General features: G+C 46.3%; 1 protein-coding gene across 1 annotated transcript; it reads right to left on the bottom strand.

Annotated features, from left to right (window-relative positions):
* Window positions 1-22,769: 22,769 nt before the first annotated feature.
* NUP88 (nucleoporin 88) lies at window positions 22,770-124,241 on the bottom strand. The gene is made up of 17 exons (XM_077296505.1): window positions 123,911-124,241; window positions 121,024-121,193; window positions 88,727-88,852; window positions 82,692-82,778; window positions 82,436-82,606; window positions 82,017-82,203; window positions 78,192-78,342; window positions 76,647-76,745; window positions 76,453-76,543; window positions 43,690-43,794; window positions 40,861-41,019; window positions 31,213-31,338; window positions 31,068-31,133; window positions 28,984-29,064; window positions 28,092-28,218; window positions 27,888-28,006; window positions 22,770-23,072 (listed from the first exon to the last, which is right to left on the bottom strand). The coding sequence occupies exons 1-17, from the start codon at window positions 124,127-124,129 to the stop codon at window positions 23,009-23,011; spliced, it is 2,148 nt and encodes a 715-aa protein (XP_077152620.1). The 5' UTR covers window positions 124,130-124,241; the 3' UTR covers window positions 22,770-23,008.
* Between the last annotated feature and the right edge of the window lie 19,938 nt (window positions 124,242-144,179).

Genomic DNA, 144,179 nt, shown 5'->3' with positions numbered 1-144,179 from the left:
CATGCTTTCAGGAGTCTTCCCCATGCTTTTCTTCTATTCAGCACTTTTCATAGCCAAATCAGTTCTCATGCTTCGCACTGACGAGGGCCAACAGCCCGAAACACCGTGTCTGCGAATTGAGATACTGATTTGGCTTTTATCCTAAGTCATATTGCACGACTCGTTAAAGGGTTGATTGTGACTTGTAGGATCGCTACTTCCAATAGGTGGCGCTATAGAGTTAAGTCCTCTTTTTTTCAGCAGAGGCAATTTGCATATTTAAATTCCCAGAGGAGCATTGCACGGCGAATAAGCCTCCTTACCTTGACAAGCCAGCTGGTATGTCACTCTCCATAAGGAGAAACATTAACCCTTAGACCCCAGTCCAGAGCCTCTGACCTAGCCAAATCAGTTCTCATGCTTCGCACTGACGAGGGCCAACAGCCCGAAACACCGTGTCTGCGAATTGAGATACTGATTTGGCTTTTATCCTCTGTCATATTGCACGACTCGTTAAAGGGTTGATTGTGACTTGTAGGATCGCTACTTCCAACAGGTGGCGCTATAGAGTTAAGTCCTCTTTTTTTCAGCAGAGGCAATTTGCATATTCACATCCATTTGAACATTTTCACTGTCCCCCAGACCTCTTTGTAGGGTCTGCATTAACTCACATTATACTCATTACTCCAAACGAGTATTCAGAATTGCTGGGTTCAAGCAACGACTGCCCGAACATTTTAGTCCTCAATCACCTCTACTTACCACACAAAACTGCATCAATTGTTCTAGATACATTTACACACAGTTTTGAAGGTTATTCCAAATATTTGTGAGCCAACACTTTGGGATCATTGTCCTGCTACAGAATACATTTGGAGCCAATCACTGGCCTCCCTGATGTTATTGCATGATGGATAAATATTTGACCATTACTCAGCCTTGAGGACCATGGAAGCAGTGGTTAGCCAAGGAAACTTAGTGCAGCAGTTGAAATATCTCCTGCTAATTTATCTTCAAAATTGGAAATGTCCAGCAGTGCCATCAGCTCAGAATTGTCAGCAACCAGCGTGACTAAGCTACACCCATTTACTGTTCAGAAAAATCTGGTCGGAGGTATTCTTTATGTCAGGAATGTGGCCAAAAAGTCATACCATTGACATGAATAAAGGAAAAGCAGCTCAACTATACACAAAAACATAGCTAATAGGGTGCAGAAAATGACAGCAGGCAACAGTGAAGCATTACTTCCAGATGGGAGCGACAAAAAAAGAAATTACATCGGAGCCACAGAGGGACATAAGGATATTGTGAGCATAATAGGTGGACACTACTACTGTAAGGGTGCCATGGTGGGGCAATTCTATTGTATTTGGGCACAGAGGGGACACAAGAATAAATACTGTATGGGGGACATCTATGGGAATATTACTACTGTATTTTAGCTTTGGGACGCTGTTAGTGTGGAGCAAAATATTATTAATGGGGAAGAAAACACGGGTATTACATACCTGGTAATGTGTTTTTTCATGAGACATGACGGCACCACGAGAGAGGGGATCCGCCCATCAAGGACAGGAAACCTTCAAGATAAAAGGGGCGGCTCCTCTCTCCACATCAGTTGTTTTACAGAGTACGAGAGGAACTCCGCTGGTTAGTGTACACATAAATAATACATCATATACAGTTCTATTCACCGATACCCCAGGGAGTGTATAATACAAATAATGCTAATAATGCACCCAACTAATGACGTGATCAAAAGGGTGGGAATATAAGGGTGCCGTCATGTCTCATGAAAAAACACATTACCAGGTATGTAATACCCGTGTTTTTCCATCATACATGACGGCACCACGAGAGAGTTACAGAGATATGTATTCTCTTTTAGGGAGGGATCACTGCTTGTAACACTCTTCTCTGAAATGTGAGATCAGAGGTAGCAGATAGGTCTAGCCTATAATGTTTAAAAAATGTAGACGGAGAGGAACAAGTGGCCGCCTTACAGATTTGGTCGATGGTAGCATCTACTCTCTCCGCCCACGATGTCGCCATGGCCCTCGTGGAATGGGCTTTCAGACCCTGCGGAACAGCCCTGCCTGCACTACTATACGCTAGAATAATGGCCTCTCTCACCCATCTAGCTATAGTTTGTTTTGAGGCTTTAAGGCCCTTCCTTGACCCCTGGAACAAAACAAATAAAGCCCTCTGTTTCCTCCAGGATTTTGTCATCTCTAGATACTGTAGGATACATCTCCTGACATCTAGGCAATGGAGTCTCTCCTCTTTCTTGTTACTAGGATTAGGACAGAAAGAGGGTAGGGTTATGTCCTGAGCCCTATGAAATCTCGATACCACTTTGGGGAGATATGCCGGATCTAATTTTAATACAACCCTATCGTCCATAATTTGTGTGTAAGGGGGGTCAGCTGACAACGTGTGTAAATCCCCCACCCTACGGGCCGATGTAAGTGCCACTAACAAAGCTGTTTTTAATGTTAGTACTTTATCTGAAGTAGCATTTAACGGCTCAAAGGGGCTTTCTGTCAAAGCTGTTAACACTAAATTTAGATCCCATTGTGGAGGAGTAGGGGATGGAACAGAGTCAGCTCTACTACAGGCTCGGATAAACCTCACCACCCACCTATTGCTTGCCAGGTCACAGTTGAATAAAGCTGCTAAGGCTGAAATGTGTACTTTGAGGGTACTAACAGCTAACCCCAGATCTAAGCCCTTTTGCAGGAACTCCAGTATTGCCACTATCGGGACCTCCCCTTCCCGTATTGGCCCTGAGCTGGAGAGGAATTTCTTCCATATTCTCTCATAGATCTTGGTCGTTACTGGTTTTCTGCTGCTGAGCAAGGTGGATATTAACCCAGCTGAGAACCCTTCTTTCTCTAGTAACGACCGCTCAAATGCCAGGCTGTCAAATGAAGCCCGGAATTCTGCGGGTGATTGAAGGGACCCTGAGTTAGAAGGTCCTGGTCTTCCGGGAGAACCCACGGGTCCGTCACTGACATCACTCTCAGCCAGTAAAATCATGGTCTTTTCGGCCAGAAGGGAGCTATCACAATTACCCTGGCCTTGTCCTCCCTGATCTTCCTCAGAACTGCTGGAACTAGACATATCGGTGGGAAGGCATACAGGAGTCCTGACGTCCATTCTATGCTGAAGGCGTCTACTGCCAACGGCCTGTCTGCTGGGTTCAGGGAGCAGAACTTTTGAACTTTCTTGTTGGCTTTTGAGGCAAAGAGGTCTACCCTGGGTCTTCCCCACATGTGTATTATCCGTTGAAAAATTGACTTTTTTAGGGACCATTCCCCTTGCCTCAGGTGGTCCCTGCTTAAAAAGTCTGCTTTTATATTGTCCACACCTCGAATATGCAGGGCCGATAATGACAGGAAATGCCTTTCGGCTAGAGACATGAGTCTTGTGGTTATGTGCATCAGTGACCGAGAACGTGTGCCCCCCTGGTGGTTCACGTATGCTACCGCTGTTCGGTTGTCCGATAGGACTCTCACATGATGCCCTGCCAAGTGTGGAAGTAACTTCTCTAGCGCCTTTTCTATTGCTAGGAGTTCCCACTCGTTTGAGGATAGATTTTTCTCCTCTTGAGCCCAGGGGTCTTGGACCCATAGTGTCTGAGTGAGCTCCCCCCCCCCATGGACTGGCGTCCGTTGTGATCACTTTGGAGGCTGTATATGTCCAGGGAACTCCTCTCGGAGATGATTCTATCTGTAACCACCATCTGAGAGATTGGAGCACAGAGAGTGGGAGAGTGAGCTTCTGCTCTAACTGCCCCTGAAGTTCCAGGTCGTTCTGCAGCACACACCATTGGAAGGCAAAGTGTGTAAAACCTCCGTATATTGTTTATATTGTACACACAAAGTATCAAGGGTATTAGCTGGGTGCACTTACTCCTTATATAAGGTTGTACAGTTTACACTTGGGATGTTCTTATGTGAGGTGTTGGTATTTGTCTTTCCACGGCGTGCTAAACTGATGCTGGTGAGTAAACAAAGTAGAGAATGAAGTGATTTGCAAGCAATACACTAGAATATTAGGAAGTTACTGGCCACAATGATTGCAGTGGTATTAATAGGAATTAGTTGGCACTTACCACATGTTTGCTTATGAAGGTACCCGTGGTGAGGTAGGCAAGGTAGTCCACTGGATACGGTGCCGATAAAGTAACCCGCTGAGCTGGGCGGGTTAAAGTCCGGTGTGCGTGCCAGAGGCCGCGGTTCCTGGATGAGAACGTACCGGCGAGTGGTGAGGAGGAGCTCTGCCCCATCTCGGCACCGCGTCCTCAGCGTTGCTTCCGGCCGGGGCACGCGAGGCGCTGGTACCTCCTCACCACTTGCCGGTACGTTCTCGTCCAGGAACCGCGGCCTCTGGCACGCACACCGGACTCTAACCCGCCCAGCTCAGCGGGTTACTTTATCGGCACCGTATCCAGTGGACTACCTTACCTACCTCACCACGGGTACCTTCATAAGCAAACATGTGGTAAGTGCCAACTAATTCCTATTAATACCACTGCAATCATTGTGGCCAGTAACTTCCTACTATTCTAGTGTATTGCTTGCAAATCACTTCATTCTCTATTTTGTTTACTCACCAGCATCAGTTTAGCACCCCGTGGAAAGACAAATACCAAAACCTCACATAAGAACATCCCAAGTGTAAACTGTACAACCTTATATAAGGAGTAAGGGTACTGTCACACAGTGCAATTTTGATCGCTACGACGGCACGATCCGTGACGTCGCAGCGTCGTATGATTATCGCTCCAGCGTCGTAGACTGCGGTCACACTTTGCAATCACGGCGCTGGAGCGATGCCGAAGTCCCCGGGTAACCAGGGTAAACATCGGGTTACTAAGCGCAGGGCCGCGCTTAGTAACCCGATGTTTACCCTGGTTACCAGCGTAAACGTAAAAAAAACAAACAGTACATACTTACATTCCGGTGTCTGTCCCCCGGCATTCTGCTTCTCTCCACTGTGTAAGCACCATAGCCGGAAAGCAGAGCGGTGACGTCACCGCTGTGCTCGCTTTCCGGCTGGCCGGCGCTCACAGTGCAGAGAAGCTGAGACGCCGGGGGACAGACACCGGAATGTGAGTATGTACTGTTTGGTTTTTTTACGTTTACGCTGGTAACCAGGGTAAACATCGGGTTACTAAGCGCGGCCCTGCGCTTAGTTACCCGATGTTTACCCTGGTTACAAGCGAACACATCGCTGATCTAATGTTAAAAATAATAAAAAAACAAAAAACCTGCTATTCTCACCTTCCATAGTCTGACGATGCGCTCGCACCTGCCACCATCTTCCGTTCCCAGAGATGCATTGCGAAATTACCCAGAAGACTAAAGGTACCGTCACATTAAGCGACGCTGCAGCGATAGCGACAGCGATGCCGATCGCTGCAGCGTCGCTGTTTGGTCGCTGGAGAGCTGTCACACAGACCGCTCTCCAGCGACCAACGATGCCGAGGTCCCCGGGTAACCAGGGTAAGCATCGGGTTGCTAAGCGCAGGGCCGCGCTTAGTAACCCGATGTTTACCCTGGTTACCAGCGTAAAAGTTAAAAAAACAAACAGCACATACTCACCAGCGCGTCCCCCAGCCTCTGCTTCCTGACACTGACTGAGCTCCGGCCCTAACAGCACAGCGGTGACGTCACCGCTGTGCTTTCACTTTCAGTTTAGGGCCGGCGCTCAGTCAGTGTCAGGAAGCAGAGGCTGGGGGACGCGCTGGTGAGTATGTGCTGTTTGTTTTATTAACTTTTACGCTGGTAACCAGGGTAAACATCGGGTTACTAAGCGCGGCCCTGCGCTTAGTAACCCGATGTTTACCCTGGTTACCAGTGTAAAATATCGCTGGTATCCTTGCTTTTGCTGTCAAACACGGCGATACACGGCGACCTAGCGACCAAATAAAGTGCAGACCTTCTAGCAGCGACCAGCAATTTCACAGCGGGATCCAGATCGCTGCTGCGTGTCAAATACAGCGATATCGCTATCCAGGTCGCTGCAACGTCACGGATCGCTGGCGATATCGCCTAGTGTGACGGTACCTTTAGCGGTCTCGCAAGACCGCAAAGTCATCTGGGTAATTTCGCAATGCATCCTGGGAACGGAAGATGTCGGCAGCCGCGCGCGCATCGCCAGAGCTTCGCTGGATCCCAGCGGGTGAGTATATAACTATTTTTTATTTTAATTATTTTTTTTTTAACAGGGATATGGTGCCCACAGTGCTAAATACTACGTTGGCTGTGTTATATACCGCGTGGCTGCTATATACTACATGGGCAGTGTTATACACTGCGTGGGCTGTTATATACTGCGTGGGCGGCTGTGCTATATACTACGTGCCCTGTGTTATTATACTGCGTGGCCTGTGCTATATACTACGTCGCCTGTGTGCCTGTGTTATATACTGCGTGGCTGCTATATACTTCGTGGGCTGTTATTTAGTATGTGGGCTGTGTTATATACTGCATGGCCTGTATTAACGCATCGGCTATTCTACAATATGTATGTATGTATATAGCAGCCACATAGTATATAGCACAGGCCACGTAGTATTTGTCTGCTATATGCTACATGGCTCCTATATACTATGTGGCTGCTATATACATACATATTCTAGAATAACCAATGCGTTAGAATCGGGCCACCATCTAGTGTGTGTGTGTGTGTGTGTGTGTGTATATATATACTAGGGCTCATTTAAGGATCTCTCTTTAATAGCATACTATTGTTCTCCATAACCACTAGGTGGAGCCCTAGCATCTGATACATGTGCTCGGTTATTTAACCATTTATAAATCCATTATTCTGTACCGGAATTTTTATTTTCACCTCCCATTTTTTGCACCGGTGTCTCTTCATGAAATATACAATACATTAATACTAATTTTTGTGACGCATTGTATATATTGAAATGTATATATGATTACAACTTTGTAAAATACACTCCCTTTACTCTAGTTTTTAAACTGTATGTTTTATCATGTTATACTTAATAAAGATACAATGTTTGATTATTTGGGTAGCTTATTTGGTGATATTTGGTCTATCCTAAAACTCTCAAATACTGTTATTGCCCCACAGATATTGTGATTTTTCTTTGTATTTTATTAAAAAAAAAACAAAAAAAACAACCCACTGTACAGGAGAATCCTGACCCAGGTCTCATCATCTAGGAGGCATAGTCATGTTAGGCTGTCTGAAGGAAACGCATGTGCAGTTTTTCCAATACTGGGGCCCTATGGTACAATAATTGGGTAGAGAGTTAAGTATCGATGAGCAACTTTCCTAATCTGATCTCCTTTAAAAATCTTCCAATATCTCTCTCCTCTCTCTTTGGAGAAGCTGTTGGGTGGAGGTGGGATATTAGAAGGGGGATGATCTACCGCTACGATTGGTCATTGTAATCACCTCGACCATGGAAACAGTTTTAAATTATATCTTCTGCAATTTTCAAATTAAAATATTTACAGCTGCCGCCGAAACAATCTCCGCGTCATTGGCGTTCCCGAGTCAGTAAAGGATCTCCACCATTTCACTTCCTCCTGGCTCCCAAGAGCACTTAATTTGACTGACTGTTCTGGCTCTATGATAGTCGAACGAGCCCACAGACTTGGACCTCCAACTCCAGAATCCAATGCCCGCCCTCGCCCTGTTATTTATAAGTTACCATATATACTCGAGTATAAGACGAGATTTTCAGCCCAATTTTTTGGGCTGAAAGTTCCCCTCTCGTTTTATACTCGAGTCATGGTCGGCGGTGGGTGAGGGGGAGAGACGACTGTAGCATACTCACCTGCTCCTGGCGTTCCCCCTGAACGTCCCATGGTCTCCGGGCGTCCGCAGCTCTTCCTCTGTTCAGCGGTCACGTGGTACCGCTTATTAAAGTAATGAATATGGACTCCACTCCCATAGGGGTGGAGCCGCATATTCATTACTGTAATGAGCGGTACCAGTGACCGCTGAACAGAGGAAGAAGCTGCGGGCGCCGGAGATCATCTGTCTGGCAGAAGCTGTCAGGGACCGCGCCGGGAGCAGGTGAGTATTTCATATTCATCTGTCCGCGTTCCACTGATGCTCCATCTTCCCCATCCTCTTGCTGTGTCTATTCAGGTCAGAGGGCGCGATGACGTATTAGTGTGCACGCCGCCCTCTGACTGAACAGTCACTGCGGAGAGACGGGACGCTGAGGAGCAGCGGGCAGCAAGAGAGATGTCATTTTTTTTTCTTTTATTGCAGCAGCATTACATGGGGCATATTTTTATATGGAGCATCTTATGGGGCCATAATGAACTGTATGTAGTGTGATGCAGTGACCCCTGTTACAGCTAGGGGGCACTGCATGTGCTCCTCAGGATATGCATGGAGGCATATCTGAAGCTGTAAAGGTTGAAATTGCCACACACGCCTCCCACCTAGGGGTGTGGCTGCAAGTATATAATGTGACCATGTGGGTCACATGAGAGCACATGGGGGAGGCCTTGGACCTGGGGGCCTGTGTTTTGGACGGTCCCAGATGGGGATGGACGTCCTGAATAGTGCACAGAGAGGACGCGTGTGCAGAGTCCGTGATGGCACTGCGTTTGGGGAAGCTACAGGCCGTCTGAGGATCTGGACTGTCAGGTGGCCTGGTGAGCAAGGCATTGCCCGGGACGGTGATCCCAGTTCGGCAGCTTCCCTGTGAGACAGAGTACTGACAGGAGTCAGCATGTGGAGCAGGAGCTCCTAGGAGGTAATCCAGCGTATGGGGAACCGTGCAGTCACCCATGGCAACTGGACAGAGTAAGGTCCAGCATGATTTGAGACTGCAACCGTAATATCGTATGTTGGTGCCTGTTGTGCTCCTTGGAGATTAATGAACTGTATGGCGTGCGGTCACCCACGATATCTGGACACAGAGGTTCGGCATGTTTAGTGACCGCATTTCATAGCCGTATACTATAATGTGAAGAATTGATGTAAAGACTGTTTGCTTGTTCATAATTCTGTGGCTTATGACTCCATAATAAACCACAAGGACTGTTAAAGTGAAAACCCGTGTCTAAGTACTTGAATCCCGTGCCAAGCGAGTGTCCCCCAATACACTCAGTAAGAGCAATCTTACAGTAACATTACATGTGGCACAGTTTTGTATGGAGCATCTTATGGGGCCATAATGAACTTGTAATGCAGCATTCTATGTGGCAGTTTTGTATGGAGCATCTTATGGGGCCATAATGAACTTGTAATGCAGCATATGTGGCACAGTTTTGTATGGAGCATCTTATGGGGCCATAATGAACTTGTAATGCAGCATATGTGGCACAGTTTTGTATGGAGCATCTTATGGGGCCATAATGAACTTGTAATGCAGCATATGTGGCACAGTTTTGTATGGAGCATCTTATGGGGCCATAATGAACTTGAAATGCAGCATTATATGTGGCACAGTTTTATATGGAGCTATAATGAACTGTATGGAGTATTATATGGGGCGTATTTTGTATGGAGCATCTTATGGGGCCCATCATGAACTGTATGGAGCATTATATGGGGCTCCTGATTCAATATGGATATTCAAAAACACTTCACCTACTGAGGTCTCAATTTTACTTTTATTGGTATCTATTTTTATTTTTGAAATTTACCAGCAGCTGCTGCATTTCCCACAATAGGCTTATACTCGAGTCATTAAGTTTTCCCAGTTTTTTGTGGCAAAATTAGGGGGGGCGGCTTATACTCGAGTATATACGGCACTTAATTTTCAGGACAAAATGCTAATGTTTCGGGCTATGTCTGCTGTGAAATATGAGGGACGCACTCTTCTTATGTTTCAAGATTATTCTGCCGTGGTGGCAGCCAAGCGCCGCGCCTTTGCACCAGTTTGTAAACTTCTGCATGACAGAGGCTCCCATTTTGCCCTTCTCTACCTGGCACATCTGAGGGTGGAACTCCGAGGAAAGACTGTTTTTTGTTGACCCTAATGAAGCCATGGAGGGGGTGAAGCGCTCCTCCCGAGCCTCTTCTCCGGCCACTTGATTTCAATTTCATGGTTTTTCTAATTCTTTTCTAGTTGATAGCCATGTTACATCTCTGTTTAGATATACCTGCATGACTAATCTTTCGATTTCTACTTAATGCACGTTGTTTTTAATTTTTTTTTACTGCATTATGATTATGGGAGGTCTTAGTCGAGATTCTGTTATATAATGTTTATTGTAGTTTCTCTATTACTTGTGGGTTTTTTTTGGGGGGGCTGGGGGGCTCTTCCTCCCTAGGCATGATTTTTTTTTTTTTCTGGGTTTAAGGTTTTGCTTGCTGGGACAGACCTTTGCCCAGTTGTTTCTTCTCTGATATTACTCTTTCATGGCCTCAACGTGGCATAGGCTAATATGGCTGACTCTGCTACTGTAGCGCCTCACATTAATGTAGACTCTCTCAAATTGTTATCTTGGAACATGTCTGGGCTCAATACTCCGGTGAAAAGCAGTAAAGTTTTAGACCATGTTACCTGTATACGCCCACACATTGTGTTTTTACAGGAAACTCACTGGATTCGTGGAAAACATCCTCCGCTCTGTAACAAGCATTACCCGGACGGCATAGAGGCTTCTTTTTCAAGGAAGAAACGTGGGGTTGCTGTCCTGTTCCATAGAGACCTTGAATACTCCATTCAAGATGTGGTAAGAGACAAAGCGGGACGATATTTGCTGATTAAGATCCTTGCTGCACAGAGGGAATACTGCCTTATTAATTTTTATGCACCAAATGCTGCTAGCCCTTCCTTTTTTTCAAAGCTTGTAGAAGTAAGTCATCCATAGCTGGCATCCTACTAATATTTTATTAGGTTGGGATTTAAATGCTCTTCATGATATTTGTTTTAGATAGGTCTACCAGTCACATGACTTAGGATAAGAGCCAAACCAGAATCTCAATTTGCATCTCAAAGAGAAATTTCAAATAAACCTATGTCTTCTGGAGAAGTTGGATTGGTCATCCAGTCTCTTAAATTGCTTAACGCCCCTGGCGCGGGCAGTTACTCAGCAGAATTCTATAAAATATTGCAACCATTACTCATACCCCACCTTGCCTCTCTTTTTAATCATATTACAGATTCAAGTTCAATGAAGCGAGCCTTTCATTACTACCAAAGACGGGTAAAGACCTCCTTCTCCCTGCCTCGTACCGCCCAATCTCACTTTTAAACGTAGATTTCAAATTGCTCACCAAAATTATGGCCAACAGATTACAATCTATACTTCCCAATATCCTCACCACATCCCAAACGGGCTTTGTCCATGGCTGATCTATCACCTACAATATTAGAACGGCATTAGCCTCTGTTATTCATTGTCATCAAACCAAAAGCTAAAAGAAACATCTTAGTTAGTCTTGACGCCGATAAGGCTTTTGACCGGATATCTTGGTCCCACCTCATCCGAACTCAAATACAGAATGTTTGGATTTTCCTTTTTCAATTTTATCCGGACGATTTACACCACTCCTCAATTTGGCTTCATGGTCTTCAGTCATCCCCTTTCTCAATTTCACAGGTCAACAAAAAAATTTTTTTTTTCTGGTGTCCAAAATATTTTAATGAATTTGGGGTATTTTTGGGGTGCTGATTCTGAATATGCTATCAGTTTTGCCAGATTGGCTCAAGTTTTTGACATTTTTGGTATCTTATTTATAGCACTTGTTGGTAAATGCGACGCATCATCTCATTAATTTCTTTGGATTAGTACTTGAACTGAGCAGTTCTCAATATAGTTTTGTGTTAATTAGTGTTCTAAAAGTTTGTTTATAGCTTGATTTTTGCACTAGCTTTATGTTGTTGTCTGTTTTCCAGTGAAAAGCATGAACTCATCAAGAAGAAGTTGTCTTAACGATCCAGACTCATTCTGTTACATTTGTGGTGAATACACACTGCCAAAACATAGAAGAAACATAACAGACTTCGTAAAAAAAGTATATTTTGCCTATTTTGGGGTTATGCTTGGGGACCAAGACAAGTTTTGGGCACCACACATAGTGTGCAAAGCATGTATCGAATTATTACGAAAATGGAGCAAAGGACAAAGAAAAAGCTTCAAATTTGGTGTTCCAATGGTGTGGAGAGAGCCAAAAAATCATCATGATGACTGTTATTTCTGTGCAGTGCAAGTGCAAGGATTCAATAAGCATAAGAAACGAAAATGGGAGTAACATGGAATCTGCAAGAAGGCCTGTCCCTCATTGTGAAGATGTGCCTGTACCTGTGTTTACCATAAATAACAGTCATCATGATGATTTTTTGGCTCTCTCCACACCATTGGAACACCAAATTTGAAGCTTTTTCTTTGTCCTTTGCTCCATTTTCGTAATAATTCGATACATGCTTTGCACACTATGTGTGGTGCCCAAAACTTGTCTTGGTCCCCAAGCATAACCCCAAAATAGGCAAAATACACTTTTTTTACGAAGTCTGTTATGTTTCTTCTATGTTTTGGCAGTGTGTATTCACCACAAATGTAACAGAATGAGTCTGGATCGTTAAGACAACTTCTTCTTGATGAGTTCATGCTTTTCACTGGAAAACAGACAACAACATAAAGTTAGTGCAAAAATCAAGCTATGAACAAACTTTTAGAACACTAATTAACACAAAACTATATTGAGAACTGCTCAGTTCAAGTACTAATCCAAAGAAATTAATGAGATGATGCGTCGCATTTACCAACAAGTGCTATAAATAAGATACCAAAAATCTCAAAAACTTGAGCCAATCTGGCAAAACTGATGACATATTCAGAATCAGCACCCCAAAAATACCCTAAATTCGATGAAATATCTTTGGCACCAAAAATGCTGTTGACCAGTGTTTTCAGAGGTACGAGGCAGGGATGTCCTTTATCCCCCTTATTGTTCAATATTGCTCTAGACCCTCTACTTAGATATCAGGAGATGATTACTTCCTTTGAGGGAATTGGAATAGGCCACCTTACACAAGTCCTTGGCATTTGCCGACGACATATTACTCATGATAGCTAATCCTAAGGAGTCCATTCCTTTCATAATGGAGGCTTTTCACGAGTTTGGAGAAATCTTGGGATTCCACATAAATGTTAACAAATCCAAGGCTTTAGCGATCTTCAGGGATGCGCGACAAAGGTGGCCCTTTCCTTTTCCGTGGGGGGCATGGTTCTTTACGATATCTCTACCACAACACATCAGACTCTCGCCTACCATCGAAATCTTCAAAAAGAACCTGAAGACCCACCTCTTCCGACAAGCCTACAACCTGCAGTAACCACCAATCAACCAAACCGCTGCCTGACCAGCTCTATCCTCACCTACTGTATTCTCACCCATCCCTTGTAGATTGTGAGCCTTCGCGGGCAGGGTCCTCACTCCTCCTGTACCAGTTATGACTTGTATTGTTTAAGATTATTGTACTTGTTTTTATTATGTATACCCCTCCTCACATGTAAAGCGCCATGGAATAAATGACGCTATAACAATAAATAATAATAATATCTTTGTATTCTTCTTCCCTCCAACCCACATACTATTTACCAACTTAATATCCGACCCTTAATATCTGCCATTACTTGGGAAACACAATCTTGAACGTCTTTTTTAATTTATCTTTCGCGGATAAAGCTCAATTAAAATGGTTTCCTTCCCTAAAATACTCTTCCCTTTACAAATGCTACTTATTCTATTATCTAAAGCTGATGATCAACGCCTAAGATTTTTCGACAATTTATATGGGGTTCGAGGGGGAGATCTAGGATCAGTATTTTTAAATTGCAACAGGCTAAATCTTTGGGGGGCCTCAAATTTCCAAATTTAAGACTGTATAGCATTGCAGGCATTTTCACACATTCTCTTGATTGGATTAGGGCCCATACTAAATTTACCAACACCCCATTAGATGAAGCAATGTCTGTACCGATCAGTCTTTCAGCCTTGCTCCATTTACAACAAATTAGAGTTACCGCTGCAAAAAGGGATAATCCTCTTATGTCCGTGGTATTGGCATGGCGTCATGCTAGGAGGATCAGCGGACTAGACCCTTATACCTCAGTTTTCCTTCCTTTTCAAGGTAACCCTTTCTTTTAACAAGGCACCGCAAATTTACCGAGTGCTGGGGGAGAGACGGTGCATACTGGTGTGCGATCTTCTGACAACTACTCAATGTCCTCTTTCTCTGGAAGGTATTTTCTCCAAATATCCAATCTTAGTGGGTAATATTTTCATTGCCAATCAGATTAAAGGGAACCTGTCACCCCCAAAATGGAAGATGAGCTAAGCCCACCGCCATCAGGGGCTTATCTACAGCATTCTGGAATGCTGTAGATAAGCCCCCGATGTATCGTGAAAGATGAGAAAAAGGTTAGATTATACTCACCCAGGAGCGGTTCGGTCCGATGGGCGTTGCGGTCCGGGGCCTCCCATCTTCTTACAATGACGTCCTCTTCTTGTCTTCACGCTGCGGCTCCGGCGTACTTTGTCTGCAGTGCGCAGCTGCCAGGAAAGGTCAGAGAGGCCCGGCGCCTGCGCACTACAGTGCTTTGCTCTGCCCTCAACAGGGCAGACATAGTACGACTGCGCAGGAGCCGCAGCTTGAAGACAAGAAGAGGACGTCATCGTATGAAGATGGGAGGCCCCGGATCGCAGCGGGACCGCCACTGGGTGAGTATAATCTAACCTCTTTTTCTCATCTTTCAGGATACATCGGGGGGCTTCTCTACAGCATTCCAGAATGCTGTAGATAAGCCCCTGATGCTGGTGGGCTTAGCTCAACTTCCATTTTGGGGGTGATAGGTTCCCCTTTAAGCATTACGTTGACTTGGTCCTCCGAGGCATACCAGACAGTGTCATAACCTGTCCTCTCCATCTGATCTCCCTTGGCGATAGTGCAGGAGTTTATTCGCTGAGTCTTATCTATAAATCAATCAAACCTTCTATTTCATGTCAGATTCTTCACCAGACCCGGGCAGATGGGTATCACAACTATCTAATTATAGACTGACTGATCTTTTGAAAGCCACTCTACATTTAAACTCTTTGTCATATGACATCTACTCAACTATGGCCCTCATGATTTTCCATAGGGCTTACATTTCCCCAGAGGCCAAATCTAGGATGTCTATCGGCTAATCCCTCTTGTCCCAAATGTTTACATTCTGCAGTCATAAAGAACATTTTTTCCTCACATGGTCCTTAGTTATTGATCTGCAGCCACTATCAGTTCGTCAAGAATTACGAGGTTGCTTTCAATTCACCGATTGGTATATGAGAGAGCTTATATCTGGTAACACACCTATTAGGATTACCTTTTTTAACCCCTTCCCGACCTGTGACACAGCGTATGCGTCATGAAAGTCGGTGCCAATCCGACCTGTGACGCATATGCTGTGTCACAGAATGATCGCGTCCCTGCAGACCGGGTGAAAGAGTTAACTCCAATTTCACCCGATCTGCAGGGACAGGGGGAGTGGTACTACAGCCCGGGGGGGTGGGGGGGCGGCTTCGCCCCCCCGTGGCTACGATCGCTCTGATTGGCTGTTTCACTTTCAACAGCCAATCAGAGCAATCTGTAATATTTCACCTATGAAAATTGGTGAAATATTACAATTCAGCCATGGCCGATGCTGCAATAGCATCGGCCATGGCTGGAGACCCCGATCTGGCCCCCCCACCGACTGACAGCGGCGATCTGCAGCCGCCGTCAGTGTTCCCTACCCCTCCGTCCTGTCCTAAGCGCCTTCCTCTCCCCTCCGACCCTCCCCCGTCCTCCCCTCCCGCTGTCCGATCGCACCCCCCCATACTTACCTAGTCCCGGTGTCCTCGGTCTTCTCGCATGGGCGCCGCCATCTTGGAAAATGGCGGGCGCACTGCTCATGCCGACCGGCAGATTCGTTCCCTGTACATTTTGATCACACTGATAGGTTCTATCACAGCGATCAAAATAAAAAAAATAGTAAATAAACCCCCCCCCTTTATCACCCCCATAGGTAGGGACAATAATAAAATACAGAAAATATATTTATTTTTCCGTTAGGGGTAGGGCTAGGGTTGCACTTAGGGCTAGGGTTGCACTTAGGGCTAGGGTTGGAATTAGGGTTAGAATTAGGCTATGTGCACACGGTGCGGATTTGGCTGCAGATCCGCAGCGGATTGGTCGCTGCGGATTCGTAGCAGTTTTCCATCACGTTTACAATACCACGTAAACCTATGGAAAACCAAATCCGCTGTGCCCATGGTGCGGAAAATACAGCACGGAAACCCTGCCTTGTATTTTCCGCAGCATGTCAATTCTTTGTGCGGATTCCGCAGTGTTTTACACCTGCTCCATAATAGGAATCCGCAGGTGAAATCCACATAAACACTGGAAATCTGCGGTAAATCCGCAGGTAAAGCGCAGTGCGTTTTACCTGCACATTTTTATCAAAAACGGTGCAGAAAAATCCGCACACAAATCCGCAACGTGGGCACATAGCCTTAGGGTTAGGGTTGGAATTAGGGTTAAGACTAGGGTTAGGGGTGTGTTGGGGTTAGTGTTGGAGTTAGAATTGAGGGGTTTCCACTGTTTAGGCACATCAGGGGGTCTCCAAACGCGACATGGCGCCACCATTGATTTCAGCCAATCTTGCGTTGAAAAAGTCAAATGGTGCTCTCTCCCTTCCGAGCCCCGACCTGCGCCCAAACAGTGGTTTACCCCCACATATGGGGTACCAGCGTACTCAGGAGAAACTGCACAACAACTTTTGGGGTCCTATTTCTCCTGTAACCCTTGGGAAAATAAAAAATTCCGGGCTAAAAAATCATTTTTGAGGAAAGAAATTTTTTTTATTATTTTCACGGCTCTGCATTATAAACTTCTGTGAAGCACCTGGGGGTTTAAAGTGCTCACTATGCATCTAGATAAGTTCCTTGGGGGGGTCTAGTTTCCAAAATGGGGTCACTTGTGGGGGAGCTCCAATGTTTAGGCACAGAGGGGCTCTCCAAACGCGACATGGTGTCCGCTAACGATTGGAGCTAATTTTCCAATCAAAAAGTCAAATGGCGCGCCTTCCCTTCCGAGCCTTGCCGTGCGCCCAGTGGTTTACTCCCACATATGAGGTATCGGTGTACTCAGGAGAAATTGCCCAACAAATTTTAGGATCCATTATATCCTGTTGCCCATGTGAAAATGAAAAAATTGAGGCAAAAATTTTTTTGGGGTGAAAAAAAAGTACTTTTTCATTTTTACGGATCAATTTGTGAAGCACCTGAGGGTTTAAAGTGCTCACTATGCATCTAGATAAGTTCCTTGGGGGGTCTAGTTTCCAAAATGGGGTCACTTGTGGGGGAGCTCCAATGTTTAGGCACACGGGGGCTCTCCAAACGCGACATGGTGTCCGCTAAAGATTGGAGCCAATTTTTCATTCAAAAAGTCAAATGGCGCTCCTTCCCTTCCGAGCCCTGCCGTGTGCCCAAACAGTGGATTACCCCCACATATGGGGTATCAGCGTACTCAGGACAGATTGGACAACAACTTTTATGGTCCAGTTTCTCCTTTTACCCATGGGAAAATAAAAAAAAATTGTTGCTAGAAGATCATTTTTGTGACTAAAAAGTTAAATGTTCATTTTTTCCTTCCATGTTGTTTCTGCTGCTGTGAAATACCTGAAGGGTTAACAAACTTCTTGAATGTGGTTTTGAGCACCTTGAGGGGTGCAGTTTTTAGAATGGTGTCACTTTTGGGTATTTTCAGCCATATAGAACCCTCAAACTGACTTCAAATGTGAGGTGGTCCCTAAAAAAAATGGTTTTGTAAAATTTGTTGTAAAAATGAGAAATCACTGGTCAAATTCCCTTATAACTTCCTAGCAAAAAAAAAATTTGTTTCCAAAATTGTGCTGATGTAAAGTAGACATGTGGGAAATGTTATTTATTAACTATTTCGTGTCACATAGCTCTCTGGTTTAACAGAATAAAAATTCAAAATGTGAAAATTGCTAAATAAATTTCAAAATAAACGCAGAAATTATCGACCTAAATTTACCGCTAACATGAAGCCCAATATGTCACGAAAAAACAAACAATCTCAGAATCGCTAGGATCCGTTGAAGCGTTCCTGAGTTATTACCTCATAAAGGGACACTGGTCAGAATTGCAAAAAATGGCCAGGTCATTAAGGTCAAAATAGGCTGGGTCATGAAGGGGTTAAACCTGCAGGGTTTCAAACGTGCCTGGGAGGATTGATTGTTATACTGAATAACCCCGTCTTCTTTTGAATCTTTCTTTCAAAATACACTTTCTGGATATTATGCCCTTCTTTGTCTTTATATGCTATGTATGATACTGATTCTCATCCTGTTTGCAGACTGTTCTAAATAAATATTAAAAAAAAATAAATTTACAGCTGCCATGATAGAGCCAGTCTCCAATACCTGCTGGCCGCAGTCCAACATATCATGCTTCGAACATAAAAAGATACCAAATGTGAATTTTGCTGAAGAATCAACAAGTGGAACATAATTGTGAAGTTGAACGAAATTTATTGGTTATTTTACATTTCTGTGGAAATTCCAAAACTGAAAAGTGGGGCGTGCAATATTATTCGGCCCCTTTACTTTCAGTGCAGCAAACTCACTCCAGAAGTTCATTGTGGATCTCTGAATGATCCAATGTTGTCCTAAATGCCTAATGATGATAGATATAATCAAGTCTCCGTATATGCACCTGCTCTGTGATAGTCTCAGGGTATGTGCACACGTTGCGGAATTTGCTGCCGATTTTTCCGCAGCGGATTTTGAAAATCCGCAGTGCAAAACCACTGCGGTTTTCACGCGGTTTCTTCTGCGGGTTTTCAACTGCACTTTCCTATTGGTGCAGGTTCAAAACCGCTGCGGAATCCGCAGAAAGAAGGGACATGCTACTTCTTTGTTTCCACGTGGAAATTTCCGCAGCATGTGCACTACGGTTTTTGTTTTCGATAGGGTAACATTGTACTGTACATCGCATGGAAAACTGCTGCGGATCCGCAGCGTCAAATCCGCTGCGGATCCGCAGCAAAAACCGCAACGTGTGAACATAGCTTCAGGGTTCTGTTTGAAGCACAGAGCGCATCATGAAGACCAAGAAACACAACAGGCAAGTCCGTGATACTGTTGTGGACAAGTTTGAAGCCGGATTTGGATACAAAATGATTTCCAAAACTTTAACCCCCGGAGCTTTTCGTTTTTCGCTCCCCTTCTTTCCAGAGCCATAACTTTTTTTTATTTTTCCATCAATATGGCCATGTGAGGGCTTATTTTTTGGGGGACGAGTTGTACTTTTGAACGATACCATTTGTTTTACCATATAACAGAAAACGGGGAAAAAAATTCCCAAGTGCGAAGAAATTGCAAAAAAGCGCAATCCCACACTAGTTTTTTTGTTTAGCTTTTTTGCTAGGTTCACTAAATGCCGAAACTGAGCTGCCATTAGGATTCTCCAGGTCATTACGAGTTCATAGACACCAAACATGTCTAGGTTCTTTTTTATGTAAGCGGTGAAAAAAATATAAAATATCCAAACTTTGCTAAAAAAAAAAAAATAATAAATAAATAATGCGCCATTATCCGATACCCGTAGCGTCTCCATTTTTCGTGATCTGGGGTTGGGTGAAGGATTATTTTTTGCGTGCCGAGCGGACGTCTTTAACGATACCACTTTTGTGCAGATACTTTTTTTTGATCGTCCGTTATTGCATTTTAATGCAATGTCGCAGCAACCAAAAAAAACTTAAAATTTTGGCATTTTGATTTTCTCTCGCTACGCCGTTTAGCAATCAGGTCAATTTTTTTTTTTTATTGATACATCAGGCGATTCTGAAAGCAGCGATACCAAATATGTGTAGGTTTGTTTTTTTATTTTTATTAGGGGGGAAGGGGTGTGTGATTTGAACATTTATATTTTTTTAAAATATTTTTAAACACTTTTTTGGCATGCTGCTAGCAGCTGCCACTACACTATCACCTCTGCTACATAGAGGTGAAGAACAGATCATCTCTATGTAGCAGAAATGCAGCATTGCTTTGAGCGCTCACCACAGGGTGGTGCTCAAAGCTATCTGCCATCAACAACCATAGAGGTCTCAAGGAGACCTCAGGTTGTTATGGCAATGCACCGCTGACCCCCCATCATGTGACGGGGTCAGCGGTACAAGCGCTTCGGGCTGCGCAGCCGGTGGCGCTTATTAAATGCCGCTGTCAGAGTTTAACATTGCAGCCACATGTCAGCTGTTGATAACAGCTGACATGTCGAGGCTTTGAGGTGGGATCACTGCCGGAGCCCACCTCAAAGCAGGGAAGTCTGCCAGCTGACGTACTATGCCATCAGCTGGCAGAAAAGGGGTTAAACAGCCCAAGGAGCACTGTGCAAGCGATCATATTGAAATGGTAGATTTGCAATGGTATGATACTCCTTCCAAGACCCAGCCGTCCCTCTAAACCAGTGCTTCTCAACTCCAGTCCTCAAGACCCACTAACAGGTCATGTTTTCAGGATTTCCTTAACATTGCATAGGTGATGGAATTAATGCTTGAGCAGGTGATGAAATCACCTAGGCAATACTAAGGATATCCTGAAAACGTGACCTGTTGGTGGGTCTTGAGGACTGGAGTTGAGAAACATTGATCTAAACTTTCATCTCAAACAAGGAGAAGACTGATCAGAGATGCAGCCAAGAGGCCCATGATCACTCTGGATGAACTGCAGAGATCTACAGCTAAGGTGGGACAGTCTGTCCATAGGACAACAATCAGTCGTACACTGCACAAATCTGGCCTTTATGGAAGAGTGGCAAGAAGAAAGCCATTTCTCAAAGATACCCATAAAAAGTGTTGTTTAAAGTTTGAAACAAGCCACCTGGGAGACACAAACATGTGGAAGAAGGTGCTCTGGTCAGATGAAACCAAAATCAAACTTTTTGCCAACGATGCCAAACGATATGTTTGGCGTAAAAGCAACACAGCTTATCACCCTGAACACACCATCCCCACTGTCAAACATGGTGGTGGCAGCATCATGGATTGGGCCTGCTTTTCTTCAGCAGGGAAAGGGAAGATGGTTAAAATTGATGTGAAGATGGATGGAGCCAAATACAGGACCATTCTTGAAGAAAACCTGTTGGAGTCTGCAAAAGACCTGAGACTGGGACGGAGATTTGTCTTGCAACAAGACAATGATCCCAAACAAAGCAAAATCTACAATGGAATGGTTCACAAATAAATGTATCCAGGTGTTAGAATGGCCAAGTCAAAGTCCAGACCTCGATCCAATCGAGAATCTGTGAAAGAGCGAAAAACTGCTGTTCACAAACGATCTCCATCAAACCTCACAGAGCTCGAGCGGCCTGCCAAGGAAGAATGAAATTCTTGCCCAGTCTCTCGATGTACAAAACTGATAGACATACCCCAAGCGACTTGCAGCTGTAATCGCAGCAAAAGGTGGTGCAGCAAAGTATTAAGTAAAAGGGGCCGAATAATATTGCACGCCCCAATTTTCAGTTTTTGAATTTCCACAAAAATTTAAAATAACCAATAAATTTTGTTCAACTTCACAATTGTGTTCCACTTGTTGATTCTTCACCAAAAATTAACATTTAGTATCTTTATGTCTGAAGCATGATGTCAGGACTCTGAACATTTTTTACCTTTTGTGCATTACTGCCCTTTTCCAAGATGGCGTCTTTGGTCTCATGTGCACTGTGTCTTCCTGCTATAAAACTCCACCCCATCCTTCAGTCTGTGCTAGAGTATTCTGCCTTGCATCCAGCTCCTGACCTCTGATTACTCCCTGGCTATACACCTGCTCCTGTGAACCTGTGTGGTGATCCTGCTACTCTGCTCTGAGTTCCTGCTGCATACACAAGTTTCCAGTAATCCTCCATCTCCTGCTCGTGTTTACTTCAACTGCATTTGCTGGACATGTAAGCTGTTTCTGCTCTGCAATAACCTGAGACTTTTAACCAGGCCTCCCTGGTTGAGCTAAGATATGATTTGAACTGCCTTATAAGCATATCTGTGTTTGGACTAAGACAAGGATTTATTTGTGTCAAGTTTCCTCAAGAATAACTGTGCTTCATAGACTTTCTGCTTGATTGCATTTTCCTCTGAAGTTTCCTATAGACTGCTAAGCTGCGTTTATTATTTGCACCAAGTGTTGTGGACTTCAGTTTCTCTCTGCACCTGTTTGAATCACCGTGTGATAATATAGACTTTACCACTTATAAAACTGTGTCCTGTAGTTGTCTTGTTCCACGCAAAGAGTCTCCTGAGTTATCCCCTATAATTATTACACATGATATGTGGGAAAAGGTTGAAAAGTTCCAGGGAGCCGAATACTTTCGCAAGGCTCTGTACATTTCAATAATCTTTAGGCCAAAGCTCTTCTAGTTCCCTACCATTGTCTTTTTTTTAAAGTTATAAAACATAACAGATCATACAGCAAATGAGTATTAAAGTATCTATAAGTGGTAAGTTTGTAACAGTTACGCTATTACAATGCGTATATTTCACCAGAGTAGTTACAGATGGAGTACCAAAAGTTGGAGGCCACTATTAATAAAATATATGTCATCCACATTTCAAGACTACCATAAACTAATAGAACATGACCTTAATGTAATATAATACTCATAAGTAGCACTTGAGTAACACTAACAGGCCCTTTGTATAATATGCCCGCACGGAGAGTTGGTTGTAAGCGCAAATGGTAATATTGACAGCATATGTATTACACAAAGCACTTCTTCACTTTAGCCAATAACTTTTTAAATTTCTATATTAGAAAGACTTGAAAAAACAAATACATTCCCAGTTTTTGTACAAAATTCCTTCAGCTTGAACAAATGTGTTAAAATGGAGATAATTCAATAACTTTAAGCATGATATGTACAATAATGGATCCAGAAATTCACAAACGTGCAGTCCATATATTTTCTTATTGACACTTTTTCCAATACAAAGGAGAGCCTTGGGATTAAATATGGAAATCCTCTGGTGCTAAAAGGTCACATGGTTTTTGACAGCATTTATTTGTTTCACCATTTTTTGAATATGTTCATACCTACGTTAGAAAAAAACAAAAAAAAACAAAAGTAAGTACAGCACTAGGAAAAAGAATAAAATACTAACACGTGCTCCTGTGAGCACCACATCTTAACTCTGCTTTAACTGGGCTTATATTTGCAGACTATCTGGTAAATATAATGTAACTGAAGATGGCTGCAGAGTGAGTACTGCAGTGTATATTCGAGTACATTCACATGTGGCAGATTGGCTGCAGACATTGGTACGGCTGACTATGCTCCATACTGAATAAAAATGAAATGCTCGTATGTGGGAAGAATTCTGCAAACTTTATTCAGATGTTTGGGGGGGGGAAAAAAAAAAAAAAAGCTTTGACAGAATGAGAAGATAGATACGCTGTGGCCACCGATTACCTACGCTCCTCAGAGAGGAGAGGGCGGGGCTTTTTTTTTTAATTTTTATTATACAACTCTGGCCTGAATGAGCTTTAGCTACTAGCTATTGGAAAATCCCTTTAGACTATGTTCACACAATGTCTTTTGGAGGCGGATTGGGCTGGAACAACTACTGCAAAAAAAAAAAAAAAAAAAAAAAATAATGAACACAATGTACAGCAATGTCAAAGAGGCTTTAAAATGTTGTCACTTCTTTTAAACTGCTTCAGTGTTAAGAAACCTTGAAGAGTTAAAAATAAAGTAATATGTTCAGAAAGTCAAGAAGAGTTGTAGTGATGAATGGTACCACTCATTTCACCATAAAACAAACTGAAAAACGGAGAAAATAAAGTTATGTTGGGTGAAAAAAATGCAATTCTGCAATAATTTTTAGGGTTATGTTTTTAAGGTGTTCCTCAAGTGATAAAAATGACTTGGTAACATGATTGCCCAGGTCAGTGCAATTATGGCAATACCAAACTAAAGTGTGGGAGGGGGAGAAGGGGCAATTCTGATGTTTCTACAGGTGTGTAATATTTTTTTTTCTCTATCACTTCATTGGGGGGACACAGGAGCCATGGGTGTATGCCGCTCTCTCTCTCGCTCATCTTCTACTTACTTCTGGAGGGATACAGTGTGAACAGTCACACTGTACTCACAGAGAGACTGAGTATGGCGTGAACTGCCACCCCGTATCCTCATATATCTAGCCGGCAGGACCCCAGCCCCTAGCACATGAGTGTTTACGTGATCCGAATATTGGTCCTGGCCCGTCTCCTACCCACTCGCCCAAAAGAGTCTGTCGGTGTCAGGAGTCATGGACATCCCATATCTCCAAGAGGCTTGGACATCTATGAAAGGTCTCATTGATGGAGCGGTACATCTATTTTCTTCTCTCCATCAGGTCTCTCCAGAGGCGACGAGGAGAAGACCCAGGAAAGAACATTCAGGTAATGAATGATAAAAGATGAAGCTAGGAATGGACAGGCACAGAAACGGCGCAGCACATCAAGGTCCTCTGATTCCCGGTCACTAAATGCTTTGGCAATCCTCATTCTTAACAGCGGTGCATTTTATTTCCCTCTCTTCACCTATTTCCAGCTGGACTAGTGGTGCAGGCTACCTTACCAATATATTTTTGGGCCTCCGCACTGCCTCCCAAGCCTCTTTGGTCAATGTTCTTTATCTAGGCCCCGGGCCCCCCCCCCCCCCTTCTCCTCAGTATCTTCGAGTGGGCTTCCCCCCCCCGTCTATTGACACACCTCCGCACCCTCCTCGCGGCTTCATTGCATGGGTTTTCTTCTGCTTCTTTGCTCCGGTGGTTAGCTCCGCCCCTCTTTTCAGCCTCAGTGAGCGAAGCGGGCTTTTTCAGTCTACACCCCCCTGCATCTTCTCCTCCAGCAATCGCTCTACTTGTCTCCCGGACTATAGCCTGGTAGCAGTTCTTTTCAGGACCTGCATCTTCCTGTATCTCTGCTCTGCAGACAGACACTCTCCTCAGCTTATACTTCTGTCCCCTAACCTTCTGGTATTAGTTAGTGCTGTCTGTTCCTTATGCCTAATCCTAAAGGAGAGCGCTCTCGTCTTCCTGCCTCTTCCTATGCTCGTTAGGTACTTTGTCTGCGCTTCATGTACTTGCAAGCTTCCTTCAAGCCAGTCCTCCTACCTCTGTCATGGCTGCAGCAGCCCCCCCCCCCCCCCATGCCTGATACCCAGGAGTCCCCTACTGCCAAAGGAGTGCGATGCCCTTCTCCCATTGTGGACTACCTCTCTGTCACAATCTGTGGCAGACCCCAGCAAGGTTTTGCAGACATTTGTGTCTGTTCTTGATAGGTTGCCCCTTCCTGCCTCAGTCGTTTCCTACCCAACATAGGCTACAAGAGATCCAGGCAGGAGCATCATTTCACGTCCTCCTCCTGCTCTGTCTCTCCCACTGGCATTTCCCGGCGGTCTTCTTCTTCCCGGTCTTCCTCTCCCGAGTCAGGCGAGGCGGTTTCGGATGTGTTGTCAGAGGATGACTCGGACCTGGATTCTGACCAGGCCTCCCAAAAAGAGAAAACCCTCGGCATCTTATATCCTTTCGCCCCTGAAAACTGGACCACTTCTCCAACTGTGGACCCTCCAGTTTCCAGACTATCCACCAACATGGTCCTCCCGCATACGAATGGAGCATCCCTCAAGGACTCCAACGACAGGATCATAGAGTCTTTTGCCAAGTCTGCTTCTACTTTGTGCCCTGCCTTTGCCACCACCTGGGTGTCAAAGACCATGGCTGCCTGGGCTAAACAGCTCTGTCAGGGTGTTCATTTTGGAGCCCAACCGGAGGAATTGGCTGACCTCAAGGACCAGATTTCTCATGCAGGGAGTACATGGTATCCATCTCTCGGAATACCGCTTCATGAGCAGTTCAGGCATTCAGCAATATTGTGGCCATCCGACAGAGTATTTAGCTTAAGGCGTGGCAGGCGGACTGATCTTTAAAAAAGTCCCGTACCAGCTTGCCTTTCCAAGGTTTCCGTCTATTTGGCTCCAAGTTGGAGGCCACAGGCAGGACGAGTTCCCTCCTTCCTCAGTCTAAACCTTGCCAGCCTCCTCTGAAGCGTAGGTTTCGGTCCTTTCGCTGTTTCTCTGCGACTGAGGATTTTTCCCCGCCAAGAGAGGCCACAGGCTTGCCAGGATAGGAAAAGTGCTTCTTTTAAACCCATACCCTCCTGGTGTTCCCGTAGAGCACAGGGTAGATCCACCATACCTAGACCAGGTAGATCTTCCTTGGCATGATTCATCTCCAGATTCCAGGGAATCTCCCAGGCTGGGCGGCAGTCTCCGTTTTTTCATAGACATCTGGCTCACCTCAGAGAGGACGCATGGGTCAGGGAGGTTGTACCCTCAGGATACAAAACAGATTTAGTTTTGCAGCCCCGAGATCAATTCTATGAATCCCATCCTCCAAGAGATGCTTCTTTGGTTCTGGGTTTCCTTGTGTACACTACCTCCCTCCTCAGTTCAGGTGTCATTGTTATTGTCAGAGACCAGGAATGTTTCACAGGCTTTTATTCAAACCTATTTGTTGTGCCAAAAAATGATGGCTCGGTCCGACCCATTCTGGATCTAAAGTTACTGAACAAGAGGGTATGTCTGCAACATTTCAGGATGGAGTCCCTTTGTTCAGTAATTTCTTCCATGCAGCCGCAGGAGTTCCTGTGCTCCATAGACATCCAGGATGCCTATCTCCACGTTCCCATCTTCCCACGGCATCAGAGATTTGTGTTTTGCGGTACGGCAGGACCATTTTCAGTTAGTCGCCCTGCCGTTCGGGCTCGAAACCGGTCCAGGGGTTTTCACAAAGGTCATGGCAGCGGTAATGGCCATTCTACAGCTCAGGGGTCTAGTGCTCATCCCGTACCTTTACGACATTCTCATCAAGGCTCCGTCCTTTTACCAGGACCAAGAAAGTCTGTCTATCATTCTCGACACCCTGTCCCGATTAGGATGGCAAATCAACAAAAGTCTTGCCTTGTCCCAAGTCAGCTCCTTATTTTTCTAGGCATGTGGTTCAATACCCGCAAGACAAGGATTTTTCTTCCCAAGGAGAAGATATCAATCCTCCAGCAAGGAGTTCGCTCCCTGCAGAGCCCTCGGCTTCCTTCCATTTGGCAATGGCGTTCTGGGAAGGATGGTGGCAGCGTTGTAAGCAATTCCTTTTGCGCAATGCCGTTCAAGACTGCTTCAGCAGGCCATCTTGTCTCAATCTGTTCTCTCTCATCCGGTTCGGCTCTCCTCCAGAGTCAAACGATTTCTCAATTGGTGGCAGTCATCCCCTCATCTTTCAGGGTCGGTCCTTCCTTCCCTGTCTAGGAAGAAGATGTTTCTTGTGGCCATCACTTCCATTAGGCGTGTCTCAGAATTGGCGGCTCTTTCCTGTCTCCCCCCATTTCTGGTCCTCCACCAGGACAAGGTGGTTTTGCGGCCTCTACCTTCTTTCCTTCCCAAGGTGGTGTCCACCTTTCACCTAAATGAGGACATTGTTCTCCCTTCCTTTTGCCCGGCTCCGTCTCAACCTCTGGAGTGTTCACCGAACAGGTTAGACAAGGTCAGGGATGTGCGGGTCTATCTGGGCGGTACACCATAGGGCATCCCCTCTGCAACTCTGCAAAGCAGCAACCTGGCCTTCCATCCACACGTTCACCAAATTTTACAGGGTCCATACCTACGCTTAGAAGGACTCAAGCCTAGGTAAATGGATCGTATAGTCAAACAGGCTACTACAAATACAACATCTGGATTTGTTACAGTGTGCCCTGGGCAATATGGTAAGTCAGGATATAGTATTCAGCTAAAGGCTGACTGGATGGATAAAAATTAGCCACAGTGCATATGCTGATCCTACACATTATGAATGTTCATCAGTTCGTACTTACTGTTCTTTTAACACAGTCTGGATATTCTTTTGCTGGTAGTCGCTAAGATTTAGGTTAGACTTTCTTGGACTTTTTACTTTTTCCATCTTTCGCTCCTGATACTCCAATTTCATTTTGACCTGTGAATAATGAAAATACACAAACATACTGGAGCTGTGAAGTTACTAAGATTCCTGTCTTGTCTGAGTAATGTGGCTTGCTCACCTGTTTTATAGCATTATCAAGATGATGGAGCTGTTCATGCGTTGAAAGTAGCTCCTTCTTCATATCTCGTTCGCTCTCTGTCAAAACTGGATGTCGAGTGTTAAAGCTGTGCAGCACAGCTTTTAGCCTTCATAAAAAATTAGTATGAGAAAACTGCTTTTCAGAAAATGCCTACATTTAAGTTGGTAAGTATTTACTGTGAGGTCTAAAAATTTACCTCTTCGAGACCTAAAGCCTGCCGTCAATTAGATGACTCACTAGAGTCAAAGTAAGTGAAAGCAGTCACAGGGGAGCGCAGAGGAATCGACCCAGGGAAGGGGAGATAAAGTGGAGTTGTCGAGCACCACCGCAGCTCCAGCTGAATACCTCCAAGGGAGGATAAGAGCGTGTGTCAAACAGAAATCAGTCCCAGGAGCGCTGAAGAAAACTCAGACAACATATGTAGTTTACCACAACGCATTTCGACGGTAAACAGTCTTCTTCAGGTGAAGAAGACTGTGTTTACCGTCGAAACGCGTTGTGGTAAACTACATATGTTGTCTGAGTTTCCTTCAGCGCTCCTGGGACTGATTTCTGTTTGACACACGCTCTTATCCTCCCTTGGAGGAATTCAGCTGGAGCTGCGGTGGTGCTCGACAACTCCACTTTATCTCCCCTTCCCTGGGTCGATTCCTCTGCGCTCCCCTGTGACTGCTTTCACTTACTTTGACTCTAGTGAGATTGGCCACTTAGTCCAGGACAACTCTTCTGGGGATGTTGTTTAAATGACCACTAAACCAAGTCACTAATATGATATGCAACATAATAGAAGTGTATCCTAATCCATGCAGAGAATAATATCAAACCTCTTTCTGGAACACTAAGATCATAGTAAAAAGATGGACAGACCCACCTGCTCAGGAGATCATCCTGTTTCTCTTTAGCTTCCTCATATTTCTCAGCAAGACGTTCAGCCGTTTCTTTAAGACTTTTTCTGCATTTAAAAAAAAAAAGCAAATATGATCAGCCCCTGTACATTAACATATTCAGAACCTACAACAAACAAAATAATCAAAAACCCTGCTGTAACTAAGTAAAAAGCAAAAGTGCATTTAAATAACACATATTAGATAGCGTAGGACCATCAGGGTCACCTTGTCGACGGTGGGATGGCTTTTATGCTATTTTTGATCAAATACAGTATTACTAAGAACCCTGTGTTATTTAAATCCACTTTTGCTTTTTACTTATTTAGTTACAGCAGGGTTTTTGCTCATTTTGTTTCTTGTAGGCTTTGTATGCTTTATGGCCAATGTGAACATGTGTTTATGTGCTGCATGTATACTAACTTAATAAAAAAAAAAAAAACAATTTGAGCTTGGTTTATTAACGTATTCAGGACTGGGCATTTGTTGGTTTTTGCTTTTCTGTTTTTTCCCTCCACCTGTTCAAAGAGGCATACTTTAAAAAAAAAAAAAAAAAATTCTATCATCCATATGAGGGCTTAATTTGGGGGGGGGGGGGGGGGGGGGGTGAATTGTAAATTTAAAATATGACCATTTTTTTTTCTTTATGCCAGTACACTGTATGATAAAAAGTGACAAGCAAAACAGCGCAGAAAAGAAAAAAAAATCCCAGAACGCAATTCTGCATTTTTTTTTTTTTTTTTTTTACCGTGTTCATTGTGTCATACAAATGACCTAGCAACATTATTTTCTAGATCAGTATGATCCACACTCATACAAAGCGGTATAGTTTTTAAAAAAAAAAAAAATTTTTAGTGCTGAAAAAAAAAAATAAAAAAAATCTAGAAGCTGAAAAATTAGTTTTGGTTCCCATTTTCTTAGACCTGCAATTTATTTTTCTGTCTATGGAGCTTGTGGGAGGGCTTATTTTATTGCATGGAGCGCTGACTATTGTATTATACCCTTTTGGGGGAGTGTATACAAAAAGTGATCAAAACATTTGTTTAGTATTTTTTTTTTTTTTTTATTATCCCCTTCATGACCTTGGGATTTTCCGTTTTTCCGTGTTTGTTTTTCGCTCTCCTCCTTCCCAGAGCCATAACTTTTTTATTTTTCCGTCAATATGGCCATGTGAGGGCTTATTTTTTGTGGGACGAGTTGTACTTTTGAACGACATCATTGGATTTACCATGTCATGTACTAGAAAACGGGAAAAAAATCCAAGTGCGGTGAAATTGCAAAAAAAAGTGCAGTCCCACACTAGTTTTTTGTTTGGCTTTTTTGCTGTTCAATAAATGCTAAAACTGACCTGCCTTTACGATTCTCCGGGTCAGTACGAGTTCATAGACACCTAACATGACTAGGTTATTTTTTATCTAAGTGGTGAAAAAAAATTCCAAACTTTGCTAAAAAAAACAAAACAAAAAAAACATTGCGCCATTTTCCGATACTCGTAGCGTCTCCATTTTTCATGATCTGGGGTCGGTTGAGGGCTTATTGTTTGCGTGCCGAGCTGGCGTTTTTAATGATACCATTTCCGGAGCCCGCATCAAAGCGGGGATTCTGACCTCGGACGTACTATCCCGTCTGAGGTCAGAAAGGGGTTAAGGTACATGTCTTGTTACGGAGTTTAAAAATATATTTTTATACTTGAACCTGTGATTGTCCGATTGCATATACTATATCCTGCAATACCATAGTATTGCAATATATAGTTAAAATCTTGGGAAGTCAGGTAAATGCTGCTGTCAGAAAGACAGCAATTCTGTTTCATTTTTTTGGCTTCTTCCCTTTACATGTGAAACACTGTGCACAAAAAAGTGTGCAAGATTAGGAGAGTATGGGTGTGCAGAATGGGAAAGTGAAAAAAAAAAAAAAAAAAAGCTACAAAATGAAAAGAAAACAAAAAAAAAACACTTTCCAGATGTAGACTGTAGTATTGTGTGGGAAGTGTTAATCGTAGAACCAGCAAAGAGGCAGTCTAATGTCTACTAGTTTTCCAGAACTTATTTCGGCAGATTTTTTAGTTCACCTTTCTTCTTTACGGTACTGTAGATCTTTACATTGCTTTTCTTTTTGGGTAATCAACAATTTCACTCTAAGGGAAGAAAAGCCAGAATCTTTATGTGTAACAATCATATCACAAATATCAGTATATCACGCACAACACACATTACCTTCTCTGAATCTCCTCTCTAGCCATGTCCTGTTTGAGGATATACTCTTCACGGAAAACTTGGGTTGCTCGACTTAACAATTGAAGACATTCCTCAGGTGGTGGTGAAGAATCTTTATTAGAAGAACTAGGGTATAAAAAGAATATACCGTATATACTCTAGTAGAAGCCGACCGGAGTATAAGCAGATACCCCTAATTTTGCCACAAAAAACTGGGAAAACTTAATGACTCGAGTATAAGCCTATTGTGGGAAATGCAGCAGCTACTGCTAAATTTCAAAAATAAAAATAGATACCAATAAAAGTAAAATTAATTGAGACATCAGTAGGTTAAGGGTTTTTGAATATCCATATTGAATTAGGAGCCCATATAAAATACTCCATACAGTTCATGATGGGCCCCATAAGATGCTCAATAGAATAATATGCCCCATCTAAAACTGCACAAAGGTTGATGCCGCATAAGATGCTCCACAGAATAATATGCCCCATATGCTGCTGCGATAAAAAAAATAAAAATAAATTACATACTCTCCTCTCGTCGCTGGGGGTCTGGTGCTGGTGTCCTGAGCAGGTGGGGACACCGGCATGCTATGAGGGCTAGGTGCAGGAGCCGCAGCTGGCTCAAGACACCGGCACTTGCGATATTCACCTGTCCCTATTCCACTGCCGAGCGCTGCTGTGTCTTCCGGGTCTCTGCAGTGACTGTTCAGGCAGAGGGCGCGCACTAAACAAGTCATCGCGCCCTCTGTCCTGAACATCACAGCCAGAGGACGCGGAAAACAGAGCCCAGCATTGGAACAGGTGAATATTACATGGCTCACCATCCCTCGTTATACTCACCCCCTCCTGGCGCAGTCTCTGCTTCTCAGATGGTCTCTGGCGCCGGCAGCTTGTTCCTGTGTTCAGCGGTTACATGGTACAGCTCATTAAAGTAATGAATATGAGCTCCACGCCTATGGGAGTTACTTACATTACTTTAATGAGAGGTACCACGTGACCGCTAAACACAGGAGAGAGCTGCGGGCACCGGAGACCATCGGAGAAGCAGGGAAGTGCAGAGACCGCGCCGGGAGCAGGTGAGTATGATGTGACAGCCGCCACTCCAGGGACTTGTATACTTACCGTAAAATCCTTTTCTTTGAGCCACTCATAGGGGGACACAGGACCATGAGTGTATGCTCTTGCCACTGGGAGGCTAACACTAAGTTAATACAAAGAAAGTTAGCTCCTCCTCTGCAGTATATGCCCTCATACTGGCTTCTAGAGAAACATTTCAGTGCAAAAGAAGTAGGAGTAACCCCCTGAATGAACGTCTTCACCTCAGGTTGTCGCAATCCTATGTTGGAATAAGACCGATAAGGCAGATATTTGGACCTTGAGCGAGCTGAGCGCCAGGCCTGAATCCAGACCGGTCTGTAGGAATTCTAAAATGATGGGAATAGAGAAGACGAGGGTGGAGACATCCACGACCTTTGCACCAAGCAAAAAATGTCTTCCAGGTAAGGTGATAAATGCGTACAAATGCAGGCTTACGAGAACTGATCATTGTGGACGCAACCTATTTTGAAAAAACCAGCCTGGGTCAGAATCGAGGATTAAACGGCCAAGCTGTTAAACACATGGCCGCTGAGTTCTGGTGGTAAATCGGCCCCTGGGAGAGCAGATCTGGGCGATCTGGCAGTCGCCAGGGTACGCAGGGATAGAAGGGTTTTGGATGCCAGGCGAGAGACTGGCAGGTCTACTACAGAAGACTCAGCCCAATCTTTTCTCAGAGCAGCTGACAAAGGGTACTTCGCCTCAAGCGTTTTTTTGTCCTGTAAAGCGCTTATCTGGCCACTCCCTGTGCCGATTAACTATATCCCGAAACTCCGGGTGAATGGCGAATGCTCTATGAGGACTCTTAGCTTTTTTGAAGCACAGTGTCGGAGTCTTCATCAACCTTCAGAGTTTGGTTGACGGCCTCTATCAGAGAACCAAAAGTCCTCTGAAAGTCTGACAAATTCAGATCTAAGAAGACAACCAATTCATACTCAGAATCGAGTTAGCTACAAACGTCTGGAGAGGGAGAACGAGAAACGGAGCTCACGAACGCCATGGTACGTGACTGTAAGGGAGACATACTATGTATCCGTTTCCTAGATGCTTGTACGTTTCTGGATTGTGTGCGGCCCCTGCTTGCCGACTGTTCCCGTGTAGGGGAGGGTCCCTCTGCGTCAGACGTGCGAACGCCACGATCCCCAGAAGGAACACTGAAGGATTCAAGTGCATTGGCCAGAGAAGTCATAGATTTAAACAGACGAGACCCACTCAGGGGGACTAAGGACACTGGGCTAAGTGTCAGCGGGGAACTCCTGAGCGCATTTGGGGTCACAGGCATTGCAGAGCAGCGAACTCTGAGCTTTTGGAAACGCAGACTGGCAGGAGTTACATGAAGTAAAAAAAGACAGAGTCTTATGGAACTTTTTAGATGCCCGAGGCTGGGACATGATGTACTCCTATGTGCCCCCTTAATCCGGGTTCTCACAGAGGATAGGATACTGAAAGGGAGAGAGAGAGCTAATGGCAGCGCTCCTACCAAGGTCTTGTGTCCCAGCCACCAGAATCACCCTCCACATCACTATCCGAGCAAGCAGGAGGGTTCCTGAGCATCCGGAAGCCCTGTCAGCTTGCGACAGGGTGTAGGAAGATGGCCAATGAGATTTCATGGGCAACTTTCATTCAGAACGAGAAGAGCCAGAAAAGTGGGTGGAGCCGCAGGATCGCATCATAGCAGGGCGGTTCGGGGGCGGAGCTTTGGCCTGTACAAGGCCAAAGCTGGGGACTAAATTTTTACCCAGGCCCGAAAAACAGAAAAACGTCCCCCTGCCAGAAATGTCTGCTGCCTGTGCCCGGAAAGCTCAGAGCCCCCCCTTCTCAGCGCTTACCAGGAGAGGCTGGAGATGTCCTTCGGACGATGCTGCAGGTACCTTAGTTGTAGTGCAGGTACCTCTGTTGTGCAGCTGCTGTTGCTGGCGATTTTCTGGCGGTGCAGGGATAAGGTTAAATACCCTCAATCCACTCTCCCTTTCATAGTCAGATGGAGAGGAACCGTCCGCCTCCTTGCTTCATTCGCTAGACAGTGGTGTAGCAGTAGGGGCTGCACGGAGAGTGCCTCTGTGCATCCAAGGGGTTTAATCCTGGTGGACAGGGCTGGTTGTCTGGCATTAGGCCTGGCTGCAGAAGTGGGTACATGGAGGCGACATTCATTCTGTTGATGGTGTGGGGAGATTGGAGCCTTGAAAGGATCCATCGCCAATTCAGGCAGGTAAAATTAAAAACAAAACAAAAAAAAAAAAAACTTAATTAAAAATTAAAAGTTAAAGTTTTAAAAAAAATAAATAAAAAAAAAATGACGTACTCACTGTAAATTCCTTTTCTCTGAGCCATTCATTGGGGGACACAGATCGTGGGTGTATGCTGCTGACACTAAGTGATACAAAGAAAGTTAGCTCCTCCTCTGCAGTATACACCCTCCTGCTGGCTCTCAGAGAACAAGTTCAGTGCAAAAGCTGTGAGATCAATAACATATGAGAGTATAGCATGCCAAATTATAAACCAAGCACAAGCTAATAATAGGGTGGGAGCTGTGTCCCCTTATGAATGGCTCGGAGAAAAGGATTTTATGGTGAGTACACAAAAATCCCTAATTCTCTTTCGCCTCATTGGGGGACAGACTGTGGGACGTCCCAAAGCAGTCCCTGGGTGAGGACAACATCAGATCGGGCCCTGTGTAACTGCTACTTACAAGTGCGCCACTGCGACCTGCAGAGTCCGCCTGCCCAGACTTACATCTGTGGAAGTCTGGGAATTATAGTGCTTCAAGAATGCATGCGGACTGGACGAATCCGCAAGCTTGCAGGTGTGCTTTGCCGACGCCTGGTGCCTAGAACCAAAGAAACCTCGATAGACAGGGAGATAGTCTGACATTAACACGGAAGGACTCCTGGATGATTTAACGAATCCACCAGGCTAACATAGCCGATGAAACAGCTAAACCCTTCCTGCAACAGTCAGGAAGCCATCCTCTTACCGTCAGGAAGCCCAAATAAAGTGTCCATCCTTTGGAAGGACGCCGTCCTCTATACGTACCTACTCAGAGTCAGAGCACTCACTTCGTCCAGAATATGGGGAACCCATTCCGTTTTGTGGACTGGTGCCGAAAGAGATGAGGGAAGAACGATGCCCTCATAACAGTGGGAATACAATACCACCTTGGTAACAAGGGACAGGGATGGGCTAAGGACAACCTTGCCTTGATGGTAATAAGGAAAAAAGTCAGAAAGAACAGAGGCTAGCTCTGATAACGCGTCAGGATGACAAGATCGCAGAGAAAAAAAAAAAGGGCGACCTTCCCTGATAGTAAGGTCTATCCGGATCAAAAAAGTCTACTGTAAGACTCCCAGGACCATTAAGATCCCAAAGATCTAACGGTATACGATAGGGAAGAGCCACGTGTGAGAACTCCCTGTGAGAAAGTCCCTACTTGTAGTCATGTTGCGATAAGACGGAAAAAAAAACTTGGTCCGCAAACAAAACCTGACGTGGTCAGTGCGGATCTCCCAGGATCACTGGGGCCCTTCCCGTTTTCGAAAGGCTCTCGGAAGTAGTGGAAGAGGGGTTGTGGAAACTGGTACCACAGAAGAACCAGAGCATGCACTGCGATGGCTTTTGGATCTCAAGGTCGAACCATGAACTAGAGTACATTGGCGTTTAGTATGGATGCCATCCGATCTACATCTGGAGTGCTCCAGTGAAGGAAGATCTGATGGAAGACTTCCGGGTGAAGTTCCCTCTCACTTGAGGCGGGACCCTGACGGCATCTACCGCCCAGAGTTCTACTCCTGGGATGTGTAGTGCCGAGATCACCGAATGATAGATCTCAGCCCATCAGAGAATGTGAGGTACCTCGGTCATGGAGCCTGACCGTGGGTACCTGATAGATGATTGACGTATGGCACAGCCGTGGCATTATCCGATTGAATTCGGATGGGGTGACCTGCCAGAAGGCAGCGGACCTGCTGTAGGACTAGCAGTACCATTCAGATCCCTAGAACACTGATCACGAGAAGAACACTAGCATCGGTAGTCACTAATAACCATTGAACCAGGAGAAAGCATCTCCCCTGAATGAGGAAGGAGCTCAGAGACTACCCTCTGAAAGCCTGTTTGACCTGCAGAAAACAAGAGGAGCGAAGGAAACTGCTGTCACCATTTTTCCTCAGAACCCTCCTAGAAAATTGAATGGAATGAGTGATCAAGTGCGCGAGCTCCCTGTTAAAGGGCCACGGCCTTGTCTCAAGGGAGAATTACCAACCTTCTGGAAGTGTCCAGAATCATCATCAAAACGGATATCTGCTGGGCTGGAAATGAAGAAAACTTGTTTAAGTTTAGCTGCCAGCCCAGGTGAGAGAGGGTATCGCAAGTGATATAGACGACTCAGCGCAGTCCTGGAAGAGCAGCTAGAACGTCGACCAGATAGGGCAGGACGACCACACCTCTGGGTGCAAGAAGAACATGACAGTCGCCATGACCCTTGCGAACACACTGGGTGCGGTAGCAAGGCCAAGGTCGTGACTTGAAAATGCTTTTCGCGAACGGAAAAGTGAAGGAATTTTTGAAGAGGGGGAAAATAGGAATGTGAAGGTAAGCATCCCGAATGTCGATGGATGCCAGAAACTCCACCTTTTTCCGTTGAAGTAATGGCTGAGCGGAGGAACTCCATCAGAAGAAGGAGAACCTGGTCAAGCTTGTTAGAAGTTTGAGTTCCAGGATCGGTCTTAATTTTCGGTCCCCTTTTTGGAACCTAGATCCCTTAGATCTAGACTGTCCTGGACAACCCTTCCACTGCTGGTTGGGTCTATAGGAAACATGCAATCCTTTGTTCCTGCATGGAGAATGCTCCGAACTTCTCACCGAATAACCGACCACTCTGGTAAGGGAGTGATGTCAGAGGCTTTTTGAACGCAGAGTACACTTTCATTCTCTGAGCTATAATGCCCTTCTGAGTGTAATGGCATTTGCTGCTGACAGCGCCGCGCAACTAGCCGCATCCAAGAAGCGTGAACCACAGTCTCCCGCTCAAGAGATTTGATTGGCCAGCTGTACGGTCTACGGGAAAAGGTTACTGTTGTGAATCAAAGTAGTTAAGGTCTCCGGCCAGGAGACCATTACTCTAGCAACCCATGCGGCGGCTAAGGAAGGGTAGAGCGCTGAGCCCGAGGCTACAAGACAGAAAGAACCAGATTTGCCATCTGACAGTCAGTGGTATTTGTAATTGATAACCCATCGGGCAGGGATACTGGTAGGTATACCACAGGAGATTCTACCCGGTTAATCTGCCAAGTGGTAGAATGCACGGCTGCATCCAGCAGGTCAGGAAAAAGCCATCTCTTGCTATCGCCGCTCTCTTTTTTGACAGTGCAGAGTTAAAATGATGAACCCTCGATCCACCATCCTCTTAACATGGAAGTGGAGAGGGATCGTCCGCCTTCTTGCATCATCTGTTAAATAGTGGTGATGCAGAGGGGGGCTGCTCAGTTGCCAAAAGGGTGCCTCTGTACATCCACGTAGTTCAGGTCCCCGGGTGGACAGGGCTGGTTGTCCGGTGTTAGGCCTGGCTGCAGAAGAGGATACATGGAGGCGACACTCCATTCGTTCGTCTGCTGATGGTGTGGGGAGATCGGTGCTGTTTAAAGGACCCATTGCCCCTAAAAATCAGACCAGGCATGGCATCCCACGTCGTAGGGGGTATACATGGAGGGGACACCCCCACGTGTTTGCATATTGGCTGAAAGAGGATACCGCGCTTGAAAAGGCTTTTGTCAAGTGAATTGCTTATCCGGACGCTCCCTGTCCGGGTGAATGGTAAATATTCTGCGAGGGAGTTTAGTCTTCTTATGAGGGACACTGCGTGATCTAGAGCAGAACCAGAGTCCTCGTCAATTTACAGAGATTGGTTGATATAAATAGTCGAATCCATCCTTTTCTGAAGCTCTGGCGAGTCCAGATCCAAGGCAATATCCGATCCATATTCAGAGGCTTGTTCTGAGCAAATCATTGGTGAGGGAAATAAGGAAATGAAGCTTCCGTTTTCTAGACGACTGTACATTTCTAGAATACTTGCGGCCCCTGCTGGGCGACGGCTCCCATGTAGGAGAGGGACCATCTATATCGGTCCTGCGAGCACTCCGAGCCACAGAGGGTTCACGGTGGGATTCAATCTATTGGTCAGAAAAGCCATGGATTGCGGTCAGTGACGAAGCCCACTCAGGGGAACTAGGTACTCTTGGATAAGCTGGGACCACCGGCGGAGGGTTCCTGAGCTCATTTAGGGTGACCGGCTTGGTCATGTGCTTTTAAGACCAGGGAATGCTGGTCATGTGCCTTTAAGTACAGGGGGAAAATGCAGGGGGAGAGAGTAGTACTTCCTTTCCAGAGTGCCGATTGCTGCAGCGTCGTTGTGCCCCTTTAATGCAAAAACGTAGCCCCTGTGTGAGCCGGCCGGGTGGACCAAGATGGCCACCGGGAGTTGCAGAGGTGGTAAAGTCTCACAGATAGCGACAGGAGCCAATTTAGGGGGCGGAGGCACAGACACGATGTGGGCGAAGCCTCGTGACTTCCATGAATAGGCCCAAGCCAGGGACTATATTTCTGCAGCCGGCGGGAGCAATACCAGGGGTAGAAGTGAGGGGTGTTGAAGTGGCCGAGAAAAGAGAGCACTCCCGTGCCAGGCGAGAAGCGCCAGAAAAGTGGGCGGGGCCATAGTGCGGGCACGGCTTCAGGGGTGTGGCCTACACATTGGCCGAAGCCGGGGGCTAAATTTCTGCAGTCGTCCGGAGCGTTACCTCAGGGAGGTGGGCAACAGGGAAGCCATGTCTGAGGCTGTCTGTCAACATGTGAATATCCCACTGCAGAGGCCGATCGCCGACCAGATCCACTCACCATCGGTGCGCGTCCCGGCATGGAGCTGCCGCGATGACTGGGTTTCAGCGTTGAGGAAAGCGCGCGCACTCAACTGTTCTGCTGCAGGTCAGGTATTGCAGCGTGGACGGTGCAGGTATAAAGGGGTAAACCTCACTCCATCATCCCTTTGTTAGGGAGGTGGGGAGGGACCGTCCGCCTCCTTGTGCCATCCGCTTTAACAGTGGTGGTGCAGTGGGGGCTGCTCGGACACCAAAAAGAGGGGCCTCTGTACCCACGGCCAGTTGTCCGGCATTAGGCCTGGCTGCAGAAGAGGATACGCGGAGGTGACACTCCATGTTATCGTCTGTAGATGGTGAACGGAGATCGGTGCCCTTAAAAGGGACCCGTCGCCCCTAAGAATCAGCTCAGGCTTGGCATTCCACGTAGCAGGAGAGGATACGGAGAGGCAACACTCTCCGTGCTCGCCTGTTGATGTTTCAGGGAGATCGGAACCTTGAAAGAATCCGTTGCTGCCTTCGTGCGTGGAAAGATTAAAAATCAAAAAGGTCAAGAGTAAAAATAGAACAGTAAAATAATAATAATAAAAAAAAAGTTTTGGGTCTGAATAGCAGACTCGTCCGTGTGACTCCTACGGACACCAAGCAAGAACTGGTTAGCTGAGAGCCAGCAGGAGGGGGTATACTGCAGGGGAGGAGCTAACTTTCTTTGCATCACTTAGTGTCAGCCTCCTAGTGGCAGCAGCATACACCCACGGTCTGTGTCCCCCAATGAGGCGAAGGAGATAATCTGGATCTCTCCTTTTCACCTTCTCAGGGATTTCCACCAGCCTGATATTATTACGCCTCTGTAGATTTTCAAGATCATCAATTTTGGCCAGTAAGGCGGCAACTGAGTGTGGCTCTGGATGTGTCTATGAACCAGAGGGAGGGCATCCTCCACCTCACTTACTCTCCCCTTCACTACTTTGGTACATTCTGCCACTTTATGTAAATCATGCCGGACTATCGATATGGTCTCAGATATAACCTACCGGACCGGTTAGTGTAGCCAGTGTGGTCTTGCATTTATTACCAGCGTTTAGAACATCCAATAAAGAGTCCCCCAGGGAATTTTGACCAGGGACACGCAGTGTTCCTAAGGGTTAATGATGCCAGGACCCTTTTGGGGACGTTTCACTGTCCTCCACTTGTCTGTCACTGACCTCTGGGGTGTCACTATGAGCGTATTTGCTCTAGTACGGCAGCAGTTTCTACTCCAACATCAGTAAGTCTTAGGCCATCTTGAATTTCCGATGATGCTACATCATTCTCTCTGCAAATATTCCTGCCTCCTGTCATTTCACTCCTGCAGCCTGAAAATAGTGCCCACGGGCTAATGATATCTTCAGGCATTGGGTAGGTAGCTCTGCCTGAAAATGCACCAGGATGGAATTTACTGGATGAATACAGTGGGAGCTCTCAGGAGTCACCTCCTCACTGCATGCCCACTAGGCCATGTCCCCCTCATTCCCTAGATCCTTATATTTAGAGATAATAAATGCACACATACGTGACCAATTACGACAATTTAGGAAAGTGAGAACAGGATACATGTTCACACAAAAATAGGTGGTCATGATTAGTCAATCACTAGCAGCCTGTACACTATAGTGTTTAAAAGACTTCACACCCCATATTTGCTCACTTTAGCAGTAAAGGATTTGCAGAAGTCCGAAGAAGAATGTTTCTAATGTGATTTTCAAATGGGCCTTTCATATCTTCCAAGACATTTGAGACAGTCTCTGTAATGTGGCCGTCAACCTTGGAGCACAGAAGAGCTGGTGATGGTGATCGGATAGTTGTTCTGAACAAAGAAATGAGAAAAAAAATAATAATAATGACAACAGGCAATTAATTATTAAGTGAATCAAAAGTAGCCAGAAAGGCAAGAGCCATTAAAGGGGTTATACAGACTGAGGTGATTTTGATAGGGACTAAGAATCTACTGGCACAACCTACTTGTTCTGCGACAACCTGTTCTGGTTCACTCACTGCTGTTGACATGCTGAGTGACAGCTAGCTCCCAGGTACCCAACTGAGGGAAACTGGCTGTCAATCAGCAGAACATCAGCAGCTACACCCCATCGACAGAGCAGACTGGAAGGTAAGGAGCTGCTCAGTTGATGTGACTGGGACAAATAACCAGGAGTGGTCCATGACCGCTCTGAGCCAGAACAAATAATCACGGGGCAGAACAGGCAGGTTGTTACTAACTACCTGTCGGTAAGTCCTTAGCCCCATATAAGGAAAAACTGTAAAGTCAAGGATAAGCCCTTAAAATTTGGTATAATATACTCCTTGCTAAGCAAGTTTTTGGAGTGATCTCCCATTGAGTCCTCAGCTCTTTCTATGAAATATTGTCCCCGTGTCTACATCCAAGAGATCCATTAGACTGCTTCTACATATGTTAACAGCAGAACGCTGTTTGATTTCCTATCACTGGAAGCAAACCTCTCCACCTTCCCAACAAGATCTATATTCTCGTATCAAGGAGATCAGGAACTTTCAATACCGGGCAGTCCTTAATGACAATACTGTAGAGAACTTTAACCTTGTTTAGTCTCCTTGGGATTTCTTTTGGTCCATGCTAAATATATGACCTCTATGAGAAGGATATACAGTGGGTACAGAAGGTATTCAGACCCCTTTAAATTTTTCACTCTTTGTTTCATTGCAGCCATTTGCTAAATTCAAAAAAGTTCATTTTTTTCACATTAATGTACACTCTGCATCCCATCTTGACTGAAAAAAACCCAGAAATGTAGAAATTTTTCCAAACTTTTAAAAAAGAAAAACAGAAATACCACATGGTCATAAGTATTCAGACCCTTTTCTAAGACACTCTTATTTAAGTCACATGCTGTCCCATTTCCTTGTGAACCTCCTTGAGATGGTTCTACTCCATTTGAGTCCAGATGTGTTAAATTAAAATGATAGAACTTGATTTGGAAAGGCACACACCTGTCTATATAAGACCTTACTGCTCACAGTGCATGTCAGACCAAATGAGAATCATGAGGTCAGCGGAACTGGCCAAGGAGCTCAGAGAGAGAGTTGTGGCAAGTCACAGATCTGGACAAGATTACAAAAGAATTTCTGCAGTACTCAAGGTTCCTAAGAGCACAGTGGCGTCCATAATCCTTAAATGGAATTAGTTTGGGACCAGCAGAAGTCTTCCTAGACCTGAACGTCCAGCCAAACTGAGCAATCGTGGGAGAAGAGCCTTGGTGAGAGGTAAAGAAGAACCCCAAGATCACTCTGGCTGAGATCCACAGATGCAGTAGGGAGATGGGAGAAAGCTCCACAAAGTCAACTATCACTGCAGCCCTCCACCAGTCGGGCCTTTATGGTACAGTGGCCCGATGGAAGCCTCTTCTCAGTACAAGAGATATGAAAGCCAGCATAGAGTTTGTTTATATAAAAAAAACACAAACAAAAAAAAACAAAAAAAAAAACACAACAACACATGAAGGACTCCCAGAATATGAGAAATACGATTCTCTGGTCTGATGAGTCGAAGATAGACCTTTTTGGTGATAATTCTAAGCGGTATGTGTGGAGAAAACCAATACAATCCCGACACTGAAACATGGTGGTGGCAGCATCATGCTACGACGGTGTTTTTCAGCTGCAAGGACAGGACGACTGGTTGCCATAGAAGGAAACATGAATGCGGCCAAGTACAGAGATATCCTGGATGAAAACCTCTTCCAGAGTGCTCTGGACCTCAGACTTGGCTGACGGTTCACCTTCCAGCAAGACGATCCTAAGCACACAGCTAAAATAACAAAGGAGAGGCTTCAGAACAACTCTGTGACCACCATTCTTGACTGGCCCAGCCAGAGCTCTGACCTAAAACCAATTGAGCATCTCTGGAGAGACCTGAAAATGGCTGTCCACCATCCAACCTGACGGAACTGGAGAGGATCTGCAAGGAAGAATGGCAAAGGATCCTCAAATCCAGGTGTGAAAAACTTGCTGCATCATTACCAAGACCACCCATGGCTGTACTAGCCCAAAAGGTGCTTCTACTCAATACTGAGCAAAGGGTCTGAACACTTATGGCATGTGATATATTTTTTATTTGCAAAAATTACTACATTTCTGGGGGGGGGGGGGGGTGTCAGTCAAGATGAGGTGCAGAGTGTACATTAATGAGAGAGAAAAAAAAAAAAAGAATTTACCAAATTGCTGCAGTGAAACAAAGTGAAAAACGTACCCACTGTAACTAGGTCATAGCATTCCATATCATATCCCCAACTTTCCTTTTGTCTGAGTCTGTTTGTAAAAATGTACTCTTTATATACTTGAAAATGTCTAACTACTACTATAGTATAAGATTAGTTGCTAACTTATAAATGATAGTGAACAATTCTAAAATGGCTAATTATTTTTTATTTTATTCCTGTAAAAGGTCAATAAAAAAAAATTCAATTTAAATTATTTTTTGGTAGAATATAAATTTTACACATACAATAATTGTCTTGTGATGCATTCATAGCCATTAGTAAGGCAAATCATAGTTGTCCCAAGAGAAAGGTCAGAAACAATCCAAAATCCTTGAATGGGTGCAGGGAGCCTAAGAAAAAGAAAAGATTATTTAAAAAAAAAATTAATTTATAGAATATATTGGTCTGTTGCTTTTCCCCTCAGATTTTCTATAAAATTAGGGCATAATGACCACGTTTGCCTGGTTAGGGTACCCATTTGTCAGATAAGGTACACATTACAGGAAACCCCTTTAACCCCTTAAGCCCCGAGGGTGGTTTGCACGTTAATGACCAGGCCAATTTTTACAATTCTGACCACTGTCCCTTTATGAGGTTATAACTCTGGAACGCTTCAACGGATCCCGGTGATTCTGACATTGTTTTCTCGTGACATATTGTACTTCATGATAGTGGTAAAATTTCTTTGATATTACCTGTGTTTATTTGTGAAAAAAACGGAGATTTGGCGAAAATTTAGCAATTTTCCAAATTTGAATTTTTATGCCCTTAAAAATGTCATGTCTACTTTACATCAGCACAATTTTGGAAACAATTTTTTTTTTGTTAGGGAGTTATAAGGGTTAAAAGTTGACCAGCAATTTCTCATTTTTACAACACCATTTTTTTTTTCCGGGACCACGTCACATTTGAAGTCATTTTGAGGGGTCTATATGATAGAAAATAACCAAGTGTGACACCATTCTAAAAACTGAACCCCTCAAGGTGTTCAAAACCACATTCAATAAGTTTATTAACCCTTCAGGTGTTTCACAGGAACTTTTGGAACGTTTAAAAAAATGAACATTTAATTTTTTTTTCACAAAAAATTTACTTCAGCTCCAATTTGTTTTATTTTACCAAGGGTAACAGGAGAAAATGGACCCCAAAAGTTGTACAATTTGTCCCGAGTACCCCGATACCCCATTTGTGGGGGTAAACCACTGTTTGGGCACATGGCAGAACTCAGAAGGGAAGGAGCGCCATTTGACTTTTCAATGCAAAATTGGCTGGAATTGAGATGGGACACCATGTTGCGTTTGGAGAGCCCCTGATGTGCCTAAACATTGAAACCCACCACAAGTGACACCATTTTGAAAATAAAAAAATCATTTTTTCCCACAAAAATGTTTTTTTAGCCCCCCAAATTTTTATTTTCGCAAGGGTAACAAGAGAAATTGGACCCCAGAACTTATTGTCCAATTTGTCTTGAGTACGCCGATACCCCATATGTTGGGGTAAACCCCTGTTTGGGAGCACGGGAGAGCTCGGAAGGGAAGGAGCACTGTTTTACTGTTTCAACACAGAATTGGCTGGAATTGAGATTGGACAACATGTCGCGTTTGGAGAGCCCTGATGTGCCTTAACAGTGGAAACCCCCAATTCCAACTGAAACCCTAACCCAAACACACCCCTAACTCCAACACCCCCCCCCTAACCCCAATCCCAACCACACCCCTAACCCTAATCCCAACCGTAAATGTAATCCAAACCCTAGCCCCAACCGGAAAATGGAAAATAAATTGTAATTTTTTTATTTTTGCCTAACTAAGGCGGTGATGAAGGGGGGGGGGGGGTTGATTTACTTTTATAGCGGGTTTTTTTAGAGGATTTTTATGATTGGAAGCTGTCACACACTAAAAGACGCTTTTTACTGCAAAAAATATTTTTTTGCGTTACCACATTTTGAGAGCTATAATTTTTTCCATATTTTGGTCCACAGAGTCATGTGAGGTCTTGTTTTTTGCAGGACGAGTTGACTTTTTTGGCAACATTTTCGGGCACGTGACATTTTTTGATCGCTTTTTATTCCGATTTTTGTGAGGCAGTATGACCAAAAAAGCAGCTATTCATGAATTTCTGTTGGGTGGGGAGCGTTTATACCGTTCCGCGTTTGGTAAACTGGATAAAGCAGTTCATTTCTTCTGGTCAGTACGATTACAGCGATACCTCATTTATATCATCTTTTTATGTTTTGGCGCTTTTATTCGATAAAAACTTTTATAGAAAAAATAATTATTTTTGCATCGCTTTATTCTGAGGACTAACTTTCATTTTTTCGCTGATGCTGTATGGCAGCTCGTTTTTTGAGGGACAAGATGACGTTTTCAGCGGTACCATGGTTATTTATATCTGTCTTTTTGATCGCGTGCTATTCCACTTTGTTAGTCGGTATGATAAAGCGTTTTTTTGCCTTTTTTTATGGTGTTCACTGAAGGGGTTAACCAGTGGGACAGTTTAATAGGTCGGGTTGTTACGGACGTGGCAATACTAAATATGTGTACTTTTTTTTTTTATTTAGATAAAGGAATGTATCTACGGGAACAAATATATATATATATTTTTTTTTTCTTAGTTAGGATTTTTTTTTTTTTTTTTACACATCTAAATATATATATATATTTTTTCTTTACAACATTGCCCCAGGGGGGGGAGGGGCATCATGTTATAAGGTCAGATCGCTGATCTGACACTTTGCAATGCACTATGTCAGATCAGCGATCTGACGTGCACTGCTCCTGGCTTACCAGCGCCTGCTTTGAGCAGGCGCTTGGTAAGCCACCTCCCTGCAGGACCCGGATGCAGCCCCGCAGCCATTTTGGATCCGGGCCTGCAGGGAGGAGACGATCAGTACAAGGTGAGCACATCGCCTTGTACCGAGGGTCTCAGGGAAGCACGCAGGGAGCCCCCTCCCTGCGCGATGCTTCCCTATGCCCCTGTAACGCTGCAATCATGTTTGATCGCAGTGTGTCGGCTCCTGGCACATAGTGCCGGATGTCAGCTGTCAGCTGTGATAGTCAGCTGACACCCGGCCGCGCTCCCCAGTGAGTACGGCCATCTAAAATGGTTGCAATATAAGATTTTGCCTACCAGCAGCTTTTCCTAGCAAATTAGTTGCAGAGGATGCCAAGAAAAGCAGCCACCTCAACCAGCTGATTGCAGGGTCGGCATTTTGAAGAGTTTACAAGTCTATTTCCACCTGATGTTATGTAAAGTAAAACCGTTAAATTTCATACCTATAAATGGTATTATGCATATTTAATAAGACAAGAGATGTAATTAATTGGGTGAGTTTCTCATGTAAAAATAAACTGGCAGAAATCCATGTTATTACCTGTAGGCAATATGGGATGGAATGTAGGGGATGAAATCTGCAGGCTGCATAAATATTCTTCTCCTGCCAGCTTCCTGTAGCAGCGACCCTGCCTCCTGTGACCCTGCTGCACTGCAAATATCTTCCACCACCAGTAAATTACATATGGACTACACCGATTTTCCACCCAAATTTTTGGGAAAAAGTGTGTCTTTTTAATCCCAAAAAATATGGTAAATATTGCTGTAATCGCACAGACCCGCCGAACAAGTCAGTTTTATCATTTACTGCAAGTGAACATGCAAAAAAAAAAAAAAAAAAATCAAACAATTAATGAATTGCTGTTTTTTGTTCATTTTGTGCCTAAACAAATCTGAAAAAAAAAAAACCCCTCCAACTTGTCGCGCCAAAAATAGGGATTTTTGTGTACTCGCCGTAAAATCCTTTTCTCCGAGCCACTCAGTGGGGGACACAGGACCGTAGGTGTATGCTGCTGCCACTAGGAGGCTGACACTAAGTAAATACAAAAAGGGTTAGCTCCTCCTCTGCAGCATACACCGCCCACTGGCTCCGGATAATACTAGTTCAGTAGCAAAGCAGTAGGAGATTAACAAAAATTAACCGTAGGTACCACATGTCAGAGACTAAAACACTCATCATAGACAACAAGCCAAAACAGGGGTGGGTGCTGTGTCCCCCAATGAGTGGCTCGGAGAAAAGGATTTTACGGTGAGTACACAAAAATCCGTATTTCTCCATCACCACATTGGGGGGACACAGGACCGTGGGACATCCAAAAGCAGTCCCTGGGCGGGAAATAACACAACAGTGTAAACTCATGGCACCTGCTGTCTACAGGTGCGCCACCGCTGCCTGCAGAATACGCCTACCCAGGCTTGCATCTGAAGATGCCGGAGTATGGACATTGTAATGCTTTGAGAAGGTGTGCAGGCTAGACCAGGTCGCAGCTTTGCAAACTAGCTCTGCAGACGCTTGATTCCGAATGGCCCAGGAAGCACCCACGAACCGAGTGGAGTGTGCCCTGAGACCCGCTGCGATAGGCTTGCCTCTGACGCGATAAGCCTCTTGAATAGCTGACCGAATCCATCTGGCGATTGTCGACTTAGAAGCGGCCAGTCCCATTCGGTGTCCTGCCGGGAGCACGAACAGAGCTTCAGTCTGTCGAAAAGGTGCCGTCCTAGACACGTACTTCCTTAGAGCTCTCACAAGATCGAGAGTGAAGAGCCTTCTCCACGAGGTGCGTCGGAGGACAAAATGACAGAAGTACGATATGCTGGTTAAGGTGGAAGGAAGACACCACCTTTGGGAGGAAGGTAGGGGACGGTCTGAGAACCACCTTGCCTCGGTGGAATGTAAGGAACTGCGTCCAACAGGCAAGGGCAGCCAATTCAGAGACTCTTCTGATCCATGTAATAGCGACGAGAAAAGCCACCTTCCATGAAAGGAGAGATGTCCTTCAACGGCTCGAAGGGAGATTCCTGCAAGACACCTAGGACCAGATTAAGGTCCCAAGCCTCTAGAGGTGCTCTATAGGGAGGCACCACATGGGAGACTCCCTGAAAGAATGTTCTGACCTGGGGTTTGGAAGCAATTTTTTGTTGAAAAAGGACTGACAAGGCCGAGACCTGCCCTTTAAGGGAACTCGGCGAAAGCCCCGAGTCCAGACAGGATTGGAGGAAATCCAGGATGGTAGGGATGTTGAAAGCCAACAGAGGGCAACCTCTGCTTCTGCACCATTCAAAGAAGGTCTTCCAAGTCCGATGATAGATGCGCGATGACACCGGTTTTCGGGCATTGATCAAAGTGGAAACTACCTCGCGGGAAAAACCTGCTTGAGTCAGAAACCAGGATTCAACGGCCAAGCCGTCAAACACAGGGCTCCTGAGTTTTGGTGGTAGATCAGGCCCTGTGAAAGTAAATCCAGACGATCTGGTAGGTGCCAAGGAACGTCTGCGATGAGTTGGACCAGCTCTGCATACAACGCCTGGCGAGGCTAATCCAGAGCGATGAGAATACCTGGGGCACCCTCCGCCCTGATCTTCCTGATGACTCTGGGAAGCAGGGGAGGAAACAGGTAAGGAAGGCGAAACTGACTCAGGGAAGGACCAGCGCGTCCGCCCCGATTGCTCTCGGGTCCCGAGACCGGGCTACAAACTGAGGTACCTTGGCATTGAACCAGGAAGCCATCAATTCTACGTCCGGAGTACCCCAACGAAGGCAGATTTGTTGGAATATGTCCTGATGGAGACCACTCTCCTGAAGCAAGACCTTGCCGGCTGAGGAAGTCCGCGGCCCAAATTTCCACTCCTGGAATGTGAATGGCCGATATGACAGTGGTTGTTTTCGGCCCAGCGAAGGATGTGCTTTACCTAGCACATTGCAGCTCTGCTGCAGGGGCCCCCCTGATGATTTATATAAGCCACAGCGGTGGCATTGTCCGACTGGATACGGATGGGGCGGCCTGCTAGGAGATGATGGAACCGCCTTAGGGACAGCCAAATCGCACATATCTCCAGGATATTGATTGGAAGGCGAGACTCGTAAGGAGTCCAGGTTCCCTGCGCAGTGTGATGGCGAAAGACCGCTCCCCAGCCGAGGAGGCTGGCATCGGTAGTGACTACCAGCCAATGGACTGGGAGGAAGGACCTCCCTTGGAGAAGAGAGGTTCGGTGCATCCACCATTGGAGTGTGTGCTTGACCCGAGGAGAGAGAGGACACAGTCGGTCGGTCGAGGGAAAATGGACTCCCACCCATGCATCCAGCAGAGCGTGCTGGAGGGGACACGGAGGTGTAGTAGCGCAAATGGAATCGCCTCTATTGCTGCCACCATCTTTACGAGAATCCTCATGCTGAAACGGATGGAACAGGGAGTCGACTGGAGAAGCTTCCAGACCCCCTGTTGAAGAGCCAGGACCTTGTCCCGAGGAAGAAGCACCAACCCTAGGGAGGTGTCCAGGGTCATGCCCAGGAAGGAGATCCGTTGGGCCAGAACAGGAGATGACTTTAAAATTGACCAACCAGCCCAGCAAAGAAAGAGTATTTAAGGAAATGCGGATGCACTCATCGCAGGCTTGGAAAGATGGGCCTTTGACCAGTAAGTCGACTAGGTAGGGAAGCACGACTAGACCTGGAGAATGTAGAATGGCCATGACCGCCACCATGACCTTTGTGAAAACTCTGGGGGCGGTGGCGAGGCCAAGGCCGTTAACTGAAAGTGTTCCTTTCTGACGGCGAAGCGAAGAAACCTTTGGCGAGGTGGAAATATTGGGATGTGGAGGTACGCATCCCGGATGTCGATGGATGCTAAGAATTCGCCCTATTCCATTGAGGCAATGACGGAACGGAGGGATTCCATCCTGAAGTGACGGACTTTGACAAATCTGTTCAAGAGCTTTAGGTCCAGGATGGGCCTGACTGTTCCATCCTTTTTGGGGACCATGAACAGATTTGAATAAAAACCGCGGAACCTCCCATCCTCTGGGACAGGGACAATAACTCCGTCTTGGTGGAGCGACTCGATGACCTGGGAAAAAGGCCGAGCACGCGTTCCCGCTTTGGGAGGGCGGGAAGTGAAAAACTGGGTTGGGGGTTAAATCAATTTTGTAACCGGAGGACACCAGAAGCCTGACCCACTCGTCATGAACGACTGCGAGCAAGGCATGACGAAACAAGAGAAGGCGTCCGCCTACTTTGCTGGTGTTGTCCAGACGAGATTGCGAGTCATTTAGAAGAAGATGGTTGGGGTCTGGATCCCCTGGACCTAGACTGCGTGGTGCGGCCCCTCCAGGAATGGTTGGGCCTGTACGAGGCCTGTAGGCTTTTGTCTCTGCCGGCCCGGCACCCCGAACCAGGGGAACTGACCGAGGAATGCCATGCATAATTTCCACGAAAGCCTGAGGCTGTCGATGGAACGGTTGTCTGAATCTCTGCTGGGGAAGGGAAGTACTTTTTCCCCCTGTAGCGTCTGAAATCAGCTTGTCCAGCTTTTCACCAAATAATCGGCCACAGATATGAAAGGGACGTGAGGGACTTTTTAGATGCGGAGTCCGCTCGCCAGTTCCTCAAGCATAGTGCTCTCCTAATCTCCACAGTGTTTGAAGCCGTAAGAGCAGAGCAATTCGCCGCGTCCAGGGAAGCGTTTACTAAGTAATCGCCAGCCAAGGAAATTTGATTTGCCAGCTCCGCTAATGTCAGAAGGAAGATCACTGTTCTGTAAGGCCTTATGCAGAGAGTCTGCCCAAACAGTCACGGCTTTAGCTACACAGGTAGCAGCAAAGGAGGGAAAGAGTGCTGAGCCTGAAGCTTCAAAAGCTGAACGGGCAAGACTGTCCACTAGACGATCTGTGGGATCTTTGATAGAAGACCCATCTGGCACAGATAGAGTTTTACAGGACAAACGTGAAACAGGGGGATCCACAGGAGGGGATTCTGACCATTGTTTGCGGAGATCGGGAGAAAAAGGATATTTGGACTCCAGAGATCTCTGGCCTGCAGAGCGTTTGTCCGGACGCTCCCTATGTCACTGGACTATGTCCTGGAACTCCGGGTGATTGGCAAACACCCTATGAATATGTTTGGTCCTTTTGAAGGACACCGAATTATCCGTACTGGAAGTCGCTGGTTCCTGATCAACCTGAAGGGACTAGTTGACGGCCTCAATGAGACTATCTATAGTGCTCTGATAACATGGCGACTCCAGATCAAGAGGCCTATCAGACTTAGGTTCAGAGTCTTGGCCGGAAGAGGTGCCTGGGGAGCGAGAGCGGGAAGCAGAACTACCAGACGCCGAGGCACTAGAGAGCCTCGGAGTAGAGCTACGGACGCGCTTCCTAGATGGTAGCTTGTGCCTAGAATGAGAGCGGCCTCTGCAGGCTGCAGATTCCGCAGCCGTAGGGGAAGCTTCTTGAATAGGTGGATCAGTGGTCCTGCTCCTGGATGGATCCTGGAGGGACTCAATTGCTGTAGTCAAAGAAGCCATAGATTGCGAAAGTGACAAAGCCCACTCAGGGGGACTGGTCACCGCGGGCTCGTTTGCGGCAGGGGGGCTCCTGAGCGCATTTAGGGTCACAAGCATTACAGAGCGGAACAGTATGCCCGCTTGGTAGTGCAGCCTGACAGGAGGTGCAAGAAGTGAAGAACACCGTATGTGTTTTTGCAGATTTTTTGGAGGGTTTAGGTAGAGACATGTTGTGCTGCTAACCTCCGTGCAGGGCTGATGTGGGGCACTTGTGCAGCTAAAAAAGCGGAGCACTGTGTGCAGGAGGAGGAGGGCCTGTGTTAGTGTGCAACGCACCTACCATGGTACTGTCGCCGTGCTGTGACCGGGAGGAGAGGTGCAGCCTGGCGTCCAGAAGCTCCTCGTATCCAAGATGGCCACCGAAAGTATGTGGAGCGCTTCTCGGTGTGCGAGAAGCGCTAAACCAGTGGGCGGGGCCCCACGCGTGACGCGCACTGTGGGCGTAAACGTGGCCTTGCTGGGGCTAAAGCCGGGGAGTAAAGTAGCGGTGCCCGGCTGCAAGATGCGGCTGAGCCCGCGGTGAGCTTGGGAGCCCCCCCCACCCCTGCCAGACTCACCGCTGATGTTCCTGTTCAGGCAAGGTATGGAAGGGCTGTGCAGTAAACCTCGATCCGCCACCCTCTTGGTGGGGAGGGACTGAGGAGCTCCATGCAGCACCGCTGTTCTTCAGTGGTGGTGCAGAGGGAGGGCGGCCGGACTGTGCCCACTGGAAGGTGGCCTCTGTGTATCCTAAGGGTTCGCTCCCCTAGGATTTCACAGGGCTAATTCTCGGCCGTACATCCCATGTCGCAGGAGAGGGTACAGGGAGTAAAACTCGCCGTGATCGCCTGTTGATGCTTTGGGGGATATCAGCCCCCTTAAAAGGGTCCGTCGCCCCATCATCCTTTTGCGCAAAGTTAAAAATAAAATTAAAAATAAAAAGTAAAAATGTCTGGAGTAAAACAGACGCAATGTGCCTCCTACGGACACTAAGCAAGAACTGGTATTATTTGGAGCCAGTGGGCGGTGTATACTGCAGAGGAGCCAACCCTTTTTGTATTTACTTAGTGGCAGCTTCCTAGTGGCAGCTTCCTAGTGGCAGCTTCATACACCCACGGTCCTGTGTCCCCCAATGTGGCGATGGAGAAATAAGCACTCATACAGCACTCTTCACCAGAAAAAAAAAAAAAAAAATTACACCCCTCAGAATATGGCGACAAAATAACTTCTAAAAAAAAAAAATTATATATATTTTTACTGGGGCATACAACTAAAGAACAAGGGATGATAAATAGGCCAGTATGCATAAGAAAGTAGAAAAAACTTTATTAGAATATAGTACAAACAACAAAAAAACAGGTAGAAAGGTGGATGCAACCACAGTGCATATAAACAATTGAACAAAACGGGACATGGGGACCCTGGCTAGTTAGATAGTAGATAATAAGAGCATGGATACAAAAGTCCTACTTATGGCCCCAAAGTATAAACATGGGAACACTGGCCTAGGGCTCAACGCATAACACAGTATGAAATAGTCATTTAAAATAATGTGGCATACCCAAATATAGGTCCAGTGAATCACGAAAGTTGATCAGAAGGGGGCACACCAGGAAGCCAGGGATCACCACGTCACCCCGACGCGCGTTTCGGCGGAGCCTTCGTCAGGGAGCATGGTTACAATCCAAAGTGTGCGGCTTAAAAAAGGGGACCGGAACCAATCGGCGTAAAACCGGAAGTGATATGCCATTACCATGGTGTCATAATGCAATCGCAAATATCGTTCAAAAATGCACAATGTTAATAAAAATGCGTGCATGGGTACTAGAAATAGCGGACAATATCCGGGACACAGATGGTGTAAAAATGAGGCCATGATATAGAAGTGTGCTGCACCGCTGGTGGCGCATGCTCGATCGGAGCACAAACCCTGTCCATCGGCGTCAGGGGGAGGCGGAGCCAAAGCACGGAAGTGCAAAGTGACGCCGCATCCCCCCGGAGATGCCGAGAACCGAAGGACGCGGCAGGTCTGACACGCATGCGCACACGGTCAGCACAGAGCATATCAATCATTTACAAAAGGGAAGAACTGGCAGACACAACATAAAACTGTAAGCGGGTGAGTAAATACAGAAATATAATTCTACAAATAACATTACAACATACTGTGACCGATAATAAAGAGGTCACAAACAAAAGAAAAAGAAAAAAGAAAAGGAAGAAAAAAAAAGGTTGTCACAGCAATATTGCAAAATATAGAAATAAATAGGTATTAGTATGGTTAGCATAATATGAAAAATGGTGGCAATTAGATGTGGCAATCTTCAATAAGAGTAGTCCTGCCGGCGGGATGAAATATGACAAGAGCCGATATGGAACTACAGGTCCTCAGGCTAAAAGTAATAAAAACAAAGTTAGAAATGAACGACACAAATAAAACCAGAAAAAAATTGTTATAGCACAAGATGAAATCTAGACTGAACAGCAGGCCGGCATCACAAAATAGGAACAAAGCTAATTTGTTCGTTGAGTCCCATAGGGTGTAGCGTGTTTAACGTCCATATCCAGCGAGATTCAAGCTGGGCCAAACGCTGAGATATCTTACCCCCACGAATGTTGGTTTCAAGGGAGTCAATGCCCCTAATTCTAAAGAGGGTGGCATCGCAGTTATGGTACAGACAGAAGTGTCTGGGAATAGTTTTGAGGATAAATGGATCATCATTATTAGCAGCAGCTATGATGCCCAAAACCTGTTCCCTAATACGGATTTTAAAGGGGCGTGTGGTCAAGCCAATATAAATGAGGCCACAAGGGCATGTGGAAAAATATATAACATTGCGAGTAGTACAGTTGATAGATCTCCTAACTTCAAAATTTTTAGATGTCAGCGTTAAAAAAGGTATCGCATCTATCAACATTTGGGCAAGCCACACAATGTCCGCAGGGAGCACAACCAAGCTTTTTGATATTGATCTAAAAATGTGATTTTGGGATTCCCCACATAATGGCTGTGCACAAGGTCTCGCAGATTTTTGGACCGTCTGGTGGTGATCGCAGGTCTCTTAAGCAAGTATTTAAATAATATCGGATCAGATGGTAGAATAGGCCAAGACCTAGTGAGAACATCCCTAACTGCTGGAAAACGATTATGATAGTCAGTGACGAATCCAATTTTACCATCAGACAATTTCGTATTTGATTTATAGATAAGGTCATGTCTTGAAGAGTGTTTAGCACGGTTAAAAGCTCTCTTTACCATGCGGTGGCTATAACCCCTTTCATAAAATCTCTTTTTGAGATCATCAGCCTGTCTTTCGAAGTCTCTATTATCAGAGCAAATCCTGCGGAGACGGAGAAACTGTCCAATAGAGACAGACTGGATGACATGTCTCGGGTGTGCGGAGGAGGCGTGTAGTAGAGAATTTGTGGAAGTGTGTTTTCTAAAGATGTCAGTTTGTATTGTATCAGTGACATCGCGTTTGATTAAAACGTCCAAGAATTCAACACATTGGGCATCATGATGGTAAGTAATGCGTATGTTAGCATCATTATTATTCAAAGAGCCCATGAACTCATGTAAAAAAAAAAAAAAAAAAAAAAAAAAAAAAAAAAAAAAAAAAAAAAAAAAAATCGATGGGGCCCTGCCAGATCATGAAAATGTCGTCTATGTACCGCGTCCAAAAAGGGGGACGCGATCCATAGACGCGATCTGATAGGAAGAGGTCCCTCTCCCACAGCCCCAGGAGTAGATTAGTATAGGATGGCGCAAAGGCCGCTCCCATGGCTGTTCCCTGGAGCTGCAGGAAGAAGGACCCCTTAAAAAGGTAAAAAAAAAAATTATGGGTTAGGGTAAATTCAAGAACCTCCAGAACCAAATTTTGAAAATCAATGGGAAGATTGGACATATTTAAATAGTATTTTGTGGCTCTAAGGCCGTCATGGTGCTTGATACTCGTGTAGAGAGACTCAACGTCTGCCACCACCATGACGGCCCCAGGGTCAATATGTAAATCATCAATTAGTTTGAGGAAGGCACCAGTAGCTTTTAAGAATGATGGAAGACTCTCCACACATGGCTGCAAGATGGAATCAATCCAGCGATTGACATGTTCCCAAGAAGTTCCCCCCCCCCAGAAATTATTGGACGTCCAGGAGGGATGGTGCTATTTTTGTGAATTTTAGTTAAGAGGTAGAATGTGGGAAACCAACATTCGTGGGGGTAAGATATCTCAGCGTTTGGCCCAGCTTGAATCTCGCTGGATATGGACGTTAAACACGCTACACCCGATGGGACTCAACGAACAAATTACGGTAGCTTTGTTCCTTTTTGTGATGCCGGCCTGCTGTTCAGTCTAGATTTCATCTTGTGCTATAACAATTTTTTTCTGGTTTTATTTGTGTGTCGTTCATTTCTAACTTTGTTTTGATTATTTTTAGCCTGAGGACCTGTAGTTCCATATCGGCTCGTCATATTTCATCCCGCCGGCAGGACTACTCTTATTGAAGATTGCCACATCTAATTGCCACCATTTTTCATATTATGCTAACCATACTAATACCTATTTATTTCTATATTGTTTTGTCTTTGTTTTATTTTTGCAATATTGCTGTGACAATCTTTTTTCTTCCTTTTCTCTTTTTATTGTTTGTGACCTCTTTATTATCGGTCACAGTATGTTGTAATGTTATTTGTAGAATTATATTTCTGTATTTACTCACCCGCTTACAGTTTTATGTTGTGTCTGCCAGTTCTTCCCTTTTGTAAATGATTGATATGCTCTGTGCTGACCATGTGCGCATGCGTGTCGGACCTGCCGCATCCTTCGGTTCTCGGCGTCTCCGGGGGGATGCGGCGTCACTTTGCACTTCCGTGCTTTGGCTCCGCCTCCCCCTGACGCCGATGGACAGGGTTTGTGCTCCGATCGAGCATGCGCCACCAGCGGTGCAGCACACTTCTATATCATGGCCTCATTTTTACACCATCTGTGTCCCGGATATTGTCCGCTCTTTCTAGTACCCATGCACGCATTTTTGTTAACATGTGGTTCCGGTCCCCTTTTTAAGCAGCACACTTTGGATTGTAACCATGCCCCCTGACGAAGGCTCTGCCGAAACGCACGTCGGGGTGACGTGGTGATCCCTGGCTTCCTGGTGTGCCCCCTTCTGATCAACTTTCGTGATTCACTGGACCTATATTTGGGTATGCCACATTATTTTAAATGACTATTTCATACTGTGTTATGTGATGAGCCCTAGGCCAGTGTTCCCATGTTTATACTTTGGGGCCATCAGTAGGACTTTTGTATCCATGCTCTTATTATCTACTATCTTTAACATGTTACTTGGATTTTACTAGCCAGGGTCCCCATGTCCCGTTTTGTTCAATTGTTTATATGCACTGTGGTTGCATCCACCTTTCTACCTGTTTTTTTGTTGTTTGTACTATATTCTAATAAAGTTTTTTTCTACTTTCTTATGCATACTGGCCTATTTATCATCCCTTGTTCTTTAGTTGTATGCTCTATGTGAAATAGATGATTGGCCTTTAAATTTGTCCATTACCTGTGACATTATGATTATATACATCTCTAATGATATGACCTGATATTTAAAATGTCACAAAATCTTTTGTTGGGCTTCGCTTATATATTTTTACTGTGTGATAGCATCAAAACTTAAAAACTATATAAATCTGGTATCACTGTAATTGCACCAACCCAAAGAATAAAGTCATCTAATCACTTATATTGCACTCTGAACCACTAAACATTCCACACCCCAAAAAAAAAAGAGACAAATCACAACAAAGCTAGGCTCACACTGGCGTAGGAGGAGTATAAGGGCTCATACTCACTTGCGAGAAACTTGGATGAGTCTTGCATGTTAATACCTGGCGCTGCTGCCTGCACTCAGATCGGAGCGTGCGGCCACATAGGAATACATGCAGCTGCACGCTCCGCTCCTGAGTGCCGGGTGAAGTGTCGGGTATTAACATGCAAGACTCATCCGAGTTTCTCGCAAGTGAATATGAGCCCTAATACGATTAAACATCTCATTTCACTCTGACCAATGTAAATCAGTGAGGCTGTGCTCATCTGCGTATTTTTCTCTCGGGTTTAATCCACGTTGGGAGAAATTGCAGCATGCTGCGTTTGACTGCGTGTATTGGAAGAGACTTGCCAATGCAAGTCTATGGGTGAGGGGTTGAATCAGATGACACACGGGCCATGTGTATACCGTCCAATCTCAAAAGTAAATCTGAAATGTCATCAACCATGTCCAGTAAATTCACAGCCAGAAAAGTGAGAATATAGAGATAGATGATGATTGACTTGATAGATAGAAGTCCTGTAGATATATAATTTCACAAGCCCCGTGACATAACACACTTGCACTATTTAGTGCCTTTCATGTGGCACTGAAGGCTGTTTAGCTTTGCAATAAAAAAAAAACGTAGGGTCCCAGCTATTTTTGATAACCAGCAAAGGTAAAGTAGACGGCTGCGAGCGGATGTCAAGGTCCATCGTTATTGGGCCCCTCCCAGCTTTCAAATACCAGCCTGCAGCTACCCCAGAAGTGAAACTTCCCAGGCTTTGTACGGCTCTTTTAGATTGCCCTGTAGTGATGGCAATCGGGGTAATGATAGTTGTGTTTGACGACAGCTGCGATTTGTCCAAAGAAAAAATAAAATGCAGCCATCAACCTCTGTGGTTAATAATGGAAAGGTGTCTAAGAGGTGTCTCAAATACCCCCACTACAAACCCAGTAATCAAAAGTAAAAACACACAGAAAAAAAACACTTTACTTTATTTGAAAACATTTCCCCTCGTTCAGCAATTTAAAAAAAAAAAAGTCATGCAGGTCGCTGTAATCCACAAGTTGACTACTTCAGATTCCCTGAACTATGGCAGACCTGCATGTTTTTTAAACACATTGGTGGGCAGTGTCTGAGACAACTCTTAGGGTATGTGTCCACGTTCAGTTTTGCTTCAGGCTTTGGTCAGGATTTTATGCAGTTAAAATCCTGACCAAAACTGCACCTGAGGTCACTGGCAGGTCACCTGCGGTGTACCTGCGTGTTTTGCTCATAGTAGCAACATGCTGCGTTTTGAAAAAACGCACCGCATGTGCGTTTTCGCGGCAAAAACGCATGCGTTTTTTAACGCATAGTGGAGTCGGGATTTCATTAAATCCCCTCCACTATGCTGTAACATCTGGACGCTGCGTTTTTGACGCTGCGGAACGTTGCGTCAAAAACGCAGCGTTTCCTGAACGTGGACACATACCCTTAGACGCCTCTCCATTACTAACCCCAGGATGTGATTTTTTGACAAATCACAGCTGACATAACTGCCAATTACCATTACCCGACTGCCATAACACCAGGGAGATCAGGAAAAGCTGGGCAAAGCACCAGAATTGGTGCATCTAATGTGATGCGCCACTTCTGGTGCAACTGTGGGCTGGTATTTTTAGGCTGGGAAAGGCACAATAACAATGGACTTTACAGTCTGATAATATCAGCTCATAGCTGTCTCCTTTACCGTTGCTGGTTACCAAATTGGGAAAAATAAAAGCTGGTTACATGTGGGGTATCGCCATGCTCAATAAAGAGGGTAACAAACTGTTACTGCTTTGCAAAAGTGGAACATTTGGTGCTAAAACAAGATTTTTGTGGAAAAAACCCCAAAACAACATTTTCAATATGACGACCTAATGTTACCAAATTCTGTATAGTACTTGTGGGTTCAAAATGTTCACAATATCCTTGGATAAAACCTTTGAGAGGTGTGGTTTGCAAAATGTCGCTTGTGGTTGGGTTTCTGCTGTTTAGGCGCCATAGAGGCCATGCAAATGCAATATGGTGTCTACAATTTAATTTAGCCAAATGTGTTCCAAAATTCCAAATATTGCTCCTTCCGTTCTGAGTCCTGCAGAACTTTTTTCTACACGAGGGGTATAGCCGCACTCGGAAAACAGCGAGTAATAAACTGTGTGGTCCACTTTTTAGTGTTACCTCTTGCACAAGTGAAAAAATTGGGGCTAAAGCAACATTTTAGAGGCAACTTTCTTTTCCATTCCACCTTGCATTAATTCTCGTGTAGCACCTGAAAGGTTAAAAAAAAATTCCTGACAATACCATTGAAGTATTTGAGGGGTGTGGTTTTTAAAATGGAATCACACCTATGGAGTTTCCAATATACAGGCCCCCTCAGAGTCCATTTAAAAGTGAAAAGTTCCCTAAAAGAAACAGGTCTTGTAAATTTGTAGAAAACTAGAAATTGCTGCTAAATTTTTAACCCCTACAAAATCTGGAAAAAAAACAAAAAAACATGTTTAAAAAATGAAGCACATGTAAAGTAGACCTATAGGAAATGTTATTTATTAATTTATTTTGTGTGGTATAGCTATCTGATTTAAGGGCATTCAAATTTAAAGTTTGAAAATGGGGACATTTTTCAAGTTGTGTCAAATTTACAATATTTTCATAATTAAACGCAATTTATTGAAACAGCAACAAAAATGTATCACTATCTCGAAGTACATGTCCATAAAAAAAAAAAAAGTCTCAATCACTGGGATCAGTTTAACCCTTTCACGACCTTGGGATTTTCCGTTTTTCCGTGTTCGTTTTTCACTCCCCTCCTTCCCAGAGCCATAACTTTTTATTTTTCCATCAATTTGGCCATGTGAGGGCTTATTTTTTGCGGGGTGAGTTGTACTTTTGAACGACATCATTGGTTTTACCATGTCGTGTACTAGAAAACGGGAAGAAAAATTCCAAGTGCCGTGAAATTGAAAAAAAAGTGCAGTCCCACACTTATTTTTTGTTTGGCTTTTTTGCTAGGTTCACTAAATGCTAAAACTGACCTGCCATTATGATTCTCCAGGTCACTACGAGTTCATAGACATGACTAGGTTATTTTTTATCTAATTAGTGAAAAAAAATTCCAAACTTTGCTAAAAAAATAAATAAATAAATTTGTGCCATTTTCCGATACTCGTAGCGTCTCCATTTTTCATGATCTGGGGTCGGTTGAGGGCTTATTTTTTGCGTGCCGAGCTGGCGTTTTTAATGATACCATTTCGGTGCAGATACGTTCTTTTGATTGCCCGTTATTGCATTTTAATGCAATGTCGCGGCGACCAAAAAAACGTAATTCTGGCGTTTCAAATTTTTTTCTCGCTACGCCGTTTAGCGATCAGGTTAATGCTTTTTTTTTAATTAATAGATCGGGCGATTCTGAATGCGGCGATACCAAATATGTGTAGATTTGATGTTTTTTATTGATTTATTTTGATTGGGGCGAAAGGGGGGCGATTTTTTTTTTTTTTAACTTTTGCCATGCTTCTATAGCCTCCATAGGAGGCTAGAAGCTGGCACCACTTGATCGGCTCTGCTACATAGCAGCTATCTGATGTTCGCTGCTATGCAGCAGAAATGCAGGTGTGCTGTGAGCACCGACCACAGGGTGGCGCTCACAGCTACCGTGGATCAGTAACCATAGAGGTCTCAAGGACCTCTATGGTTACAATGCTGAAGCATCGCCGACCTCCGATCATGTGACGGGGGTCGGCGATGCGATCACTTCCGGACGGAAACGGTAGTTAAATGCCGCTGTCTGCGTTTGACAGCGGCATTTAACTAGATCGCGATTCTGCCCGCGCCTATTACGGGCACATGTCAGCTGTTCAAAACAGCCAGAGCTCGCATCAAAGCGGGGCTTCTGACCTCGGACGTACTATCCCGTCCGAGGTCAGAAAGGGGTTAAGGGCATAAAAATTATAAGTTTGAAAATTGCTAAATGTAGCCAAACTTCCGATATTTTCACAAATAAACAAGTCATATCGAACAAATGTTACCACTATCATGAAGTACAATATGTTACGGAAAAAAAAAAAAAGTCTCAGAATCAGTGGGTTCCATTGAAGCGTTCCAGAGCTATAACCTCATAATAAGGACACTGGACAGATTTCTAAAATTTGGCCTGGTCATTAATGTCAAAATTGGCTACGTCACTAAAGGGTTAAACGTTTAAGTATACACATAGCAAGAAATTACATGCAACTCCGTGATTTAAATACATCCCCTTTATTGTCATACCTGCAGGAAACAAAGTAGAATATCGGAAACCCTCCATCAATAGCTGGTAGAATCAATGCAATTAAAATGATGGGCCTCCCTAAAATCTTACATGTTCTGGACCATTCAGCCTTCATAGTCCCACAAAAGGTATTTTATCTTTTCCCATGATCAACTCCCTTGTAGATGATTCATATGGGGCTCAAGCACACAAAAACTAAAACGGACAGCTCTTCAAAGACCCAGGGATGAGCCAGGTGTGGCACTCTTGGACGTCTTACACTGCTCAGCTAGCCAGCTTCACTTTCTGGAGAGCAGATAATCATTTGCCCAATTCTGACCACCACCTTGCGCACTGAGTCTTCAGAATCTATGGTGGGAGGGGTATGTCTTAGAGGTACCGGAATAGTACTCATGCTCCTTGTTGCCAATTCACAGACTTGCAGTTCAAGTGTGGAACGTCAAAAAGCCAAAAAAAAAAAAAGGATTTTTGTCTACTCACCGTAAAATCCTTTTCTCCGAGCCAATCACTGGGGGACACAGACCGTGGGTGTTATGCTGCTTGCCACTAGGAGGACACTAAGTGATACAAAGAAAAGTTAGCTCCTCCCCTGCAGTATACACCCTCCAGCTGGCTCTCAGCTAACCAGTTCCGTGTAAAAGCAGGAGGAGATCAATAACATATGAGCTTACAGCATGTCATATTATATATATGAGAGTTTAGCATATCAGATTATAAAACAAGCATAAGCTAATACCAGGGTGGGAGCTGTGTCCCCCAATGATTGGCTCGGAGAAAAAGATTTTACGGTGAGTACACAAAAATCCCTCTTTCTCCTTCGCCTCATTTTGGGACACAGACCGTGGGACGTCCCAAAGCAGTCCCTGGGTGGGGACAACATCAGATCAGGCCCTGTGTAACCGCTTACAAGTGCGCCACCGCGGCCTGCAGAGTCCGCCTGCCCAGACTTCCATCTGTGGAAGTGTGGGAATTATAGTGCTTCAAGAATGCATGCGGACTGGACGAATCCGCAAGCTTGCAGGCGTGTCTTGTTGACGCCTGGTGCCTAGAACCCACGATAGACAGGGAGATAGGCTGACATCTAACACGGAAGGACTCCTGGATGGTGAAAGGAATCCACCAGGCTAAATGGCAGATGAAGACGTCTAAACCCTTCCTGTAGACGTCAGAAAGCCTTCTTCTTACCGTCAGGAAGCCCAAGATACAGTGTCCAACCGTCGGAAGGACGCCATCCTCGAGACATACCTACTCAGAGCACTCGCTTCGTCCAGAATATGGGGGACTCATTCCATTTTGTGGACTGGTGTCGAAAGAGATGAGGGAAGAACCATGCCCTCATAACAGTGGTAATACAATACCACCTTGGTAACAAGGGACGGGGATGGCCTGAGGACAACCTTGCCTTGAAGGAAATAAGGGAAAAAAGGTCTGAAAGGATCCGTTCGCACCGAAGACTCGTAAGGATGAGGATATCGCCGAGAAAAAAGGGGCGACCTTCCCTAATAGTAAGGTCTGTCCGGATCAAAAAAGGAGTCTACTGTAAGACTCCTTGGACCATTAAGGTCCCAATGATCTAATGGTATGTGATAGGGAAGATAGGGAAGAACTACATGTGAAAAACTTCCTGTGAGAAGGTCCCTACTTGCAGTTTTGTTGCAGAAAGGCAGAAAGCTACCAGCTCCGCCAGCAAACAAACTGACGTGGTCAGTGCAGATTTCCGAGGATTACTGGGGCCCTTTCTGCTTCTGAAAAGCTTTCGGAAGTAGTGGAAGGGGAGTTATGGAAACTGGTACCACGGAAGAACCAGAGCATGCAGTGCGATGGCTCTTGGATCTCGAGGCCAAACCACAAACTTGAATACACAGGCGATCAGTATGGACGCCATCCGAACTACAACTGGAGAGCTCCAGTGAAAGCAGGTCTGATGTAAGACTTCTGGGTGAAGTTCCCACTCACTTGAGGCGAAACCCAATATGTTCGCCGCCCAGAGTTATACTCCTGGGATATCTACTGCCGAGATCACCGAGTGATAGATCTCGGCCCATCTGAGAATTTGGAGGTACCTCGGCCATGGTGCCTGAAAGTTGGTACCTGCTAGATGATTAACGTATGGCACAGTTGTGGCATTGTTCAATTGAATTCAGATGGGTTGACCCGCCATAAGGCAGTGGACCTACTGTAGGACTACCGTTCGGATCTCCAGAGCAATGATCGGGAGAAGAGGACTGGCATTGGTAGTTACTAGTAACCATTGAACCGGGAGAAAGGCCCTGGATGAAGAAGGAGCTCAGAGACTATCGTCTGAAAGTCTGTTTGACTTGCTGAAAACAATCGGAGCAAAGGAAACTGCTTCCATTGTCGTCACCATTTTTCCTCAAAACCCTACTAGCAAATCGAATGAAATGAGGGGATGAGTGATCAAGTGCGCGAGCTCCCTGTTGAAGGGCCATGACCTTGTCTCGAGGGAGAATTACCATCCTTCTGGAAGTGTGCAGGTTCATCCTCAAAAAGGATATCTGCTGAGCTGGAAATGAGGAGAACTTGTCTAAAGTTTAGCTGCCAGCCCAGATGAGAGGGTATCGCAAGTGATAGACGACTCAGCGTAGTCCTGGAAGGGCGGCTAGACAGTCGACCAAACAGGGCAGGACGACCACGCCTCTACGGTGCAAGAGGAACATGACAGCCGCCATGACCCTTGTGAACACTCTGGGTGCGGTAGCAAGGCCGAAGGACAAGGTCGTGACTTGTAAATGCTGTTCACAAATGGAAAAGCGAAGGAATTTTTGAAGAGGGGAAAAATAGGAATGTGAGAATAAGCATCCTGAATGTCGATGGATGCCAGAACTGCACCTTTTTCTGTTGAAGTAATGGCTGAGCGGAGGAACTCCATTCGAAGAAGTAGGACCTTGTGAAAGGTTGTTAGAAGTTTGAGATCCAGGATCGGTCTTACTTTTCGTTCCCCTTTCTGGAATCAAGATCCCTTAGATCTAGACTGTCCTGGACAACCCTTCCACTGCTGGTCAGGGCTGTAGGAACGTACAATCCTTTGTTAGTCTCCCCCTCAAAAGATTTGATTGACCAGCCGTACTGTCTTCAGGAAAGGGTTACTGAATCAAAGTTGTTAAGGTCTCCAGCCAGGAGACCATTGCTCTAGCAATCCATGCGGCGGCTAGGGAGGGTAGAGCGCTTGACCCGAAGCCGCAAAACGGAACGAACCAGATTTGCTATCTGACAAACCATGGCATTTTAAATTGATGACACATCAGGCAGGGATACTGGTAGGTAAACCACAGGAGATTGTACCCGGTTAATCTGCCAAGTGGCAGAATGCGCGGCTGCATCCAGCAGGTCATAGACTCTTGCCATCGCCGCTCTCTTTTGACGGTGCAGAGTTAAAAATTAGGAACCCTCGATCCACCATCCTCTTAACAGGGAAGTGGAAAGGGATTATCCGCCTTCTTGCATCTTCCTTTAAATAGTGGTGATGCAGAGGGGGGTGCTCAGACGCCCGAAAAGGGTGCCTCTGTACATCCACAGTTCAGGTCTTCGGGTGGACAGGACAGGTGTTAGGCCTGGATGCAGAAGAGGATACATGGAGGCGACACTCAGTGTGCCCGTCTGTTGATGGTGTGGGGAGATTGGTGCCCTTTAAAGGGTCCGTCGCCCTTAAAAATCAGACCAGGCATGGCATCCCACGTAGAGGCTTCTGTCCAGAGAATCGCATATCCGGACTGGATGGCAAATGCTCTACGAGGGAGTTTAGTCTCCTTATGAGGGACACTGCGTAGTCTAGAACAGGACCGGAGTCCTCGTCAATGTACAGAGATTGGTTGATGATATAAATAGGTGAGTCCATCCTTTACTGAAGCTCTGGCAAGTCCAGGTCCAAGGCAATATCCGATCCGTGCTCAGAGTCTTGTCAGCAAATCCTTGGAGAGAGATCATGAAATGAGAACTTCCGTTTTGTAGATGCCTGTACGTTTCTAGAATACTCATGGCCCCTGCTAGCCGACGGATCCCATGTAGGAGAGGGACCATGTATATCGGTCCTGTGAGCACTCCGAGCCATGGAGGGATTCAATCTCTTGGTCAGAAAAACCATGGGTTGCGGCAGCGACAAAGTCAACTGAGGGAACTAGTTACACTGGGATAAACTGGGATCAGCGGCGGAGGGCTCCTCATTTATGACCAGCTTTGGATTGGTCATGTGCCTTTAAGACCAGGGAATACTGGTCATGTGCCTTTAAGACCAGAGAATACTGGACATGTGCCTTTAAGACCAGAAATACTGGTCGTGTGCCTTTAGATAAAATCTTGCAAAGCGAGAAGCGCCAATTCGGGGGGCGGAGCCACAGGCACGACGTGGGCGGAGCCTTGAGACTTCCATGAATAGGCCCAAGCCGGGGTCTAAATTTCTGCGGCCGGCGCCAGCGTAGAAGTGAGGGGCGTTGCATGGCCGAGAAAATTGAGCGGTTCCGTGCCAGGCGAAATCGCCAGGAAAACAGGCAGAGCCACCTTAGGACGCCATAGTGCGCTTCCGGGGTGCGGCCTACACATCGGCCGAAGCCGGGGGCTAAATTTTTGCAGCTGGCCGGAGCGTTACCTCAGGGAGGTGGGCCACAGGGAAGCCTGAGACTGCCTGTGAATATCCCGCTGCAGGGGCCCATCGCTGGCAGGAGCCACTCACCATCGGTGCGCGTCCCGGCATGGAGCCGCCGCGGATGTCGGGTATTGCAGCGTGGACGGTGCAGGGATAGAGGGCTAAACCTCAATCCATCATCCTTTTGTTAGGGAGGTGGAGAGGAACCGTCCGCCTCCTTGTGCCATCCGCTTTCACAGTAGTGGGACAGTGGGGGCCGTTCGGACGCCATAGAGAGGGGCCTCTGTACATCCACGGAGTTCAGCCCCCGGGTGGACAGGGCCAGTTGTCCGGCATTAGGCCTGGCTCCAGGCCAGGACACATGGAGGCGACACTCCATGTGGTCGCCTGCTGCTGGTGTGGGGAGATCGGAACCGTGAAGGAACAGTCGCCCCTGAAGTGAGCTGGGTGGGGCTCCGGTGGTTGGCGGGGATTTCGACTGCGGCCTAGTCCAGCTGAAAAGCCGGGGACTAAATTTATGGAGCCTGCCGGTGGAGCGCGTCAGCGGGCCACGACGTAGCGCCGAATGATTGCCGCTGGCACCCAACCAGTGGCACCTCTACCCAGGGACCAGGACCGCACCTCCCACGCAGCGGCGTGAGGAAGGAAACTACTCACCACCACCGAGCAGAGATGCAGCCTCTATTGCGAGGGAATAAGCTCAATCGATCCTCCCTTTGCCGGGGGATGGAGAGTCTGTCCATCTCCATATGTGCCTGCTGCATGGGGACTTACGGATGCGCCTGCCGCAGGGGACTTACGGCTACTGTGGGGACTACATGACGCCAACAGGTGAGGGCTTAATTGCGGAGGAGCCCGGGAGACGCACATAAGCGGTATACTCTATATGCTCGCCATCTTACAGGGGGGGAGATCGGGACCGTATAGGAACCGTCGCCCTAGCGTAGATTAGGAGTGCCCCAATCGTCGCAGGAAAGGTACTGGGAGGTATACTCACCGTGCTCGCCTGTTGATGGTTCGGGGGAGAGCGGTCCCTAGAAAGGAATCAGTCGTCCCCTTCACTCCGTTAATTAAAAAATAAAAATTTACAGAAAATAAAAATAAAAACGTTGGGGTCTGAAACAGACCCAAGTGCCTCCTACAGACACTAAGCAAGAACTGGTTAGCTGAGAGCCAGCACGAGGGTGTATGCTGCAGAGGAGGAGCTAACTTTTCTTTGTATCACTTAGTGTCCTCTTAGTGGCAAGCAGCATAACACCCACGGTCTGTGTCCCCCAATGAGGCGAAGGAGAAAATTTCAATTCAAGGACACAGCAGCCAAGTCCTAAGGGGTCAAGACTCTGGAACAGGTATATTGAGTGTTTTTGTTTCCTTTGATCAATGTCAGCTTTATCAAGTGCCCAAACACTTTGTTTTTTTTTTTTTTTTTTTAAGCCATCTGCTACTAAGGCATGCTTTAAAGACCCAGTTCCCAGACATTGGAAATTCTCTCATATCCTAATACCCCCTGATAGGGATTCCAAGAAGCCAAGAACCCAAGGCAGGTTATTTCCTTTTTATACAATGTTTCACCAGAAATTAACAAGTTAGTCCAAAAGTATATAGTCCATCAGTGCTACCTGCCACCTAGCAGGTTCTATAAAATGGGAAGATCTACCACTGCAGATTGCCATAGGTGTGAGGAAAAGAAATAGAAAAAGATGGAGGGCACCAACCACAATATTTAAAGCAATAAAGGGAAATCAACCCAGGGTATGTCTAAATGTAATTGAATAAAAAAAAAAGAAAAAAAAGAGACATAACCAACTGGGGAACACCCAAGACAATATCACATATCATTAAATTATTAGAAAAATGATTAATTTATTTGAGTCCAAAACACACAAAGAACCAGTAAAAACATTTAAAAACAATGAAATGACAAACCCCATAAAGAGGTAGACCCCCCTGTGGAACCCACACATACAGAGCCAGTAGTAATATCAAACAATAAATAAATAGCGTAAGCAATCAATGCTAGAGAGCAGACCTTATAATATGAGCCTTAATCAGCCAAATTTATGGGCATGCAGTACATATAGGCCAGTCACTAATAGTCTTTGCAGGACAATAAGTAAATCTATATCTTGGCAACAGGGCTAAATGTAAACCCACACAGAGAGTCTCTTGGTAATACAAAAGACACAAACAATGCCAAATATAGTTAAATAAACTGGTGTTATGAAACAAAGACCAAACCTAGTGCAATACTGGATAGTGGGAAGACCAGCCGGATTTCCCTCCCTGTTGTATCCATGCAATTACATACCCAAAAAGTAAAATCTAAAGCTCAGAAAAATTACCATCCCATGGAGGGAAAAACACCAATAAAGCCTGCCTCACAGCAATGTATGTGAACCGATGGAAGGGACCATGGGGGGGGGGGGGGTCAAAGACCCGACGAGTGTCGCCTCGGAGGTGGCTTCATCAGGGGTGAAGGTGATAGTGAAGGACTCTAAAGCACTTTATATACATGCTACCAAAGTGGCATAAATGCAAACAGCTGAGGATGCACGTGGAGTACATATCATTAAGAGACGCCATACCTGGATAGTGTGTATAGGTAAAACACCAGGTATACCAAGATGGACAGCTGTGGCAGATTCACCAGGTGACTTCCATCTCAAGCCACTCCATCCTTCTCCTAATTTCCTGTGGTACAGATCTTTTTTTGATAAAGTCTGCAATGACATTCAAAAACTCAAGCTGGGTTGGCTCAGAGGTAACAATTTTGGTAAGGAGGAAAGGGAGGCACTACAAAAACTCAAAAATAATGGGGCATTTGTTATACGTGAAGCGGACAAGGGGGGGAATGTTGTGCTATGGCCACATGAGCAATATTGTAAAGAAATTAGCCACCAACTTAACAATGGCCATTGTTACACATTACCACCCTCTGATCCTACTACTTTTTTCAAGGAACAAATGGATCATGTGATTTAGACAGCTCTGCGTGATAATGTTATTACAAAAAAAGAAGCAGACTTCCTAACCACCCCTACTCCGGTGGTTCCCACCTTTACGCACTCCCCAAGGTCCATAAGTCTGACTGAACCACCGGGCAGGCCCATAGTCTCTGGTATTGGCAGTATATTTGAACGACTGTGTATCTATGTAGATCACTTTTTACAGCCATTAGTGACTTCTCTTAAATCTTTTACCAGAGACTCATCTCATCTTATGCAACTTGTGGAGGAGTTGGAAATTCCAGAAGGAACTCTTCTTGTCTGTATGGATGTCGAATCCTTGTACACAAGTGTAACGGGGTCTGCTGTGCTGGAGTACCTCTTTAGTACCACCCCGTGTTTCAGGAGGTCCACTCTGCTTTGGCTGGATTCTGAATGAAGGACGCTGACTGGAATGGCTTCATTACATGGGCGCATATAAAAGATCACTGCTTCTCCACGTATTTCCAGTGTGACAACTCTTTACTCACAGGACACAGAATACATATATTGCAACAGATACAGAGGGCAGGCCAATTCAAAAGTGGCAGGCCAGACATACATTACAATTGCCGCAGGTGGCCGGAGCCTGCTGATATTTACTGTGGGAATTACAAAGGTGGGGGAGGTAAGAAGGAGAGTATCTTGTCCCCTCTGCCCAGGGGCGCAGCCTGTGGACTGATGCATTTCACATGGAACCTATTATACATACATATGACTGCACAACATATTCTGGGTGCTGGGGGGTTCTGTAACAACAAGTATTTCCCATCAAGCAGGTATGCGGGCGGTCAAATATTTCTTTGACAATTTATCGGACCAGTCTCAGTTATTCGATAGCTTCATTTTGAAGCTGTTGTATTTTATACTGGACAAAAACTACTTTGTGTTCGACAGAAATTTTTACCGACAGATCTCCAGAACGGCTATGGGGGCGCGATGTGCGCCCTCGTATGCCAACCTTTTTCTTGGGTGGTGGGAGGAGACTGTCTAAACATCAAGCCTTCAACTCGAATGTTTTGATCTGGCAACGGTACATCGATGATGTCTTTTTACTTTGGACTGGTTCTTTGGAAAACTGCAATCAGTTTATTGAAGATCTCAACTGTAACCTACTTAACATTAAATTGACTTCTACAATTTCAGATTCTTCGATCGAGTTCCTGGATATCAGACTGTCCATTGAACAGGCAGGCATTATCTGTACCTTGTTTCGCAAAGGCACTGCGACAAATAGTCTCCTCCATTTCACCAGTTTCCACCCCCACCATCTCAAAAATGGCATACCGAAAGGTCAATTCCTTCGGCTTAGAAGAAATTGCAGTAAGGACATTGAATTTTTGCGACAGTCCAAGGACCTCTCTGATCGGTTTAAAAAAAGGGGTTACCCCCGGAGGACCATTTCATTGGCCTTCCAGAATGCATGTCGACAGGAAAGAAAAGATCTCTTCACGAAGAAGGTACGTGGTGGCCCCAGTCCTCTTCCACTGATTACCACCTTTAACAATCAGTGGTCAGATAGTAGGGAAATTTTGGATCAAAATTGGGGTATTCTTATGAGTGACAAGAGAACTATCCCGTTTGTTTCCCATTCTCCCTGTCTGGTTGCCAGAAGGGCTAAAAATTTGAGAGATAACCTATGCCATAGCCACTACCAACGTCCAACAGCAAGACTAAACCGTGGCAACAGTATCTTTGGATCGTATCCGTGTGGAAATTGTAAGGTTTGTCAGTACATGATTGCTCAAGATGGATACTCTATCTCAACTCTCTCATTTCAGATCCGACCGAAGGAATTGTTTAACTGCAGATCGCGAAATGTGGTCTACGCCAGGGTGGATTGATTTAAATCACGCCGATTTAAATCATGATTTAAATCACGATTTAAATCAAAAGATTTTTTTCTATTTAAATCGGATCGATTTAAATCATGATTTTAATCATGATTTAAATCACTGATTTAAATCAAAAGGTTTTTTTTAATATAAATCACGATTAAAATGAGAAGTGAGAGCAGTGCGCATGTGCGCCCATAGTTACACGGACGAAACTAGGGGCAACGATCTAACGCCAGGGTGAGGGGGGACCCCAAAGTAAGTAAAAATCTTTTTTGTTTTACTATATGGCAATAGGTAGGTGTTTAAAAGCAGCATGTCTTAATTGTATAAACTATTAATAGCCTCCACATTTTGTTCATACTGCCCCTTTAATTCCACACTTCTAGCTTGGTTTCACTTTTGGTTTAGTTTCTTTTTCCATTCAGTTGACATGCCCAAACTTGTTGGATAGTCAGCATCCTACAGAAACCTCTCGAAGAGCATGGCATTGTGAATGTTACACATATACAGCCTTTATTCTACTGAGTTAAACAACTCAGCTTTATCTCATGATGGAAGAACCTTTGGATGGTAAAATATTTTCCTCAAAAAGCAGTTTATTGAAAAAAATCCGATTTAAATCAAAAAAATCCGATTTAAATCAAAAAAATCCGATTTTTTTGATTTTTTTAAAAAAACATTGATTTTTATCCACCCTGGTCTACGCCATCTTTTGTGATTGTCCAATGGTCTATGTTGGTCAGACGACACAGGAAATAAGGAGAAGGATACAACACCTCTTGATCATCTCGACAGCTCGGAGAGATCGTGAAAAAAATAAGACTTTAACATCCGTTGCCCTGCATTTTTTGGACAAAGCACCATGGCAGACATTACAGTTTTAGGGTCATGGGACTAGAATCTGTTAAAATGAACATTAGGGGAGGTGATATACATAATTGTGTCCTCCGTTGTGAAACTAAGTGGATCTTTAACCTACAAAATCTTTCACGTAAAAGGTCTCAACGAGGATTTTCTTTTTACCGGGCATTATAAACAATTATAATCTTTTGTGTTTTTTTGTTTTTTTTTCTTCATACTGCTCATGGTCCCGAGCATTTGTTGTTATTTTGCTGTTATTTTGCTTTTGTTACCGAAGTATTCTTTAGACATGATCAGCCGGATTTCTCTATTCCTTTCAATGGGTCCCTTTATCAATCATTTTGGGACTCTTCTCATTGGTTACTTCAAGGGACATGTGGTGTGGTGTAACCTGTTTCCATGACCTTTGCTATGTCCGGTTGTTATTTATATAAATATATATATATATATATATATAAATAATTACTCATGTAATATTTTCATCCAACATTGGAATACTTGGTACTTTTTCCCTGTCGTCGATCTCTGGGCCTTTTGGTGGTACTCATGAGATAAGTTTTGGGGGGGGGGGGAAGTATGTCCTAGTGTCCGTTTGAACACGTTTATTATCTCCAGGATGCGATATTGTTTATGCACTACACAAAATCCTAGCCCTTGGCATGTGTGCGCGTCTAAATGCCTTGGTGGCTATCATTTTCCCCCTGCACAGATGTACATATGTGGGGTAATGTGTTTCCTTACTTACGGACTGATAGTATGGAAAATACACTTCTTTTGTTCGTTGTATTTGTATTAAGTGCAGGTCTCATGGCTCGGGGGCTGCTATCATGTTCTTATGTTAGTGCGATGAAGTTGTCTCTTCTTGCCTACTACCTTTGATGTCACCCTTTGCACCCCAAAGTGTTTGTGCCCTTGATATTTGTGGCTTCCATTCACTAGTAATTTCTATCATACCTTCATGTATTAATTTCAATCATTTTTCTGCGTAACTGTTAAGCAGTTTCATTCTTCATGGGCTCAATATCTGTCATGTCGCTTCTGCGCATGTACACTACATGTGAGTTTTTTATGCCTTTCATTTGTGCGCCATAGGTGTGTATTATAACATGTGTAATACTTACAGACCGCCAGTGTGTGAACGCACTTTATCTGTTTTTTGGCATTTGCATCAAGCACAGCTTTTTGCTGTAGGGGATATTTTCATCCTCCTGCGCAAGCGCAATGAAGTCTGCCTCTATTTGCTCATTATCTTTATTGTCGCCTATGCGCGTGCGCAATATAATAAGTCTACTGTGTCTGTTGGTCCTTATTTATCAGCGGCCTGTTGTGAATTCTGCTCTTGGGCTTCCTCCGGTGGTTATAAGTGGTAGTGCTGCTGTCTTTGGATCACAGCTGTCATTAGGTGTGTCCACTTATGGCAATTCTGACTGGGCTATTTAGTCTTGCTTGACCCTTTGGTTAGTGCCAGTTGTCCATTGTTTCCTGGAGGATTCACTTCCCTGCCTGGTCTCTCTTGCTTGCTGATCATTTCAACAAAGATAAGTGCTGGCTTTGTTTTCTGCAGTCCACATGCTGTGGGCCTGATCGTTCTAGTTACCTTCCATGTTTTGTCTTGTCCAGCTTGGTCTGTATAAGGATTTGTTTAGCCAAGCTGTTATCTCTGGAGATGCAGATATACCCTCCATGCCTTTAGTTAGTTGTGGAGTTTTGTATTTTTTGTGGTGGATATTTTCTAGTGTTTTAATACTGACCGCATAGTACTCTGTCCTATTCTTTCTATTTAGCTAGAATTGGCCTCCTTTGCTAAATCCTGATTTCAGTCTGCGTATGTTATTTCCCTCTCTTCTCCCAGTCAATATTTGTGGGGGGCTGTCTATCCTTTTTGGGGGGATTTTCTCTGAGGCAAGATAGTTCTCCCCTTTCTATCTCTAGGGGTAATTAGTCCTCCGGCTGTGTCGAGATGTCTAGGGAGTGACAGGTACATTCCACGGCTACTTCTAGTTGCGGTGTTAAGTTCAGGGTCTGCGGTCAGTACAGGTACCACCTTCTCCAGAGTACGTCTCATGCTGCTCCTAGGCCACCAGTTCATAACAGCGGCCGCCAGCATACTTTTGCTCATGCGTTGTATATTTATTTCATTCGTGCGTCGTAGGTGTGTGTATTATAACATGTGTAATACTTACAGATTGTCAGTGTGTGAACGCACTTTATCTGTTCTTTGGCATTTGCATTAAGTGCAGCTCTTTTTGCTGTAGGGGATATTATCATCCTCCTGCACAAGCGTAATGAAGTCTGCCTTTATTTGCTCATTACCTTTATTGCCGCCTATGCCCGTGCGCATTATAAAAAGCCCATTGTGTCTGAGGGTTGTACGGTCCTTATTTATCAGTGGCCGCCAGCATACTTCTGCACATGCGTTGTATATTCTAAACCTTCGTTGCATATTACCGGGTTGTACTTTCTTCACTTCCGGGTCGTTACCGCTCGCGCATGCGCACTGTTACCCGAGCCGTCCATCTTGGTATACCTGGTGTTTTACCTATACACACTTCCCAGGTATGGCGTCTCTTAATGATATGTACTCCACATGCATCCTCAGCTGTTTGCATTTATGCCACTTTGGTAGCATGTATATAAAGTGCTTTAGAGTCCTTCACTATCACCTTCACCCCTGATGAAGCCACCGCCGTGGCGACACGCGTCGGGTCTTTGACCCCCCATGGTCCCTTCCATCGGTTCACATACATTGCTGTGACACAGGCTTTATTGGTGTTTTTCCCTCGATAGGTACCTTCTCCATGGGGATGGTAATTTTTCTGAGCTTCAAGTAATTTTTTTGAGCTTTAGATTTTACTTTTTGGGTATGTAATTGCATGGATACAACAGGGAGGGAAATCCGGCTGGTCTTCCCACTATCCAGTATTGCACTAGGTTTGGTCTTTGTTTCATAACACCAGTTTATTTAACTATATTTGGCATTGTTTGTGTCTTTTGTATTACCAAGAGACTCTGTGTGGGTTTACATTTAGCCCTGTTGCCGAGATATAGATTTACTTATTGTCCTGCAAAGACTATTAGTGACTGGCCTATATGTACTGCATGCCCATAAATTTGGCTGATTAAGGCTCATATTATAAGGTCTGCTCTCTAGCATTGATTGCTTACGCTATTTATTTATTGTTTGATATTACTACTGGCTCTGTATGTGTGGGTCCACGGTGGAGGGGGTCTACCTCTTTATGGGGTTTGTCATTTCATTGTTTTTAAATGTTTTTACTGGTTCTGTGTGTGTTTTGGACTCTATTAAATAAATCATTTTTCTAATAATTTAATGATATGTGATATTATTGTCTTCGGTGTTCCCCAGTTGGTTATGTCTCTTTTTCATTCAGGTGTGAGGAAAAGGACGCAGATTTTATACACCTGAGCTCATCGTGATCATACACCCCCTGCCCTAAGGTGCGTACATTAGGAATCCCAGAGGAGGAGACCCGGCCTCACTAACCTCGCACTCTTCTCAGGAAAACTTAACTTTTAGCTTGCAAGGCTATAGTCATGAGATGGATGACTACAAGACCCCACAGATTTCATACTGGGTCAATATGGTAAATACTGCAGCTTCGTATGAGAGGGTGGTATAGAAAAATAGACACTGTCCTAAAACTGTGATAATGTATGGAAGCCTTGGTTTGATTCCCCTAAGTACCCTGGCGATGAGGAGTATTCTCTTGTGATAAAGAGTCTGACATATGGTGCTTTTGGTTAAGATATTATACCCATGGTATGTTAAGGGCAGAATTAGATTTGCCAGACACTATGAGCAATAGGAAATATTGTTTGTTCTATGATGTAACCTTATTATATTTTACAATCTTCAATTAAACAAAATTATAAAATAAAAAAACAAGACAAAAGGCGTAATCCAAAACATATGCTGTTCTGTATCCCCTGCATGTACCCTCTTCCCTGGCTCGTAATACTGAATAATAGGTACAGTACCATGAAGAACTAACAGGTACATAGACAAACACATGATCACCATACTGTTAGAAGTTATATCGTACGACGTTAGCAGGTGACAACACAAATGGAGCCTAGAGAAGCTGGAAGAGCAGGAGAATTAACGTTACATGCCACATTAGGTAGCAGTAGTCCTATAAATCTTGTATTGACCTTTAGGTTGTAATAAAACCTTCATACGCAAAATGCACACGGTTGAGCAGCAGACACAGTGCTGCATAATTACGTACTTGCATGGCAGTGGCTTAGTACATAGAATATGCTCCACAAAGCACTTCTGTTCTGCAGCCAATTCTTGTAAACTATCTTTATCCTCTTCCCCTGCAAATACATTTAGAAAGAGTGTAAAAAAATACCAACCACTTAAGCAATGAATATCAATTCTATGAAAGAAAAAAAAAAAAAAAAAAAAACCTATATACACCTGCACTGAGAAACTTCTCCAGTTTACTGAGCCAAGCCAGGCCGACGCTGTGAATGCCAGCCACGTGAGTGCAATGATATCTTGACAAACAAACTGGGTCTAGAATTAAAAACAGAGAGCATTAGTGGCACAAACAATGTAACTTAGGCCGCGGTTTATCATTTGCGGGTTTTTGGTTTTTTTTTTTTTAGGTCACTTTCCTTCCTTGCTTAAATGCTTAAAAAAAGGAGCATGAAGTCAAAAATGGTGTTTTTTTCCTGTTTTGAACAATTTTTGCGACTTTTTTGGCACAAAAAGACACTTCATAAAACGGAGCAAGGGAAAATTATGTCAAAATACATTAGGGGAAGGGGGAACTGGAGTTTGGTAATGATGAATCAGGGTCTAAGAACATTAGAAAAAGATTAGCATTATAAATACACATTCTTCTCAACACCTTTAACCCCTTAATGCCCATTTCTGGACTTCATGACTAGAAACATTTTTGTTTCAGCATTTTGGCTCAAACTTATTTTCTTGTATGCGAATGAGGCCTTGATTTTACATGGGAAATGTCACACTTTAGAAAGTTAAAGGGATATTCCCATCTTTAAGATCCTATCCCAATATGTAGTAGGTGTAATAATAATAATATTAGCAAATACCTCCAAATAAAAATGTAGTATAGTTCTTCAGATTGGCCATGCCGTTTAATCCATGAGCAGGGCATTGCAGTAAATTGGTAGTAACCATGGATACCTATTCGCATAGTGAGTTCGTTAGTTGCTAATGTTCGTAACCATGGATATCTAAGCTCTTGCAGTGCCTGCACATGGGGTAAGCGACAGTAAATCAGAAGAACTATAAATTTTAATTGAAGGGATTTGTTAATATTTACATCTACTACATATTCAGATAGGAATACCCCTTTAAGTTTCTTTTATTCAATTTGGGGGGCTACCAGTGAATACAAACACATTTCCTCCTATTTTACCCTGTACATCTATTATTTATGAGGATATGAGTAAGTGTTGTCATTTTAATACAATATGCCAGTCTTGTGAAACTAAGGTAAATTCAGTGGCCTTTTTTTTTTTTTTTTTTTAAATGCGCTGATTGATGCAAATACTCCCTTAAAGAGGACCTGTCACCAGGTCAAAAGTGGTCAGTATTTGCTCCAGGGCTGTGGAGTCGGTAAGCCAAACCTAATACGAATACTACCATACTACCACTAATCTTCAGTTTGTAATAGTCATGCCAGCAAGAAAACCATTCTAACTGTACATGCTGGGGTAGCAAACAACAGACACCCACGACACACTTTATTATGAGAGGTAGTTATTTTTAAAAATTTTTTACATCTCGTCGGTTTTGATCAGTGGGCGAGAGGTGCGGTGGTAGATGTGGAGACTCCCTTCAATTTCAAAAACAAAGGCTAAAGTGTTCAGCCAAGCGCAGTACCTTTTTGTTTTAGTGATTGACCAGGTCTTAGAATCTGGACTTCACTGAATGAAACTTCTGACATTCTTTGTCAACACAATTCAAGACCACTTTGTAGTAAATTACCTCTGTGTAGCTTAATTGGACATGAGAAATCATTGTTGATGGATTCTTCCTCTTCCTCTGTTGCCAGTTTCAGTGCTAGTTCAAGCTCAACACACTCAAAGACATAGAGGGACGGGATCAGGTCAGAGCTGTAGTTCCAAGACTTGCCAGACTAGATAAATGAAACAGAAGCTAGTGACGCCACAGGAAAGCTATACAGCAAAGTTATACGGAAAACACGTACCTTGTTTTATCTACTTAACTAGTTCAAGCCGGGACCATTTGCACCATTCCTGACCAGGCACATTTTGGTTTTTTTTTCGTACATGGGGATTAAAGAACTAACATTTTTTTCTAGTTTGGTTATTTAAGTTAATTTGCATTTTGTTGGAGGGGGAGGAGGGGTAGAGATACATGAGGTTTCCTTTTTATGTCCCTCTTTTTTGCCATGATTAGGCGATATTCGTGGAGAAAGGAAATAAGTGTCCAATTTTCCTATTTTTTTATGGCCAAAAAGAAGTGCCAAAATGCATTTAAAAATGTGTTCCCCATTCTGTAAAAAAAGATTTATTATCAGACACTTTTTTATGGGGTGGAGATAGTAACAGCAATTTTGACAAGGTCACAAATGTATTTTTCACCAGGTTTTTTCATATATTTTACACATTGTGCCACCATACGGTCATACAAAGTCTTTTGGGGCAATTAAATACTTGTAGTTTCCTCTTATTTCCCTTGTAACTGTGGCAAATACCTCCCGGCTGTATAGGTCTCCTAGATATACAAAGTGGTCATGTGATAAAAGAGGAAGCACTGTCAGTGCTTTCTATTACTGTGCACACGGCACTTTTGCACGGTGTAGATAGTGATTGAGAAGGCAGAGACCGTAATAAAACGATATTGTCTTCACAATGGGGACTCAGCTCCCACAGCCAGACAATTGCATGCTGCTCTGCTACTATGCAGTGACGTTTTAGAACAGATGTTTAAACCGCTCGCATACTGCAATGGCACAAGATGTGCCTGCGCTACCCTCTACTATTCCCCAGACGGATGGACTCTCAAGTTATCCCTATATAACAAGGTCATGCCTTATATGCTGTATTTCAGTGATTCAGATATATTGCGACCTTGTGATAAAGACCCGGGACGGGTCAAAGGGTCTTCCTTATTTTGTCGCTAACCTGTCTTCAACTGGCTCATACGTCTTTACAGTGTACCAATCAACAAAGTATCTTGAATATAATGACTTTGATGAGAGAGCAGTGGGTATTCCTTTCTATAAACCGTTCACGACATATTAAGTATGTCACTGAAGGTGACTTCCCGATCAAAGAAGTATATATACGCCATGGCGATCGCGTGCGCATAGGAGCTGTGAGTGTGCAAGATCGCAACCAGGTGTTCAGCAATCATTACAGCCGACACTCGGCTCCCACTGCCAGGAGCGGTGCCCCCCGCGGCGTCATCACAAGGGCCTGATCCTTGCCATGGTAACACAACGAAGCTACGACAAGCCCAGCAGCGCATGGTCTATCGGGCTTTGTAAGTTACCAGGTATCAAACTGCTGAAAGTTACAATCCCACAGAGGGTCCAAGAAAAAAAAAAAGTTGTGCAAAAGTACCGTATATACCATATTTTTCAGATTATAAGATGCACTTTTTTCCCCAAAAAATGGTGTGTGTGTGTGTGTGTGTGTGTGTGTGTGTGTGTGTGTGTGTGTGTGTGTGTGTGTGTGTGTGTGTGTGTGTGTGTGTGTGGGGGGGGGTGTTGGGGGAAGCGTCTTATAATGCAGATATACCGTACCGTTGCTGCAGGCCAGAGGCTGGGATGAGGGGGTGCCCGGCGGTGCTGCGGAGGTGTCCTGCCGACATTTTGTGAAAGGCCAGAGCCTCCCGCAATTCCATGGTTTCCTGTGCGGTGGACTCCGGGAAAATGGCCGCCGGGGGCCAGTGCATGAGCAGATGGAGATCTCGGCAGAGCGACCGCAGCAGTGCCGGACACCCCCCGCAGCACCGGACACCCCCCTCATCCCAGCCTGCAGCATCACCCCACTCCTGCCTCCTCCAGCAGTGACCCTGGAACCCCGCTTCACCGCAGCCACCACCCCCGGTAAGTAATAAGACGCATGGATTATAAGAAGCACCACCATTTTATTAAAACAAAAAAAATCCTATTATTGTCTTCAAAATTTGGGGTGCGACTTATAATCCGGAGCGTCTTATAATCCAAAAAATACAGTAAATATTTTGTACTCAAAAAAACATCAAACATGCATACATAAAATTTTTCATGACTACACAAAATAACTAAAAAAATAAGTACATATTAGGCGTCATCCGGAACGACCCGACCTATAAAACTGTCATATTAGTTACTCTACCAATGTGATGTGGCACCCTCAAACCATTCCAGCAAAACCTGAACTTCAATATGGCGCTTCTTCCCTTCTGAGCTTTGCACTGTGCCTCAAAATTAGCTTGTGACCACATATGATGTATCTGTGTACTCAGGAGAAATGGAACAACAAATTTCGGGGTAAATTTTCTGCTGCTATCATTGTGAAAGTGAAAAAAAACAAACAAAAAAAAAAAACCTGGGGCTAAAACATTTTTGTGGGAAAAATAACCACTCCAAAGGGCTGTGTGGAGTCTGTAAGCCAAACCACAGACTCCAACTCATTAATTTCTCTAACCGACCCCACAGCACTGCCTCACTACTGAGCATGTACATAAAGTGCAGCACAGATTCATCTCACCTAAAAGCAGAGATCCTTAGATCAGGAACAGAACAGACATTTATAGGTCATTTCATAATTTTCCCAAATTATTAAGAAAACATTTACAGCACATCCTGCATTGTACTACAGGACAATTTATTATACATTTTAGGAGTCAGAGTCGGTCCATTTTGTACCATCCACAGCCCTGCTCACCACACATCTGGATACATTCCTTGAGGGGTCACTTGTGGGTCGGGTGCCTCGACATGACCATTTCATTAAAGTGCGTAGAAGAGTAAAGAGGCACCAACTTTTTGATCTGCAAATATTTGTATGGATGGCCTTCCATATACAACTTCTTATAGGATATATATGGGTGGTGCTCAGCTCAAAGTATAGCATAAATTCACGAAGTAGGAATAGAAATGCAGCACTCACCCACATCTTATGAATTGAAAGTCCATTATTCAACATGATATCATTGCTCACGGCGAGCAGGTAAAAACCTGACACTTCCACGGGTCCATTCTTTCTCCCTTACGTGGGTGCTACATTCAGGGATCTTCTGTGCAGGTGTCGGTGACTTCCGCTCCAGTGACCTCTGGAGTGTGCGCCTATAAGGTGCTCTCCCCACTTCCTCCCTACATAGTCATCGCTATCCACACATGGTTCCTAGCGATGACTGTGCAGGGAGGAAGTGAGGAGAGCACCTTTTCGGCGTGCATGCTGGAGGTCACAGTGACTCGCCGGAGCCTGCGCAGAAGATCCCTGAATGCACAGCCCATAGAAGAGGAAGAGGTATGGACTTTTGAGGGGGCGCAGGCACAAGATTTTGGGTTCATAACTGACGTGCATGGGAGGGGAGTAGTATTATGAAGACAGGGATTTCTTCCAGGCCCAACACACCCTGGAGCCTGGAAGAAATCATTAACATACAGAAAGAATATAACATTTCTCAACAACAAGGCTGTTAATATGAGCCATACAAGTAGGACTAGTTTAACCTTTCTATTACCTGTACGCCCATATTAATAGGTCATATATGGCCCAGTGGTTTACAGATTTCCTTTAAAACTACAGTACCACAACACAGACCATCATGAACAGGTGATGGATTACTTACAGTCTGCTCATCATCCTCTTCACCTTCCAACACCACACAGTGATATAAGAGTCCAGATTCAGTTGCAATCACAAGGATGTTTGGGACACAGGACAAGCAAAGCACCGAGCAAGCATCAAATCCGTAGTTATCCTCTGCAGCAGGGTGCATAAGCATGGGGCCAAGCAGCCTGCCAACATTGCTGTTACTGCAAGAACAAAAACAGGCTGTAAGAATCAGCCAAGCTGACAACTCTCCATATATAAAAATATTTAGGCCTGGTTCAGCCAAGATCTTAAAGGGAGTCCATCACCCCCAAAATGCATTTCAAATCTGTTATACAGTGTTGTAGGGGACTTAGCCTCTAACAGCCATACTAACGCTGTACTTACGATGTGCCACTAGTATAGTGTGGATAAAAACAGAGCAATGCATCTCACCTGCCCTGTAACTGAATGTACATGAGGAACGTCTCTCCATTCTCATATAGTATGTAGAGGGGATATGCAGTATTTTCCTTACTGTGCAGACCAACACCCCTTGACACGGTAACCAACGGGCCAAAATCAAACGCAACAGCGATCTCACCAAGTGATGCCCTGTATGAGCGCCTATAACCAATCGTTAAAACAGCCAGGTTAACCAGATAACACTAATATACTGATATTATACAAGGTGACAATGGTACATACATACCTATTCTGAGGGATTGCTGTCTCCTCATCTGTATTTGAAAGTGGGATCACTTTTTCTGGAGTTAAATGATCATGAAGTTTGTATATCCTGGAAAAAAAGCAATATTCTAAAGTTAATTTCATTGTGGCCTTAATTTACACACACGCCTCTGATTAATGTCTGGAAAAAAGAAAAGAGGGATTTTTGGTACTCACCGTAAAATCTCTTTCTTGGAGCCTTCATTGGGGGACACAGGTAACCATGTTGGATGTATGCTGCTGTCCCTAGGAGGCTGACACTATGCAAAAAAAGGAAAATAGCTCCTCCGCAGTATAAACCCACCGACAGGCACAAAGTACCTCAATTAGTGTTAAAGTAGTAGGAGAAGCAACCAAAACTCAACATATATACCAATCCAACAACAAAGGCACAGTAATGGTACAAACAGTTAGGGAGGGTGCTGTGTCCCCCAATGAAGGCTCCAAGAAAGATTTTACGGTGAGTACCAAAAATCCCTCTTTTATCGCTTCATTGGGGGACACAGGTAACCATGGGACGTCCTTAAGCAGTCCCTAGGGTGGGAAACCGGAAGATTCAAGGAATAAATGGGCTCAGGTCGGTGCAAAAAAACGCCGCTTGCAGCACCTTCCTTCCCAGGCCTGCATCAGACGAGGCATGGTACATACCCTGTAAAAAAAAAAAAAACTTGCAAAAGAGCGCAAAGATGACCAGGTTGCGGCCTTACAGTCTGGAAAGCCAAATCCTGGTAACGAACAGCCTAGGAGGCCCCCGCCGCAGGGCGGAGTGAGCCTTCACCCCCGGAGGAGCTTACACCATCGGAAGAGGCTGTTTGTCCAGAATGCGGAATGCCTCACGGCAATGGAGAAACTAGAAGCCCATTAAGGCAACCTTCAGAGATGATGCGCAGGGCATCAGATTGACTTGGACGGCTGTGACGGAATCCAGCTTGTAGAGGGACTTCTCCAGGGGATGGACTGGAGTGACACAGAAGGAAGATGTCTTCGATAATGAGAAAGGAAAAGGCGACCTCGGGAAGAAAGGAAGGACCAGGCCTGAGAACCACCTTGTCCTGATATAGAATCATGAGCGGGGAAAAGCAGGCCAATGCCGCCAACTTGAAAACTCTCCTGATGGACATAATTTAACAAAGACGAAAACTGTCAAGACAGGAGAAAAAATGTGATGTGTTGAATGGGCTAAACAGGGGCGCGCTGCGGCGCGCCAGAGACAAGATTGAAATCCCATGGGTCTATTGGAAGACAAAAAGGAGGAGCCAGGTGGGCAACTCCTTGAAGAAAACCAAGAAAGAAAGGAAAACTGACATAGGGACCAAACCCTTGGCCATACTCCAGTATTTGTAGGAGATACGCAAGTATGCTGGTTTCCCGGCCCCAATCATGGTCTGAATGACCAGATGGGGAAAAACCAGCCTCTCCCAGGACTATGGCCCCAACGGCCATGCTGTTTAAGTCAGAGACTATGAACTCTGTTGGAATAGGGAAGCTTGAGAGAGGATCTGGACAGCCTGGAAGTTTCCAAGGGGCGTCTATGAACATGTTCACCGGACCTTTCTTGGCCAATCCAAAGTTTACAGGAATATAGGAATCCCTTCTTCCTTTATCACAACTCTCGGGACGAGGGGAGAGACGGAAAAAGAGAGGGCAGATGGAATTGTGACCACGATATTACTAGAGCATCTCAACAGGTGGCTAGCGGGTCCCAAGATCTGGCTACGAACCAAGGAACCTCGTGGTTTATCCAAGGCGCCATGAGGACGACGTCTGAAGAGCCCCACTTCAGCATATATGGATGAAGACAGCGGGGCTGAGCCATTGCCTGCCCGAAGAGAGACCCAGATGGCTCAGAAAATCCGCTGCCCTGTTTTCAACCCTTGGAATGATATGGTGGAAACATTAGGTTCTGTCCCTCGCAGAATCCTTGTTACCACTGTCTTAACTAGTTTGATGCGAGTACCGCCTTAACGGTTTATATAAGCCTCGGCCGTGGCATTGTCTGACTGTATGTAGACTGGCTGGCTCGGAAAGAGAGAAAGCCCGTGACAAAGAGCAGAGAAAATTGCCCTGATCTCCAGGAAACTGACGGGGAGAGAGGCCTCTTGGGCGTTTCGGTGGCCCTGAACTGTGTGACGAAGAAAAAGCGGCTCCTCAAATGAGGAGACTGGCGTTGTTGGTGAAAACCTGCCACTAGAGAGGAAGGAGGAACTTCCTTGATAGGACTGGTGCCGACGGAGTCACCAGGTGAGGGACTGCCTCAGTCTGAGAGGAAGAAGCACAGGATCGTCCGTGGAGACGACCAGAGAGCCAGCTGAAGGAGACTGGCATGGAACTGGGCAAAAGGAACGGTTTCCGAGGCGACAGTCCATTTCCCCTAGAACTCTTATGCAGGACCGTAGGAGCTGATCGCTTTAGAGTACAGAACCCCTAGCAGATGGATGAAACCCTTCTCCTTTGGAAGGAAGATACGGGCTTGGGTTGTGTCGAACCCATACCTAGAAACACCAGGTGCTGAGCAAAGGTGAGGGAGAACTTTTCTCTGTTTATAATCTAGCTGAGATGGACCCGGATACGTAGAGTAAGGGCTCATTCTCACATGCGAGACATACGTGCGAGTCTCGCATGTTAAAACCAAGCTCTGGCGCCGGCACTCCAGAGCGGAGCGTGCGGCTCCATGTATTCCTATGCGGCTGCACGCTCCGCTCCGGAGTGCCGGCGCCAGAGCTTGGTTTTAACATGCGAGACTCGCACATATGTCTCGCAAATGAAAAAGGAGCCATAAACTGAAGACTCTGGTTGCAGTCTCGTCGGGACGGCTCATTGATCAGATTGTTCAAGCAGGGAAATATGAAAAAACCCCTTGGAGAGAAGGATGTCCCTGACCACTGCCATGATGTGAATAGTCTGGGAGCAGAGGCTAGGATGAAGGGAAGAGCCTTGAACTCATAAGGACCCTCCTGTATCGCACAACTTAGGAACCTCTGATGCTAAACCCAAACAGGAATTTGAGGAAAATTCTCCCGAGTCCATGGAAGTGATTACCGAACTTAGTGACATCGTCCTGAAAAGACAGGACCGAATGTGAACAGTAAACCGCTCGAGGACTTAAAAAAAAAACACGGAGGGAGCGGTCCGCCTCCCTTCATGACCAAGAAACAATAGAATAGAAGCCCGAGAACCGTACGTTCCTGGGTACGGGTACGATCACTCCTGTGATTGGCAGGTAAAACTGCCTGAAGAACTCCTGGTGCCTGCGACGTATGTTATTGGCGGGCGAAAATACAAAGGGAAACTTCTTCCTGGGGAAGAAGAACGGTCGATATTGTAGCCGGAAGTCGCCATCTCTCTCGAGATTGAAGCAACCTTTTCCTATTAAAAGGACATTAGGCTTGGACCGGGAAAGCGAGGTGCTTTTCCCGACGGTGGCATTCGAAACGTTTGATCCAGCTTGGATCCAAAAGATCTAGAGTCTTGGAAGGCAAAGCCAGTAAGGCCTGAGAATGCAGAAAATAGCAATGATGTTGCTGGTAGTCGTGATGGAACAATCAGCCGAATCAAAAGGGAGCGGTCACGAGATATTTGCTGGAATGGGCAATCTGATCTGCCAGATCTGGCCTCCCATCCCCTCCCCTAAGTATTCTTGCCCCGATAGACATGAATTTTGACACCCAGGTGTAGGCAAATATGGGACAGAGAGGCGCCAACTGCCTCAAAGGCTGACTTAACCAAGGATTAAATCTACTTATCTGTAGAATCCTTAATAAAGAGATAAGGCTGTCTAGGAAGACGGGCAAGAAGCCGGCGGATCCACCTTAGGGATTCTGCCCATTTATCAAGAAGGCCTGGGCTAAGGGGGTAGAGGATGTGTAGCTTCTTCCTACTTGGGAAGCGCTTTTCTGGGTGTTCCCAATGTTTAGACATAGTCTTGACAAGTTCCCTGTGATCAGGGAAAACTCCGGGGAAGACATTTTTACCCATTTGAGAGTAGCGGAGTGCTCCTGAACAGGTGCCTCGTGCTCCCGTAGGTTCAGGAATTTGGTAATTTGCCAAGATGAGGTTATTGAGCATATCTTGCAACTTTCAGGTCTGGTCCGTATCGGACTAAGACTGGGAATCCATATCCGACCCAAAAACCACCTCCGAGGAGGAGCATGGGATAAGGAATGCGTCCAGGAGAAAGTAGAGGGACCAGCCGGTTCTTTGCTTTGTACCTGTGAAGGTCGCGGTCAGGTGCGTGCGAAATACAGTGAGGTGTTCGTAGCACTGGTGGCAGAAGACAAACATGGAGGAGGAGTGCTCTCATCCCGGGCGTTAGAGGGATTCTCTAAATGCCACTGCTCTTTTACGGATGGCACAAGCATTGCGGATTGAAGGGACAGGAATGGGCCTCCCTGAGATTGCGCATAAGTAATAGACTAGGGCTACATCTGAGGAGAGCTAAGCACTTGTGAAAAGAGAAAATAACCAGTCTAAGCTGGTCCTACCTGATGAAAGAGACGGCTGTCATTGTTCAGGCTGCAGTGTCCCCTGAACCAGTAGGTTAATGATGGACGCCTGTTGTGCCCTTTGGAAGGCGATGGTGGCTGCACGATTCTTCATATGGTTTTGAATCTTCACTCGACCTGCAGACAGAGACACATTATGTCCCCCTGCGGGGGGGGGGGGGGGGGGGGGGGCGTTTCTCGGGAGAGAGTGAGAGAAAAACACTCATTAGGCCAGGAGATGGCGTGGGTATGCAGGAGGCGACCCCTTATTGGCTGGGGCCCGGTAAGGGGCCGTGACTACACAGATCCCGGGAGAAGGCCCCAACACCGGGGGGCTAAATTAACGGAGGACATGTAATTATGAGGGAAATGGCAAGGACTAGCCACCGGAATCAGCCCTGGATCACCTGTGAAGGTGACAGGGGATAGTGTCCTGCCTGAGAGTTGCAATGTGGGTGACACCACACTGCTCGCTCAGCCGCATAATATGGGAAGGCAGGGTGAGAAATTACACCCTGTTTCCCTGAAGCTGTATCTGAAAGGCAAATGGAAAATTTTAATAAAACACAACAATACCTATAAGGAAAAAAGGATTAGCTGCGGATCTGGGAACAGATCCAGGTCCGCCTCCTACAGATACTAAGCACAAACTGAGGTACTTTGTGCCTGTCGGTGGGTGTATACTGTGGAGGAGGAGCTATTTTCCTTTTTTTTGCATATAGTGTCAGCCTCCTAGCAACAGCAGCATACACCCAACATTGTTACCGGTGTCCCCCAATGAAGCGATAAAGAGAAGTCCAATGCCCAGCTGGGAAGATTGTAGAATAAAAAAAAAAAAAAACTGCAACTATCGGATTAACATTTTATAATACAATGTCTTCACATATACAGAAATACTAGTAAACCAACGCGTTTCAGCATTACTCTTTACTCACAGTTTACTTATGAAGGGATCAATCACCACATATACCAGCTGGGACGACAATCACATTACAGCCCTAAGAAAACCTACTAAAAGTAGATTTGTTTTTTTATTTTGTTTAAGATTTTACATTTTCTAGTCATGCAATGTGGGTGGCCATGTAAGAACATTGATACAGGATTTAATCAATTCGGGGACATTGCACTTTTTCGATCATACAAAAACAAAGAAGCATAGGTTTGCTAATATATATTCCTGGTGTCTGATCAGAGACACGATAGATTTTTCATAATAAGAAAAAAAAAAAATTTCACAATAATAAAGATGCAAGTTTTTAGCCTATGACTTGACCAGCTGATCACAGATTCCTCCCCAATCCCCAAGATTGTTTCCAAGTGCCGCTATAACAAGTCCACGCATGGGAATTATCCAAGTCGGTGGACACCTTTTGTCAGCAAGCCGACGCTCCCATTCCTTTTCTGCTCTTCATCCAATTAAGGTTTCTTTTAGTTAACTGTTAATTTAATTTTTTGGGCGTGTGAAACGAAACCGTATCTTTACACCAAAACAGTAGATCAGAACAGTAAGCGAAAAAGGGATCTGATCTGACTTTACCTTATTGTATTATCAGATGTTAGCAGAATCAGATGTGGATTTTGAGTCTCACTAGGGTACCATGCTGCCCGCTTCAGGACCAAGGAGGTGGAACTAGTGAAAATTCTCTCCGCAATAGGGATTGTTCTAAATGGAAAATAAAACAAATATTTAAAAAGATAGTCCACTACAATGCCCCCATCGATTTAAACCTTGTAAAGAAGTATCTCTTGTTGCCATATGTTTATCTGAGTGGCGCTATCGTTGACCAATCAGCATAGGTGACGCGATTGGGATTCGCCACTGATGTCTAGTCAACTTCCAAATTTCCTTGATTTACCCAGGCATGACCCAGTTGCACACACCACCCCGATCGCTCACAGCCCAGGAAATCAGGGTGGTGCGTGCAACTGGGTCATGCCTGGGTAAATCAAGGAAATTCAGAAGTTGATGTGACAAGCAGTGGATGCGAACGGGGTCACGTGATGCGGACCGAGCGGTCAGCGATAGCACCTCTCACAGACACATATGGCAAAAGGTATTTACAAAAATACTTATTTATAAAGTTTAAAATCGATGGGGGCATTATACAGTGGGCACGGAAAGTATTCATACCGCTTTAAAATTTTTCACTGTTTCATTGCAGCCATTTGGAAAAATCAAATAAGTCAATTTTTTTCTCATTAATGTACACTCTGCACCCCATCTTGACTGAAACAAAAAAACAACCTGAAATCACATGGTCATAAGTATTCAGACCCTTTGCTCAGAATTAAGTAGAAGCATCCCCTTTTGAGTTAGTACAGCCAAGAGTCTTCTTGGGAAAGAAGCAACAAGTTTTTCACACCTGGATTTGGGGATCCTCTGCCATTCTTCCTTGCAGATCCTCTCCAGTTCCGTCAGGATGGATGGTGAATGTTGGTGGACAGCCATTTTTCATGTCTCTCCAGAGATGCTCAATTGGGTTTAGGTCAGGGCTCTGGCTGGGCCAGTCAAGAATGGTCACAGAGTTGTTCTGAAGCCACTCCTTTGTTATTTTAGCCAAGTGCTTAGGGTCATTGTCTTGTTGGAAGGTGAACCTTCCGCCAAGTCTAAGGTCCAGAGCACTCTGGAAGAGGTTTTAATCCAGGATCTCTCTGTACTTGGCCGCATTCATGTTTCCTTCAATTGCAACCAGTTGTCCTGTCCCTGCAGCTGAAAAACACCCCCATAGCATGATGCTGCCATCACCATGTTTCACTGTTGGGATTGTATTGGGCACGTCATGAGCAGTGCCTGGTTTTCTCCACACATACCGCTTAGAATTATCAACAAAAAGGTCTTTCTTCTTCTCGTCAGACGAGAGAATCTTATTTCTCATCGTTTGGGAGTCCTTCATGTGTTTTTTAGCCAACTATATGTGGGCTTTCACAGGTCTTGCACTGAGGAGAGGCTTCTATCGTGCCACTCTGCCATAAAGGCCCAACTGGTGGAGGGCTGCAGTGATAGTAGACTTTGTGGAACTTTCTCCCATCTCCCTACTGCATCTCTGGAGCTCAGCCACAGCGATGTTGGGGTTCTTTACCTCTCACCAACTCTCTTCTCCCACAATTGCTTAGTTTGGCTGGACAGCCAGGTCTAGGAAGACTTCTGGTGGTCCCAAACTTCCTCCATTTAAGAAATATGGAGGCCACTGTGCTCTTAAGAACCTTTTTTGTTTTTTTTTTACTCTTTATTGAAAGATTCTACAATATAATAAAGCAGACATATGACATTGCATTGCAAGATCAAAAGTAGTCTAGAAAATCACCTTCCACAATGTCAGAGATAGACTTTCAATGACAAAACAAACAAGTAAAATGAGAACAATAAAACATTAAACATAATGTATTCTCAGCAGCATTGCACCATCAAGCAGAAAGTTCTTTATCAAGGTTTAGGGTATGTAACAGTTCAGGTAATAATAAGTAAATATTCCTAAGTCCACATAGAGCGTCCCATTCATACACTGAAAAAGAAAAGTCTTAGTGGTCATCTCTCGCAGTTGAGGAAAGCAGGATTTTTAGTTGCTTACCGTAAAATCTGTTTCTCGGAGCCTTCATTGGGGGGGACACAGGAACCATGGGTGTATGCTGCTGCCACTAGGAGGCTGACACTATGCACACAAAAAAAAAAAGTTAACTCCTCCTCTGCAGTGTACACCCCACTGACTGGCATTAACCTCAGGTTAGTGAGAAAGCAGGAGGAGACAAACAATAAGGTTGAACCATAACCACAAACATGAGAACTGTAAACGTGAGAAACAGTCATAGAACACAGAACAACAGAAACTGAATAACATGGGAGGGTGCTGTGTCCCCCAATGAAGGCTCTGAGAAACAGATTTTACGGTAAGCAACCAAAAATCCTGTTTTCTCTATCGCCTCTCATTGGGGGACACAGGAACCATGGGACGTCCCAAAGCAGTCCCTGGGGTGGGAAAAACAGACTTCCATCAGGTCAGAGGACTCACCACTGCCGCCTGCAAGATCTTTCTGCCTAGGCTGGCGTCCGCCGAAGCATAGGTATGGACCTTGTAAAATTTGGCGAACGTGTGGATGGAAAACCAGGTTGCCGCTTTGCAAAGCTGTAGGGCGGAAGCCCTGTGGTGCACCGCCCAGGTAGAGTGAGCCTTAATCCCGGGAGGGGGCACTCTGTTCTTGACCCAGTAAGCCTCCAAAATTGCTGTTCTGATCCAGTGAGCAATAGTCGCCTTGGAAGCAGGCAGGCCTCTACGCGTGCCATCAGGAATGACGAAGACAATTAGTCTTCCGGAAAGCAGCCATTCTAGCCAGGTAGATCCTCACTGCCCTGACAAGGTCCAGCTTGTTCAACGATCGCTCCAGAGGATGAGTCGGAGCTGGACAAAAGGAAGGTAGAACGAGAAGGAAGGAAGGAAGGAAGGAAGGAAGGAAGGAAGGAAGGAAGGAAGGAAGGAAGGAAGGAAGGAAGGAAGGAAGGAAGGAAGGAAGGAAGGAAGGAAGGAAGGAAGGAAGGAAGGAAGGAAGGAACCTGAGGATCACCTTGTCTTGGTGAATAACCAAGAACGGAGATCGGCAAGAAAGGGCCGCCAACTCGGAAACGCGGCGGATTGAAGTGATGGCCACAAGAAAGGCCACCTTCCAAGATAGGGAGGTTTCCCTGTCGGTTCTGAGAGGCTCAAAGGGGGAACCCCTCAAAACGTCCAGCACAAGATTTAAATCCCATGAATCCACAGAGGCCCTGTAAGGAGGGACAGGGTGGGCTACTCCTTGAAGGAAGGTCTTAACCTGTGGCCGCGAATCTAACGTCTTCTGAAAAAGGATGGAGAGCGCAGAAACCTGGCCCTTTAGGGAACTAAGAGCAAGGCCCGAATCCAGCCCTGCCTGAAGGAAGGCCAGAATGGAAGGCAGGGAGAAGGACATGGGTGAAACGTGGTTGGACTTGCACCAACAGAAGTAAGCCTTCCAGGTACGATAGTAGATCCTGGAAGACGAAGGCTTCCTAGCCTGGATCATAGTATGAATCACCAGATCTGAAAGGCCGGACGCTCTTAGAACTGCGGTCTCAACAGCCACGCCATCAAACTGAGCGACCGAGAATTCGGGTGGCAGATCGGACTCTGGGACAGCAGATCGGGTCTGTCTGGAAGGCGCCAGGGGGCGTCCGCGAGAAGATTGACGATGGCCACAAACTAAGATCTCCTGGGCCAATCCGGAGCGATCAGAATGACCGGCACCCCTTCCGCCTTGATCTTTTTCAACAGCTTGGGGAGCAAGGGAAGGGGTGGAAACAGATAGGGGCACACGAACTGCGACCAAGGGATGGCCAGAGCGTTGATGCTCACTGCGAGAGGGTCGCGAGACGTGGAGACGAACCGAGGAACCTTCCTGTTCATTCGGGACGCCGTGAGGTCCACGTCCGGAGTCCCCCATCGAAGACAAATCTGATGGAAGACCTCCCGATGCAAGGACCAGTCCCCAGACGCGAGGCCCTCGCGGCTGAGCAAGTCGGCGGCCCAATTGTCCACGCGGGGATATGCACCGCGGATATCACCGGGACCGTTGCCTCTGCCCAGAGGAGGATATTGGATACCTCGGCCAGGGCCAAGGAGCTCTGAGTCCTCCCCCGATGGTTGACATATGCCACCGCCGTGGCATTGTCCGTCTGGATTCGGATTGGTAGACCCCTGAGAATCCTTTCCCAGTGACGAAGGGACAGAAAGATGGCCCGAATCTCGAGGACATTGATCGGCAGAGTTGACTCCTGCGCCGACCAACGACCCTGAACAGTCAGGTGGCGAAACACAGCACCCCAGCCGAAGCAGGCTGGCATCAGTCGTCATCACCTGCCAGTGAACTGGAAGGAAGGACCTGCCCTGGGAGGTTAGAGGTGACGCCAGCCACCAGTTGAGGGACCGCTTGACCCGGGGAGAAAGTCGGATCGGACGATCCAGGGAGAAGACAGACCTGTCCCACTGTGACAGGATGGCCTGCTGAAGAGGTCGTGAGTGGAATTGGGCGAAGGGAATAGCTTCCAATGTTGCTACCATCCTCCCCAGAACCTTCATGGCCAATCGGAAAGAGGGAAACCGAGGACCCTGGAGCAAGCAGACGTCCCGAAGAAGGATGGATATCTTGTCTTCGGGAAGTAAGACTCTGGTCTGACGAGTATCGAAGAGCATGCCCAGAAAAACGAGGCGCTGAGAAGGAATAAGGCAGGACTTCTTCCGGTTGACAAGCCACCCGAAACGGGCTAGGGTGTCGAGGACGATGGACAGACTTTCGTGAGCCTGAGAAAAAGACGGAGCCTTGATGAGGATGTCGTCGAGGTATGGAAATAAAACCAGGCCTCTGACCCTCAAGATGGCTATCAGCGCTGCCATGATCTTCGTGAAAACCCTTGGGGCGGTTGCGAGATCGAATGGCAGGGCGACAAACTGAAAATGCTCCTCATATACTGCAAAACGCAGGAATCTGTGATGTCCCAGGAAGATCGGGACATGGAGGTAGGCGTCCTGGATGTCTATGGAGCACAGGAATTCCGGAGCCTCCATGGAAGCAATTACTGGACGAAGGGATTCCATTCTGAAATGTCTCAGGCGAACCCTCTTGTTCAGCAATTTCAGATCCAGAATGGGACGAACCTTGCCGTCTTTTTTCGGTACCACGAAAAGATTAGAATAGAACCCTGCGAACTGCTCTTTTTCTGGAACGATTACCCCGGATTTAAGGAGAGAAGCGATGGCTGCAAAGAAACCCAGAACTAGAGCGGGGTCTCTTGGAGGGCGGGATTCGAAGAAGCGATCCCGGGGCCGAGAAATGAACTCTGTTTTGTATCCTGAGGATACCACTTCCCTGACCCATGCGTCCTCCACTGAGGTGATCCAGACGTCCCTGAAGAAGAGGAGATGGCCGCCCAGCTTGGGAAGTGCGCTGGGGCCTTGCCGAGAGTCATGCCGAGGTGGATCTTTCAGTCCTAGACCAGGAAGATCTACCTTGGGAGTAGCGGGAACGCCAGGAAGGAGCGGGTCGAAAGGATACAGTCTTCTTCTCTTGACGAGCCTGCGGCCTCTGCTGCTGTTGGGAAAAGGAGTTTGACGCTGCGAAGTGACGAAAAGACCGAAATTGCCGTCTAGGAGGCCGGCGAGGTTTGGACTGGGGAAGAAGGGAGCTTGTGCCCCCGGTAGAATCCTTAATAATTTGGTCCAGCCTGGAACCGAAGAGACAAGATCCCTGAAAAGGCAGACTGGTAAGGGACTTCTTTGATGACAAATCCGCCTGCCAGGCCTTGAGCCAAATGGTATGACGGATGGCAACAACATTACTAGACGCCTGAGCGGCACAAGACGCGGCGCCCAGGGAAGCAGAGACCAAGTATTCCCCAGCGTGAGAAATCTGGGTGGCAAGTTCCACCAGCTGTTCTGGAGGAGCTCCGGCCAGAATGCCCTGACGGAGTTGTTTGGCCCATTCGGATATAGACTTCGAAACCCAGGTGGAAGCAAATGCCGGGCATAGGGCAGATGCGGCTGCTTCGATGGCCGACTTTGCAAAGGACTCTATGAATTTATCGTTGGAATCTTTCAGAGACGGTCCGCCAGACAGCAGGAGGACTGTGTTGGTGGAAAGTCTAGAAACTGGCGGATCCACCGAGGGAGAAGTCCAGTTGTCGATGAGATCCAGGGAAAAAGGATATAAGACGCTTTCCTCTTTGAAAACGTCTGGTCAGGTTCTCCCTTTCTCTTGTCATTAGCTGATCGAACTCAGGATGAGGAGCGAAAACCTTGGAAGGTGCTTTTGACCGTCTAAACGAAACCGCCTGATCTGCGGGTTCCGTAGAGGGATCTTTGATGCCACAGGTCTGGTTAATTGTTCCAATGAGACTCTGAACCATATCCATCATGGTAGCGATTTGGTTCGAATCCAGCTCCAAATTATCCTCCGAAGGCGCATCAGAGAGAGCTTCGCCTGACTCAGGTGAGGAGGACCGGGGGGAAGCCGACCGCAGAGAAGGACCGTGTGGCGAGATGGAAGGAGAAGAGGACTCAGACCGGCGTTCCTGTCTGGATCGTTTGCGGCCTATAATGGGAGGCTCCTGCGACCCACTGGCTACTGCGGGGGTCTGCAGGGGCAACCTATCAAGTACGGACACAAGGGTCTGGGACACCTGTGTTAGATCCACTACCGATTGTGGCAACGAGGAAACCCAGCCTGGGGTGGAGGCTTCGCTCTCAAGCGGAGCAATAGGGGGAACCTGGGCGGTGGGCATAATGGGGTTGCTGCAGGCCTGACAGAGGAGAGGACTGACCTGAGGGAAGTTTGCAGTTACAAGACGAACATGCAAAGTGTTTGACTAAGGCAGAGGAAGAAGTAGGAGGGCGAGAGCGACCTCCCTTAGGGGTTCGTTCACCATGTCTAATCCTGAGTAATGCCAGAAGGTTGGGGGACAGGAGGGCAGAGGAGAGTGTCAGTCTGCAGAGCAGAGCTACTCACGGCAGATGAGGCGGTTCCAGACGGAAGAAGCTGCCCAGCTTGTAGATGATTCCCCAGGGAAGATTCCTGCTGCGATCCAGTCAAGATGTAATCCGGAGGGCAGAAGGACGCCCGACTGTGCGCTGAAAAGGGCGAGAGGCGAGAGTGGCGCTGAAATGCAACTCAGCAGTGCCAGTGGAAGAAGGGGGCGGAGCTAGCCACGTGGGGCGGGAGCACCAAGATGGCGCCAGTGGGCAGGGAGTGATGGCCCGAGGAAACAGGAAGTGGGCAGAGTCGCGTCGCCGGAAGTAGGACCCGGGACCGCCGGAGAGGGCCGCGGTAGCAGAAAGGTGCGGGCGCCGGTTAAAACGACTCGGCTGCCAGCAAGGCCGCCGCGCAGATAGAGAAAGATGCGGCCACAGCAAAAACAGCGAGGCTACCTGTAGGGCTGCCGCGCCGCTCAGAGCAAGGTGCGGCCGCAAGAAAGGCAGTGCGGCTGCCTGGAACAGTGCGGCCACCTGTAACAATGAGGCCGCCAGAGGGGAAGCAATGTGGACGCCCACAAAGGCCCGAATGGAGCGATGACTCTCACCCCATATTTCCCCGCCCGTTGAAAACAATATTAATGGAAACCCTAGGGACCTCCCCCCCTACTTGAGGAGGGACCCAGAGGTACGTGAGGGAAGGGGAGAGTGGGATACTCACCTAAACATCCCACGCCGTCAATTACTAACCTCATACTGGGGAAGGTATCAGACGTCCAGGGATGGTGATGGACGTCCTTGTCACCTCCGACAGGCTCTGGTGGGCGAGTGGGGGACGGAGCTAGGACCGAACTTCTAAGCACGCTTGTGTGCTAGGACCTTGGTCCTGCTGTCGGATCTATGAGGATACGGGGTGGCAGTACACGCCGTACTCAGTCCATATTGTGGGATTACAGGTGTGACTGTTCACCCTGTATCCCTCCGGAAAACCTGTAAGAAAACGACGCACATTGGAGGTAGATAAGGGTCTAATGAAAACCCGTGTCCACCTCCTACTGACACCAAGCTAAAATGAGGTTCATCATGCCAGTCAGTGGGGTGTACACTGCAGAGGAAGAGCTAACTTTTTTTGTGCATAGTGTCAGCCTCCTAGTGGCAGCAGCATACACCCACAGTTCCTGTGTCCCCCAATGAGAGGCGATAGAGAAATCACAGCATCAGGGGCCAGGTGTGTCAAGGGTGAATCGCACCATCTTTCCCATATTTTATGACATTTTTGGGGACAACCTTTGTTCCTATATAGTATTTTCTCATATGGAATTATACCATTTACTAATTTTTTCCCACTGATTGACTTTCCCCCCATCCATCTGAGTGCAATCGCTTTCCTAGCCATGAATAGAGCCTCTCTGAGAAATATTCTATCATAATGATTCCACATTTCTTCATCCACCACACCCAACTCCGGACTACATTCAACAGGTATCCCAAGTATCCTTTCCAATGTAAAAATCACATCCTTCCAATATCTTATGAGACTACAATCCCAAATGAGATGCCAAAAATCCGCACCCTCCTCCCCACATCTATGACATTCATCATTTATTCTTCTGCCGAATTTGTGTAATCTACTCGGGGTCAAAGAAGATTGGTAGAGTACATATAATTGAATAAATGTATTATTTGCTGCTGGAGACACCATCGTATGCGCTTCATTCCACTGGTCATCAGTACATCCATTTCCCTTCCACGGCCAACTGAGCAGAGGCAATCTTGGAATTTAATAAAAGGGTATACAGAGAGGAAATCACATCAGTAGGTGCCTGGGTTGACAATATTCCTATTAGTGGATATCTAGATATTCGTATTCTAGGAAGTGGGAATTGATACGTTATAGCATGTCTCAGCTGTAGGTATCTATAAAAATCCCTATGAGGGATTCCAAATTTTATATGAAATTGTTCAAATGATAATAAAATTTGATTTTCAAAGATCTGATTGAGCATTGTTATACCGTATTATCTCCAGGTCCTGGGTCTTGCAAATTCTGGAGATGTAAAAATTCAGGATTGTCCCATATCTAAGTTTCTCCAACCTGGTCAGAAAACTTTAAAATACGCTTACTTCCCCACCAAACCTGTATTGCTAGACTATGTGCAAACAGCAGGCCCTGAGGTGGTCTGTATGAGCCCTCCAACACTGCCCATGGTGTGTACCCCCCCCCAGAAAATGAATAAGATGAGCCTCTGCGTTGCTGATTTTATCTTGGACTAACCAATGTTTTAAGTATTGTAGTTGGCCAGCTAGATAATATAGGAAAAGATCAGGTTCCGCATATCCACCTTCTCTCTAAAGGTACCGTCACACTCAGCGACGCTGCAGCGATATAGACAACGAGCCGATCGCTGCAGTGTCGCTGTTTAGGTCGCTGTAGAAACGTCAAACAGCAGCTCCAGAACGATGCAGGAGCGATCCTGTGACGTAACGGTGACTCACTTATCGTTCTCACAGGTCGTTAGCTCCATGTAATACATTGCTGACAGTTGCTTTTGCTGTCAAACACGACGATACACGCCGACTTGACGATCAAATAAAGTTCTGGACTTCTAGCTCCGACCAGCGATATCACAGCAGGATCCAGATCGCTGCTGCGTGTCAAACACAACGAGATCGCTAACCAGGACGCTGCAACGTCACGGATCGTTGTCGTTCTCGTTGTAAAGTTGCTCAGTGTGAAGGTACCTTTAGGCCTTTGTAAGGAACCAATATTTACTTTAGATCTGGGAGGAGCCCCATATAAATGCTGCCATTAAGCTATGTATTTTCTTAAAGAAACCTTTAGGGACCTTAATTGGTGTGTGTTCCAACATATATAAACACTTTGGAAGGATAATCATTTCGATTAGTCCAATTCAGCCTGCTACAGATAGGGAAGTCGAGACTATATCCCAAACACTTTTTTTCCATCATATCCTCGAGGGGGTATATATTATCTCCAAGATCTTTAATTGGATTTATTACAAAACCCAAATATTTATGCTCTTAAGAACCTTGAATACTGCAGAAATTCTTTTCTCTAGTAACCCCCCCCACGACAGCACACCTGGAGGATGTTACCCCTTTCCTAATAGGGACAGGAAATGACAAAGAGGTTAAATAACTCCCTCAGTGCTTCTTCCTGTCCCTACTAGGGATGAAGAGGTCATCCCAGGTGTACTGTGCCGGCAGCGGTCACTAGGGGGAAAGATCCTAAAAAGACGCCGGGCAGCTGGGGAGCAGTTACCTCTCTTCCCCGTTCGCTGCTCCCGTCTCATCTGGACTCGGGACATCCGCCACCAGTCCACACCTCTGGGCAAGGTCTGGGCGGCAAATTTCGGCTGCAGACCGCTCAGCGCTCTCCAGCTTCTCTCCTCCTCCGGCGTGTGTGCGCGATGAGGACTTCCGGTCTGAAGCCGGCGGCAGGATGTGACGTCAGATGCCGGCCGGCTTCAGTATTCAGGAAGATCCTTTTGCGTTCCAGCGCTGGAACGCATGATAGATGGCGTGGATGTCGGCGGCCTCCCCCCACATCCGGACATTGGAGGAGGAGGTCCTCTCACCAGGAGGACAGGTGCTGTGTCCGGTCGCCTATTTAAGAGCCCCGGACAGGAAGACAGCTCAGGTAGGACCACTGTGTGGTGAAAAATCATGGAGATGTCGTCCGCCTCGCGCTCTGCTCTTGCAGATCCCAGCACCATCCCAGCCCCAGTAAGTAATCTGGCCCAGGGTGTCCACTCCCTGATGCAGGTTGAAATCTTATGATTCCTTCTCCCCTTTATTTCAGAAGGGGAAAAGGAACCTGCATCAGGAAGCAAATCCAAACCTACGCGCAAATGTGCAGTTTGTGTAAAGAAGCTGTCCTCTTCATACAAAAAGACACTGTGCAAAGAATGCACAGAGAAGATTATTAGGGAAGAGCAGCCATCTCTCATGGAAGAGATTAAAGGCTTGATCCAGCAAGAGATCAGAAGCTCTCTGGCCACACTTTCCCAACCAACACCCTCCCCCAGTGCGCCTCCGGAAGCTAAGAAAAGAAAGCTTAATCCAGAGGATGAAGGGCAGGAGGAATCTCAAGGGGAGATGTCGGATGAACCTCCAGAGGAAGGTGAAATATCCTTGGACTCAGAGGCTTCTCAGCAGGAGAGATATTACTTCTCCTCCAGTGACAGAGAGGAACTCCTCACAGCAGTGAGGAAGACTATGGAGATTGAAGAGGAAAAAAAGGCTCACTCAGTACAAGAAGAAATGTTCGGGGGTCTCCGTTCTAAGAAAAAACAAGTATTTCCCATTCACAAAAATATTCGGGATTTAGTTCTAGAGGAATGGGAGACTCCAGAAAAGAGGCTGACCACCCCAGCAGAGATTAAGGATCGGTTTCCGGTAGATGACGACACTGCTTCATGCTGGTCGGAGATTCCAAAGATGGTCATCCAGATCGCTAGGGTAGCTAAAAAGACCACGCTACCATTTGAAGATGCTTCCCAGTTGAAAGATCCTCTGGAACGTAAAATGGATGGCCTACTAAGAAAATCATGGGAGACGTCAGCGTCCTTACTGAACATTAATTCGGTATCTACCTGTGTGGCTAGATCAATGCATCGCTGGCTGGGACAACTAGAAGAGCACCTGTCTTCAGGCACTCCCAGAGAGGATATTCTAGCCTCTCTACCTATCTTCCAGAAGGCGACTGGATTTCTAGCAGATGCCTCGGCTGAATCAGTGAGGGTGGCAGCAAGATCATCAGGGTTGTCAAATTCCGTAAGACGAGCACTCTGGCTGAGATCTTGGTCTGGGGACATGACTTCAAAAATGAGGCTGTGTTCTATTCCTTTTAAAGGAAAATATATGTTTGGGCCCGCCCTCGATGATCTACTGGAGAAGGCTTCAGACAAAAAGAAGACCTTGCCAGAACCTAGAAACCCTAGGAAGAGACCCTTTCGCCCCCAACAAGATCATATTCCTCAATACAGAGGGAAGGGCAAGACGGGGCGTTGGAGTTATCCAAAAGGAGGGAAAGATAGAAATCTCTTTCTTTCCCAACCCCAAAATCAAAGAAAACAATGACGCCACCATGGTAGGGGGTCGTATCTCAAACTTCCTCCCATACTGGCAAACAATCTGCTCAGACCAATGGACCTTAACATCAGTCAGAGACGGAATAAAAATAGAGTTGATATCATATCCTTAAAAGATGTTAAAAACATCTTTACCCTCACCAAATGTTGTGAATTAGACTTTTTTGGCTCCCTCTTGTGGTCACTAGTGATATGACTCTGGGATTGTCTTTCCTCAGTTTGGCACCCACCTGGGTCATTAGTCCAGGGGTGTTGCTATATAAACTTCCTGGTTTCTCAGTCCTGTGCCTGGCATCGTTGTAATCAGTTCCTTTCTCTGTTTGCTCCTGTCTGCTGGTCTTGGATCTTGCAAAATTAAGCTAAGTCCTGCTTCCTTGTTTTTTGGTTATTTGCTTTGCTCTTATTTTTTGTCCAGCTTGTACTAAATGTGATTCCTGATTTTGCTGGAAGCTCTAGGGGGCTGGTGTTCTCCCCCCGGGCCGTTAGACGGTTCGGGGGTTCTTGAATATCCAGCGTGGAAATTTTGATAGGGTTTTTGCTGACCATATAAGTCATCTTACTATATTCTGCTATTAGTCAGTGGGCCTCTCTTTGCTAAATATCTAGTTCATTCTTACGTTTGTCTTTTCTCCTTACCTCACCGTTATTATTTGTTGGGGGCTTGTATCCAACTTTTGGGGTCTTTTCTCTGGAGGCAAGAAAGGTCTATCTTTTCCCTTCTAGGGTTAGTTAGTTCTCCGGCTGGCGCGAGACGTCTAGAACCAACGTAGGCACGTTCCCCGGCTGCTGCTATTTGTGGTGCTAGGATTAGATATATGGTCAGCCCAGTTACCACTGCCCTATGAGCTGGTTTTTTGTGTTTGCAGACTTGGTATGTACTTTTGAGACCCTCTGCCATTGGGGTCATAACAGTATGCCAGGCCAAGGTTGAATGTTTAATGCATTGCAGAAGTGGGATTACAAGAAAGGAAAGTCTGAGGTTTTTTTTTCTTTCCTCTCTTTTTTCCTCCCCTTTACCTCTGAGTGGCTTGTGCTTGCTGCAGACATGAATGTCCAGACTTTGATTGCAAGTGTGGATCAGCTTGCTGCTCGTGTGCAGGGCATACAAGATTTTGTTACCAGTAGTCCAATGTCTGAACCTAAAATACCTATTCCTGAAATGTTCTCTGGAGACCGATTTAAGTTTAGGAATTTCAGGAATAATTGTAAATTGTTTCTATCTCTGAGACCCCGTTCATCTGGAGACTCAGCTCAGCAAGTAAAAATTGTTCTCTTTCTTACGGGGCGACCCTCAGGATTGGGCCTTCTCGCTAGCGCCAGGAGATCCGGCGCTATGTGGCAAATATTGATGCGTTTTTTATGGCGCTCGGATTGCTTTATGAGGAACCCAATCTTGAAATTCAGGCAGAAAAAGCCTTGCTGGCTATTTCTCAGGGTCAGGATGAAGCTGAAGTGTATTGCCAAAAATTTCGGAAATGGTCCGTGCTTACTCAGTGGAATGAGTGTGCTCTGGCCGCAAATTTCAGAAATGGCCTTTCTGAAGCCATTAAGAATGTGATGGTGGATTTCTCCATTCCTACAGGTCTGAATGATTCCATGGCGCTGGCTATTCAAATTGACCGGCGTTTGCGGGAGCGCAAAGCCGCGAATCCTCTGGTGGTGTTGTCTGAACAAACACCTGATTTAATGCAATGTGGTAGAATTCAGACTAGAAATGAACGGAAAAATCAGACGTCAGAATGGGTTGTGTTTTTACTGTGGTGATTCTACACATGTTATATCAGCATGCTCTAAACACCTAACTAGGGTTGTTAGTCCTGTCGCCATTGGTAATTTGCAACCTAAGTTTATTTTGTCTGTGACTTTAATTTGCTCATTGTCCTCCTACCCTGTTATGGCGTTTGTGGATTCAGGTGCTGCCCTGAGTCTTATGGATCTGTCGTTTGCCAAGCGCTGTGGTTTTGTTCTTGAGCCGTTGGTAAATCCTATCCCTCTTAGAGGTATTGATGCTACGCCATTGGCGGAAAATAAACCGCAGTTTTAGACACAGGTAACCATGTGCATGACTCCTGAACATCGGGAGGTGATTCGTTTTCTTGTTCTGCATAAAATGCATGATTTGGTCGTTAAGGGTCTGCCATGGTTACAGACCCATAATCCAGTCTTGGATTGGAAGGCAATGTCTGTCAAGTTGGGGCTGTCAGGGAATTCATGGTGATTCCCCGCCGGTGTCTATTGCTTCCTCTACTCCTTCGGAAGTTCCTGAGTATTTGTCTGATTACCAGGATGTATTCAGCGAGTCCAGGTCCAGTGCTCTTCCTCCTCATAGGGACTGTGACTGCGCTATAGATTTGATTCCAGGTAGTAAATTTCCTAAGGTTAGATTATTTAATCTGTCTGTACCTGAGCATACCGCAATGCGTTCGTATATCAAGGAATCTCTGGAGAAGGGGCATATCCGTCCATCCTCTTCCCCTCTTGGTGCGGGATTCTTTTTTGTGGCCAAGAAGGACGGATCTTTGAGACCTTGTATTGACTATCGGCTTCTGAATAAAATCACTGTTAAATTTCAGTATCCTTTGCCTCTGTTGTCGGACTTGTTTGCCCGGATTAAAGGTGCCAAGTGGTTCACCAAGATAGATCTTCGTGGTGCGTACAACCTTGTGCGCATTAAGCAAGGAGATGAATGGAAAACTGCATTTAATACGCCCGAAGGTCATTTTGAGTACTTGGTGATGCCTTTCGGGCTCTCTAATGCTCCTTCAGTGTTTCAGTCCTTTATGCATGATATTTTCCGGAAGTATCTGGATAAATTTATGATTGTTTATCTGGATGATATTCTGGTTTTCTCTAAAGATTGGGACTCACATGTGGAGCAGGTCAGGATGGTGTTTCAGGTTTTGCGTGAGAATGCTTTGTTTGTCAAGGGCTCAAAGTGTCTCTTTGGAGTACAGAAGGTTCCCTTTTTGGGTTTTATTTTTTCCCCTTCTGCGGTGGAGATGGACCCAGTCAAGGTCCGAGCTATTCATGATTGGACTCAACCCACGTCAGTTAAGAGTCTTCAGAAGTTCTTGGGTTTTGCTAACTTCTACCGTCGTTTTATCGCTAATTTTTCTAGCGTTGTTAAACCTTTGACGGATATGACCAAGAAAGGTTCTGATGTTGCTAATTGGGCTCCTGCGGCCGTGGAAGCCTTTCAAGAGTTGAAGCGCCGGTTTACTTCGGCGCCTGTTTTGTGCCAGCCTGATGTCTCACTTCCCTTTCAGGTTGAAGTGGATGCTTCTGAGATTGGGGCAGGGGCCGTTTTGTCGCAGAGAGGCCCTGGTTGCTCTGTAATGAGACCATGTGCTTTTTTCTCTAGGAAGTTTTCGCCTGCTGAGCGGAATTAGGATGTTGGCAATCGGGAGTTGTTGGCCATGAAGTGGGCATTTGAGGAGTGGCGTCATTGGCTCGAGGGTGCTAAGCATCGTGTGGTGGTCTTGACTGATCACAAAAATCTGATGTATCTCGAGTCTGCTAAACGCCTGAATCCTAGACAGGCCCGTTGGTCATTGTTTTTCTCCCGTTTTGACTTTGTGGTCTCGTATTTACCAGGTTCAAAGAATGTGAAGGCTGATGCTCTTTCAAGGAGCTTTGTGCCTGACTCTCCTGGAGTCGCAGAACCAGTTGGTATTCTCAAAGAGGGAGTTATCCTGTCAGCCATTTCTCCGGATTTGCGACGTGTGTTGCAGAGATTTCAGGCTGGTAGACCTGACTCTTGTCCACCTGACAGACTGTTTGTTCCTGATAAGTGGACCAGCAGAGTCATTTCCGAGGTTCATTCCTCGGTGTTGGCAGGGCATCCGGGAATTTTTGGCACCAGAGATCTGGTGGCTAGGTCCTTTTGGTGGCCTTCCTTGTCACGGGATGTGCGGTCATTTGTGCAGTCCTGTGGGACTTGTGCTCGAGCTAAGCCTTGCTGTTCTCGTGCCAGCGGGTTGCTCTTGCCCTTGCCTGTCCCGAAGAGGCCTTGGACACACATTTCCATGGATTTCATTTCAGATCTTCCGCTGTCTCAGGGCATGTCTGTCATCTGGGTGGTATGTGATCGCTTTTCCAAGATGGTCCATTTGGTATCTTTGCCTAAGCTGCCTTCCTCTTCCGATCTGGTTCCTTTGTTCTTTCAGAATGTGGTTCGTTTACACGGCATTCCTGAGAATATTGTGTCTGACAGAGGATCCCAGTTTGTTTCCAGGTTCTGGCGATCCTTTTGTGCCAAGATGGGCATTGATTTGTCGTTTTCGTCTGCCTTTCATCCTCAGACTAATGGACAAACGGAGCGAACTAATCAGACTCTGGAGGCTTATTTGAGGTGTTTTGTTTCTGCGGACCAGGATGATTGGGTGACCTTCTTGCCGTTGGCTGAGTTTGCCCTTAATAATCGGGCTAGTTCCGCTACTTTGGTTTCGCCATTTTTTTGCAACTCTGGTTTCCATCCTCGTTTTTCCTCGGGACATGTGGAGCCTTCTGACTGTCCTGGGGTAGATTCCGTGGTGGATAGGTTGCAGCAGATTTGGAATCATGTGGTGGACAACTTGAAGTTGTCACAGGAGAAGGCTCAGCGTTTTGCCAACCGCCGCCACGGTGTGGGTCCCCGACTTCGTGTTGGGGATTTGGTATGGCTGTCTTCTCGATTTGTTCCTATGAAGGTCTCCTCTCCTAAATTTAAGCCTCGCTTCATCGGTCCTTACAAGATATTGGAAATCCTTAATCCTGTGTCCTTTCGCTTGGATCTTCCGGTGTCGTTTGCCATTCACAACGTGTTCCATAGGTCTTTGTTGCGGCGGTACGTTGTACCTGTGGTTCCTTCTGTTGAGCCTCCTGCTCCGGTGTTGGTTGAGGGCGAGTTGGAGTACGTGGTGGAGAAGATCTTGGATTCTCGTCTCTCCAGGTGGAGGCTTCAGTATCTGGTCAAGTGGAAGGGCTATGGTCAGGAGGATAATTCCTGGGTGGTTGCCTCTGATGTGCATGCGGCCGATTTAGTTCGTGCCTTTCACGCTGCTCATCCTGATCGCCCTGGTGGTCTTGGTGAGGGTTCGGTGACCCCTCCTTAAAGGGGGGGGTACTGTTGTGAATTAGACTTTTTTGGCTCCCTCTTGTGGTCACTAGTGATATGACTCTGGGATTGTCTTTCCTCAGTTTGGCACCCACCTGGGTCGTTAGTCCAGGGGTGTTGCTATATAAACTTCCTGGTTTCTCAGTCCTGTGCCTGGCATCGTTGTAATCAGTTCCTTTCTGTTTGCTCCTGTCTGCTGGTCTTGGATCTTATAAAATTATGCTAAGTCCTGCTTCCTTGTTTTTTGGTTATTTGCTTTGCTCTTATTTTTTGTCCAGCTTGTACTAAATGTGATTCCTGATTTTGCTGGAAGCTCTAGGGGGCTGGTGTTCTCCCCCCGGGCCGTTAGACGGTTCGGGGGTTCTTGAATATCCAGCGTGGAAATTTTGATAGGGTTTTTGCTGACCATATAAGTCATCTTACTATATTCTGCTATTAGTCAGTGGGCCTCTCTTTGCTAAATATCTAGTTCATTCTTACGTTTGTCTTTTCTCCTTACCTCACCGTTATTATTTGTTGGGGGCTTGTATCCAACTTTTGGGGTCTTTTCTCTGGAGGCAAGAAAGGTCTATCTTTTCCCTTCTAGGGTTAGTTAGTTCTCTGGCTGGCGCGAGACGTCTAGAACCAACGTAGGCACGTTCCCCGGCTGCTGCTATTTGTGGTGCTAGGATTAGATATATGGTCAGCCCAGTTACCACTGCCCTATGAGCTGGTTTTTTGTGTTTGCACACTTGGTATGTACTTTTGAGACCCTCTGCCATTGGGGTCATAACACCAAAACTACAATCCACATTGATGGCGGGAGTACAAGATCTCCTAGCCAACAATGTGATCTCCTCAGTCCCAGAGAACGAGAGGAACAGAGGGCATTATTCAAACCTATTTCTAATAAAGAAACCAAATGGGTCCCATCGAGTGATAATCAACCTAAAACCTCTGAATCAATATGTTGCCTACAGAAGGTTCAAGATGGAATCAGTAAGATCCACGGTACCCCTCATAGGACAAGATTTCGTCATGGCGACTATAGATCTACAGGACGCATATTACCACGTCCCAATCCATCCAACATATCGGAAATTCCTAAGGTTTGCAGTCGCCAGGGGAAAGGACATAGACCATTTTCAATTCAATGTCCTCCCGTCCGGTCTATCCTCAGCCCCGAGGATCTTCACAAAGATCATGTCCGAAGTAGCGGCCTACATCAGGGGTCAACAAATATGCATAATTCCATACCTCAACGACCTGCTGATAGTGGCTCCCTCAGTTCCCATTCTACAGGAACACCTTCAAAGGACAGTCCAGATCTTATCGTCCCTAGGCTGGATAGTGAACCACAAAAAAAAAAAAAAAAAAAAAAATCGGATAAGGCCCCATCAACATCAAAGGTCTTTTTAGGAGTTCTACTGGACTCTCACAGCCAAACATCTTTCTTACCAGAACAGAAACGGACCTTGCTTACAGCAAAAATAAGAACGTTGCGGGACAAGAAGTCAGTCTCTCTAAGATGGGCCATGTCAGTTCTCGGGTCCATGACATCATGCATCCAGATGGTGTTATGGGAACAAGCCCACACCAGAGTTCTCCAGACTCATATTCTGTCAAATTGGGACGGATCCCCAGATTCTCTGGACAAAAAGATCAGAATACCACCACATGTAAAATCCTCTTTGACGTGGTGGCTACGAAAGGAGAACTTAATCAAGGAGTTTCCTGGTCGCAGGATCCAGCAATCTCTAACAGTAGATGCCAGCGAGAGAGGTTGGGGAGCTACGGTGGATCAGCACATATTTCAAGGAAACTGGTCAGACGAGATACGCCAACGATCCTCGAACTTCAGAGAACTAAAAGCGGTGGAGGAAGTTCTCAAAGCAGCAGTAGCGCTTGTCCAAAACTCCCATATCAAGATCTACTCGGACAACATGACAACAGTTGCCCACCTTCGCCATCAGGGAAGTACAAGACACGAGGATCTAAAGGCCATATCAACCAGAATATTATCCTGGGCCGAAGAACATGTTCTCTCGCTTTCGGCCCTACACATAAAAGGGGAAATAAATATACAGGCCGACATCCTGAGCAGAGAAAGAATCCATCCAGGAGAATGGGGTCTAGACCCAGAAATTTTTCAAATTTTAGCCAGGAAGTGGGGACAGCCAGAAGTGGACTTATTCGCAAACAGTCAGAACACAAAAGTGGACCAATTTTTCTCACTGGATCCAACCAATCCGGGGCTAGGTGTGGACGCATTGGCCCAACCATGGACATTCTCACTGGCATATGCTTTTCCGCCGTTACCAATTCTACCAAAGGTCCTACAAAAGATAAGGACAGAAAAGATCAGGGTAATCCTAGTGGCTCCATTTTGGCCCAAAAGAAGCTGGTTCGGGACACTCATCAGCCTAAGAGTGGATGGACCGATAGCACTACCCCCGGTCAGGAACCTTCTCTATCAGGGGCCAATACTTCACCCAGATCCCGAGAAATTACACCTGAATGCCTGGCTTCTGAATTCTCAATTCTGAGGACCAGAGGACTATCAAAAAGCGTCATTAGAACGCTACAGAAGAGCCGAAAGACGGTAACCAATTCCATCTATCAGAAAGTATGGAAAACTTTTATCACTTGGTGTGCCCCTGATCGGCCTAACCCACATCGGCCGAACCTAGCCAGGATCCTGAATTTTTAACAAGATGGGCTAGAAAAAGGTCTCAGACCCAGCACCCTCAAAGTACAGGTGGCGGCCCTGAGTTGGTATTTTGACCAGCCTTTAGCCGAACACAGATGGATAAGATTTATGAGGGCAGCATCCCGCATATCTCCAAGATCCATAAATATAGTCCCGTCATGGGACCTCAATATAGTCCTAAAAGGACTTACACTTCCTCCTTTTGAACCCTTGTCATCAATAGGAATGGATAGACTGGCCTGGAAAACCACCTTCCTGGTAGCAATAACTACAGCCAGGAGAGTAGGTGAACTACAGGCCCTGTCAATCAATGAACCCTACATGAAGATTCTACAAGATAGACTTATTCTGCGTTTGGATCCATCCTTTCTCCCAAAGGTCGTGTCTGAATTCCACAAGTCACAGGAGATAATTCTCCCTTCCTTCTATCAGGAACCAAAGAATGAGGAGGAACAACAGTTCCATACTTTGGACGTTCAGAGAGCGGTACTTTATTATCTTGAAGTATCAGACAAAATTAGAAAGGATCAAAATTTGTTTATTCATCTTCATGGACAGAATAAGGGGGAAGAAGACTTCCAAATCTACAATTGCCTACTGGATCAAGAGAGCAATCCTGGAAGCTTACCAGATCCAAGGGCTCCCACCGCCAGGAAAATTCACAGCTCATTCTACCCGAGCAACAGCTGTCTCCTGGGCCGAGAAAGCCAGTGCTTCCATTGAGCAAATTTGCAGAGCTGCCACGTGGTCCTCGGTCCATACATTTTCCAAACATTACAGGCTAGACCTGATGTCAAAAGACGACTTGGCCTTCGGAGAAAAAGTCCTTAGAGCTATAGTCCCTCCCTAAAATTACTTTTGGGTACTGCTCCAGGTGTGCTGTCGTGGGGGGTTACTAGAGAAAATAGAATTATTCTTACCGTTAATTCGGTTTCTAGTAACCCACCACGACAGCAGGAGTAATCCCTCCCTTTGCTTAATATATGTTCTGGAAAGAATAAATATAATTTGAAGCATTCCTTCTCCTGTGGTCCTTTATAATAACACTGAGGGGGAGGATGAGGGAGGGGTTATTTAACCTCTTTGTCATTTCCTGTCCCTATTAGGAAAGGGGTAACATCCTCCAGGTGTGCTGTCGTGGTGGGTTACTAGAAACCGAATTAACGGTAAGAATAATTCTATTTTCTTTAACCTTGGCCAGTTCTGTGCCTTGCCACAATTGTGTCTGAGCTCCTTGGCCAGTTCCTTGACCTCATGATTCTCATTTGGTCTGACATGCACTGTGAGGTCTTATATAGACATATCTGTGCATTTCCAAATCAAGTCCTATCAGTTTAATTAAACACAGCTGGACTCCAATGAAGGAGTAGAACCATCTCAAGGAGGATCACAAGGAAATGGACAGCATGTGACTTAAATATGAGTGTCTGAGCAAAGGGTCTGAATACTTATGACCATGTGATATTTCAGTTTTTCTTTTTTAATAAATTTGCAAAAATTTCTACATTCCTGTTTTTTCAGTTAAGATGGGGTGCAGAGTGTACATAAATGAGCAAAAAAATAACTTTTTTGAATTTACCAAATGGCTGCAATGAAACAGAGTGAAAAATTTAAAGGGGTCTGAATACTTTCTGTACCCACTGTATATTGTAGTAGACAACCTCAAACATGATATGCATGCCCAGTAATAAAAAAAAAAAAAAAAAATATGGCACAATACATTTCTAACATATCATATACAATGTACCGTATTTTTCGGACTACAAGACGCACTTTTTCCCCCCCAAAAAAGGGGGGGAAATGGGGGGTGCGGTGCGGCGGCAGAGGTGCGGAGATGAGGAGGCGCAGTGAGCGGGGTCCCTTTTCTCGGTGAGGTGATGCAGCAGCCCGGTAATGCAGCAGAGCCGGGTGAATCCTGTTGATATCGGTGGGCGCGGCCATCTTCCTGAGGCCGCGCGTTCGCAGATGGAGCTCTGCTGCCCGGGGCTTCAGGAAAATGGCCGCGGGATGCCGCGCGTGCGCAGATGGGGATCGCGGCGGCCATTTTCCTGAAGCCCCGGGCAGCAGAGCTCCATCTGCGAACGCGCGGCCTCAGGAAGATGGCCGCGCCCACCGATATCAACAGGATTCACCCGGCTCTGCTGCATTACCGGGCTGCTGCATCACCTCACCGGGACTTTGGACTATGTATACCGTACTCCATCCTTTTGCTTCTCAGGATGGGTGCAGCAAGGTTCAGGAAGGATTTCGTGGGCACATGGACTGGAGATGATGGAGGTAGTGGTGTACATTGTGAAGCGAGTATTCCACAGGAGATCAGATGTCTGAGTCCTTGCCGCTTCCCGGCGCTCCTCAGCACCGCATGGCACGGCCGGCTCTCCGCCTCCAGCAGGGCTCGCAGCAGTACAGAGGCGCTTTTCCCGCAGTGTCCGGTCATGGCGGCTGTGTCTCGGTAGCGGAGCTCCTCACTTATTACCGGCTTCTGAAATAATTATTGCGCTGAGGAGCGCCAGGAAGCGGCAAGGACTCAGACATATGAGCTCCTGTGGAATACTCGCTTCACAATGTACACCACTACCTCCATCATCTCCAGTCCATGTGCCCACGAGATCCTTCCATCACCTCACCGGGGAAAGGGACCCCTCTCACGCCATATCTCTCACTGCGCCTCCTCATCCCAGCACCTCCTCATCCCAGCACCTCTGTCGGTAACCACTGCTGCCACCCTCCCATGGACACCAGGCCGTGGCGTCGCCCACCTAAGCAGGAAGGGACCCTGCTCAGATGCACGCCGTACCGCATCACCCCACCTCTGCCGCCACCAGCCCTCAGGTAAGATACTGTAAATTCGGACAATAAGACGGACCCCCATCTTATAAAAAAATCTTTTTTTCTGCAATTTTCACCCCAAATTTGGGGTGCGCCTTATGGTCCGGTGCGTCTTATAGTCCGCGAAATACGGTATATTATATATTACAATACTTTATTATACAGGAACTTTAACCCCTTAATGACCAGGTCAATTTTTACAATTCTGACCAGTATCACTTTATGTAGTAATAACAGAACGCTTTAACAAATCTTACTGATTCAGAGATGTTCTCGTGACATATTGTACTTCATGATAGTGGTAAAATTTATTGGATGACTTGCATTTATTTATGAAAAAAAAAAAAAAAGACATTTGGCCAAAATTTTCAAACTTTTAATTTTTGTGCCTTTAAAGCAGAGTTATGTCACACAATAGTTCATAAATAACATTTTCCGCATGTGTACTTAAAATCCGCGCAATTTTGGAAATTTTTTTGTTGTTGTTGGTTACGTTATAAGGGTTAAAAGTTGACCAGCAATTTCTCATTTTTCAGAGAACAGTTTTTTCCATTGGGATCACATCATATTTGAAGTTACTTTGAGGGTCTACAGGTCCTTCTCAAAAAATTAGCATATAGTGTTAAATTTCATTATTTACCATAATGTAATGATTACAATTAAACTTTCATATACTATAGATTCATTATCCACCAACTGAAATTTGTCAGGTCTTTTATTGTTTTAATACTGATGATTTTGGCATACAACTCCTGATAACCCAAAAAACCTGTCTCAATAAATTAGCATATTTCACCCGACCAATCAAATAAAAGTGTTTTTTAATAACAAACAAAAAAACCATCAAATAATAATGTTCAGTTATGCACTCAATACTTGGTCGGGAATCCTTTGGCAGAAATGACTGCTTCAATGCGGCGTGGCATGGAGGCAATCAGCCTGTGACACTGCTGAGATGTTATGGAGGCCCAGGATGCTTCAATAGCGGCCTTAAGCTCATCCAGAGTGTTGGGTCTTGCGTCTCTCAACTTTCTCTTCACAATATCCCACAGATTCTCTATGGGGTTCAGGTCAGGAGAGTTGGCAGGCCAATTGAGCACAGTAATACCATGGTCAGTAAACCATTTACCAGTGGTTTTGGCACTGTGAGCAGGTGCCAGTTCGTGCTGGAAAATGAAATCTTCATCTCCATAAAGCATTTCAGCCGAGGGAAGCATGAAGTGCTCCAAAATCTCCTGATAGCTAGCTGCATTGACCCTGCCCTTGATGAAACACAGTGGACCAACACCAGCAGCTGACATGGCACCCCACACCATCACTGACTGGGTACTTGACACTGGACTTCAGGCATTTTGGCATTTCCTTCTCCCCAGTCTTCCTCCAGACTCTGGCACCTTGATTTCCGAATGACATGCAAAATTTGCTTTCATCAGAAAAAAGTACTTGGGACCACTTAGCAACAGTCCAGTGCTGCTTCTCTGTAGCCCAGGTCAGGCGCTTCTGCCGCTGTTTATGGTTCAAAAGTGGCTTTACCTGGGGAATGCGGCACCTGTAGCCCATTTCCTGCACACGCCTGTGCACGGTGGCTCTGGATGTTTCCACACCAGACTCAGTCCACTGCTTCCTCAGGTTTCGGTCACCTCTTCTCGTTGTACAGCGTTTTCTGCCACATTGTTTCCTTCCAACAGACTTACCATTGAGGTGCCTTGATACAGCACTCTGGGAACAGCCTATTTGTTGAGAAATTTCTTTCTGGGTCTTACCCTCTTGCTTGAGGGTGTCAATGATGGCCTTCTTGACATCTGTCAGGTCGCTAGTCTTACCCATGATGGGGGTTTTGAGTAATGAACCAGGCAGGGAGTTTTTAAAAGCCTCAGGTATCTTTTGCATGTGTTTAGAGTTAATTAGTTGATTCAGAAGATTAGGGTAATAGGTCATTTAGAGAACCTTTTCTTGATATGCTAATTTATTGAGACAGGTTTTTTGGGTTATCAGGAGTTGTATGCCAAAATCATCAGTATTAAAACAATAAAAGACCTGACAAATTTCAGTTGGTGGATAAAGAATCTATAGTATATGAAAGTTTAATTGTAATCATTACATTATGGTAAATAATGAAATTTAACACTATATGCTAATTTTTTGAGAAGGACCTGTATATGGCAGAAAATACCCAAAAGTGACACCATTATAAAATCTCCACCCCTCAAGGTGCTCAGAACCACATTCAAGAAGTTTATTAACCCTTCAGTTGCTTCAAGAGAACTGAAGCAATGTGGGAGGAAAAAAAAAAAATGAACATTTAACTTTTTACACAAAATTTTACTTTAGATAAACTTTTTTTTATTTTCACAAGGGCAACAGGAGAAAATAGACCACAAAAAGGAGATTTTTGTGTACTCACCGTAAAATCTCTTTCTCTTAGCCTCTAATTGGGGGACACAGGACCATGGGTGTTATGCTGCTGTCCACTAGGAGGCGACACTATGCATAATCTGAAAAAGATTAACTGTGGCTCCTCCTCTGCAGTATACACCCCTGGACGGCATCAGCCTTCTCCAGTTTTGTGCAAAAGCAGTAGGAGGAACGTAACATGAATAACATAATTATGCCTGTAAGAAGGCAACTATGTACGAGCTCAAGAAACAATATGAGAACTCAGTTACAACAGCCCGGAAAGGGCAACAGGGTGGGAGCTGTGTCCCCCAATTAGAGGCTAAGAGAAAGAGATTTTACGGTGAGTACACAAAAATCTCCTTTACTCTGTCGCCTCATTGGGGGACACAGGACCATGGGACGTCCTAAAGCAGTCCCTGGGTGGGAAGCAATGGACGAATATTGTGCAGACAGGCCCGTACACTTAGGGCACCGCCGCCTGCAGGACACGTCTACCCAGGCTCGCGTCCGCTGAGGACTGGGTATGAACCCTGTAGTGTTTAGTAAACGTGTGTAAGCTAGTCCAAGTGGCCGCCTTACACACTTGTTGTGCCGAAGCCTGGTGCCGAATGGCCCAGGAGGCCCCTACCGCCCGTGTAGAGTGTGCCGTAATGCCGGCTGGAAGAGGAGAATTCTTAAGGCGATACGCCTCTTGTATGGTGGATTTGATCCACCTGGCAAGAGTAGCTTTGGAAGCTGGCATACCCTTGTGGCCGCCTTCCGGAAGGAGGAAAAGGGAATCAGACCTCCGGAAGGACGCAGTCCTAGACACGTATATACGCAAAGCCCTGACAAGGTCAAGCGTATGCAGAGCCTTCTCCACTCTATGAACCGGACAAAGGGATGGTAGTGAAATTTCCTCATTGAGGTGGAAGTCGGACACAACCTTCGGGAGGAAGGACGGGACCGTACGAAGAACTACCTTGTCCTGGTGAAATGCCAGGAAAGGCCGTCTGCAGGAAAGTGCTGTCAGTTCAGACACCCTGCGTAGCGAGGTGATTGCCACCAGGAAAACCACCTTCTGGGAAAGAAGGCGGAGCGGGACCTCCTTAAGAGGTTCGAAGGGTGGTTCCTGCAATGCTGTCAGGACCAGGTTGAGGTCCCACGTTTCTAGTGGTCGTCTGTAGGGGGGAACCAATCGGGAAACCCCCTGAAGGAAAGTCCTTACTTGCGGCTTGGTAGCAATGCGCCTTTGGAAAAGCACTGAGAGGGCTGACACCTGGCTCTTAAGCGAGCCCAAGGACAGCCTGACCTCCAGACCCGATTGGAGAAAACCAAGTACTTTGGGTATGGAATAAGGGAGTGGGATCTGACCACGAGATTCGCACCAGGTAAAGAAAGCTTTCCAGGTACGGTAATAAATCTTGGCAGAGGCTGGTTTCCGTGCTCTGATCATGGTTCCAATGACATCTGCCGAGAGCCCTGCCTGGGTTAGAACCCAGGTCTCAAGGGCCACGCCGTCAAATTGAGAGCCCCTGAGTTCTGGTGGTAGAACGGCCCTTGTGATAGAAGATCGTGGCGGTCGGGGAGACGCCAAGGGGCGTCTGCTGTGAGTTGTACGATGTCGGCGTACCATGTGCGTCTGGGCCAGTCTGGTGCAATGAGGATGGTTGGAACTCCCTCTTGTTTGATCTTCCTCACCACTCTGGATATCAGGGGGAGAGGTGGAAAAATGTACAGAAGCTGGAACTGGGTCCAGTCCTGAACCAGAGCGTCTGCTCCGAGCGACCGCGGATCGTGTGTTCTGGCAATGAAGTTGGAGACCTTGGCATTGAAATGGGATGCCATTAGGTCCACATCCGGGGTCCCCCAGCGGAGACAGATCTGTTGAAAAATTTCGGGATGGAGAGACCACTCTCCCGAGTCTATTCCTTGTCGGCTGAGGAAGTCTGCTTCCCAGTTGTCCACACCCGGAATGTGGACCGCCGAAAGAACCGACCCTGTGTCCTCCGCCCAGCGGAGGATATGTGACACTTCCCGCATCGTCTGGGTACTGCGGGTCCCCCCTTGATGATTCACATATGCCACAGCCGTGGCATTGTCCGACTGTATCCTGATGTGAGAGGCTGCCAATAAGTGATGGAAGGCCCTCAATGCCAGTAGGATGGCACGAATTTCCAGGATGTTGATGGGCATGGTCGCTTCCGCTGGGGACCACTTGCCCTGTGGTGTAGGTGCACCGCACCCCAACCCGTCAGGCTCGCGTCGGTGGTCAGGACCTTCCATTGACCTGAGAGAAAAGATTTCCCCTTTGCTAGCGAGGTTGGCTTGAGCCACCAGTGCAGGGACCTCCTGGTTGACGACGTTAGCTGGAACTCCCTGTCGAGAGAAAAGGGATTCCTGTCCCAGGACTTGAGAATGGCTAGTTGGAGAGGTCTGAGGTGAAACTGGGCAAATGGGACAGCTTCTATTGCCGCTGCCATCTTGCCGAGAACTCTCATGGCAAACCGGAGAGATCGAGGGGGTTTGCGGAGGAGGGTGCGAACTGCTAGTCGGAGAGCCAGTGCCTTGTCCTTGGGAAGGAGCACTAGACCCCTGGAGGTGTTGAATAACATTCCCAGGAAGGTCAGGGACTGACTCGGGGTTGGTGATGACTTTTGTAGGTTGATTAACCAGCCCATGCGACTGAGAGTATCGGTTGTGATTGAGACGCTGAGCTCGCAGTCCTTGAAGGTGGGAGCCTTGATGAGTAGATCGTCCAGGTATGGAACGACTACTATGCCTCTGGAATGCAGGACGTCCATGGTGGCTGCCATGACCTTGGTGAACACTCTGGGAGCCGTGGCGAGTCCAAAGGGGAGAGCCACGAATTGGTAGTGGTCCTGGCCTATTGCGAACCTGAGAAACCTCTGATGGGCAGGTGCAATGGGTATATGCAGGTATGCGTCTTGTATGTCTATGGAGGCGAGATATTCTCCCTTCTCCATGGACGCAATGATGGACCGAAGGGACTCCATGCGGAAATGACGGACCCGTACATATTTGTTGAGCTGTTTTAGGTCTAGTATGGGCCGTACACTGCCTCCTTTCTTGGGAACTACGAACAGATTGGAGTAGAACCCTCGGAAACGGTCGGTCGTGGGTACCGGTACTATGACTCCTGATTGACAAAGCGAGGAGACCGCTTGGTGGTAGGCTCGAGCCTTGGCTGGCGGTTTTGGGGGGACAGAGAGGAAGAACCGGTCCGGTGGATTGGAGGTGAAGTCTATTTTGTATCCGGAAGACACTAGTTCCGTGACCCACCTGTCTTCTGTAATAGGCAGCCAGACTTGATGAAAGAGCAAAAGTCGGCCGCCTACTGGTGTGGTGTCTTCCGGAGTCCGTGAGTCATGAGGAGGAGAAGGTCTGAGATTTTCCTCCTCTGGGCTTAGACTGGCCTGCTTTTGACTGCCAGGTCTTGTCCGACCTTTGCGTCGATCGTGAGTTGTCCCTGCGTGGGGAACGGTTACGATTTTGTACTGGACGCGAGACGGACCAGCCGGAGGAATTCCGAAAGGATCGGAATCGAGTTTGGTTACGCTTCTTGTAAGTGCGTTTAGGTTTCAGTTGGGGAAGAGAAGTACTCTTACCCCCTGTGGCGTTGGATATCATAGTGTCCAACTGTTCACCGAAAAGTCTCCCACTGAGGTAGGGGAGGTGCGTGAGGGACTTCTTTGAGGCTGCGTCCGCTTTCCATTCCCGCAGCCAGAGGATACGCCGAATCGTGATGGCGTTTGATGCTATCCCCGCGACTCCCCTTGCTGAATCCAGAGCTGCATGGAGCATGTAATCTGCTACAACAGCAATTTGAACCGCTTGGTCCGACAGTTCAGAAGCGGATGCTTGGAAGGCTTGTAAATTGTTTGCCCAGGCCAGGATGGCCTTGGCAGCCCAAACTGAGGCGAACGCGGGAGCCAGGGATGCCCCTGCAGCCTCGAAAATTGAACGAGCCATGCGTTCTACCTGCCGGTCTGCTGCGTCCCTTAGGGTTGAGCTATCTGGCAGTGAAAGGAGGGTCTGTGCTGCTAGCCTGGAGACTGGGGGATCCACTTCAGGTGGATCTGTCCATTCCTTGGTGTCCTTCTGTGGGAAGGGGTACCTCGCCTCCAGATATTTGCGATTAGCGAATTTTTTCTCAGGCTGTGAGAGCTGTTTTTTAAGGATCGCCTTAAACTCTGGGTGGTTAGAAAAAACCTTAGGCGGCTTCAGAGGTCCTTCAAAGGAAATCTGATGTTCTGGGGCCTCTGGTGGCGGATCAGAAATGTCCAGCACCCGATGGATGGACGATATTATGTCCTCAACTAGCGCTGTATTGCTAGGAGGGATTGGGATCAGGGACCCCTCAGTTTCTCTGTCTGAGTCAGAGTCGCAGATGCCTTCCGAATTCTGTGTATCACTGAGGCGTCCCCTGCTGGGTGAGCTGGGGAGGAGGCCTTCTCTGGTTGGGGATTGCGGAGATCTGCATTGTCTGTCCCTGGAATGGGACGGTCTAGATGACCTGGAGCAACGGTGTCTCTCCCTAGAGGGGGATGACCGTGTGCTATGGGATGACGCAGATGGACTTGATGTATGGATCCGCTTGCGTCCTGACCTAGACGTGGATGTGCCAGGGGCATCTTGTTCCTGAGTCAAGCTCTCCCGTTGTTGGGTAACGGTCATAGCCGGGGCATGACCCTGCAGAGCCTGAAGCAATGTGGAAGTTAGGTTATCTATAGACTGCGTCATAGATTGCGATAACTGAGTAGCCCATTCCGGTGTGGCATTAGACACCGAGGCATTGGCAGGGGCTTCTTGAGGCTGTGACACAGTAGTTTGTATACAGTTCTGACAATGCGGGTACGTGCTGCTACTGGGGAGAGCGGTCCCGCAGGCTGTGCAGAATGCATAATAGCAGTTCTGCCTGGTTCTCTTAGACCTTGAGCCCGGCATAGTGCACAGAGTGCAGAAGTGCTGCCAGCAGATGGACCTTACAGGGGTAGAGAACCTACAGGGGAGGCTTATAGGTAATATGGATTCACAGCTGAGTAAAGATAACCCAGCTGTGATCTTACCCCACCAGTGTACCCCTAGGTCCAGCACCGAAAATCCACAGTCCTGTGCCCCCCGGAGACTGGCTGCCTGGTCCTGCAGACCGGGAGATGCAGGGTTAATCTGCAGCCGAAAATGGCTGCAGAGACAGAGGAGAGAGGAGGAGAAGGGGGCGGAGAGCTGGAAAAAGGCGGCAAGGCTATAAAAAACCCGCCCTTTCTGTCTCGATCCGCCCCTTGTATGACACTGTAGAGTGTCATATTTGTCATCCGGGGGGCGGAGAGGAGGCTGCTGCTTCAGCTAGGCCGAAGCCGGGGCCTAAATTAGATGCCTGAGGCCCAGAAGGGCTCCAGGCCGGCGCGAAAGTCCGGGAGGGGGTCGGATCTGAACCGGACCCCTCCGGATTTGAAGGCAGGATGGCGGTGGGGCTATAAGCGGAAGGGGGAGCCCGGCTGGGGTCCCCCTGAGGCAGTATAGAGCTGGTGCTGCCGCAGAGACAGGGACGCAGGGAACCCTGTGTCTGTATGTGCCATGCCTGCCTGCACTCCCCCCGGCCCCAACAGGAGCCCGCAGCTGGGCTGGGGTCCCTGGATGCAGGCGCAGTGTGCTGGCCCATTGCTGGGAGCTGTAGGATGCTGCCTGTACAGGCCTTACCTGAGGTGTCTCAACCTAATACCCCCAGAGGAGGATAGGGAGGGTGCTTTTGTCACACACCTTCAGGGGCCTTTATCCTCGCCTCGACCTCAACCCAGAAACCAAAAGGAATTGGGGAAGGAGGGGGGTCTCGACTTCGAACCAACACCCGAGAGGTTGGGGAAGGAGCAGCATGGGGAATAGCCATCTCAACTTCAACTGGGCACCCCATAATAGGGGGCCGAGGAAGGAGCCATGCCGGGGGTCTCACAGGAGACCCTCTTTTCTTCATCTGTAATCCCGTCGGAAAACGGGAAACGGAGTAAAACGGAGTAAAAATCTTTAGGTGTGCCTCCTTTGCGACACTAAGCAAAAACTGGAGAAGGCTGATGCCGTCCAGGGGTGTATACTGCACAGGAGGAGCCACAGTTAATCTTTTTCAGATTATGCATAGTGTTGCCTCCTAGTGGACAGCAGCATAACACCCATGGTCCTGTGTCCCCCAATGAGGCGACAGAGTAATTTATTGTGCAAATTCTCCTGAGTACGCCGATACCCCGTATGTGGGGGAAATCTACTGTTTGGCCACATGGCAGGGCTCAGAAGGGAAGGAGCGCCGTTTGACTTTTTGAATGCAAAATCGGATGGAATAGAGAGTGGACGCCATGTCGCATTTGGAGAGCCCCTGATGTGCCTAAACAGTGGAAACTCTCCACAAGTGACCCATTTTGGAAAGCACACCCCTCAAGGATTTTATCCAGGGGTATAGTGAGCATTCTGAACCCACAGGTACGACACAGAATCTGATAACACTAGATTGTCATATTGAATATGTTGTCAGTGTTGAGTGCAAGTGTTCGCTACTCCAGATTGCATTGGGTGCTCAGTTAGGCACTGAATATCGTGGGTGCTCGAGTGACATTCTCAAGTCCCTGCCCCGCATGTTTCAAGGCTGTTAAGACACCCTAAAAAAAAACATGCAGGGGGTCCACGATACTCCGTGCATACCGTACCACCCGATGCAAACTCGAGTAGCAAGCACTTGCACACACTAGCCATCATATCAATTCTAACGCCAACCCCAAATTAAATTTTCTAATTTTTATTCTAACTAAGGCGGTGACAAAGGGGGATTGGATTTTACTTTTTTTTTTTATATCACTGATAGGATCTATCACAGTCATCAAAATAACCAATAAGAAATATTCCCTATTGTTGATGGGTACCGACCAGCAGATGTCAGCCGGTGAAAAGCGGCAATGAGGAATAAGTACCCTTAACTGCCGCAGTTAAAAAGGTGTATTAGCGGTCATTAAGGGATTAAATAACAACATTTTTGCAAAACTTCAAAAATTGTGCAAGTGTATACAATACAAGTGTATTGAGTGGGCTATGCCCATCTAGTCGGAATGTGGCCGGGAGTATGCATATTACATACTTGAAGTCGCATGACCGCCACAGTGCGCACGAAGTGAGGATTCACAAGTCTGGAGTCGAAGAGTGCAGACTTGTAGTTTAAGACAGGACAAACCCTTTGAAGCAATTCCTAATATTTTAACATACCTGCAATTCACTGTCTTTTGGCCTCCTTCAAACTCAGAGTTTTTACCCCAGCGTTTAGGGACATCCAGTACCATCAAGCCCTTGCTTCCAATCAAAGCAATATGTTGTTGAGTAGGGTTCAGCAGAACTTCAGTGACATTGAACAGTGGAGGGTTGATACACAGCAGTTGCTGAAAAATTAAGAAATCACAAATAACTGAAGCTTTACTATCTCTAAACTGCCGAAAAGTACATAAATGTTTATATTCACAAAATCTTATTGGATCAACAAGCAGAAAGATCCATGCCCAACCCACTGATGCCCAACATCTGGCATTCAGGCCTGGTCCCGTAGCTGCTGACACCTCCAAATACTAATGTGTCCAAGTGACACAAGGGTTGTCATAATACAGTTTTGAATTGCAGCAATTAATGCGAACCTGACAGATTCCTGCTGCCTGAACCCTGCTAAATCTAAACAGGGTCACTCCTTACAAAAAAGCCAGGCATAGGGAGAAGTGTCCGAGGGGCTCCCTCCAGATTTTCCCTCCCCTTCTCAGCTTTAATCGGTCTCTTTACTTGCATATAGGGAGAAACCTGTTAATCTAGCCAAGACAGGTGGGAAGAAGACAAGAGGATGTCCCTGGGTGTAGTTATCTCCCAGTCTAGCTTTTTTGTTTTGTTTTTTTTATTCTAGCTATGGCCACAATTCATCAAGATTAGTGTAAAATTGCAAAGGGGTTGTAAAAAACAAGCAACTTTACAATTTTAGCACTTATTAAAAATACTCTCCATTGTCAAGACCAGACGGATTTATAACTTGATAGCGTACAGCTCATTGTCTTGGTAACCGGCCACCCTGCAGTCCCAGTGTGGTCAGTGATCTAGATAGGGAGAGTGCGTCACTCTAAAGTTGGCTGGATCATTGGATCTGACCAGTCTCAGTCACTGTGCGCTCAACGCTAGGAGAGTGTTCCGTTCAGACCAGCAGCAAGGTCACCCCTCTAATCTGAAGTGTAAGGCCGGGTGCCCATGATCCGGAACTAGCAGCGATTTGGACGCAGCGTATGTTCACTACGTCCAAAGTGCTGCCGTCTATTGAATGCAGGTAAATCTCCAGAGACTAACGTCTCCGCAAGAGAAATTGACATGCTGCGGTCTTGATAGACGAGCCACATGTTAGTGTCCGCGGGTGATTTGTTAGCGACTATGGAAGCATAGTGGAAAAAGGATTTCTAGAAATCCCTATCCACTATGCTGTCACAGCTGTCTGCTGCTAGTTTAACGCTGCAAGTTTATTCAGATCCTGATCGTGTGCACACCTACCCCCTGAAAAACAAAAAGTCTGGCAGTGCTCTACTGAAGATTCCTCTTGAGACAACCCCTTTAGCAGCTACAAGTTATAAAACTGGCACAAAAATGGGCATCAGGGTGGGCACTGAACAGCATTATTAGAAGGGTTAATGACTTTAGGCCTCTGATCTCACACTGCAGACACATTGATGTGGGGTACCCTGATCTAATTCACGTCTTTCCAGCCTGGTCCAAATGGGTCCTGGGCATCAGAACTGGCATCAAAGTGGTCAAAAAGTAAAATTTTCACAGATTTGAATAAGGGTCTGGTGTGTTTCAGGGGTTAAATGACTGAGCCACTGATCTCACTTCAGTATTACATGCATAGAGATGACTCGCAATATATTTCGGTCACTCATTAAACCCCTGAAAAACACAAGTTACTTAGCCACTTTTCAGTATTTGCCCACTCTGATGTCCGTTCTGATGCACAGAACCCATTTGGGCCAGACTGGAATTACCCGAATTTGATGCGGGCCATCGCTAACTGTGTATTGGTGGTGTAAGATCAGTGGCCTAAAGTCATTTAACCCCTGAAAAACACCAGTTACTTATTCAAATATGTTAAAATAGTTAAAATAGCTATTTGCTCGCTTTCATGACCGGAACCCATTCGGGCCAGGCTGAAGTGACCTAAATTTGATGTGGGGCAGTGGCGCAAAGTCATTCAACCCTGTCAATAACGCCCTTCAGTGCCAATTTGATGCCTATTTTCGTTCCAGTTTTATAAACTGTTATAGCTGCTGTTAAGCTTATTCACATCAGGGCGCCTCGCTGCATTGTATTCATTTGTCGCTATCGTATGTGATGAATCCTGGGTGCAGATTATGCACTGAAAATCTATACCCAAGTATTTAGATTGTTTTTTCTGCTGCAGAGAAAACAATCCAATGGGCAAGGAACAGGTGCAATCATCACGACCAGGTCCAATTCACCTTCCAGATGTAAACAATGCATGTTCTCATTCAATGGCATCAAGCAGAGGTAAGAAAACCCACAGGGAATTGCCACAGAAAGTCTAACAGTACCCAACACAGCTTTCCTATACGTCGGCCCTCCGGTCCTCTGCACCGGCACACGCTCCTCGCGTAGCCAGCAGCTGCTGCACCGAGCCTGTACTAGAGGCTATAAGGTCTGGTCATGTCGCCCAGCTGCAGCTCGGGGACCACCAGTCAGTAATAAGGGTATGTGCACACAGTCAGTAATTGGCAGCGCTTTGGACGCAGCACATATCCGCTGCCGGCTACTGAACGCAGGGGATTCCGCATGTGTTCATTGAACTGTGCAGAATCACCGCTCCCAATACATTGTATGGGGACATTTATCTCGTGGAGACTGAGCGTCTCTGCAAGAGAAATAGACATGATGCGGTCTGGAAAGACGCGTCGCATGTCGGTCTCCACAGGGAACCCGCGGGTGCCAGTGCATGCAAAGTGGACATGGGATTTCTTCAAATCCCATCCGCTATGCTGTAACATCTGGCCGCTGCGGATGTACGCAGCGTCCAACCCGCAGCGTTTACTGACCGTGTGCACCTACTCTGAGGGGTCCTCACCTGCTCACAGACGCTGTCCCCACTGAGGCTCCGCAGTCTGATAGAGTGGAAGGCGCAGTCCTCCTGGTTCCAGACCAGCAGGTCACCGTCCACACAGCACAGCAGGTTCTTCAGCTGCGCACAGCTCCTGTTGCCAGTCTGTGCCTTCAGCTGGGAGAAGAGCTTGTGTTCACTCAACACGTTCTGCCATCCCTCCGCACTGCTCCCCACCGCCGCCATGTTTCAAGCTGCCCGCCCCGGCTGTGATGTCAATTTCCGACGACCGCGGCCTGTTCTGGTGAGGGAGGCCGCCGTGTGATTGGTGAGGTACTGGAGGCCGCCGTGTGATTGGTGCGGGAGGCCGCCGTGTGATTGGTGCGGGAGGCCGCCGTGTGATTGGTGCGGGAGGCCGCCGTGTGATTGGTGCGGGAGGCCGCCGTGTGATTGGTGCGGGAGGCCGCCGTGTGATTGGTGCGGGAGGCCGCCGTGTGATTGGTGCGGGAGGCCGCCGTGTGATTGGTGCGGGAGGCCGCCGTGTGATTGGTGCGGGAGGCCGCCGTGTGATTGGTGCGGGAGGCCGCCGTGTGATTGGTGCGGAGGCCTCTGTGCGCTGACAGCCTCGGTCCCGCCTCACGTTCTAGTTACTTACTACACATCAGTGACCGTGTGCTGCTGGTTACTACGACTATGGAGCCGCCAGTATAAACCTGCCCGCCCAAATAATGCCGCCAACAGCAGCCGGAGCGTCTCCATAGAGCGCACGTCTGTGCTAAGTGTGCTTGCTTATAGACAACACCATAGCAGGGGTGGTAGCTCCTGTGGATCTACAATTCCCAGCACGCCCTAAAAGTCCCTGTCTGTGTCTCGTGACATTTGGAGTTGCTGGAAACTGGAGCGCCTCTAGGTTTTTCCCACAAGTGATGCAATATATATATATTTTTTTATTTACATGGCCGAAGTGGTTTCTTATTTGTCAGTTTCTTATTCGGCAATTTTTTTCTTTTCTGTTTTTTATAGGTTTAGCAACAAAAAATAATCATCACGATAATAACATACACTGCAGCGAGGTGCCCTGATGGGAATACACTTAAAAACAGCTATAAAAATTATAAAACTGGCACCAAAATGGGCATCAAAGTGGGCATCGAAGGGTTAAATGACTGGGCCATTGATCTCACACTACACAGATGCATACCTCCCAACTTTTGAAGATGGCAAAGAGGGACAAAGTTTGCGGCGCGGCAAATTTTAGGCCATGCCTCTGACCACACCCATTCGTAATTAGTCACACCCATATCCAGATCCCAACCACACCCATTTAGCACTGCTGATCACACTGTTTCATATACAATAATTATAAACAAAAAAATATGGCCACACAGTGCTCCATACTGTATAATGGCCACACATGATGCTCAATACTGTATAATGGCCACACAGTGCTCCATACTGTATAATGACTGCACATGATGCTCCATACTGTATAATGGCCACACATGATGTTCCATACTGTATAATGACTGCACATGATGTTCCATACTGTATAATGACTGCACATGATGCTCCATACTGTCTAATGGCCACACATGATGCTCCATACTGTATAATGACTGCACATGATGCTCCATACTGTATAATGGCCACACATGATGCTCCATACTGTATAATGGCCACACAGTGCTCCATACTGTATAATGACTGCACATGATGCTCCATACTGTATAATGGCCACACATGATGCTCCATACTGTATAATGGCCACACAGTGCTCCATACTGTATAATGACTGCACGTGATGCTCCATACTGTATAATGACTGCACATGATGCTCCATACTGTATAATGGCCAGACATGATGCTCCATACTGTATAATGACCGCACATGATGCTCCATACTGTATAATGGCCGCAAATGATACTTCGTACCATATAATGGCCACACATAGCTACTCTTACACACGCGGCTGCGCTCCGTACACTTTGCACGCACGGCTCCGCTCCGTACACACGTGTTCCGCTCCATACACCTCGTACACATTCAGCTCCGCTCCATACACCTCGCACACACACGGCTCCGCTCCATAAACCTCACACACACACGGCTCCGCTCCATACACCTCGTACACACACGGCTCCGCTCCATACACCTCGTACACACGGCTCAGCTCCATACACCTCGCACACACACGGCTCCGCTCCATACACCTCGCACACACACGGCTCTGCTAAATCCACCTTGTACACACATTGCTCCGCTCCATACACCTCGCACACACACGGCTCCGCTCCATACACCTCGTACACACACGGCTCCGCTCCATACACCTCGCACACACACACGGCTCCGCTCCATACACCTCGCACACACGGCTCCGCTCCATACACCTCGCACACACACGGCTCCGCTCCATACACGTCGTACACACGGCTCCGCTCCATACACCTCGCACACACACACGGCTCCGCTCCATACACCTCGTACACACAGCTCCGCTCCACACACCTCGCACACACACGGCTCCGCTCCATACACCTCGCACACACACGGCTCCGCTCCATATACCTCGCACACACGGCTCTGCTACATCCACACTGTACACCTCCTGACCCCACACAAGGCATCATCGACTACTCACTGATCTGCATCTGTCGCTCTGCAATAACACAGCAGTGAGCACTGAGCAGCCGAGGCAAACAGGGAGGCTGTGAGTGTGTCCATCCCTCCCTGCTCAGCCCCACTCATTCCACGCACGATTACTAGCCAGGCATTATTAGCTCCAGTCCACTGGTCTGCTGCTTACATTGCCGCCGGCACCCAGTCTGTGTTCGGCTGTTACGTACCTCAAACTAGAAGTGTCCCCTCTCTCTCCCTCTCTGAACAGTGACGCACACTGGGAGACTCAGGAAGATACGGAAGGGAAAGGGGCGTGACCTAACAAAAGGGGGTGTGACGGCAGTTTCTCCTGCTTGTCTCCGGGATGAGAGCGTCCCACGCTGGACAGTGGGGCAAAGCATCAAATCCGGGACAGTCCCGCACAATGAGGGACGGTTGGGAGCTATGAGATAGTGATACCCTGCAACAATCCCAGGTCCCTCTAACCTGGCCCAAATTGGTTCTGGGCACCAGAACTGGCATCAAATCGGGCAAACAGCCCATTTACTCAGATTTGAATAACTGATATTTTTAAGAGGCTAAATGACTTTGGGCCACTGATCTCACACTAATAATACACAGAGTGATGCCCTGCATCAAACCCAGGTCCTTATAGCCTGGGCCAAATTGGTTCTGCGATTGAGAACTGGCATCAGAGTGGGCAATTAGCCAATTTTCAGACATTTGAATAAGTGATGTTTTTAAGAGGTTAAATGACATGGCCAAATGGGAAATGAGGGGCTGCATCATGGAGCTGTGTGAAGAGAGGACTGAGGGGCTGCACCATGGAGCCGTGTGAGGAGAGGACTGAGGGGCTGCACCATGGAGCCGTGTGAGTAGAAGACTGAGGGGCTGCACCATGGAGCCGTGTGAGGAGAAGACTGAGGGGCTGCACCATGAGCCGTGTGAGGAGAGGACCGAGGGGCTGCGCCATGGAGCCATGTAAAGAGAGGACTGAGGGGCTGCACCACGGAGCCATGTGAGGAGAGGACCGAGGCGCTGCGCCATGGAGCCATGTAAGGAGAGGACTGAGGGGCTGCACCACGGAGCCATGTGAGGAGAGGACTGAGGGGCTGCACCGTGGAGCCGTGTAAGGAGAGGACTGAGGGGCTGCACCACGGAGCCATGTAAGGAGAGGACTGAGGGGCTGCACCATGGAGCTGCACACTCCGGTCCCGAGTGCCGGCAGCAGTGTCGGGTATTGAGGTGCAAAACTCGTGCAAGTTTCTCGCAAGTGTGACCCCGGCCTTAAACGCAATATGTTTAATTTAAAAAAATGGAAATAAAAATGGCGTGGGCTCCCGCGCAGTTTTCCAAACCAGAGAGGGAAAGCCAGCGACTGGGGCAGATGTTTATAGCCTGGGAAGGGGGTAACACCCATGGAGATTCCCAGGCTATTAATATCAGCTCATAACTGTATAATTAGCCTTTACTGGCTATAAAAATAGGGGGGCCCAAAAAAAATTACGTGGGGTTCAACTATAATTAATAACCAGAAAAGACTATGCAGACAGCTGCGGGCTGATATTAATAGAACAGGTGCCACTGGTACATAGCTTAGAAACAAGTACTGGGAAAATACACCCTATACATTGGACAAAAATCCCTGTAAGGAGGACACTCCAAAATAATCTAACCTACAGCAAAATGTGGAGTACATAGTCCCATACACAAATATGAAGAATTTATAACACAGTTTTATTAACAATCATAGATTACAACATCATAGAATAAATATATACAGACTGACAAAACAAAGTCCATAAATGGTGCAAATACAGACAGACACAGACTACTGCAGTGGCAATATGGTAGATAGCAGCTGAATCACACAATCCTCCTAAAAGGTGCTAAGTGCAAGATAAGGTGCCAATGAATGTAAGGCTAAATCCCTCTACTTACTGGGATCGCTATGTAGCATCCCACCAGACTATTACTAAAAAGAAGGGGAGGTAGGAAGGAGGAGTATGCCACTCATCTTACCCATAAGTGTATGCCAGTAGTGTGTCTCCAGCAGCCCCGACGCGCGTTTTGCGTTGGGCTTCCTCGGGGGGCTGTAAGTATGTGTGCTTTGGGCGTTCATTTATATCGTGGGTGCACCTGTGTTTGATAATCAGCGCCATTATCGGCGCATTCGCATCGTCATGCGGGTCCGTTAGTTTGCATCGGCTCCTGCTCTTCCTGTGACAGGGCGGGGAGAGGGAAATCCCTCGTGACGTCATTAACCCGCCGCGTCTCATCCTGGAGGCAGGGGGAGATGCACAACGAACTCCTGCCGCACTGCGCATGCGCGCACGCCGCAAACACCATTTTGGAAAAGGGAAGACTACTGCTGGTGAGTACTAAGTGCAATCGTGAAATGAAATAACGCTACATAGTCGGGTTAATGTGAATAAAGTGTCTGAGTGCAATATAGAGTACTAATGGAAGAAGAAGCAAACCCATAACTTCAGCCTCACTACCATATGAAAAAATACTGCTCACGGCAGCAATGTGGCATATAAAAATATTAAAAATAACAATAGTGACTATTCCGGGTGAATATTAAGAACAGTCATTGACTGAAATAACTCTAAATATAAAGATAACCACAGATAAGTTGTCTAAGGGTGGTATGCAGTGCTAATAAAGAAAAAAACCTGGTGTTGAGGCTCTTGCGTTTCATCCTTACACACAATTTTTTAACTTTTAAGGACCGATACTACCTCCAGAGCCGCGGAACAGCTATAGGGGCGGCGTGCGCGCCCTCCTATGCCAACCTCTTCCTTGGTTTTTGGGAGAGGGGCATATTCCAGGGGGGCGTGCATTCCGCCTCGCGGATTCTGGGGTGGTATCGGTATATCGATGATATTTTGTTTATTTGGCATGGTTCGGCGGAACAACTGAAGCTGTTCATGCAGGATCTGAATCGCAACAGCCTCAACATCAGGCTCACTTATAATTATAGCTGTAAAGAAATATCATTCCTGGATATTCTGCTGCTGGTCCAGAAGGACGGCTACATACACACGGATGTGTTCAGGAAGGAAACATCTGTCAACGCACTCCTCCATGCCTCATCATCACACCTCGACTCCACGATTGGTGCCATACCCATTGGGCAATTCTTAAGGATGAGGAGAATTTGCTCTACAGAGGAGGCATTTGACAGACAATCTGTGGACCTTGGGGAGAGATTTTGTGCACGAGGCTACAGTAATAGGAGCATAAAACGTGGCTTGACACGTGCTAAAAAGCAGAAAAGATGTGATCTACTTTCCCAATTTCGAAAACCTGGTAAGGAAGAGGAGGGTAAGATTCGATATATATCCACTTTTAACCACCGATGGGGAGTGATGAGGAAAATCTTGAGTAGACATTGGCCTATTTTGAAAACCGAACCCACACTTGCTAAATGTCTCTCTGATGAACCTCTCATGACAGCAAGGAGGGGGAAGAATCTGAGAGACATTTTGGTTAGGAGTCATTATACAACCAAGGCCCCAACCATTTTTGGAGCAGGCAAACGTAGGTGGGGATTCTATCCTTGTGGAGATTGTCTAGCTTGCCGTAACCATATAAGGGCAGTGTCTTTCACCTCGGCCGATAGTAGTAAAGAATTTAAAATCACTGACTACATTAGCTGTAGTACCACATTTGTGGTATACTTAGCTAAATGCTCATGTCGCCTATTCTATGTGGGCCTCACTTCACGGGAGCTCAGAGTTAGGACACGTGAGCATATAAGAGATATCATGGCGGCAAATAAGGAGGAAGACATTGCCACTTTAAAAACAATACCACGCCATTTTAGGCTCCATCACGAGTGCAATCCAAAGGACTTAAAAATCTTTGGTATTGACCATGTGAGGTGTGGTATTAGAGGTGGTGATATGAAACGGACACTAGCACAATTGGAATGTCGCTGGATAGCAATTCTAGGTACCATGTCCCCACATGGTCTAAATGAGCAATTGAGCTTTTCATCTTTCCTCTAGGCTTTGTCGGGTTAGTCTATAGTCTTTGTGATCTTCTGGATTTTAATTTTGTGTGTTTTTATCTCTTGTATGTAGTATTTTCGTCTTACTGGTCTATTGTTCCCATTCACTTACCTTTGGAGCGTTTGAGTTTTGTCGTGGCATCAAAAAGCACTTGGAGCAGGACACCATATGGAGAAAAAAGAAAAAAACTATGCTGAAGATTTTCTTGAAGATGAGAGTACTTTACTGTATTCATCTGTTCGCAGTTTGGCTGCTTTTCATATTTCTTTCTTTTTTTGATTGTTCATTATTTAATGTGCATTAGTTTAAGGGACCTAGGTCCTAAGTTTAGGATATCTGTCTATTGATATTTTCGGGGTTTCTATCCCCTTTTTATATTCTTATTCTACATAGTTACTAATAATATTTTTTTATGTTATTCTGCTGCTGTGTATGGATGTGTACGTTCATATTTTTTAGTGAGATTCAAGGTATGGGTTGGTTTTTTTCTTTATTAGCACTGCATACCACCCTTAGACAACTTATCTGTGGTTATCTTTATATTTAGAGTTATTTCAGTCAATGACTGTTCTTAATATTCACCCGGAATAGTCACTATTATTATTTTTTATATTTTTATATGCCACATTGTTTCCCGGTATTTTTTCATATGGTAGTGAGGCTGAAGTTATGGGTTTGCTTCTTCTTCCATTAGTACTCTATATTGCACTCAGACACTTTATTCACATTAACCCGACTATGTAGCGTTATTTCATTTCACGATTGCACTTAGTACTCACCAGCAGTAGTCTTCCCTTTTCCAAAATGGTGTTTGCGGCGCGCGCGCATGCGCAGTGCGGCAGGAGTTCGTTGTGCATCTCCCCCTGCCTCCAGGATGAGACGCGGCGGGTTAATGACGTCACGAGGGATTTCCCTCTCCCCGCCCTGTCACAGGAAGAGCAGGAGCCGATGCAAACTAACGGACCCGCATGACGATGCGAATGCGCCGATAATGGCGCTGATTATCAAACACAGGTGCACCCACGATATAAATGAACGCCCAAAGCACACATACTTACAGCCCCCCGAGGAAGCCCAACGCAAAACGCGCGTCAGGGCTGCTGGAGACACACTACTGGCATACACTTATGGGTAAGATGAGTGGCATACTCCTCCTTCCTACCTCCCCTTCATTTTAGTAATAGTCTGGTGGGATGCTACATAGCGATCCCAGTAAGTAGAGGGATTTAGCCTTACATTCATTGGCACCTTATCTTGCACTTAGCACCTTTTAGGAGGATTGTGTGATTCAGCTGCTATCTACCATATTGCCACTGCAGTAGTCTGTGTCTGTCTGTATTTGCACCATTTATGGACTTTGTTTTGTCAGTCTGTATATATTTATTCTATGATGTTGTAATCTATGATTGTTAATAAAACTGTGTTACAAATTCTTCATATTTGTGTATGGGACTATGTACTCCACATTTTGCTGTGGGCTGATATTAATAGCCTAGGAAGTGGCCATGGTTATTGGCCCCCCCCGGCTGCAAATACCAGCTCACAGCTGCCCCAGAGATGGCGCATCTCTAAGATGCGCCAATTCCAGCACTTAGCCTCTCCCCACTTGCCCTGTAGCGGTGGCAAACGGGGTAATAGTTGTGGGGTTGATGTCGCCTTTGTATTGTAAGGTGACATCAAGCCCAAGGCTGTTAGGGGACAAGTTCCCACCTCTGCACAGGGGAAATCTCAGGCCATCTCCACTGCAGTCTCCCATTTTTCTCCTGCCACAGTGGAGGCTGCTCAGTGGAGACGTCAGTCCCAGCGTCTCACTCAATCTGACTCTGTGAAGAGGATTACTGCTGCTTTTCCAGCTTCTGCCATTGAAGTTAGTGCTGGGCAGTGGCGAGCAGATGCTTTTGGGACTAAGTCCTGCTTTTCTCCTTCTGAGCATGCCCAGGGTAAGATCTCTCATTGGAGATCGAGGGTCACATGCTTGGATACTGCAGCAAAGCCCACTGGTCCTCCAGGAAGGTCCTGAAGGTGCTCAGGCTTAGTGGCAGCTTCTCATTGGTCCTTCTAGGAAGGTCTTGTTCTGGCTGCAGCTATAAAAGGCTCGCACGGCCATGCGCTAGTATCTTTCTAAGTTATGTGCTTTGCGCCAGTGTGGTCATGTAAGATTGTGTTCAGGGACCCGGCTGAAATAAGCCCCTAGAATGCTGGCACCTCCGGCGAGGAGTTTGTGTGTATTCAGGGACCTGGCTGAAATAAGCCCCTAGAATGCTGGCACCTCCGGCGAGGAGTTTTGTGTGCATGCATGACCACTGACTGCTCTCTGTTGGGCAGTTAGCCTGTGCTCCTGTGAAGTCTAACAGGGTGCAGTGCTTTGCTTTCACGGCTGTTCTGTGAGTTTAAAGAGCTAGCCAATACTGCCATATAGTGCTGCCATTTACTAGCAGCAGGTTTTCCTGCACGGTGGACCCCGGGCTGCGAACGCATCAATAACAATAAAAAAATATATTTTCTCGGTGCGTTCCGCTAGCCCTAACAACGGCTTAGTAATGGAGAGGTGTCAATAAGACACCTATCCATTACTAATCCTATAGTTGTTATAGGTTAAATAAAGACACAGCCAGAATAAAGTATTTTAGTTAAATAAAACACTAAACACAGTTTCCCATATTTATTATACATTCCTGCAACGCCCTCTTTCTCCTGCAAAAAAAATAAAATAATAAATCAACACAAATACTCCCTGTTCCGATGTAATCCATTTAATAACGAGTGTCCCACGACAATCTCTTATGTAGAGCTGTCACATCAGGAAATGTGATCGCTTTACAGGGGCCTCCAAAGACACACTGACCGGAGATAATACTCCCGTAGTGTATCATCGGAGTTTGTGCTCTCACTTTACAGCACTACCGCTGCATGAGAATTTTCTCACGCAGCGGTGCCGCAAGTGACAGGACGAACTCCTGTGACCTCTAGGTGGCGGAGTGATCCACTGCGGGAGGATCACCTCCGGTCACTGTATCACCGGAGCCATGTAGCTGAGCGTCTCCGCAAGATCAATTGACATGCTGCGGTCTAGAAAGACGCGCCGCATGTGCGTATACGCAGGGAAGACGAAGGCATCCATGCACGCATAGTGGAGATGGGATTTCATAAAATCCCATCCACTATGCTGTAACATCTGGCCGCTGTGGATTGGACGCTGTGGCTGTACGCAGCGTCCAATCTGCAGCAAATACTGACTGTGGAAACATACCCTAGATGATCCTTTAAAAGATTAATAGCTGCTGAGTAAAAAAAACAGATTGACAAGTGAGAATTAATCGTCCTACTCTCCTGGATGAGAATGGGACCAATTATACACTAGTGTGAATGAGTTCTTGGAATTGAGCAGCAGTGCACATGCTTAGTCTGAGCTCCATTCCTACTCTATGGAGTTGCTTTTTCCAGCAGCTCCATTGTGAATGAACGGAGTAGTGGTCGGCATCCAACCAACCCACTATTTTGTAGCAGGGATATAAAGTTCCCATTTTGCCAATCGGTGCAGGTCCCTGCCAGGGCTGCAACTAGGAATGTTGGGGCCCCATACTGGCAAAGTTTCTGGGGCCCCTTGAGACTCCACCCAGGCTCCACCCCAGCTCCGACCTCCACCCTTCGAACCTTCCACATTCCCACCACCCACTCTTGGAAAAATTCAACTTCTCCACCACATCCTCATCAATCAGATATTAACAGTTCCTATCAAACACCAGATCACATACATAGCCAGCAGCTTTCGTTCTGGCCAAAATAATTTTTAAGCCGCCACCACGACACAGTAGACTCTTTTGGCCGGGCCCTACTTTACGCTAATCTATTAAATATAAATATATGTTTATGTATATTTATTTAAGGGAATGAGTCACATACATTTTTTTTTGTAAATGACCATTAATACCACATAAAAGGGACAAATACTGCCACGCCATGACCAGACCACATATTACCACCACATAGTGACCTATAATACCACATACAAGGGACAAATATGGTCACACCATGACCAGACCACATTTCACCACCACATAGTGACTTATAATACCACATCCAAGGGACAAATACCACCACACCATGACCAGACCACATATTACCACCACATAGTGACCAAATAATATCACATACAAGGAACAAATACCACCACACCATGACCAGATCACATATTACCACCACATAGTTACTGATCATTAGTTAAAAAAACACAATACTGACATTACACAGGAACTCTGTATTTACTGTCAGTGTACAGATAATACAGTGATCACTGGTGACATTATACACAGGAGCTCTGTATATAGTCTCAGTGTACAGGTAATAAAGTGATCACCGGTGACATTATATACAGGAGCTTTGTATATAGTGTCCGCCGTGTGAGATAGCGCTCACTGCATGTGTTGGGGGACACTCGCTTACCAACAAGATTCAGTTACACAGGCATGTTTTTCTCATAAAACAGTCTATGCGGTTTATTGTGGCATCATAAACCAGGTTATGCTCAGTTCATTGTATACATTTTATACGGCTTCAATTTGCCGTTCACTAAACATGCCGAACTTCTCACTTTGTCCAGTTACCATGGGTGACCGTACGCCGAACAGTTCATCAATATCCATGGAACACAACAAGCACCAACAGTCTGTTCCACTGGCAGATACGTCTCTGCCGTTATGATAGCCCTCTTCCCGGGTGTTACCTTTCTGGAGCTCCTGCTCCACACGCTGACCTCCTGTCAGTCCTCTCTCCTCCAGGGAGACTGCCGAACTGGGATCACCAACTTGCCTGGCAGGCACACATCAGTCAGTCCAGTTCCTCAGACGGGCTGTAGCTCCCCCAATGCAGTGCCATCACGGACTCTGCACACACGGCCTCTCTGCGCTATACAGGACGTCCGTCCCCACCTGGAACCATCCAACATACAGGCCTCCAGGTCCAAGGCCTCCCCATGTGCTCTTCAAGGATCCAGCCCTACTCCCTGGACCTCTGTCATGATCTCTGCAGGCAGAGATCATAGCAAGCCTATAGAGGGACAAGCTCTCGGAAGATGGAACTATACTGACCATGAACTAAGCCTGCCGCGCAACTAGAAATAGCCAGGTAGCATTTCCTATTTATTGCTAGATGCCCAGCTCTGGCCTAAGACCTAAATAGCTAGCAGAGGGAAATATAAGACCTGGCTCACCTCTAGAGAAATATTCCAAAGAAGACCGTAGCCCCCCACATATAATGACGGTGAGTTCAGATGAAACAACAAACGCAGCAGGAAAATAGTCTTTAGCAAATTTGAGGTCCGCTTACTAGATAGCAGAAGACAGATAGTATACTTTCATGGTCAGCAGAAAAACACTAACAAAACACCATCCAGAGATTACCTTAAACTCTGGCATTAACTCATAACACCAGAGTAGCAATCCCTGATCAACGAGAGCTTTCCAGACACAGTAACAAAACTTCAGCTGTGAACTGGAACAAATAGGCAAAACGAAACATGGACAAAAGTCCAACTTATCTAGTAGTTGTCAGAAGCAGGAACAAGCACTGAGAGGCATCAGATAACATTGTTGACCGGCAAGAAACCACCAGAGAAATGAGCTTAAATAGCGACACCCACTACTGATGGAAACAGGTGAAACAGGAAAGAGGATGACAAGTCCAATTCCACAAGCGGCCACCGGGGGAGCCCAGAATCCAAATTCACAACAGTACCCCCCCCTCAAGGAGGGGGCACCGAACCCTCACCAGATCCACCAGGGCGACCAGGATGAGCCCTATGGAAGGCACGAACAAGATCTGAAGCATGAACATCAGATGCATTGACCCAAGAATTATCCTCCTGGCCGTAACCCTTCCAATTGACCAGATACTGGAGTCTCCGTCTGGAAACACGAGAGTCCAAAATTTTCTCCACAACGTACTCCAACTCACCCTCCACCAACACCGGAGCAGGAGGCTCAACTGAAGGTACAACAGGTACCTCATACCTGCGCAATAACGACCGATGAAAAACGTTATGAATGGAAAAGGACGCAGGGAGGTCCAAACGGAAAGAAACTGGATTAAGAATCTCCAATATTCTATAAGGGCCGATGAACCGAGGTTTAAACTTAGGAGAAGAGACCCTCATAGGGACAAAACGAGAAGACAACCACACCAAATCTCCAACACAAAGCCGAGAACCAACACGACGATGACGGTTGGCAAAACGCTGAGTCTTCTCCTGGGACAACTTCAAATTGTCATGTAAATTATACAGCACCAGGAAACGAATAATCTCCTGGTGATCCGGATTGATACGCATGGTTACTTGTGTCCAGTATTGTGGTTTATTATTAGCCAATGGGGTGGAGTCAATCCCCTTCAGAGGAATAAGAGTCTCCAAAGGCTCTAAATCAAAACCACAACGATTGGCAAAGGACCAATCCATAAGACTCAGAGCGGCGCCAGAGTCAACATAGGCGTCCGTGGCAATGGATGACAAAGAGCAAATCAGGGTTACAGACAAAATAAACTTAGACTGAATGGTGCCAATGGAAACAGACTTATCAAGCTTCTTTGTACGCCTAGAGCATGCTGATATAACATGAGTAGAATCCCCACAATAGAAGCACAATCCATTCTTCCGTCTAAAATTCTGTCGCTCGCTCCTGGACAGAATACTATCACACTGCATACTTTCTGGCGTCTTTTCCATAGACACCGCCAGATGGTGCACCGGTTTGCGCTCCCGCAGACGCCTATCAATCTGAATAGCCATTGTCATGGACTCATTCAGACCTGCAGGCACAGGGAACCCCACCATAACATCCTTAACGGCATCAGAGAGACCTTCTCTGAAAGTTGCCGCCAAGGCGCACTCATTCCACTGAGTAAGCACAGACCATTTACGGAATTTTTGGCAGTAAACCTCAGCTTCGTCTTGCCCCTGAGATAGTGCCATCAAAGTTTTTTCTGCCTGAAGTTCCAAATGAGGTTCCTCATAAAGCAAGCCCAAGGCCAGAAAAAACGCATCCACATCGCGCAACGCAGGATCCCCTGCTGGCAATGAGAAGGCCCAATCTTGAGGGTCACCCCTGAGCAAGGAAATCACAATCCTAACCTGCTGAGCAGGGTCTCCAGCTGAACGAGACTTCAGGGACAAATAAAGCTTACAATTATTTCGGAAATTCTGGAAGCTAGCTCTATTCCCTGTGAAGAACTCCGGCAAAGGAATTCTCGGCTCAGATACTGGAGCATGTACCACAAAATCTTGTAAATTTTGTACTTTCGTGATGAGATTATTCAAACCCGCAGTTACACTCTGAAGATCCATTATTGTCAGGTGCACACAGAGCCATACAGAGATTAGGAGGAGAGAGAGAAAAAAGACTGCAGCAAGGCAAACTGGAGGAAAAAAAAAAAAAAAAAATTCCAGCAGACTTCTTATAACTCTCCTTTCTCAACCTGGGTCTTTAACACTTTATGGGCCGGTCAAACTGTCATGATCTCTGCAGGCAGAGATCATAGCAAGCCTATAGAGGGACAAGCTCTCGGAAGATGGAACTATACTGACCATGAACTAAGCCTGCCGCGCAACTAGAAATAGCCAGGTAGCATTTCCTATTTATTGCTAGATGCCCAGCTCTGGCCTAAGACCTAAATAGCTAGCAGAGGGAAATATAAGACCTGGCTCACCTCTAGAGAAATATTCCAAAGAAGACCGTAGCCCCCCACATATAATGACGGTGAGTTCAGATGAAACAACAAACGCAGCAGGAAAATAGTCTTTAGCAAATTTGAGGTCCGCTTACTAGATAGCAGAAGACAGATAGTATACTTTCATGGTCAGCAGAAAAACACTAACAAAACACCATCCAGAGATTACCTTAAACTCTGGCATTAACTCATAACACCAGAGTAGCAATCCCTGATCAACGAGAGCTTTCCAGACACAGTAACAAAACTTCAGCTGTGAACTGGAACAAATAGGCAAAACGAAACATGGACAAAAGTCCAACTTATCTAGTAGTTGTCAGAAGCAGGAACAAGCACTGAGAGGCATCAGATAACATTGTTGACCGGCAAGAAACCACCAGAGAAATGAGCTTAAATAGCGACACCCACTACTGATGGAAACAGGTGAAACAGGAAAGAGGATGACAAGTCCAATTCCACAAGCGGCCACCGGGGGAGCCCAGAATCCAAATTCACAACAGACCTCCCAACACAGAGGCCTTCCATGACCTGGCACACAGACCACTCAGGTCCATACACAGTAGCCATACACAGGAACCATAGACAAGAACCACTACAGGAACCATGTGCCCCACACCCTGATCACATTATATACTTGTAACCACTCCCATAGGTGGGTGGTGTGTGTGTGGCTAGTTCGACCCGCCCAGCTCTCATAACTAGCCCTGCCAGCCTCCCTCTAAAACAATACAATTACTTGTGGGACTACAGGTCCCAGAACAACCTTACTTCAGGCTGACAGCGCAGAGTATCTTCCTCTGCAACACACATACCGGCTGTTACAACCGCCACTCTCCTGCGGCGCGGTTCTCACCTCTCCAGCGTTGCGCCTGTTACAACCGCCACTCTCCTGCGGCGCGGTTCTCACCTCTCCAGCGTTGCGCCTGTTACAACCACCACTCTCCTGCGTTCTCATTCCACCTCTGCTGCGTCCCGGTTTGCACGCTCCTCTGCCTTCCCGGCACTTCCGGTCTCCAGGTCCTCGGCTGGTGTCCTGTCTCAATGCAGGCGCTCTAGCTTCCCTCCTGGACGCAGGTACAGCCTCTCGGCCACCGCCCCCTGAGGTCATGGGGTCTCTCTCATCCTATCCTGTTCTTGCTCCTGCTACAAAAGGCTGCTTCACCTGTTCCTCTGTGCCTGATTGTCATTAGCTTTTGCTTGTGCGTCTGGCCCCTTCCGCTACTGTGCTGTGTACCTACTCCATTTGGTTCCTCGTCTAGTCTCACCATTGCCCTCCTTTCCCTTCCAGTACCCGCTCCTTCCTTCCCTTGTCTTTGTTCCTTTGTTTCTTTCCATCAGTCTCCCTGCTCCGGTTTCCAGCCTTTCAAAACACCTTCAGCCTTGTTCTCCTCCAGCCTCTCCCGTCTTCCTTCCTGGAGCCGTCCCTCTTGGTACTCCACCGTGGGTAAGAGACCTCTGGGCTTGCTCCTAAACGATCCCTGTATAGGGGTTGGTTTCCTATCTAGGTCCGCTCGCCCAGGGGTAGTTCCCCCACGGTCCAGAGGGTCCACTCTTGTTTCGTTCCTGCTCGTAATAGTACAATCAGGCCATGGACCCCGCAGGTACCGCTTTTTCGGCCCAGAAGGAACTGGCCCATTTACGTGACAACCAGCAGCGTATCATGGCTTTTATGAAAACTATGGAGTCACGCTTATCCGCTCTGCAAGCTGCTGATCCCGTAAATGCCGCTCAGCTTACTAGCCTCCAACAGGAGCTCTCGCAGCAGCGAGATACTCAGTCCCGCATGCTTAGCTACATGGCGTCGATTGATGACCGCCTCTTTAATTTACAGTCCGCTCCCACTGCCTCTGCTCAGAATGACTCCAGTCCTTCGGGCACCCCTCATCCCCCTCCTCGTCTGGGAAAACCTCCTAGGTACGGTGGCGACCCTAAGCTCTGCAGAGGGTTCTTGAACCAATGCCGCCTCCATTTTGAGCTTCTGCCCCAGCAGTACCCATCCGATCGAGCCAAAGTGGCATTTATTGTATCTCATTTGGAAGGAGAGGCCCTAGCTTGGATTAATCCTTTGTGGGAACGTGATGATCCCGTTGTTTCCCACTTAGAGAATTTTCTCGAGACCTTTCGCAAGGTCTTTGACGAACCCGGACGTTTGGCCTCTACCACGGAGTCCCTCTTTAATTTACGCCAGGGACCCTTATCCGTCGGACAATATGCCATACGTTTTCGTACTTTGGCTTCAGAGCTTGGGTGGAACAATGAGGCTCTAGTGGGTGCCTTCTGGCGGGGTTTGTCCAGCCGAATTAAAGATGAGCTTGCCGGGCGTGACACTCCGACCACTCTAGAGGATCTTATCTCCCTCGCCACTCGGATTGATCTCCGCTTCCAAGAGCGGTCTCGTGAGTCCGCAAGAGAGAAGAGACCTAATTCCTCTGCTTCCACCTTTCGCCAGCCTAGTAGTCCTCGTGCTCCCGTCTCTCCCTCTTCTACCCCTCCTGCTTCTGAACCCATGCAAGTAGATCGAGTAAAGATGGCAGAGCAGCGCCGTAAGGAGAGACGTACCCAGGGTCTCTGTTTTTACTGTGGTAGTGCCGCTCATTTGCTTCGCAGTTGTCCTGATAGGCCGGAAAACTCCTCCGCCTAGGGCAGGTAAGAGAGGCCTCCCTAGGTGATCCTGTTTCCTCTCTACCTTTGACTCTTTCAGTTTTACTTGTTTCCAACCAGGATCGGTTCTCCGAGGTCGCGTATGTGGATTCGGGCGCGGCAGGCAATTTTATCAGTCTTGAGGCGGTTCGGAGGCTTCGCATCCCAGTAATCTCGTTGGACTTCCCTCGCCTGGTTGCATCGGTGGACGGAAGACCGCTACAGGAGACTATTTCGTTAGTCACTGAAGAAGTCGAGCTACAGATCGGCGCTCTTCATCAAGAGAAAATTGCCTTTTATGTTTTACCAAGTCTTTCCCACGCCTTTTTGCTTGGTCTTCCGTGGCTCAGACTTCATGAGCCCACTCTCAATTGGCGGTCCGGAGATGTTCTACGATGGGGTCCTTCTTGCCATGATCGATGTCTTCGGTCGGTGCGTCCTGTGCTCCTTACTCAATCCACTAGTGTTCCGGTTGGTTTACCTTCACCCTATTGGTCGTATGCTGATGTCTTCGACAAGAAAGAAGCAGAGAGTCTCCCGCCACATCGCTCCTACGACTGTCCGATTGATCTCCTCCCTGGCTGCTCTCCTCCAAGAGGAAGAATTTACCCTCTCTCTGCTGTAGAAACTAAGTCCATGTCCGAGTATATTCAAGAAAATCTTACAAAAGGATTTATCCGAAAGTCTTCCTCCCCTGCAGGAGCAGGTTTTTTCTTTGTAAAGAAAAAAGATGGTTCTCTACGACCTTGTATAGACTATCGTGGGCTAAACAACATCACAGTCAAGAATAGGTATCCTCTGCCTCTGATACCCGAGCTCTTTGACCGCCTTCGAGGAGCCCGCATCTTTACTAAACTTGACTTGCGTGGAGCTTACAATTTAGTCCGAATCCGCTCCGGCGACGAGTGGAAAACCGCCTTTAACACTCGGGATGGACACTACGAGTACTTGGTCATGCCTTTCGGCCTGTGTAACGCTCCCGCGGTTTTTCAGGAATTCGTTAACGATATCTTCCGAGACCTCCTCTACATATGTGTAGTGGTTTATTTGGATGACATTCTTGTATTTTCTCCAGACCTTCCATCTCATCGAAGGAGTGTGCGCAAAGTTCTGCAACGTCTGCGAGATAACCGCCTGTATGCTAAGTACGAGAAATGCGTCTTCGAGCAAACTTCCTTGCCTTTTCTTGGATACATCGTTTCGGATTCTGGTCTCAAGATGGATCCCGAGAAGGTGAATGCCATTCTCAACTGGCCACAACCCTGCGGAGTAAAAGCCATCCAACGCTTTATTGGTTTCGCTAACTACTACCGGCAATTCATTCCGCATTTCTCTTCAATCATCAGACCTCTTTCTGCTCTCACTCGAAAAAACTCCAGCTCCAAGAAGTGGTCACCAGAAGCTGAAAAGTCTTTTCTGTTGCTTAAAAAATCTTTTTCTTCCGCTCCAGTTTTGCATCACCCGGAGGTAAACAAGCCCTTCGTCCTGGAAGTAGACGCCTCTTCTTCAGGTGCTGGAGCTGTGCTCTCTCAGAGGACTTCCGAAGGTCAAATGGTTCCCTGCGGTTTCTTCTCTAAGGTCTTTTCGACTTCAGAACGGAACTATACTATAGGAGATCGAGAGTTGTTAGCCATCAAGTTGGCCTTGGAGGAATGGAGATATCTTCTTGAAGGATCTGTACATCCGTTCGTAATCTATTCCGATCATAAGAACCTTGCTTATCTGCAAACTGCGCAAAGATTAAACCCCCGACAAGCCAGATGGTCCCTGTTTTTCGCCCGTTTTGAGTTTGAGCTGCGCTTCCGGCCTGGCTGTAAGAACATTAGAGCGGATGCTCTGTCAAGGTCTTTTCAGCCACCTGATACTGAGGAGGAACCTTCATACATCATAGATCCTTCTAAGGTCTTAACTGTTGCTCCTGTACAGTTGATTCACCCCCCACCGGGAAAAACCTTAGTCTCGGAAGCAGACACAAGAAGAGTGTTAACTTGGGGTCATTCTTCTAAACTGGCGGGGCATGCTGGTTCCAAAAAGACTTTTCTCCTTATCTCTCGGTACTACTGGTGGCCTACTCTGCGTCAAGACGTCAAAGAATTTGTCGCTTCTTGTCCCTCGTGTGCCAGAAACAAGGTGCCAAGACAACTACCATTTGGAAATCTGCTTCCTCTTCCTGTGCCATCAGCACCTTGGCTACACATTGCCATGGATTTCATTACCGACTTACCCACCTCTTCCGGATGTACAGTCATACTTGTTGTGGTGGACAGATTTTCGAAGATGGCTCACTTTATTCCGCTGCCCGGTTTACCCTCTGCTCCTGACTTGGCGGACATTTTCATCCTGAACATCATTAAAGTACATGGTCTACCACTACACATTGTGTCTGACAGAGGTGTACAATTTACTTCCCGTTTCTGGAGAGCTATGTGCAAACTTCTAGGAGTGACTCTGGACTTTTCTTCCGCGTATCACCCTCAGACTAACGGTCAAGTTGAACGGACCAATCAGACTCTAGCCGCCTATCTACGACATTTCACTAATGCTCATCATAACGACTGGGTAAACCTTCTTCCTTGGGCTGAGTTTGCCTACAATAACCATTCCAGCGAAGCCTCTGCGAGAACTCCCTTCTTCATTGTATTCGGACAACATCCTGGTGTGCCTCTACCAGTTTCCTCTACCTCCGGTGTTCCGGCAGCCGATTCTCTGGTCTGCGAGTTTTCCACTATCTGGAATGAAGTCAAGGAAACGCTCGACAAAGCATCTTTAAGAATGAAAAGGCAAGCAGACAAAAGGCGTTTAGATCCACCTTCTTTTCTACCAGGTGACAAGGTCTGGCTCTCCTCAAGGTACATCAGACTCAAGATTCCGTCCTACAAACTTGGGCCACGTTTTATAGGTCCTTTCGAGATTCTGCGTCGAGTCAACGAAGTCGCTTACAAGCTGAAATTGCCTGCCTCGCTCCGTATACCCAATACTTTTCATGTCTCTCTTCTCAAACCCACTGTCTTTAACCGCTTTCATCCCTCATCTCGCACGTCCCCTCTACCAGTTAGCTCTGACAACGTCTTTGAGGTAAAGGATATTTTGGCTGTTAAAAAGGTTCGGGGTAAAGAGTTTTTTCTGGTGGATTGGAAGGGGTTTGGTCCAGAGGAGAGGTCCTGGGAGCCCTTGGAGAACATTGATGCCCCCCGTATTCTTAATAAATTCCTTGCTACTCTTCGTAAAGGGGGGCGTAAGAAGGGGGGTACTGTTACAACCGCCACTCTCCTGCGGCGCGGTTCTCACCTCTCCAGCG

The sequence above is a fragment of the Ranitomeya variabilis genome, chromosome 3 (genome assembly GCF_051348905.1).
Source record: "Ranitomeya variabilis isolate aRanVar5 chromosome 3, aRanVar5.hap1, whole genome shotgun sequence".
Lineage (NCBI taxonomy): Eukaryota > Metazoa > Chordata > Amphibia > Anura > Dendrobatidae > Ranitomeya > Ranitomeya variabilis.
Note: the sequence above shows the minus strand (reverse complement) of the source record. Positions and strands in the feature narration are given on the sequence as shown.

Excerpts from the sequence above, each read along its gene's own strand:
- NUP88 (XM_077296505.1), bottom strand. The coding sequence starts at position 124,129 with ATGGCGGCGGTGGGGAGCAGTGCGGAGGGATGGCAGAACGTGTTGAGT. Across the intron at positions 78,343-82,016 it reads AAGAGGATGATGAGCAGACT|TCTGGCAAGTCTTGGAACTA; the intron begins GTAAGTAATCCA and ends TCATTTATCTAG. Across the intron at positions 41,020-43,689 it reads TGCATCACAAGACAATTATT|AACAACTATCCGATCACCAT; the intron begins GTATGTGTAAAA and ends TTCTTTGTTCAG.